The sequence below is a fragment of the Rattus norvegicus genome, chromosome 5 (genome assembly GCF_036323735.1).
Source record: "Rattus norvegicus strain BN/NHsdMcwi chromosome 5, GRCr8, whole genome shotgun sequence".
Lineage (NCBI taxonomy): Eukaryota > Metazoa > Chordata > Mammalia > Rodentia > Muridae > Rattus > Rattus norvegicus.
In genome coordinates this window covers 142,501,106-142,627,989 of record NC_086023.1, presented here as the reverse complement: position 1 = coordinate 142,627,989, position 126,884 = coordinate 142,501,106, and the positions used below count along the sequence as shown (strand labels likewise).

Here is a 126,884-nt window from a genome sequence, read left to right as displayed (position 1 = left end):
TGTGAGCTGTCATGTGGGTGCTGGAGATTGAATCAGGGCCCTGGAGAAGAGCTCTAATCCATCGTCTCTTCAGCATCCCCCCTTTTAATGACAGAGTCCCAATTTGAGGTGCCCATACACTTACAGATGTGGGGTCATCCAATGGACTGTGAGCAGCCTACTAGGGTCCACGCCTTAAAGCCAACTCTTCCCCGACAAGAGTCATCCACTATTGATAGCTTCTTAGCTACAGCGGAGGTTTGAGAGCCACTCGCTCCTACACGCTGGAAAGTTGGCCGGCTTGATCTTAGGCCAATCTTTTGTAGGCAACTACAGCTCCCAAATACAGCAGCCCTGCCTGCCCACGTCCAGCAGGCACAGCTCCCCTCATTCCTCCCTGACCTCTGACTTTTTTTTTTTTTTTTTGGTTCTTTTTTTCGGAGCTGGGAACCGAACCCAGGGCCTTGCGCTTCCTAGGCAAGCGCTCTACCACTGAGCTAAATCCCCAACCCCCTGACCTCTGACTCTTAAGGTCTGAAGTAGCCCCTAAGTCTTGGTGGTGGTGGTGGTGGTGGTGGTGGTGGTGGTGGTGGTGGTGGTGGTGGCAAAGATATCGCCTTTGTGGCTCAGCGTCTTTAGTTTTTTTAAGAAATATATTCTTTTTCAGACTTTTTAGTTTTTTAAGATTTATTTATTTCATGTATATGGGTACGTTGTAGCTGTCTTCAGACACACCAGAAGAGGGCATCGGATCCCCATTTTACAGATGGTTGTGAGCCACCATGTGGTTGCTGGGAATTGAACTCAGGACCTCTGGAAGAACAGTCAGTGCTCTTAACCATCTCTCCAGCCGAAGACTTTTTATTTTATGTTCTGTCCACATGTGTCTATACCATGGTACCAGTGGAAGCCAGAGACGGTGCCAGATTCCCCTGGAACAAGAGTTACAGTCGTAAGCCAGCAGGTGGGTGCTGGGAATGGAACCTGTGTCTCTGCAAACACAGCCATTGCTCTAGCCCCTCTTTAACAGATGACATGGATTGACTTTCAAGTGTAGCAGCTTCAAATGCCAGGGATAAAATTCTTGGCCATCTTATTTTTGTATGTGGTTGAATTCAGTGAACACCTCTCTCTCTGTTTCTCTTCCTTATTTTACTGGGTTGAATCAGCTAATTTGAAATGTACTTTCTAACACTCGTGTTAGGTGCTTAGCATGCCAGGGCACAGGCATAAAGGTCAGAAGCCAATTTGCAGGGGTCACTTGGTCCCTTCCATCGCCTGGGACCTAGGGATGACACTCCTCCGGCTTCATTCACATTGTGTGCTTTACCTGCTAAACCATCGCACCTGACCTACTTTGCTAATGTGGGATTTGGATTATTTTAACCATTTATTTTCACGCGTATGGGTGTCTTGCGTACACATATGTCTCTGCACATGCTTGCAGTGCCCTTAGAGGTCAACAGAGGGTGTTGATCCTCTGGAACTGGAGTTAGAGGTTTTGATTTTTTTTCTTTTTCTTTTTCTTTTTTTTTTTTTTTTTTTTTTTTTTTTTTTGGTTCTTTTTTTCGGAGCTGGGGACCGAACCCAGGGCCTTGCGCTTCCTAGGTAAGCGCTCTACCACTGAGCTAAATCCCCAGCCCCTTTTTTTTTCTTTTTTTAACAATTTGATTCTTATCACCAGGGAAGAAAACTGAAAACTGAAAATCAAAGGCTTTGAGAGGTAGTTTAGAAGTTAAAGAGAACTGGCTGGGGGTTGGGGATTTAGCTCAGTGGTAGAGCACTTGCCTAGCAAGCGCAAGGCCCTGGGTTCGGTCCCCAGCTCCGGAAAAGAAAAAGAAAAAGAACTGGCTGCTCTTCCAGGGGACCCTGGTTCAGTTCTCGGTACCCACACAGGGACTCACAGTTTTATGACTTCTAGCCTCACAGGGTACCAGGGACACATGAGAACATGAGATGCAGCCACATGCAGGCAAAACACCCATTACACAAAATTAACCTTTTTAATTAAAAGGAACTTGGAAAGATGGCTCATCAGTTAAAAATGCCTGTGGTTCTTGCAGACGACCTGCATTAAATTGCCACCCACACACACACACGTTCACACACACACAAATTGCATGGGACTTCCACTGTTTTGTGCCTCAGCTCTCTCATTTGTAAAAGTCAAATCCTGCTTAGCTGAGGATACGAAGGTCTGGTATGACCCCAGTGTATTGGATACCATGGGATGGTCACCAAGAACAGCAGTGGCAGTGGAGTGGGTCAACCTGAGTTTAGATGGCTACAGAGGGCAGAGCTGAGACGTGATGCCAGCCCTTGGGAAGAGCCCAGAAGATCATGTGTGGATCCTAGACATTGAAACAAGAAGCTGTAATATCGAAGTTGCCTTGGAGACCCGAGACGTTCGAGATGCCAGAGCCATGGGCTATCCGCTGAGGAAAGCTGCTAACAGGGAGTGGAACCAGCCCAGGAGAAAGAAGTTTGTTGCAGTCGACAAAGATGAAAAAAAAAGAATTGGAGATCAAGACTGCTTTGACATCTGCCATGGAGATGCAGAGTTTGGAGATGCCCAGATGGTTTCCTGTCTCGCTTTGGGGATTACAGCTAAGTGATTGGATGAATCTTAGAACAGTCTTTGAACTTTGGACTTTTGACATTGTTGAGACTGCTATAGGCTGTCGGGACTTTGTAAATTGGACTAAATGTACTTTATTTTGCTATTGCTAGATATGCCCCCCCCCCAGACTCGTGTGTTTGAACAGGCCTATGGGGGCCAGGGAGTGAAATGTGATGGCACTATTCGGAAGTGTGGCCTTGTTGGAGTAGGTGTGTCACTGTGTTCATGGACTTAAGACCCTCATCCTAGCTTCTGGAAGTCAGTCTTCCACTCGTAGCCTTCAGATGAAGATGTAGAACTCTCAGCTCCACCTGTATCATGCCTGCATAGATGCTGCCATGCTCCCACTTTGATGATAATGGACTGAAACCTCTGAACCTGTAAGCCAGCCCCAATTAAATGTTGTCCTTATAAGAGTTGCATTGGTCGGGCTGGAGAGATGGCTCAGTGGTTAAGAACACCCGACTGTTCTTCCAGAGGTCATGAGTTCAATTCCCAGCAACCACATGGTGGCTCACAACCATCTGTAAAGAGATCCGATGCCCTCTTCTGGTGTATCTGAAGACAGCTACAGTGTACTTATATATAATAAAATAAATCTTTAAAAAAAAAAAAAAAAGAGTTGCATTGGTCATGATGTCTGTTCACAGCTGTAAAACCCTTAACTAAGACAGTGCTCTCATATACCAACATTTTTGGTGGGGTTGTTAAGGGTCTTTAGAAATTGAAACAGATTGAAGCATTCCATCCCTCTGGAAACCTCTGGCTGAAAGGTAAATGAATCAAAATAGCCTTAGGAAGTTCCTGAAACCAAACACACTCACTTGGCCCTCCCTGCCAGAATAAACAAAAAAGCAAGCACAAAAGAAATCCTCTGGGAAGAAGGGAAGCTGAGGCTCAAAATACCCAGAGACCAGGCCATCTGCCTGGAAGAGGTTTAGACCAACAAGCCACCTGGAAAGGACACTTTCCAACCTGCTGAGCTACCTGCTAGCTGTGCAGTGTGCACAGCCCTTGCGAATTGTCATCCATGGGCTTTGGTGATACAGCTGAGTCATTTCTGCCCCTGTAAAATAACCCTAATAAAACTCATTACTTCACCAAGTTGGAGTTTTGTCTGCTGTGCGATCCCTGCTTTGGGTGAGCAGCCATGTGTGTTGCATCTCCTGGGGAGTTTTGTCACACAACACGAATGTGCACATTTGTGTGCATGCATGTGAGTGCACGTGGAAGCCAGAGGTCAACATCAGGTCTCTTCCTTTATCCCTCCCCACCTTCTGGGGGTGGGGGTGGGTAGCTTCTCACAGAACCTGAAGTTCATCAGACTACACTGGCCAGTGAACTCCAAGGACCCACCTGCCTCCACATCCCCAACACTGGGATTACAAATTCTTCTGTGCTTGGTTTTAACATGGGTGCTGGGGACCCAGATTCAGGTTGTGTTTGCAAAGCAAGCACTGTAGTACTACAACAACGATGACAACGACGAAGCTGGCGTTATTGTATTGTACTGCTATATTATTGAGACAAGGCTGTGCCTGAGCCTGTCTTTGTCCCATTGAGATTTCTGTGAGTCTCCTGGTGTGAGCAGCCTACTCAATTCTTCTGTTTTGCCTCCTCCCCTCTTCATCACACTCTGCAGGTGACTGTGACCTCATTGCACTCACCACTGTGGGACTTCAGAGCATAGCCTATACTCTTCCCACGCACCTCTCTGTAGCCCCACTGCTTCCTCAACTGTCCCAACTGGTCCAGGGGCCCTCTCCTAGAGTTCAAAGGTCACCCATCTGCTCAGCGTTGCTGCGTCTGACAGTGGCAAACCAACTACTATGCTGTGTTCAACTGAGAAACTGAGTCACTCTAGCTTTTCAGTAAATGAACTCAACTCTCATTTTCTAAACTATATATATATATATTTTTAATTTTTTGAAATTTTTACTTGAGGCAGGGTCTTTACTCTGTAGCCCTGGCTGGCTTCAAACTCCTTGTGTAGACCAGACTGGTCTCTCCAGTCACAGATCGGCCTGCCTCTGCCACCCAAGTACTATAACAATAGAGATGTGACCACCATACCCAGCTATCTCACCTCCATTTTCTGCTAAAAGTCTTCAGTGCTGGAAACTGCACTTAAGCCAGGCCCTCTACTGATAAACTAGTCCCCAGCCATTTTAAATTACCCTTGCACATGGGAGAGGCTATTTAATGGACCCAGGATGAGACAAAATAACAAGACTTTCTAAGGAGTGGCCAAAGAAAAAGGTGGCATATACCCAGGGCTGCTGGGGAAGACTGTTTCTAGGACCCGAGCTCGGATGGATGTGGGGGCCTTAGCCCAGGAGTCAGGAAGTCGGATGGTCACTCCCTGAGAATCAAGGGGTGAACCCCAACAAACTGGGAATGTATCCATCCCTAGCAGCTGTAGATGGGATGCAGGAGGGAGCAACCCTGGGGCATGAGAGTAAACTGAAAGACAAGTAGGTGCATCCTGGAGCCTGGGAGTGAATCCCTGCTGAGAGGGGTACACACCTGGGGCTGGTGAATGGACTCCTGGGTTAGATGGGTGGAGCTCTGTACTGCAAGGTAGACCTGAGAGTGGCAGCATTTGGGGAGGCTCAGGGGCTGAGGGAAGATTCAGAACAGGCAGGAAAAGGATACTGGACAGAGTGGGATGGGAATTTGAGAGCAAGGCAACCAGCAATTCAAGAGTAAGAGTGGGGACTGCTTGAAATGGGTGGAGTAGGGGCTTCTCCATCTTTAGGTCAAGGTGGAGGACAGACTGCTTAGTCTTGAAGGCTGATGTGGGTTTAGGACTTGTTCTCAGCCTTGCCAATCTCCTGGCAAAACTGTGGTCTCTTGGGGGCTTGGCTCCATGGTCTGCTATCCTCTCTCTGCTCCTAGACGAACATGAAGCAGTTGTATGATATGTTCTCTGTGGTCTCATGGGTAGCTGACCAGAAATAGCAAACTCCACTAATCCATTTCTGAATCCCCTGGCTTAATCTCAACATTGTAGCCCTACTGGTCAATCCTTATGTCACCTCCACCTAGGGCGCAAACCTCTTTGGCAACTGGTAGGGCCAAGTTGGTGTGCTGTCCTCCTTGGGTATGACCCGGGCAGTTGTGCTCACTGTGCAGTATCAAGTGGAGCTTGCACTCATAGGATCCCAGGTGTTTGGACATAAAATGCAGGACCTTGTTGATGTTGATGGGTTCTAGGGCCAGCTACTTGTGTGTTCAGATTGATGTTAGAAGAGCACTGTGGGGCTGGAGAGATGGCTCAGAGGTTAAGAGCACTGTCTGCTCTTCCAGAGGTCCTGAGTTCAATTCCCAGCAACCACATGGTGGCTCACAACCATCTGTAATCAGGTCTGGTGCCCTCTTCTGGCCTGCAGGCATACATGCAGGCAGAAAGCTGTATGATGTATACATAATAAATAAATAAATAAATAAATAAATAAATAAATAAATAAATATTCTTTAAAAAAAAAGAGCACTGTGAAGACCTGGGAGTGTTAGGGGACAGGCAGAAACTTGCTGAGACAGGATTGCCAATAGTTTGAGGATACACTGGACTATAAGGTGAATCCCAGGCCAATCTAGTTATAGTTTCAGATACCACTATCTCAACACATTATTCCATTTGTCCACACAGCACCAAAACACAGTACAGGTATCTGGGAGAGCCATCAGCATTTGCACTCAGGGAAGTATCTTTGATGTCAGAATAGGAAACATCTGTAGGTGAGAGGACTGGGGAGGACTTTTACAGGATTGACGCTGCATGCATACCCAGATGTGGAGGTCTGGGCACAGCTTGTGGGAGTTGATGTGTCCTGCCACCATGAGGGTTCTGGGGATCAAACTCAGGTCATCGGGGCTGATGGCAAGCACCTTTACTAGCTGAGCCGTCTCTTTGGCCCACACCTTTGGACTTTGACACCTCTGCAGAACTAGGGAGCACCAAGGAGAGGTTGGTGCAGAAGCTCAGCGGCTATTTCGCACAGCTGTACTTCAGGTGGAGGAACGACAGAGAAGACCTTGCAAGTTAATTAAGGAGAACAAGTCTCTAAGAAAAGACATCTTCTTGAATGTCTTAACGTGAAGTTCTTAACATAGGATGCCACTGCTCCACTAGGACAAATGTTTGCTATCAGTACCATTGGGACATTTCTTTCGAGATGACCAGGCTGACTCCCATTCCACATCCCCTAACATGGGCACCAATCCTCTTGCTTCACCCTCTCCAGGCCCAGGGTTATAGGCATGAGTCACCACTTCTGGTGTCTGGAACCTCTTTACAAAAGAAATGGAGGCAAAGTGGTCACTTTGCACAGTGCTTATCAAGAAAGCAAATCCACACAAACTGTCCCTGGAGAAGGAGGCCCTGAAGTAGGAGGACAATTATTATGGAATCTCAGACAGAAAACCTTGTCTGAATTGAGAAAAATACCCAAAGTACAATGTGCTTTCTGGACACAGTAGGGATTGTATGAGTCTCTGTGAAGTACATTCCTGCCCTGGCCAGCCTCTAGCCCTGAGGACAAGTGACCCCCTGACTATACAAGCAAGAAAATCTACTCAGCAGCATCCTGAATCCTAGCCTCAGGGAAGCTAAGAGCAGCACAGGTAATACGATCACTTCCACCTGAGGAGGAAGTGGTCCTGATGTTGTCACCAAATGCACAGCACTGACACAAGTCCTCCGGACAGCTCATGACCCATGCCCTCCTTGCTGAGATAAACAGTTCCTGTTCAGTACTTCAGGTCTCTCCCTACAATTCCCTACACACATAGTACTGTTACCTCAAAACAGTTTACACAGACTCCTTTGGAAACAAACACACCTATGAACAAGTCATTTATGTGAGAAAAGTAATACCCTCTAAAATGAGGCTATATTTACAAATTTTATTTTTTTAATCTCAAAAATACATATAAATGAAAACCTGCTCTCCAAATGCAGACAGGCCTTTGCCTATCATGTGGTATTATTTATATCACAAAACACTGTCATATGAAAATCAGCACATAGCTCTGAAGCACACAGACCGGAAGGAAGGAGTATCTTTCTACTCACACAGACCCCAGGTGGGAAGACCTAGGCTGTCCCTTACTTTCTACCCTTGGAAGTTGAATACGAACACATGGTCAAAGATGAAGCAGAAATATGGAAGCTACATGACTTCCTTTAGACACATATACACCCAGAGACCCCAGCAAGGCCCCGCCCAGAAAGTCAGTGTAGTGTTTCTCAAAGGGAGAAGAGAGGTGACATCGGAATAAAAATGCAAAGCTGAAGAAAAGACCAGATGATCAAACCATTATGTCTGCTTCATGGAGCAATCAGGAATCCTCAGAGGATGCGGATCTACAGCCCAGTGTATGACATGACACCAGCACCTGTCAGTAGAAGCCATGACCTCCCTACAGTCATGTCTACACAGGCATCACAGTGTCTGTTTATCGCAGACAGCCAATAAAGAGGTCACGTGGTAAACTGTCACCCCCCAAAAAAACGAAGTGCAAAACCAACTTCTGTGACTCAAGAGCTGAACCAGGTCAAAGCTTTGGTATATGCTGGAGGTTGTTTTGGTGACATCCAAAGCTGACTGAGATTCTCTACTCTAGGGTTTGTCCCCAAAACAAAACTCCTGGTTCACAAAGCTCAACAACTATATAAATAAGAAACTGTACAAAGAGAAGTCACAATCCCCTTTCCAAGGGCTGTTTCCTATGGCAGCAGTTCTGAAGGCACCCACCGCAGCCACACACTCTGACCAAACTCGACATGCTGTAATTGGTGAGATTCTTCTGAAAACAAGCGCCCACAGGCAGGCCGCTGCTGTGCCAAGTTCAACAAAACACGAAGTGACAGCTCTCATACTGCAACATAAGCTGGGCAGCAATAGAGGAAAGACTTAAGGCAAGAAGAGGCGCTGGAGTCACCCCACGGCCTCCGGTAGGGACGGTTTCTAATAGTGGAGGCTGCTTCTCAGCTGCTGTCAGACACCATTTCCTCCTCCTCCTCCTCATCTTCATCTTCCTTCCTGTCAAGTTCAGAGGTGTCTGAAGACTCATGAAGCAAGACATATTCTCTGCTGCTGAACCCAAATTTAAGTACATCTTTTTCTTTCAGTTCATAGTATCTCTGTGGCTCAATACGCTTGTTGTTCAAGAATGTTCCGTTGCCTGAGCCAAGGTCAATGATGTAGGGCTTCACCCTCCGACCAACCGTCCCATCAGCACGGGTGTACTCCACAAGCCTAGGAGAGACCAAGGAGAGAAGTGTGTGAGCCATGTCCTACCAGAGACCACCTACCTTCTTTAAAGCTCTCTGCTACAGATTTACACATCAGTGGCCTGGCTTGAACAGGATTCAAACGAAAACTCTAGGACATCACAGGGAAGTGCTGCGCTGATAAGGAAGTTTAGAGCACTTTACATAACAAGGAGAAAAGGCAAAGCTGACTGTGGCTGGTAGATGGCGATGGAGGGCCACAGAGGTCCCAGTGCAGAACTCGAGGCTTCTTGCTATTTACGCAAAGACTTTCTCCAACACTGCACATGATTTCAGCACCAGCCCGAATGAAGGGAAAACAGAATTAGGAACTGAGAGCCAAGGGCTAGATGTGGACAGAGTTTTGCTCTAAGATTGCTTTCTGTACTGAGCTGCAGTTTTCTCTCCTGTTAGATAAGGATGTTACCACTGAACCGCTTTCCTCACAGGTTGAGTATCAAATGGTAAAGATGCATTCCCAAACAGCAGATTCTGCTAGCATTTATCTGGCATCCAGACTCTGGCCTTTACTTATTTCTATTTGGTCCTCAGAAAGCCCTGGGGGCAGGTGGAGACAGGACAGGACCGCAGCAGGAGTCTTTTTAATTTCTCTTTCTTCCTATCATTTATTTGTTTGTTTAGAGATGGGGTCATGGAACATAACCCACACCTAGAGGAGGATATACACCACCAATCCTGCTTAGCCTCCCGAGAGCCAGGATTACAGGTCTACACTGCCACACAATGGTAGGCTAATATCTGGATTTCTGACATCACACTCAAGCCGCTCATACAAATGTCCGGAGATCACCCACAGGTTGTTAAGACTTACAGTACTCCTTCAGTCCAGCTCACTGGACCAGGGGTAATGGGTTCAGCAGCATTTCCACACAGCCAGTCAGCCTTAGGAAAGCTAAGTGAGATGTTCACCCATCTCCCTTTCCAGTCCTCCCTCTGGTCTACCTACCGGTACTGGAAGACTGCATGTTGCTTTGAGCAAGAGGGATGGTCGATAGGAATGTCCGCGATGCGGCGATGTCTCCCCAGCAGGTACGCACTCTGCCGATGGATGTACATGACTGGAAGCACCTCATCATTTTTAAAGGGGTAGAGACGCCACCGTTTTTTGGGGATGCGGGCTTCTGGGGGCTCACTGTATTTAATGACCACACCCCGGAAGGTATTAGTGTCCTCAAGAAGTGCCCCAGAAAGTTCAAAGCTTGGTTTTTCTTTAACAGGCACCTCTTTGTTCTTGTTACCAGCAGGGCGAGGGATCACCTCCTGAGCCTCAGCGCCAGCACTCTCATTCTGCTGGCGGTGCTCCCGGCGCCTGGCATTATTAAAGTCCCTCTCTTCTTCCTGGGCCTGCAGGATCTGGCTGTCTCTATCCCGACCCTGCCCACTGACAGGCCTCTCATCAGAGCTCCTCCTTTGGCGGGCATGGCCCCGGTGCCGATCTCGCTCGCTGTTCCGTGCTCTCCTGTGCTCCTGTTCTGATAACTCCCGGTGCTGCCTATCCTCTCGTCCTCTCCGTGGATGGTCCTCCCGTTCCTGAAATTCAGATGGGATTCAGTAAGGGAAAGATAGCATCCCTTTCTCTGTGAACAAGCTGCAGGAACTGGAGAGATAGTTCAGCAATTAAGAGCACTGACTGCTCTTCCAGAGGACCCATGTTTACTTCCCAACACCCACAAAGCTGTTCACAACCATCTACAACTACAGTTCCAAGAGAATCCAATGCCCTCTTGTGGTAAGTGTGGGCACTACATTATGTGGTGTACAGACATGCATATGCTAAACAATTTCAAACAACAACAGCACATCTGTGGCCTGGATTCAGAACAAATTCCTATCCACACAAGGCTATCAGTGTGGTTCTTTCCCCTGAAGGGCCTTTAGACTTCATATTCCATACTCTTCCTCAAACCCACATCCAGACCCTACCACAAGGAGAAATACCTCTCTCAATCACCTGCAGGCAAACTCACAGGGTAGCAGGTATAGAAAACAGAACAGTCACATGTAAGATATATAAAGGGAAAAGTTAACTTCCTCACAGGCCAAAAGGAGATTGAAATAATCTCAAAAGGTTCAACTTCAGCAATTACAGAAATGATTCAAACATCTATGGATAAACCTAAGAAACACGAACACTTCAAGAAACCTACAAGAAAGTACTACTTGGCAGTTTCCAAATTTCTAACAAAATGGAGGCACATACTGAAAATCAACGTCGCACAAACAGCAATACACAGTCAGTAGATCAATGAGCACAGTGGCGCACACCTTTAATCCCAGTACTCAGGAGGCGGAGGCAGAGCTCTTTGAGTTTGAGGCCAGCCTTGTGTACAGAGTTAGCCAGGGCTACACAGAGACCTTGTTTTGTAAAACAGCAGCAATAGATGGATAAGAAGTCAGTCAGTAAGGTGACAGCTCCAAGTGCAAAGCAGTTTCCAGAAGAAGCCAACACTTAGCCTGACTCTGAAGGGGAGCTTCTTCTAATAACCACAGTACCAATGCTAACAGAAGTAGGAATTCTCTCAGATTAGCAATTCCTGTCAAGAGAGAAGGGACTGCACACCTCTAATCCCAGCCCTCAGGAGTCAGAGGTGGGTGGGTCTCTAGAAGTTAAGAGAATGAGAATGAGACCCTGTCTCCAAAGGGACACACAGGCTTGCATGCACTCCTCTGGTGGAGTTCAGTTGATGGTACACCTTTAATATCAGCACTCAGGAGACTGAGGCAGGAGAATCATCAAGAGTTCTAGGCCTGCCTGTGCTACCAAGCAAGTTTCAGGCTAACTGGGCCTAATTAGCAGGAGATACCCTGTCTCAACTACAAAATCATGCTTTTCCCCCCTGGTTTATTAAGCAAGTCATCAGGATTCAGACATTTTGTAGCACGTGTCAGAATTTTCTTCCTTTTAAGGCTAATATTCCATCAATATGCATACACACATAATGGTAATGGGACTAGGATGCGGGGCTGGAAACAAGCACTTACTCTAAATTTTATCCCCAGCCCTTTTTACTTTTTTTTTTTTTTTTTTTTCCGGAGCTGGGGACCAAACCCAGGGCCTTGCGCTTGCTAGGCAAGAGCTCTACCACTGAGCTAAATCCCCAACCCCTGCCCTTTTTACTTTTGAGAAAGCTTCTTTGTAATATTTTTTTTAAAGATTCATTTTTATATTTACTTTATGTATATGAGCACGAGTACACTGTAGCTGTCTTCAGACACGCCAGAAGGAGGATTCGGATCCCATTACAGATGGTTGTGAGCCACCATGTGGTTGCTGGGAATTGAACTCAGACCTCTGGAAGAGCAGTCAGTGCTCTTAACCCTGAGCCATCTCTCCAGCCTCCCTCAGTAATCTTTTAAAACCAGTATTGACCCCAGCTCCGGAAAAAAAAAAAAAAAAAAAAAAAAAAAACAACAGTATTGAACTTGTGATCTTCTTGCCTCAGTGCAGAATTATATGCACACACCACCACACCTGCTTCTTGTGAGACGTTACTAGGGGAACTGGAAGTCAACTCTGCAGTTAAAAGCACTTTCTCTCCTTCCAGAAGAGCTGGGTCAGTTCCTAGCACCTAAGGTGGCTTGCAGCCAATCTTAACTCAAGTTCTAGAGAATCTGGTACCCTTTTCTGGACCTGTCTGGTATGGGCACCAGACACACACACAGTACGTACACATACGTGTGGGCAGGGAAAGCACTCATACACATGCAAAAAATTTATTTTTTAAAAGATCTGTCTCTGTCACACACATGCACACACACAAATTCTAACATTTACATAGATATATAGACAAGGGGAAAAAAAAGAGGGTAGTGTGGAGAGATGGTTCACTAGTCAAGAGCACTGACTGCTTTTTCCAGAGGACCTGGGTTCAATTCCTAGCACCCACATGGCAGCTCACTCTAGTTCTAGGGCTTCTGAAACCCTCACACCAATGCAGCAAAGAGGGCATTCAGTTTCGAGACTTACTATGTAAATGCGGCAATCAAGTCTGCATGCGATTGGCCAGATAGACATATACCTGAGTTTCAATGTGGAAGTAAAATAATCCAATGGAGAAAACCAATGTCCTTTGAAAAAATGGTACTGCAGCACATGGGCACTCGCAGGCCCAACCATCTGTGACCATCTGTGCTGGTTTAAACAGCACCACAGACAGTCTTCAAACCTAAAGACAGGTTGCATCCAGGAACTGAGAGAGAAGCGGCTGGGCAGGGGGAAAGGAAGAATAAAGGCGGAGAACGAGTCACTGAAGAACATCGGAGGCATCCTGATGGCAGTAAATGTGTCCTGACCAAGACACTGTCCACGGGTGTGTGAGAAGTTACCGCTGGGAGAAATGTGGACATGTTTCCCACTCTGTATTATTTCTGAATCAAATCAACCATTGCTTCCAAATGCTAAGATTTCAGGAAAGACAGCCCCAAATACATATCTGGTTTTTAGAAAAGCTCACTGCAGGGACAATGAAACATGTCTACACACCATGGCTGCAACCTCTTCAGGTCCGGCAACAGCTCTGGACTTGAGTTTCCCATCCAAGGTTCCTGCCCACTCAACTCACCTGCTTCACTTTGACCGTGGAGTAGTGGGGACTCCGGCTTCTCTTAGTCCGAGGAGACTTGCTTCTTCTGCCGGAGGACTTGCTTTTCTTTTTGGCTGGGGACCTTTTCAGAGCATGATACACAGGATTTTTACCTCAATGGCCCTTCCCCCACATAAGTTAGCTTCCAGTATGAGGCTCACCTCCTAAACACAGCACACGTGTGGACTCTGTAGCCACGGCAGGCCTTTACCTTCAATAAACACTTCTCCCAGCCACATACACAACTGCCTGCTAAGCCTCCTCACTTAGACAACCTAATGAACCCCAAAGCCTTAGAAACCTTTCTTTCCCAGTCTGTCATCCTAATTGGCACTACTATCCAGGAAGTCAATCTAGCCTGTTTTTTTCCCTCACATATTTCCTTCTCTAACAACCACATCCAACCCCTTAGCAGGTCTAAGGGCCCCGCCCTGTCCTCCATCCCACATCATTTCTACCAGCCTACAATGCTGCTCCATCACTCAATTCCAGATATGCTGCCTGTTTCATTTTTGGTTTTTTTATTGTTGCTGTTGTTGTTCAACCTTTAAAACAAACAGAATTCCAATTCAAGTTCTGTGCATATATTTCTCTCTCTCTCTCTCTCTCTCTCTCTCTCTCTCTCTCTCTGTGTGTGTGTGTGTGTGTGTGTGTGTGTGTGTGTGTGTGTGTGTGTCTGTGTGTGTGTACAAGCTCAGGATCCTCCTAACTTATGGTCTCCATTGCTGTGTTACAAAGCATGCCCACCACACTGGGTTCTTCCTGGATTCTTCAAAAGAGAATGGATCAATCATATCGGTCTCAGCTTAAAGATCACCTCTGTAGAAGTCCTCACTTCTTTCTACCCAACCTCTCGCTACCATATTACAGTTTTAATTTGTCTTTAACACTAACTGAAATTATCTGTTATTTTCCTTAGGGTTAGAGCATGCCCAATTTCGCCAAGTTGTAAAAGCATCTCTCTTCTTTGCCTTGTGACCCAGTACCTTAATTGATCGTTAAGCCACACTACGCACTCAGTAAATCGATGCTTTATGGAGGCATCGGCGAATGAGTGCCGAGAAGAAGTCGCCAAGACCCACCGTGAAATACTCTTTGTAGGTAGAGTGGAAAAGACATTCCCACCGTCCGCTCGTGGGCAGGCGGGGGAATCTCATTTCAACTCAAAAGGTGCTTTGCACTCCCGAGTCGCTCGCACCACCCGGTCCCCGCGCCATCCCGTCCGCGGCCTGCTTACCGGCTCGCTCCCCGGGCTCGGCTCCCGCGGTGACCAGCCGAGCCCGACTCGGCGGCGGGCGGGGGCGGGCTAGCGGCTGGAGCGTCAGGTCGGCGGTGTGCGACGGGTTCGGGGCTTAGACGTTCCTGCTTCACTACTACGGTCGCCAAAGCGTCGCCTGACCGGTGTCGCCGCCGGCTGCTTCGCTCCCGCTCGCTCTTCCCCGCTTTCATCCTGCGGCCCGGCCGAGAGTCACTTGCACAGTCCGTTGAGCCACTTGAGCCAAAGGAAGTGACGGACCGCTTTGCACTTCCGCTTCCGGGCAGCACGCTATCCCAGAAGCCCTCACGGTGTCGGGCCCCCCTGGTGGGCGGGGCCCAGTGCTTGAGTTCACACCCTGGGAATCCCCGGGCTAGTGGCACTGGGGTCCTGGCTGCTGGAGAGGTGTGGCTGGAATACTGAAAAGTTACGACCAGCCTCCGATCGCAGTAAATTCGAGGCCAGCCTAGGCAATTTAGTGAGACTCTGTCTCAAATTTTGGAAAAGTTGCAGCTCGTGTAGCGCAAAGCCCTGGATTCATCCTCAGCACTGCCAAATACAAATCAGTTAGAAGGGGAGTGAAGGCTGAGACAGAGTGAGCGTTTACCTCGCGTGTACGAAGCCCTGGATTAACCCCCAGGACTTCAAAAAGTGACAATTTTTTTTTCTCGAGACAGGGTTTCTGTTTAATCCTGTCTGTCCTAGAACTCACTCTGTAACCAGGCTGACCTTGAATTAACAGAGATCTGCCTGCCTCTGGCTCCCGAATGCTGTCATTAAAGGTGTATGGTACCATCACCCAGCTTTAAAACAAAAAAGAAAAAATCTTATGTGGGAAAGCTAATCCAGCTCTGTTCGTTGCGCGTTCTTAGTAGTTATGAAACACAGACACGTACTCAACACTGTGAAATTCTTTTTTGTTTCTTGAGATAGTGTCTCTATATAGCCTTGGCTGTCCTGGAACTCACAGAGATCCGCCAGCCTCTGGCTTCCAAGTGCCAATCGTCGCCAAATACTATAAATGACTTTCGTTTCAAGCAAAGGTGGTCTGTCCATTTCATCACATCCCGAATTAGACCTAACGCTAGGGCTCCAATCTTGTTTACCAAGAAGTTTAGTGCTGGTGGAGAAAGCACAGTAGGACAAAACTTGCACGCGGCCGGGCACCGCCTTCCTCCGAAGCCCCGCCCCGTCCATGGGGCAAGGAGCGGAGGGGTTTCCATGGTGATCGCAAACAAGGCTCCACCCGGAGGGACCGCTACGGAGTTGCAACCCCTACAGCCACCATGATACCCCCCGCAGACTCTCTGCTCAAATATGACACCCCGGTGTTGGTGAGCCGGAATACAGAAAAACGGAGCCCCAAGGTATGAACATGTCTCAGGAAATGCGAGATCCTACAAAATCCCGTGGGGAAAGACATCCCAGGTTTGAGGATCTCTGGAATTTCAGGAGACAGATTGCTAGGGCTGACAGCCAAGGGAACTTGGACAAGGATGGAGGTTGGGAGAAGACTACAAGAAGCCTAACTGTGACCCTAGAGGACAAATTTAAGATGAGAAAGAAGTCACATGGAAAAGATGAGGCTTGTGGTAGTGAGGTCCAAGAACAGGTCTGGTTGTGACTTACCTATGTCTACACAGTCAGAGCAGAGGCCTTACCACCATTCTAGAAACACCAGTTCAAATACAGGGACAGAGCCAGACATATCCCTCGTGGTCTTCTGCGCTCCTGTTTATTTAGAGACCACAGATGAGGGAAATAGGCCGGAAATGGGGAAAGCTCGACAAGAGACTGAGGCAAATCTGGAGGGACTGGACTGACTCACCTGTTTCTTCTTAGGCTCGGCCACTGAAAGTCACAGTTCAGCAGCCTGGACCCTCTGGTGCAGGCCCACAACCACCCAAGGCCAAGCTGCCCTCAACTTCCTGTGTCCCAGATCCTACCAAACAAGCAGAAGAAATCTTGAATGCCATCCTGCCTCCAAGGTAGAGAGAGAGGGATGACTGGGAGAAGGTTTAAGCTCTTGGCCCCAGAACATAGGTGTCTCCCTGTGTTTTACCTTGGATTTCCCCTAAGCTTTCTGGAGTTCATGGAGTCTCATATGGCTGGATGCTCATAGCCAGGCAGGCACCCTCTAAAACCATGCCCTCCACGTTCTGAGCACTCTCGTGACTTTAGATGTCTGCTTTCACAGTTGGGTCTTCTTAGCTCAGACCTGTTCCTCCTAAACCCCCTTCCCGATACTCTGTTTCTTTGGTATCTCCATCAAGATTCCTCATAGAGAGTTTAATCCCAGCACTCTGCAAGACACAGGAGGATTGCCTCAAAGTCAAGGCCAGCCTGGACTACAGAAGGAGTACTAGACTGGCCAGTGCTACATAACAAAGTGTGTCTCAAAAGCCCGTAAATGTTCAATAAGGCTAGGCCCAGTGAGCTCACCTTTAATACCAGAACCCAGGAGGCAGAGGCAGGAAGAGTTTGAAGCTAACCTGGGCTACACAGCCTCGCTAGAACTCTCAGAAACCTCCGCCTAATGGGCTTATTTATGTCCACAACAAAAAAGCTTTCTCTTGGATTAAAAGAACCAGAGAACCTGTGAACTTCTCCAGAGATGGAGGCCGAGAGAGAGAGGTGTCACGTATGAGTGGATTCTCTCCCACCAACATAGAAGCTTCTCCCTCTCTTGCCATTCTGCCTGCAAGCCCGTCATTGCAGAACTCGGCTGTTCCTCCAGCACAGAATTCATCATGGGCAGCCATTGCAAGTGCAGCACTTTAAGAACCTCCATACTCCCAACATACACAAATGCTTCCTAGTGGCTTGCACGAGGTTTATGGTGTTCTGTGTCTTCACCATAAGCCAGTGTAGGGGGGTTTCCACCACATTCTCCATTCAAATCAAGCAGCATGACCACACATCTGTCCTCAACATGCTAGGCAGGTATGACCTGGAGCAGAGGGTTGTAGTCTCGTGGAGAATAGAGAGTGCCCATCTGCCCAACAGTAAGGTATGTGTCCTGTGGAGGCTGCATAGTGGACGTGGCTCAGGAAAGAGAGGGAGGCAGAAGTGACAGGATGGCTATGCTGCCCACCCCCACTCCCTGCTCCTGCCCAGGCAGAGTTCCAAGGGCCCTCTGCTCAGGTCTGGTGGCTTGTATCTGTGTCACAGGGAGTGGGTAGAAGACACACAGCTATGGATCCAGCAGGTGTCCAGCACACCCAGCACCAGAATGGATGTGGTGCATCTCCAGGAGCAGCTGGACCTGAAGCTGCAGCAGAGGCAGGCCAGGGAGACGGGCATCTGCCCTGTGCGCAGGGAACTCTACTCCCAGTGTTTTGGTGAGTAGCCTTGGTGGTGTGTTTGCCACACACTCTCTACCTCCTTCTAGCCAAAAGCCAAGCCCTGAGTATTCCAAATGATCCCCACCCCCCATTCAGAAATCATCCCTTCTCCTTCTGCCTGATTTCCCTACAACTGCTAAGTCTACTCCCTTCCATTCCTAGCCTAACCTCTCCACCTCAGCCACTCATCCATCTTTCGTGGTCACTGGGGTGCCTGATCCCTCACGGGGTTTGGTTCTTATTTAGATTTAGATTTATTTGGGTGTGGGTGTGCATGTGCACACAGGCATGTTTTCATGAGGGCCCATGTGCATGGCATGAGTGTGGAGATCAGAAGACACCTTGCAAGAATTGATTCTGGGGGTTGGGGATTTAGCTCAGTGGTAGAGCGCTTGCCTAGCAAGTGCAAGACCCTGGGTTCGGTCCCCAGCTCCGGAAAAAAAAGAAAAGAAAAGAGAAGAAAAGAAAAAAAAAGAATTGATTCTGTCCTTCTACCAGGCTGATTCTAGGGAATGGCTCAGGCCATCAGGCCTGTCTTTACCTACTGAACCATCTCACTGTCCCCTCCCCTTGATGGGTATTTGGAGTAAGGTAAGAACTTCCACTTTAGCCAGATATGGTGGCATATGCCTTTAATACAGGCCCTCAGGAAGTAAAGGCAACAGATCTCTCTGGCTTGAGGTCAAGCTGATCTACATAGTGAGTTCCAAGTTAGCCAAGTCTACCTCTAAAAAACAACTTTTAACTTTGAGTCTTTTTTTTTCAAAGATTTCTGTAATAAGTCTATGCTAATTTTGTAAAGACAGGGTCTCAATATGTAGCCCTGGCTGGCTTGGCCTCACAGAGCTCTGCCTGCCTCTGCCTCCTGAGTGCTAGGGTTAAAATAAAGGTGTGTCATTGCTCCTGGCATAACACTTTTAAAAACAGATTTATTTATTTTATGTCTGTGAATGCTCTATCTGCATGTACACTTAAAAAAAAAAAACAAACTCCGCTCAGCCCATATTCCAGAACAATGCTGCTGTCATTTGTACTTGGATGATGTGAGACTTGAAGACGTGCCTGATGTGCCCACTGAATGCTGATATCAATGGCTACCCTCTGCTCCGTCACCCTAATGCTATGGGCTCCCAACTGCAAACTCTCCCAACCTCTCAGGCAGATTCAGATTCAGCACACTGGCTTTAGCCTGCTAAGTGTGAGTGTGGCTTGCCCTCCAATTTGGAGACTTATAAAGGGAGAGAAGCAAGTTCTTGACCCTGCTGCTCTTAGTCCCAAACCAGTCTAGCAAAGAGGAGCCGATCCCCTCTCCCCTCCTTCCCCACAGACAGGGTTTCTCTGTGTAGCCCTGTAGACCAGGCTGGCCTGGAACTCAGAGATCCGACTGCCTCTGCCTCCAGAGTGCTAGAATTAAAGGCATGCGCCACCACTGCCCAACTTAACAGCAGCATTTTTAAACACCACCGTTTGAGAATGCTAGTTCATTCTATATCTGCTTTGTGCCTGAACATGGAAGCGAGGGGGACCAATTGCCACAAACACACCTGACGCTCTAGTCCCTCTCTCCATGCCAAGCTCACTGATATGCTTCTTCCTTTTCTTTCTTTCTTTCTTTTTTTTTTTTTCCCGGAGCTGGGGACTGAACCCAGGGCCTTGCGCTTGCTAGGCAAGCGCTCTACCACTGAGCTAAATCCCCAACCCCGACATGCTTCTTCCAAGAGGAGTGGCTGTGCGGCCTTTTCTTTGGATCGTGGAAAGCACCCTGTCATAGGGCCTTCTTGTAAACCATATATTTGGTTTTTGGGTCTGCTGTGTGCATATGTGCATATGTGCATATGTGCACATGTGCATGTGTGCATGTGTGTATAGTCATGTTCGAACGTGTGTGCACAAGTCAATGTCAAACCTCTTTATCATTCTCTGCTTCTTCTTTCAAGATAAAAAAAATTAACAAAACAAAACAAACAAAAAAAACCAGCCTTATGTGTGTGGGTGTTTTTACCTGTGTATGACATCTGTGCAGTTCTGAGGAGACCCAAAGAGCACATTGAATACCCTGGAACTGTAGCTACAGATGGTCGTTAGCTGCCAACCACGGATTTTCTGGAAAAGTAGTCAATAATCTTAACTTCAGAGTCATCTCTCCAGCCCCTCTACCTTATTTCTCAAGACAGGATCTTTCACTGACCCTGGAGCTCATTGATTTAGCAAGACAAGCTGGTGACCATCGCCAGGGAACTTCCTGTCTCCACCTCTCCAGGGCTAGGATTACATATGTGTGCCACAGCGCCTGTCTTTTTATATGGGTGTTGGGTGTCCTACCTTCACCAGTGTCATCGTCGCAGATCCATGCCTCTGAGAACATACCCTAAGTCCTTCCCCAGAGTAAAGGTGGCTTGCTTTAGGCAAAGTGCACGCCCTCTCATCAGTGACTTTTGTCTCCCTGTGTGCATGTTGGAAGATGAGCTGATCCGGGAGGTCACCATCAACTGTGCAGAGAGAGGACTGCTGTTGCTGCGTGTCCGGGATGAGATCCGCATGACCATCGCTGCCTACCAGACTCTGTATGAAAGCAGTGTAGCATTCGGCATGAGGAAGGCACTGCAGGCCGAACAGGGGAAGTCAGACATGGAGAGGAAAGTGAGTGGGGTCAATTGTGTTCCCATGGCTCCCAAACTCTTCTGTAAATCTCAGGGTGTGCGGTTGTCATTGTAACCCTGAATTCTGGCCCCCAGGGTATCCTCCACGCTAATACTGCAAAGCCTCAGTGAGGCGTGGTCTTGTCTAATTCACTCCATGTCAGTCACTGACTTCCCACTGGGTGGCAGTGCATACCCTGGCATTGTCTTAGGTTGGGCTGTTGTGTCCCAAGTTGCCTCACCCAGGCTCTTACAGCACTCATCCACTTGGGGGATGCCCCAGGATGATGGCCATTCTGTCTTCAGATTACAGAACTGGAGACAGAAAAGAGAGACTTGGAGAGGCAAGTGAATGAACAGAAGGCGAAATGTGAGGCCACCGAGAAGCGGGAGAGCGAGAGGCGACAGGTGGAGGAGAAGAAGCACAATGAGGAGATCCAGTTCCTGAAACGGACTAATCAGCAACTGAAGGTAAAAGGGGCCCAGGTCCAAGCTCCCGCCCACAGGGGCCAAACCTACAGATCGTTTCCCACCCGTGACTTCATTTTTGGAAGTAGTGGCGACTCAATGTCGTGAAGAACACTAGGCAGATATTACACCCCTAAACTCCATCTCCAGCCCTCCTTTTGCCTTTCCTTGTTTGGATGTTTGGAGACAGGGTCTCATGTAGCTCAGGCTAACCTTTAGCTCACATCCTTCCTTTGGGATTACAGCCAAGCACACCACGCCCAGCTCTCCTTTTTCTTTTAAAGAGTTTTTAGGCTTTTTCTTTTTTTTCTTCCAAATCTGTATGAATGTTTTGCCTGCATGCTCACACACCCACATATGTGCTTGATGTATCCCCTGGAACTGGAGGGATGGTTGGTTGTAAGTTACCTCGTGGGTGCTAGGAAACAAACCCAGATCTTCTGCAAGAGCCATGGGTAGGTACCCTTACCTGCTAAGCCATCTTTCCAGCCCTTCTTTTAGTTTTTCAGTTGGAAACAGGACCCGAGTTTCCTAGGCTTTCCTTGAACTCTAACCCAGGGAGGCCTTGAACTTCAAATTCTGCTTCTGCCTTTCCAGTAACAGTGATTACAAGTCTCTGCCCATGGCTTTTAAATGTTGGCCCACTTGTACTGCCAAGGAGTAAGGGAAGCTGACTGGGGCTAGGGTGTGGCTCCTTTGCTACATTCTTTATGCCTTTAGTTGGGAAGGAAGCCTATTCTCAGCAATAAAAGTACCTCAGCCTGCCTCTCCACTGTAGCGCCATCTCATGCCTGCCAATCCGTTTTCCTCCTGGGAAGAAGATGCTCATAACCAGAGAGGATGCAACAGTGTCTGTCCCCTCAAGCTGGTCACTGGAGTCTTCCTCCACAGACCAGGTCTCCTCAGCAGGCTCCAACAGGAGTGTTATCTACCCCACCCCCACCCCATCTTGATGCACTGTGGCAGCAGAGGCTTTTGAGGGGAAGTGTATGTGGGAAGCCCCCTAAGTGAATGCCAGAGGAACCCAGCTATAGGTGGTTTTCCTCAGCCCAACTAAGGAGCTGGGAAAGAGGGCTGGGCAAGAAAAAGGAATTGTTACAGGCTGCAAAGGCTGAGCCCCAGGCAAGCAGCACTGCCTATCACAGAGCAATTCCCCTTCCCGCCCTCCTTCAAGACAGGCTTTCTCTATGTAGCCCTGGCTGTCCTGGAATTGTAGAGCAGGCTGACCCTGAACTCAAAGATCCAACTGCCTCAGCCTCCCAAGTAAAGGGATTAAAGGCTACAGGACAATGTTTATAAAGTTATTGGCCACTCCCAGATATGCTGAGCAGAAGCTATAGGGTTTGTGCCCAACAGTGCACGTTTGTCGAGCCTCACTTCTAAATATGGAACCTATAAGCAGCTCCCTCCTCCCTCCCTCACCTAAAGCCAAAATTCTTGTGCTTGAGATAAGGCTCTGTATGAGCCATCAGCGGGAGATGAGAGATTTCCATAGTTGCTGGAGACTTCCCCAGCCAGATGCAAACTGTTGACTCGGCAGATTCCAAAGCTGGTTTCTTAGTTCCAACAAGAGAAAGCTGAATACCTTAGCATCCTTCTACCATCCAAAGGCAGCCTTGAAAGCCCAGGGTGAAGGATTCTTTACAAGCAAGTTCTTTGATTGGCTCAAAGCTGCCCTACAAAGAAAAGTGTTTTCAGTCCGCAGGGTAGACCTTAAGGGTCTGTCCACATATCACTGCACTAAATCACTATGCTGGCTGCTAGAGGGAGAGAGTAAATAACCCCCGAGTGTCCTAGCTTTTCCTACTCACTGGTAGCAATTTCCTCTAATTGAGTGTAAAGTTGTCACGGCGGCTGATAATTTGCTGTTTTCTAAGACTTCTGGTCCCAGCAGAGCTCCATGTACTAACCCAGAGAGGCAAATGTTTAACCTAGTGGACATACCCAGGCTTAAAGGAGCTATGGAAAAACCACTATTTCAACAGCTTTTATTCCATTTCCCTTTCTGTGCTATAACACACTGAGCTATCATCCTATCAGTTTGTAACAAAATCATGCCAAACCTGAATCCAGCTGTTCTAGAAAATACAGAGCTGGGTCAGAAGAGGGGATGCTCAAAGTGGCAGCCTCTGGGCTATTCCTCAAGGTGTGAGATGCAAATATTAATGGGGTTTTGTTCTTGTGTTTCAGGCCCAACTGGAAGGCATTATCGCACCGAAGAAGTGATAATTTCCACATGGGTCTCAGCAGGCCCCTTGCCCCATAAGCCCATTGTAATAAAAAGCCAGTTTCCTCAGTGAACCAGCCATCCCCTCCCCAGTCCCCACTCATGCGATTGTTAGAACTGTTGTCCCCGTGTCATGAAACACCTAAGGTCTGGCGCCAGGGTCCTGGCTGGGTAATGGAAGGTGGTGGAACCCTGTCCATGTGTGGTTCATAAATTGGCTGGCCTGGGTCTTTGTCACCTCACTAACTTAGGGAGCAAGTGTTTCCCTAAAGAGACACCTTTGCACCGAGTGCAGTTCCCAGCTCACTGGCCCCACCCCCCCATGTCACCTCTCTAATGTAAGCTTCAGCACCTTGTTTTGGAGTTTGGTTTTAGACTGTATCATCTCATTCCCAACTACCAAGTCAGCAGGACCCTGTCCTTAGTCTTTTTGGCTCCAAGAAGAGACAACAGCAGAGTCAAAGCCATGCTCACTGAGAGGTACGAAAGTCTAGGTGTCTTGAGAGCTGTCTGCACCCCAGATCCTCCTCCTGCTGGACAGCAGAGCCTGACTCCACACTCCCTAACTAGCTAGTATGAACAGCTGAGGAGGTGGCCACCTCACACGGAGCTCTAGACAAGACTGGACTGAAGGCAGATTGTAGATCCAGAAGACTTAAATTACAGACAGATCTCCACTAGGGGAAAACCCAGGGCGGGAGAGGATGAGCTCGGTGACACCCACCATTCAATCAAGTGACAAGGAACTGTTCTTATACTGGAGCTAACATTTCCTTCCAGTTGGTAGGAAGGCCTCAAGTCCACAGTAGCCCTGAAGGGGGGCCAGAGGAGTTCACTCCTGGGCAGCTCTGACCTCCAGCCCAGTCTAAGCTTACTGCAAGGCCTCTGAACCCCAAGTGCTGTTCTGAGTTGACTGGATCCCAACACTCAGACCTCATACTAGAAGTCACATCTTGGACCCTCACCCAGTATCCTGAGGAATTAGGTCACCACTAGCATAACCTGCCTATGAAACAATGTCCCTGTGGTGTGCTGGCTTTGTGGGTGGTGCAGGAAAGCATATGTACCCTAACAAGCCAAAGTTGCTGGATCCCTCCTCATGTCTCCAAGCCTCACCTGAATGTCTCTGAAGCACTTGTGCTTTGTACACTCTAGGCCCCAGTGCCACTTAGTAGTGTAAGAGGAACACCCATGTCCACAGACACACACAAGAGGGTCAGTCACATGCTGGAGGAACTAAGGGCCAGGCCAAGTGTTTGAGAAACTCTGGGGTTGAGGATTTCCTGTTGCCACTAGAACTGGGGTACGCCCTCACCACTGGGCTTCCCAAGTGTGCTGTGCCTTATAGATGCCACCTGGGCATGGGAAAATAAACACAGTTCCTACTGGCATATTTTTGTATAATTTAATAAACAGCTTTCTAGCTGTTACTGCTTCTGTCTGAACTTCTTATGTCTGTGTTTCTGTCCCTCTGAGTCATTCGTCTTCTTTTTGTTCCTGTTTCTGTTTTTCACGTTGTGTGTTTCATAGTAGCGCACACCGACTTTTTTGGATTGTTGCTGCCGAGCTGCTCTCCTCCGCTGCAAACATAAAAAAAGGAAACCAGTCACACACTGACTGACGGTCATGAGACAGGAACCCACTTCCGCCCCTCACCCTGCCTGTGCAGCTCCCACAGCAATGGAAGCAGAGTTGGGGGACTGTCCACTTTAGACCTGAAGAGCAACAGCAACTCTCACTGGCCCAACCCTTGTCCCTCTCCCCAGCGGGGCTGCTTCAGCTCTGCTCAGCTCATTCCCAAAGCTGTCCTTGCTAGGGTCAGCCATCTGCCTGCCTCACCAGCTCTACTCTTTGTGCGTCACCTCCCGGAAGTCACCCAAAATCTTCCAGTTCTTCAGGCCAATAGGACACAGGTGTGAAGGTGATGGCCTAGAACTCCTGAAACCTAAAACTTAGACTCAAGGACCTTCATTCCGTGGGCCACGTCTTGACTCAAATTACTTCCATCAGATCGCTAGCATATGGGGTTCCTAGGACTCCCAGCTCTAAACTCTCGTTTGAGAAAGAGCAGGTTCTGGGAACTAAACTTTTTGGCTGGGTAAGATAGCTTACACCTGCAATCCCACCACTTGAGGTAGTCAGGGATAAGGGAGCACCCAAGTCTGAGGATAACCAGGGCCTGCACACCGAGACCCTGCCTCAAAAACAACTAAACAAACCAAAGTGGCTGAGAAGCTCCACTCCCAGGACCCACCAAGCTGCCCTCTGAGCTCCGGGTGCTCAGTCACCATGGTGATGCCCGCGCACACACACACATGCATACAAAATAAACGAAACAAACAAACCTTAAAATGGATTTCCACTGCTCTTTTCTTGATTTCTTCCCCCATGACAGGGTCTCACTGTGCAGCCCTGGCTGTCCAGGCAGCCTTGAGCTTACAGCCTCCGCCTGCCTCTGCCTCCCACTGCCTCCCATACTGGGACTAAGCATGGCGGGCATGCACTAGCATGCTAGACTTCTACCTTTGTGCCCGTATCTCATCAGAAGGAGGAGGGTACTTACTTCCTTACACGTCAGCATCCTCTGAGTCTTATCTGAAGGCTCTTCTTCCACCTGTGCATTCCACTTCCTTGCCCTTTTGGTGGGTGCTGGACACAAAAGACACACAAAACACAGGAGGTTAACACTAGAGACTACTGTGGGAACAAGCCCCATGTAAGGAGCCAGAGAGGAGCAGGGTTACAAGCAGGCCACGGTCACAGTGGGGCTCAACCCGCATCATGTAGAAACTATCGGTAACTTTATGAAATATCTGTGGTGGTTTGGATGAAAATGGTAACAACAGGCTCATGTTTGAATACTTGGCCGCTAGTTGATGGTACTACTTGGAAAAGGTGTTATGTCATAGAGGTGGGTTCGGAGGCTAAACAACCCCAGTGCACTGCTTGTTTGGTCCTGTGCTATCCCCACAGCAATAGAAAAGTCAGACAGACCTCCTGCCTCCACTCTTCTGCAGACTCTTCTGTCTGACTCTGAAGCAGCATTTCTAAGTCATCAACTGTATCTTTAAAAATGTGCAGAACCTCAAGTGGAGAGTTCAATTTGCATGGTAAGTAGAATGTGGAACCAGATGCTAGGTACCTGCCTGTATAAAGGAAATTATCCCAAAGCTACAAATCCTATCTAAATGGTTCAGAGAATTGATCTCACCTGCATCACTGACTTCTGCAGACGCTTTCTTCTCTTCTTCATACTTAGCAAAAACCTTTTCACTTAAGTCTTTGGATATTCTGAAAAATAAAAGCAAAATCACACAGCTGCTCCTTTTTAACTGATCTGAAAATGCCAATCTGGAGAGGTGAAGAAAAGGAAATTCCGTCAGGTTCATGGTGATTGCCGGGTGACACAGCCAACGACTAGCCATTTGTACAGCTCCTGGTTAGAATACTAGGTAATCAAGCCCCATGTGCTTCAGGTGGCTGAAGATGAGAAGTTTACAGATTGTTCTTTAAAGCAACCATTCCTAGCTCCCTGTTCAGACTGGGAGACTGGGACTAGAGCTAGGTGGTAGAGCACTTGCCTGACAGACACAGGCCCTGGCCTCTGTCCTAAGTACTTTAAAACCCTAACGCCAAAGCCAATGTTCATGGCAAGCGAGAACAGAACAGGTAAGCGAATTAGTAAGAAGAAAATGTTACCTGATGGCAGAGAACTTTTTAGCTTTGGCTTTATTTAGAAACCTCTGGTACTTGGCAATCTTCTCATCTAGGGCTCTGATCACAGCTTTGGTGTCATCTTCCACGGGCCCTCCCCGCGTGTCTCGGGAACACTCTTCCTCAGCATCCTCTCCTGGCTGCTCCTGCTCCTGCTCCTCCTCCTCCTCAGAGCTTTCCAGATCTTCCAGGTCTGACAAGTCCACGGGCACCAGGTCGTCCACGGGCACCAGGTCGTCCGCAGAGAACTGAGGCCCTACATTGATTTTACCAAAGTTCTGGCGAACCCGTGCGAGGATCTGTTGCATCTCTGAGTTTTCATCCTGGGAACAGCCTGCTTCTGGCTCCTTTTCAATGACAGAGTCTGACCTTTCGACTTCTGTTTCTATGGTCTCCTCTTCTGGGTTGTTCTGCGTTGTTTCTGTGGTAACTTCCAATGGTGAGGAGGGTGGGAGCTAGCGAGGACCAAAAGATGTAGGAGAAGGGAACACAGAATCAGAATAGGAGAGCCATGCTTCAGCTGCTACCGGCTCTCAGATAAGCAGTCCTCCTCTAGGATCTAAGCCAACAGAACTAGACACAGCAGCCAGCACTATAAAGGAGCCTTTCATCTTTATAAAGGACAGAGCTGTGGCTTAGGAGGAAGGGAACCGACCCAACGAAACCAAGACAGTGGTGTCCTCCTTGGGTATCAGGAAAAAGGAGACAGAGAAGTAACATAGAAAAATGGAAGACACAAATCCATAGAAACTTTCCAAGACACTTTCCATAGAAAGTGGAAGCCAGGCTAAAGGGGTACCAGAAAGTATAAGGAGAGATGTGGGGAGGACAGAATTCAGAATGAGCTCTAGAAACCCTGAGATGACTGGCCTATTGTAGGTATTCATGCAAAGTCAGCATGTGCCAAGCTTTCCTCAGCATCTCACATGTGGACCATTTTATGACCCAAACTCACACAGTGACTCTCCAAAGTTGAGAGTGGCTGGGAAAATGCTAAACAAGTCCAGAATCCATAAAATGCAGGAAACTGCAAAAAGGTTTGTACATTTTTGAATTGGCTTGGCAGGTAAAGGCACTTGCTGCCCAATCTGACAACCTGAGTTCAACCCCCAGAATTCACATGGTGAAAAGTGAGAACCAACTCCCCAAAGCTGTTCAGATCCTCACAAATATCATGTACATGTCTGTGATACACAGGCATAGGCACACGGGCACATAGAAACTAATTTTAAGTTTGTATATTTTGTAGTGATTTCTAGATTTCTTTTTTCTTTTAAGATAGGGTTTCTCTGTGTAGCCTTGGCTATCCCAGACTGCACTCTATAGACCAGGCTAGCCTAAAACTCAGAAATCCACCTAACTCTTCCTTCCAAGTGCTGGGATTAAAGGTATGAGCCATCATGTCTAGCGATTTCTAGCTTTCTGAACTTTAAGAAATTACTACTTCACCAACAAGAAAAGGAGGATGAAACCAAAAAAGATACAAAGGAGAAACACTGAATAAGGATAATTGTGCTTCAGAGTTAGATCTCTGAGGAGGTACCTGTTCCTCAGAAGCCTTCCCTAACTTCCACTCACAAGTCCTCCCCTTATCCTGGCAGAGTGCTCACAGTACCCTCAATTCCCATAACTTGGCTATATTCAAGCACAGTAAACATACGTTCTTGGCACAGAGGCCTAAGCCCTCTGGACACCCCCCAGAGCTGTGTCGTCTTCCATATGCACAAGCTCACCCGAATGGAAGGAAGCTAATGTGCTACAGGCGGGACTCTAGCTGACTTCACATAGGACCTGCTTACTAGAAAGATTCAGGCCACACCCACAGTTTCACCTCCAACCTTTGGGGAAAGAAGAGGGGCCTGAAACTGAGCTGAATCCTATAGCCACTGATTCACCTACATAATAAAGAACTCCAGGATGGTAAAGACTCTGATATGTCTACCCAGTGCAAAAACAGAAATTGCTGTCTGTAAAAGTTAAGTCTGGTTCTTCCTCCCAGCCTGATTCTCACAGAAATAAGATTCAGACTCAAAATATATTTACAAATACCTTGGCCATATAACTAGGCTCTTCCCTGACTAGATCCTAACTTCACATAACTCCAGCCTCCAATTTGTCACATGGCTAGTTACCTGTGCTCAGATATATACATCCATCTCACATCTTCCTCGGTCAATCTCCTGTACTTGGCACTATCCCAGAATCCTTCTGTCTACAGGATGGCCCACTTGCTATTTCCTGCCTAAGTAATCAAATTTATTATTGGCAGGTGCCATAGCAACAGACACAAGATATTTTCTCTACAGCTGTCTCTTCCCTACCTTGCCTAGGCATGGCTTCCACTGAGCTGCTCTGACCTTTAGCTATTGTGGTGAACTGGTCATCACAGATAAAAGTACTTTGCTGAGTTTCTCCTCAAGCAAATCACACCCCAGAGCCTTGAATTTGTAGCTGATTTAACTGTAATGCTAAGGGGGAGCAGGCTGTGGGACTCAAGTCCATGATTTGTGGGGTCTCCACTAATTCCAGAAGTTAAAATCAGAACCTCCTTAGAGTCAGAGACCTGCAGAAGTGGAGTGGACATCCACTGACGTATCTGATGTCCACCACACACATGTACTTATCACACACATGTCAGAGACCTGCAGAAGTGGAGTGGACATCCACTGACGTATCTGATGTCCACCACACACATGTACTTATCACACACATGTCAGAGACCTGCAGAAGTGGAGTGGACATCCACTGACATATCTGATGTCCACCACACACATGTACTTAGATTGCACACCTGACCTCCATGCCTCACTAGAATCTTAGTACATCAGGGCAGGGACCTGACTGCTTTTCACAGTGGCCTCTCTGCCACAGAGGGCTAGGAGCTCTACCCTGGTTGTTGAATGAATGGGTTAATGAGTGAATGCACGATATCACTTACAGAGCACAGAGAGAGAGAGAAACTGCTGTACTTGGTTCTGGTTTTCGAGAGAAGATGGAGGAAAGCCAGATGTCAACCTCAGGTGCGCCCAGTCTTTTTTCCCCGCCTAAGACAGGGTTTCTCTGTGTGTCCTTGGCTGCTCTGCCTCGATTTAGGTGTGTGCACCACTGTCACCTGACAGCATGCTAAGTTTCTTTTTTGTATATAAGTACACTGTAGCTGTCCTCACCAGAAGAGGGCATCAGATTTCATTACAGATGGTTGTAAGTCATCATGTATTTGCTGGGAATTGAACTCAGGACCTCTGAAGAGCAGTCAGTGCTCTTAACCTCTGAGCCATATCTCCAGCTCTTAGGCTGTTTTTAATGCTGGAGAAAAATACCCAAATGGAACCAACCACCTTGCTTCAGTAAAGAGGTATTTCCAGGAGAAGACCAGAGCTACAAGATCCCAATGATGGAACACAAAACCCCAAGCCATCACTTCCAGAGACCCCGCTGAATTCTGAAAAGGACCCTCGAAACAGGAAAGTCAAGTGTTTTGAGTCCCAGGCCAAACTACCATCAGGGTAAAAGCCACAGGGGCATCAGGCAGTTCCCTTCTGTGTCCCAGTTCAGTCCCCAAGCCCAATCCCTCCTGACCAGACATTATCAACACCACTGCTCCCCAGCCCATGAGCTCCCAGCTCTCTTTAGAAAAGGGCTCCTAACCACTCCCTTGTTCTTTCTCTGCGGCTGTGGTTGGCATGAGCAAAGGTTTCTTTATGCATGAACTTTGGCAATACCTATGCTCCCACAGAAGACAGACATTTAACAAATATTAATGTCTTCTTCTCTTCCCAGCCCAAAGGCTGGCATATGCTCTCTTCTGTCTTACTTCTGCTCACTAGTCTCCAATGCTTTTCAGCAAGTCTCTACAATGGAATGACGCACATGTCCTAAATGAGACGATGCTCCATGAAGGTAAACAACATAAGTCACATCATATTAGGGTCACTGGACCCCACTCCAGGACTTGCATTCCCCCTCTTCTTACCTGGGGAGTGGTCGGCATCTCTGCGTTGGGAGGCTTGACAAAGAAAGGGATCCGGCCTCTCTGCCAGTCATTGAGCACCATCTTGCTCACGGTCAGCAAGTCAGGCTCTCCACCCTGAGAGACAGGACAGACTCTCAGTTAAACCCACAGGACAAGAGCTCTTCTGGATGAGGGAGGGCCATCTCAGTTACTCTGTTCCTCACCATCCAGCTGACACAGTTCCTGTCACTCTCACAATGGCAGGTCCGTGAATCCCAGTGACAATCCCCAAAGACACCAGCTCACCTTCAGTAACTTCCCGGTGCGGAGAGCTAGTTTCTCGAGAAAGTCTTCAGCATTCTCCCAGGACTCAATCTTGTATGTCTTGCTGATATATTCTGGCTTTGCTCGTTCAAGGACAGCACCAATGTGGTCTTGAGGAGCTTTAATTTTTTCAACTTGAACCTAGAGAGTGATAAAAAATGCTGTGTTCAATTCTTTTGCAGACAGGAAAACTCGGTGACTTTTATAAAGTGAAATACATTTCCATATCACAAAGTGAGTGGGGCTTTGCTAGTCTGTGATAGTTTGGCAGGGGGAAGGAACACCCTTGGAAGCTGACCACAGTCATGGAGCCCAGAGATCAACTCTAATCCTGCTTTACCACAGACTGCGTGCGGCCTCCACAGACAGTTTCAACTTGGAATGCTCTGTGTTACTCACTGGCAGGAACGGTTAAGATGCCTGCTACTCCCAGAACCCAGAACACAAAAAGCAATCCAAGAATTTCAGAAGGACAGGGAGGAATGTGCAGAGGACGTATGCTGGAAGCATGGTTATAGTTAAGGGGAACCATTTAAGTTTTCAGTCATATTCAGAAACTAGTGAGGAAATGACTGGGCTCCAAGATGACTCAATCCATAAACCCATGAAGATGAATTATCACTAAGCATAAACAAGCCCTGTTTCCCTTCGGATCCCATGTGGTTACTGCATACTGCTGTGGGATGACACTGACCAGATATGCCCACAGCCCCTTAACCTCCTGAGGTAGGCTGAGTGGAAAGGAAGCTGCTCTGTTCGGCATCACGTTTCCACATCTGGTCAGGCAGGCTAACCCCAGACTGCCTTCCGAACAAGGAGTGGCAAAGGCACTCAGGGATCCCCACAAATGAAAACAGAACTGTTAGGGACAAATACCCACCACTCCTTTGAGAACAATGTCGGTCTCTGAGTCCTCAGATGGGTAAACCACACCAGGGCAGTCGATCAGGAATATACGGCGCATCAAGGTAATATATTGCCAGACCTGCAGACAGGAAATTCTAAGTTTGCCAAAGTCAAATACTGGGAGCTTAATCTGGGAGTGAAGACTAATCTGTGACATTGCCATATTATACTAGAAAGGAAGGAAGGGAGGGAGGGAGGGCCAGAGAAAAGCAACCTGCTGAATAATCAGGCCAGAGTCTATCCTTTACTTAGCCAAGCGTGACAACTTCCACCAAGCACAAGCTAGACATCCATCACTAAGAGTCTAAGAGGCAGGATTTCCAGTTGGTATTGTGCAAAACTGTCACAGTGAACCTCTCCAAGTCTTTTTTTTTTTTTTCCTTTTCTTTTTTTTTTTCGGAGCTGGGGACCGAACCCAGGGCCTTGCGCTTGCTAGGCAAGTGCTCTACCACTGAGCTAAATCCCCAACCCCCTCTCCAAGTCTTAAAAGCATTCAGAAACACAAAGCTGCTAGCTTCTTTGCTACTAGGCAGAACCATGCTGTTCCTAAAACTCTCTCTGTTACAGCTGCTGACTTCTAAATACCAGAATCTATCTAAAGACCAAGTTTTCTTTCCTTCTTAACCCGGACACCAAATATTCTTGGGTCGGTGTTATTAAAGCAAAAGGCTGGAGTTAGGGGATGCAGGAGTGGCTCTTTGGTTTAGAGCACTTGCTGCTCTTGTAGAGGACCCAGGTTCACTTCCCAGCATCCACACGCCAGCTTACAGTGGTCACAGTGGTTCTTTAGTTCTAGGGTATCTGGTGTCTGTTTCTAATCTGTTGGCAACAGGCATGTACACAGTGAATATAAATGCAGGCCAAACACTTATACACATAAAATAAAATTAAATAATCTTTTTTAAAAGGAGTATAGGGGCAATTTACAAAGGAATTAAATATAGGCCATTAGCCAAATCATACCACAGCCAACTACTAGCATACAAGGCACAATCTTGAGAAGCAGACAGGGACTGGGTACCATGTTCACTGTAGAACACTTGCCTAGCATGTGTGTGAGGTGTCCTGGGCTTGATCCCCAGTATTGCTAAAGAAAGGAAGGGGACAGGAGGAAGGGAAGAAAAGAAGGGAAATCTCCATGTCTTTTTTTTCTTTTCTTTTCGGAGCTGGGGACCGAACCTAGGGCCACTGAGCTAAATCCCCAAACCCTCCATATCTTAAACAGTCAAGTCTTCATAGAAACAGAATGTAGAGTAGAACTCATACATACCTTTGTTTCTCCTGCAATTGGGGCCACGTTGCAAACTTTCTTGGATCGTAATGTATTTATCACAGAGCTCTTGCCTACATTTGGATAGCCAATGAACCCAACACTGATTTGTTTCTTGTCTGTGTGCAACTGTGAAGAAAAAAAAAAAAGAAAGAGGAGAAAAGACTATCTATATACCTGCTTTAGGCTGACCAGACTGTTACTTGGCTAATGGAAGGACTACTATAGTTCAGAGCACTTAACTCGTCCTGATTCTGAGTCTCAACACAAGCCAGCCTCACACTGCAGGAGATGAACGTCAGGAGCGAGCCATGACCTCAGGCGCCCATGTAAAGCATCTCTGCTGTAGGTTCACAGCACGCAGATCAGGAAGAGACAGCTTGTCCATCTCCTCATCACAGTGTATCTATCTATCAGCAGCTACTGTAGAGACATCTTTAGGGAAGGAGCCTAAGAAATGCCCACTGGAGACATGTGTGTCTGACCATGGCTGGAGCAGAGCAAAAGGCAGGTGTTCAAGTCCCCCCTAAGTCTAAACACTCAGCAGTGAAACCGTTCCTCTAGACCCTGCTACCCCAGGGCTCCCAGAGTTAAAATCTAGAAACTGGAAGAGTCTCTTCTGGAGACAACGACAAACTCCAAGAAACTGCCTGTGTTCCTAATTTATGCTACCCCCCTTCAGTGAGACCCACCAATGCTGTCTTGCAGTTCCCACACCAAAGAGACACCAAGAGTCTATCAGAGTTGTGGGTACTTCTGCTTTCAATTTGATACTAGTTCTCTGTTGCCCAGGGCAGTTTCAAACTCCTGAGCTAAAGTGACTTGGCGGGGAGGAATCTTGTCTGTGTAGCTGAGACTGGAAGCCCGTGCCACCATGCCTGGCATAGTACTTGAAGGCAGAGCACGGGCTGAGAGCAGCCAGTTCCTACTGGAGAGGACAGGAAACCTGGACTACCTGCTTGCCCAAGTCCTCTAGCAGGTGTCTGCCCAAATGTTAAACATACGACAGAGCAAAGGATATGAAGCAAAGGAAGTGAGGTGGAGAGAAACCCCTGTACCGGAGAGCGGTGTGGCAGCGCCCGAGTGCACCCCCTCTGAATGGCACTTTAGTTGGAAGACTAAACACCAAGTGACAGTCAGCCTGACACTGCTGTCCACAGTAGAGAGGAGAGTGAGTGAGAGACCTGTGGGGAAGATGGACACCATCAGGAGCCAACAGGAGTCTGAGGCAGGACGGCTGCTGCAAATTCAAGGCCAGCCCCAGCTACAGTGAATATGGAGTCAGTCTGCATTACAGTTCCATCTGTTCTCAAAACACCACAAAATGAAACCCTTTTCCAGAAAACAATGAGTTCAAGAGGGAAAGAGAGGGAGCCTGCATGAGAGCCATTTCTAACTGAGCTCATGGCTTAGTAGTGACAAGTGCTTATTAGCATGTTTAAGGCTCTGGGTTCAATGCCTGACATTTAAAAAAAGAGAGAAAAAAAGAGAAATAAAAAGAAAAAAAAACACCCAACAAAAAAACTAACCCTAAAATAAGTATGAATAAGTATGTAAAAAAAAAGGGGAAAAGGTTGGGGAATCAAGAAATAAATCATTAAGTGCGTGCCAACAGCATGCAGTATTGAAAGAGTAGAGGTGAGGGCCAAGAGTCAAAAGCTCTGCTTCTGGGAATGAGATAGGTGGGACGAAGTCCTGCCTTTTGTTAGAGCCAGGCAGAAGAGAAGGATCTGGCTCAGAGTGTCCCTGAAGTGATGGGTTGGCCAGCTATCCTTTGGCAAAGGCTGAACCACCAGGGGCTAGTGACCCAGCAGAAAGGGCAAACGTGCAATGAGAAAACACTTCGGCGCCTTCACCATGCAGAGCACTGCGGGTTTTTATACCTCTAGAAAACAGTGAGAAGTGAACAAAACAGTTGTTGTTTTGAGACAGATTTCATTATGTAGCCCATACTGGCTTAAACTTCTTGTTCTCCTGCTTCAACCTCCAAGGTACTGACCTGATGTTAGCAACTTCAGACACACAAGCCAGCCCTCCTATAAACTCAGCTACACCACCCTAGCAGAAGCAGCCTCCCTACCTTCCCAAACTGCCGCAGAAGCTGAATGAATGCTCCTTTCCCAAAGGGATTAGTGAGACTCGCATGGAAAGCCAGTGTTGGGTAGTCCTTGGAGAGCACAGCAACCCATCGTTTCTTAAGGGGAGAAGAAAACACGCTGGTAAATTATCGCTGGTTTGTTTACAATACTCAGAAGAATCCGAGCTGGAATTACCGGATGGCTTCATGTCCAGTGTTGCCTAGGGGAAACAGCAGCTATAATTCTTTGAGATGCTTTTTCAAGTATGACAGTTAGTGCTTTGTCTTTCCTTTAATAACTGACTACAAAACAATATTCCAAAACTATCATAACTGTTAAATGTAATTAATGCAGCACAATGGGGAAGTGGTCAGTGCCTGGCAACTGCCCCCACTAAGCCGACACAAAATCTTGCAGCTGCTTCCAGCCACAAGATGGAAGGTGTCTCTGTCCATCGTCAGTGCACATGTCAGCTCTCTCTTCAGTAAGGACATGCCAATGAGGACAGTAAGAACAATCCCCAGAGTTCGACTCGTCAAAGTCCTGCCGTTCAGAACCGTTGCACCGAGCTTGCCCTACTGGCCTCTAGTAGGTTTTAGGTCATGAGCTGAACTTACTGTTGCCCAAGTGGGAACAAGGTCACACTTATTGAGTACAAAAATGAGGTGCTTCCAGGGCTTTTCCTTCTTCAAGTAAGCTTCGATGTGAGAGGAACGAGTGCCCATTGGGTCTCTAGCGTCAAGAACTTGGACTACAACATCTGATGAGTCTATCACCTGCAAATCAACAGAGGCGGAGTCAGTCGGCTACAGTACGTACAAATGAAGGGGGCATTTAAGGGGCCCCAAGGAATTAAACTATGTCTGGAAGGAACTGCGAACAGTCTACTAAGGGGAGTGAGCAGCATCTAGTCTCAATGCCCGCTCCTCAGAATTCAAAAGTTGTTCATTTCAAGAGTATTCAAAACTTGTCAAATTTCAAATAGGAAAGCTTGCTTAGATCAAACCCATCTGATTCACAAGTACCAGGTATAACGTATGGGTTTGTATATTTTACAGAAAATTACATTTGTCTAGTTTACCTCTGTGGTCCTAGTTCCCTATTATGACTAACTTACAGGGCGTGCTTAGAGCTTTTAATGTTATTCTCTGCAGACAGTCGGTTCAAAAGCACTAGGTCAGCACTAGGTCAGGAGTGTGCACAAAGTCTTTCTTCCCTTTCCCACAGAGTTAGGCAAGCTGGCTAAGGTATTAACCTTCCCCAGACCTGTGCTCTCATTTACAGAATGAAACAGTGAGGCTAAGTAACTGACAACTCCCCCCACACACACCTTTTGGGTTTTTGAGACAGGGTTTCTCTGTGTTATAATCTTGACTTCTGGCACTTACAGAGATTGGAGTGTCTCTACCTCCCGAGTGCTGGAATTAAAGGCGTGCACCACCATGCCTGGCAATAACTTACAACTTCTTATGCAGCACTAACCGCATGGAGCACCATCCTAAGAGACAGTGTACAGAAGACTGACAGGCAATATAACAAGTGTCTCCCTCTCAAGCACAGCAGTAGCATGCACAAGACTACATCACAGTTCCTTCATGGAGGAAAGGAAGATGAGGAAAGCAGTAAGGCAGACTTCATCCAAGAGCTTCCATCGGTTAGTCACTGTGCCTGCTCCTCAGGGAACGCTGTGAGTCTTACCTTGTAGAGTTCTCCCCATATTCTTTTTGACTGCCCCTTTTTATATATCTCTTCTTGAGCTTCATTTCTAAGTAAAAAAGGAGCAGAAATGAGCAACTGAAGCACCATCAAGATTAAAGGCAAACAGTGGTAGTTGCCTGTAATCCCAGCTAAGAGCTGGTAGACAGAGCTCTGTGAGTTGGACAGCCTGGTCTACACAGTTAAGTTCTAGGCCAACAAGGACTATATAGTAAGACGTTGTCTCAAAAATTACAACACAAAGAGCCCCAAACATATCAAAGGGAAGGATATCAACATGAATTTGCAAAGTGACTGCATCAAAGCTCAACAGCAGATCATCCTGATTCAGTACACATATACAATGGAGTGGCTTAAAAAGGAAGGGCACTGCTGGGTGTGGTGGTGCATGCCTTTAATCCCTGCTCTATGGAAGCAGAGGCAGGCAGAGCCTGTGAGTTTCAGGCCAACAAGGGTTACACAGTGAGACCCTGTATCAAAAACAAAAGGGGTTGGGGAATAGGGAGCTGGAGTCATGGCTCAACAGTTAAGAAGGTTTACTGCTCCTCCAGTAACTCTCAAATGGCTGGCTCACACCTGTCTGTCTGGTCTCAAATGACCTGCTTTTGTCTCTATTGAAATGAGGTGGCAACAGCAATAAGTTACACCACTGTAGTCTCCAGTCCACATGTTTCTGTGAGACTGCCAAACCAGCCTGCACATTGTTCGAGCAATGTGAGGAAACCAGGAGTTCTCTAGCACTGACCAAGAGAAGCTAAGGCTTTCTGAACAACAGGTGGCGGCAGCTGCCTCTCTAAAGCAGGCAAGCATTATAATTTGATAGCATGACTTCCCTCTCAATAGTCCTTTTTGTTTGTCTGCCTGTTTGTTTTGTTTCTCTGAGTAGTCCTGGCTCACATAGAACTCACTAAGTATCCTGGGCTGGCCTTGCACCCACAGAGATCCGACTGCCTCTGCTTCCCAAGTGCTGGGATTAAGGTGTGTGTACCATCCTCTCCAGCCCAGTCCTCCTGAAACTTACTCTGTGGACCAAGCAGCCTCAACTCAGAGAGCCACCTACTCCTGTGTTCCAGGTGCTAAGATTAACTGTGCCTGGCTTGCCTCTCAGTAATCCTTAGGGATGAGGAACAGCCAGCGTCACTGATGACCTCAGGGAGAAACTAGACAGCACAACTATCCAAAAGCAACACTCACTACAATCAAAGAAAGGTATATTTGTAAGTGGCACATGCCTTTAAACCTAGCACTTGGGCAGCAGAGTCAGGAGGATCTCTGTGAGTTTGAGGCTACATAATAACTCTACATATACAGTGAGTTCCAGGTCAGCCAGGGCTACATAGCAAGACCCTATCTCACAAAGGAGGGGTGGGGCAGGGGAACCCCTTTCAGCAATTTGTAATCTTTACTCTATGGATTCCCCACGAGAATGAAGAAAGCTAACCATCTTTTCTCTCCTAAACAAATAGAAAGTAAAAATAAAAACAACTCGGCACACAAAGGATGCATAGATATGAAAACGCCATAATGAAACCCATTACTCTGTACTGATTTAAAAAATAAACAAAGGGCTTAGTGAATAAACATGCTTGCTTCAACCTGACAACCTGTATCAGGTCTCCAGAACCCATGTGGGAGAAGAGATTCAACTCCTCTAACCACCCATCTACCACAAATATGCATATACAAAATAAAACACAAATTTTAACAAACAAACCCCATGGCCTTTATGCAGGTTCACCACTTTTTACATTATCATTAGAGGGTCAGGAAAAGATCAACTGTAAACTGCAGTGGTCTGGAGAGCCAGGAAGCCCAATTGTCAATTTCTAACATAACTACCCTCTGAAATTTACAAATGACAGTGCATACCACTAGCCCAAGGAAGAAAACATTACTCCTTTTTCTTGGGAACGAAGAGGGCTGGTGATGGCCATGTAAAAGTATTTTTGGTCTGGTCTCTACTGTACTGATCCTTGTAGTCTGAGGGGAGAAGAGACTTGTAGTCTGAGGGGAAAAGAGAGCAGCTGTACGTGCCATCACTATACTCAACAGCAGAGCTCAGAGGAAACATTCTGAAGCCACAGCAGCAAAGATGAGAACCTCAAATTCATACCTTACACCTGTGTCCTCTGTCACCAAATCACGGTCCTTTCCCTGGTCATAGCTCTCAGTAGACATTTCAGCGTTTTCTAGAAGGGACTGCATATCACTTGCAAACAAGTTTGGCCGCTTTCTCTGTGACTTTGGGCCAAATGTACTTTCAAAACTTTCAGTATCAAGAATGTGGACCTTTGCGTTCTAAAGACAAAGAAGTGTAGGTAAGACTCAGGAAAGAAAAACACTGAGCCAAAGCAAAAGCTAAAACCACCCGGGGAAAGATATGTTTGCTTTTTCTGAAGCTCAAACCACACTAAAACCCACAAGAGCACAGACGCAGTGCAGTTTAAAATCTGCAATGTGTGTTTCTATTGCACAAGGGCTTCTCCTATTCTGAAGTGCTGTGAGCTTCCCTGCAAGACTGTAAGGTAACACAGACACCAAGTAAGAACAGCCACGTGAGACTCGCCAAATGCTGCTTTCCTTCACCCGTCAGACTCCAGTCACATATAATCAAGTGTTACAGCGATGAAAATTAACTGATCCTTTTTGACCCTTCTTTGGAGCTTTCAAACAAGTGCATAAAATTCGCCAAATTCACAGGTTTTGTCAAGGACAATCAGTCAAAACTTGTGAGTGTTTTTTTCTTTTTTAAACCAAATGTAAATGCCAACTTTTTCTTGGAAATTAATTTCTCTCATGGCTAAAAGGAATTGCTTGTTTTATAAGATGCATTTTAGTTTCAGATAACATTCTCCCTAATTTAGGTAACGTTTTTATTAAATGCACATGGAAACGCTTCAGATGAAAAACATCTAGCAAAAGTCCAAAATAATAGGTTAGATGTGATAAAGGGAACCCGATCCTAACTAGAACTTGATGCGCTGTGGAGGAGTTACAGGCGTGGCAATTCTTGAAGCAGGATAAAAGTCGGAGTTGGAGTTAGGATCTACCTCATTGGAGAATGTTACAGGCTGCAGACTCTCTCCTTTAAAACAAAACAACACACACCTTTCTCTCTTAGCACAGGGCCCTGGGTAAGCCCAGCTAGGGGGCTCATGAGTGGTGGAGCAGTCACAAGCCTTCCTAGGACCTTTAGGTGGCCTCATTTACTGGGACTCCCTGAGCCCATGGCTTATATTTTCTTGCTAGTTTCTAACTGAGCAAATGTCCATCCACAAGGAAAACTGTATTTTCTGTGGCAATGGGTTCTGAAATCAATGAGTAAAAATCAACTATGACTGGGCTGGAGAGATGGCTCAGTGGGTAAAGACCCAGCTTAATCCCTGAAAGCCATGTTAAAAAAACTACACAAAAAGATGCAGTGGTGTGAATCTGTATCCCAGGAGATGAAGAGTGGGGACAAATGATACACAACCATATCAATTATACAAATCAAGGGTGAGCATATATTATCCTCAGAAATCTTCTAACTGGGCTGGAGAGAGAGCTCAACAATCAAGGACATATATTGCTCTTCCAGAGGACCTGAGTTCAATTTCCAGTACTTAAATCGCTGGGATCACAGCTGCCTGTAACAGCTCCAAACCAGGGGATCTGAAATCTCTAGCCTCCAAGGGCACTCGTACTCACATGCACAAACACATCACACACACACACACACACACACACACACACACACACACACACACACACTAAAAATCAAACCTTCAAAAAAACCTTGTAACCTATGCAACACATGGTTTTGAACCGATAAGTTTACTTTCTGTAATACTACACAATTAAAATGCACACACAAAGTTAAACTATTTTTACTCCATTCCTACAGAAATGCATTTAACACACAGAACTGAATGTGTAAAAGAACATATCTGATTTGAGTCCCCTGTGCAGAACCATTTCAGAACTAGAGTCCATACCATACCATGCCAGTCACTGGATTAAAATAAAGGGTTTTCAAAGCCAAAGCAGAAAGCCCACCAATTATTCTGAGTATTTTCCTGCATCAAAACACAAGCTGACTCCCAAACTGAGGGTTCCCTCACTTCACACATCAGATATCTGAGCAGCCAACAACTGGCGCAAGCAACAAAGCAATAAATCCACAACAGAACTCTGTTCTTCCCAGAAACGGACTCAAGGGTTGGTTAGAAGATGGCTTTAGGGAGAAGAGACAAAGAGAACAAGGGAAATGAGCAACTTGTCTGTGGCCCATGAATTACACTCATCTGTCTCCCTGAAAGGAAACAGTCACTCACTAATAGGTGCCATTCTTCAAGCCCATCATAAAACAGAACATAATTGACAAAACCTGAGGCAATAGGCAGCTTTGCTTTTGATTTTTGTTCTGCGAGTAAACACTTTTCTTTGAACTGTTTAATCCTTGTATGCATGTCAGTGTTTCCCTCCCCTCCTCGGACTGGCACTGAAGCATGTGCACTGGCTGGGTTTCTGGGAATTATTATTCAATGCAAATTTAAAATGTGCAGGCGAACGTTAAGCCACTCCTTTGTTCCGTGTGAAGTGCTTCTGCTCTGGCCAGAGTCAGCCCTTACTGTACTACAACTCCAGCAACCAACAATCGCACCAGCACCCTTTCCTGTACCTGGAAACCTCCAAGTTCAGAGTTCAGAAAACTCTGAAGGACTCCTTCCATCTCAGCCTTCACTCTACACCTCCCGGAGATGACGAACCAGCACCGACAACCCCAGGCGCTTCCTAGTCAGCCTGGCCTACTTATTAAGTTCTAGGCCAGCGAGAGAACCTGCCTCAGGAAGGGAAGGGAAAAGGGAAGGGAAGGGAAAAGGGAAGGGAAGGGAAGGGGAAAGGGAAGGGAAGGGAAAAGGGAAGGAAAAAGGGAAAAGGGAAAAGGGAAAAGGGAAGGGAAGGGAAGGAAGATAGTACCTGAGGAATGACAGTCAAGGTCTTCCTCTGGCCTCTACTTGTGTGTGGAGACACACACACACGCACACACTCACACACACGACAGTAGTTAACAGCTATCACCTCTTTAGCCATGGGCAGGATGTTGCAGGCTTCTGAGACCAAGCCCTTACAGGTGCTTCAGCTGTATGCAGACATGAGAAGAGGCAAGAGTGTTCTCTTTACAGCAAGGAAGCTAAGATTCATGGCAAGTCATAACTAAGAACAGAGAAGGGCTGAGTGAAGATGGAAAGTCCTGTTTGGATCCACACAGCGCTACACTGCACCTCCTGGACCAAACTCAATTCACAGCCAGGGTGACAAAGGAGAGCACCTAAAGCTAACAAAACCTTCAGTGCTGCTTAGGAAACAACCACAAACTAAAGCAGTGTCTGTCTGCCCAGAGCTGGCCAAGACACCGCAGCACCAACAGGGCGCGCTGTCTTACATGAGGCTGGACTCGATCGTGCAGAAGAGACATCGGTAATTTGCTTTGTTTCATCACAACTTTGTATGGATCCTTCATAACTTTATCCATTTCCTCTTGAAATTTTTGTAATGATGCCTGCTTGATCACACGAGTATTTCCTGTGTCACAGATAGAGAACATGCCATTTAGTACAGAGATTGGTTTTGCCCCTCGCTCACCTTTTGACAGGGGAAGGCAAGACACCAGGTCATTCTCAAGTCCCCCAGAGTCTACACATTCATCACTCCTTAGAACTCTCTGCAAACTTAAGGAGGAAACATGTCTCTCCTGCACTCACACACTGTGTATTCAAACACCAACTAAGACATAATGGGTTTCAACAGTTTTCAGAACCCAACTTCCTGACTGGATGAAACCAAAAATTAAACATCACTGAATGGAACCAAGATTTGACAAATGTTCCTGCCAGTCCTGGCAAAGAAACCTGGCGCCAATCCCAGCTCATCGGTTCACACAGAGAAGGAACCCCAAACCTCAGAGTTAAGAGGGCTTGAAGGGACTACTAAAGCATCCAAGACACATGCAAGAAGGCAAAAGCACCCAGAGAACGCTAGACCCTTGGATGCTGAAGACAGCATTCAAGTCAACAACAGCAGATGCAGACACAAGGGTCAAGGACTCAACACTCTCTACTTGCTGGGCACTCTGCTAAGCCCGTCACATGGATTTCTTTTTAAATTTATGACGGGGGCACCACAGCACCTGTGTGGAGCTCAGAGGACAGCCTGCAGGAGTCATTATCCCCTTTCCGCCTTCTACTCTGTAGGGTCCAGAGATAGAACCTAGGTTGTCAGGCTTGAGAGGAATGATCTCACCACTGAGCCTCCATACTGATCCTCGGTTTTTTGTTTGTTTTTGAGACAGAATTCCAAGCTGTCCAGGCTGGCCTTAAACTTCTGAGTCTCCTGCCTCCAACTCACAGGTGTTAGGATCACAGGTGTGCCCTCACCACAACCATCTTGAGACACTACCATTTGTATTCAAATTTTAGAAATTAGGAGATTAAGGGACGGAGACTTAATAACTTGCCTCTAGCTACATATACAACTTGATTCCAAATTCAGATACTCTGGACCTGCAGTCCCAGTACCCAGCTCCATGGCAAATAATCCCTCCACAGTCTTCTCTGACACACATACACATCAACATTTATTTCCTTTCCAGTGATGGGGATAAACCCTAGCTAGGGCTTTGCACAAACCAAACAAGCACTTTCCCCCAAACTCCCCCCATTCTGAAGCTGAACAAAATTTTGATTCTCTTTCTGTTTCAGTTCTTAGGAGGCAGCCCATCAAAAGGCATTCGTTATGGTGACAGGCAGGGGCCACCTGCATCTAGCACAGAGGTCAGATGCTAGGCAAACAGTGACTATCTAAACATTACAGTGGAAAGCAGTGTTCCAAGAAGCCCCCAAACTCCTGTGACTGGACTATTTCACTCCTGCAAGAACTAATAAAGGACATCTACCTTGCCACCAGGTAAAGGAACCAGAGCTCCTGCAAGGCCACTTCTTGTATAGCCATCTCCCTGGCCAACTGGAAACAAATAGATGAATAGCCCAAAGTCTGTAGATGTTTTCATGAGGAAGATCCTAATGGTCTCTGTGATTACCAGGGCTCACTTCCAACTAAGAATGAGCTCTCCTCCAAGGAACAGTGTGAAGCGTCCAGCACTTTCGGAAGCTCCTTGTCCATGCGTGTACTCGAGTCCCTCTTCATAAGCGGTGGCAGTCTCACCGCACCAGAACCCTCCTTTGGGTTCAACATGAGTCTTTTCCATTCAACATATACTTTGTAGAGTTACAGAGGACACTTACCAAACCATTTAATATTCGGCTCCACTCGTGCCACTGTGCCAGGAGCCACAGTTGACTGATACTGCAGTGGCTTAATCACTTTACCACGACTGTTCCTAAATTGAGGAAATAACAGATTTGGGTTGACGACAGAAGAAAGGCAGCAAGAGCACAGTCTGGCTCATGGACATGCTTTCCATCAAAAGGACTTTGGGGGGATTTAAAATGATCATGAAATACAGACTTCAGTAAACAAAAAGTCCTTCTACATTTGAAACAGATTGCCCAAAAGCCGTGTAACCTCTTGCAACAGAGCACGTAATGATTTCTGCTAGATGAGTAACAATGCTGATGTTTAAAAATCCATTTACTGTTTGTTTTCTTTAAAAAAAAAAAACACATACTTGAGTTTTTTTGGTAATTATTTAAAGGCTGGTTTAAATGAATTTTAAGTAGAGGATGATTTATCCTGGAACTCAAAATTCTAAAACAAACTGCAAAGTGGGCGACTAGGCAGCTTAGGTTACTGACGACTGTGTTTTACACACAACTCTCAGAAGAAATGAGTCTAATTACCAAACAAATTAAGACCAGCTAGCAAAATGCCACTCTCAGCAAGTCCTTGGAGTGGAGGCTGCCTCAGCAGCATGAGGCTGGGATGAGTATCCTACTGTCACAGCGCTGTGATCTGAAGTCTGGCTCTAAAAGCCGAGTTTCCGGGCAGTTTCTGTAAGTAGTCTTCTACACTGTGTATTTGTGGCCGATGGGTATTTAGCTGGGATTTGACACTGCGCTGCTGGAGACAGTGTAGGAGGATTAGGACCTCCACTTGCTGGGAAGTTAGGAGACTTTCACTGCTCCGCCATCTACTACCCGTGACTTGAACTTGAACTGTTTTCCCCCAGCAACGCTCCTGTGAAACGGTGTTTGAAAACATCCTATTCCTATCTGGAGAAAGCGGGAGTGGGAACAAAACATTAACAGACCTCGGTTTTAAATCCAGGGCATGAGGGAAAGGGAAAGCAACACTCACCTGCGCTCTTTTTGCCTGTACATATTCAGGCGCCGAATTGTGCCCCGGTCCCTCATGTTTTGGCCTCCAGCTCCCTGTACTCGATCTAAAAATGAACAATAAACCTTTTGATATCCAGTAATGGTTAAATATAGTCATTGTTTAAAATGTGCCAACCAACTGCTTACCCAACTAGCCAAGCTAACCTTACCAAAGAATGTCTACTCTCTCCATATGCTGCTCCAATAAATGACTATGGGCAATGTGCTATGCCAAAGCTGAGCTCCCTCTGACCTTCCAAAGGAAGTACTGATGCTGTACTTGATAACATGACACAAACATCACCACCCTTGACTCTGCTCCCCACGACCAACCTCATCTCAAGCCACACAACAGTCATATGACGAGGTATGCTATGACGTCTATCTACTGAGACACAGTGAGCAGTCATATATGGCTGCTAACTGGCAGAGTCAGAGCTTTGACACAGCATTTGATACATTCTGTGCTCTCAACTAGAAAGGACACTGACTGAGGTCTCAGTTTAACAAATGAATACACTAGAATAAAAAAACAAACAAAATCAACTACAAATAGGTACTGGTTAAGAGCGCTGGCTATTCTTACAGAGGAGCTGGGCTCAGTTCCCAGTACTCATGAGATAGCTGACAACTATAACTCAGTTCCAGGGAATCTAATATTCTTTTCTTGCTTCTGTAGGCACCAGGCACATACAGTGATGTACATATATATGTATGCAAAACACAAATACATATAAAATTTTTGAATCTTAAAAAAAAGTTGAAAAGTTGGCAAAACTGAAAAAAAAAAAAGAGATCGGGGGTGGGAGGAAATACACAGAGCCAATCTTCAAAGAATCATCCTAGAGTTAGCATGCACTCTCCAGACTCTCTGTCTTTTTTATTGTGATGTTTGAGATAGGGTCTCACTATGTAGCCCCAGCTGGTCTTAAACTCATAGAGATTAGCCTACCTCTCGAGTATAGGAATTTAAGTAGTGTACTACACAGACCCTGCTCCATCCCCCTCATATTTCTCCATCTCTCTCTCTCTCTCTCTCTCTCTCTCTCTCTCTCTCTCTCTCCTTTTTGGTTTTCCAAGACAAGGTTTCTTTGTGTAGCCCTGGCTGTCCTAGAACTCACTCTGTAGACCAGGCTGGCCTCAAACTCAGAGATCCACCTGCCTCTGCCTCTGCCTCTTGAGTGCTGGGGTTAAAGGCATGCGCCAGCAGGCACAGCTCTGAACCCTTTCTTAAATAAGGTCTTCAAGGACCATCCTGAGCAGCAGCATAGAGCCCCACAAGACCTCGTTACAGCACGCCTAGGTACCTTCATGTGCACAACTCATAACTCAAGATTCTGCCATACGGGAATCTTATGCTTCTCATTTAACTTGCCTTGCACCAGAATGAAGAAAGTATCTGTGGTAAGAGACTAGAATATCAAACATTAAGGTTCCCATTCAGCCTTATACAAATTGATTTTTGAGAACTCTGGTGCTTTTATTTCTCTTAAAAAAAAAAAGAATATGTAAGTGAAAAAATGGAGGAAGTTGTGATGACAAGCATTTTGACTGCCACTGTGGGAGGAGTTGAGTGTGTTGGGCATTTATTTATTTAAGACTTGTTTCTCACAATGTAACTCTGGCTGTCCTGGAACTCAGAGATCAGCTTGTTCCTGCTTTCTGAGTGCTGAGAGTAGAGATACGCACCACTATGCCTGGCTGGTATTTAATTTTTAATCCTCAATCATACTCTACAATGATTACATAAAATCAGTACCTACCTTATGCTACTGTGTCCACAATAACCATGCAGTTAAAGGGGATGAATGCTTGCTTGCCTAGCACGACAAAGCCTGGGTTTGATCCCTAGTACTGAACAAACTGGCTGTTGTGGCACAGCTATTAATTCCAGCACTAGAAATGAGGATCAGAAGCTAGAAGGGCGGCAGGGTGTCCTGGAGAGATGGCTCAATGGTTAGGAGCACTGACTGTTCTACCAGAGGTCCTGAGTTCAATTCCAGGAACCACATGGTGGCTCACAGCCATCTGTAATGGGAATCTGATGTCCTCTTTGGTGTGTTTGAAGACAGCTACATAGTGTGTGTGTGTGTGTGTGTGTGTGTGTGTGTGTGTGTGTGTGTGTAAAATAAATAAATAAATCTTTTTTAAAAAAGTTAAAAGACATCCTTGGCCAAAAAGGACTAGGCTAGAGAGATGGTTCAGCAGTTAAGAGAACTTGCTATTTTTGCAGAGGACCTGGGTGGCTCACAACCATCTATAGGGGTGAACAGAGTATAGGCAAAACTCAGATATAAAGTAAATAAATATTTATAAAAAGGAAATATTTTTAGTCTTTTTTGTTTGGTTTTTCGAGACAGGGTTTCTCTGTGTGGCCCTGGCTGTCCTGGAACTCCCTCTGTAGACCAGGCTGGCCTCCAACTCCCTGAGCTCCTCCTGCCTCTGCCTCCCGCACGCTAGGATTAAAGGTGTGAGCCACCACCTGTCTATTTGTGGTCTCAACTTTCAAGAAATGATGGCTTCTGAAAGTTAGGTTAAATTCCACACAAATCATGGCTTATAGGACTGATACCCACAGTTTCTGAGGTTAGAAGCAACGTTTCTAGAAACCCTCTTTGTGAATCATAACTAATTCTCTTGTCCTAAATTTTTAATAATTCTATTTATTTATATTTTATGTATAAGTATAATATATACATATGTATATATCAATATGCATAAATATACCCATATCCTGCCCACATGTCTGTGCACCAAATGCACAGAATGTCAGTGGAGGCCAGAAGGGGGTGGCAGATCTCTTGGAACTGGAGTTACAGATGGTTGTCAGTATCATGGGTGCTGGGAATCACGCCAGGTCCTCTGCAGGAGCAGCCAGCACTCTTAACCCCTGAGCCATCCTTCCAGCCCTTCCCACTCTAAATTTTAAGAGCGAAGCCAAAATAAAACTAAATCACTCGAACTCTCTATTGAGAAGTCCACCCCAACACATCTGGCTATGTATCCTTTTCCTGAATCTCTCTTTCTACTAATCCTCAAGGCTTCCATCTACATTTTTAAGCTGCTGATAAACTCCTGCTTAGAAACAACATCAAAATAATCACCAACCAATTCTAAGTATATTTTCTAAATGCATGGTATTATAGACTAAATACTGTTATGAAGGACAGAAAAGTAACGCAGTCACTTTCCTGTATATTCTCATTTAGTACTGCTACATAAATTGTGTGCTTGAGGGCTTTTTTTTTTTTTTTAAATTATACGTATGTATGTGGGTATATGCCTTGAAGGCCAGAGGTATCTGATACCTCATGGAGTTGGAGTTCCAAGTTGAGAGAGCTGATTGGACTGGGTGCTGGGAATTGAACTCTGGTCCTCCTGTAACAACAGTACCAAGTGAGTTCTTTCTTTTTTTTTTTTTTTTGGTTCTTTTTTTCGGAGCTGGGGACCGAACCCAGGGCTAAATCCCCAGCCCCCAAGTGAGTTCTTATTCTGGTGTTTTCTCCAGCCTGAGTGTTTTCATCATTTAAAAAAAAAATCTAATTAAAAACCTAATTATGCAAATTACAAGGGAATACTGAAGTTTGCTATACTTGCAGTTTTATGGAGACAAAAGTATACCTAATTTTACCCCTCCAGTTTGTAGACCAGGCTGACCTCGAACTCAGAGATGTTCTGCCTTCCCAGTGTTGGAAACTACAGGCATGTGTCACCAAGCCCATCTGTGCCTGAACCATATTTAAACACAGTTTTAGTAGCTAAATCAAAGTGGGAGGGACTCCTCGAAAGCCTGTTTGTTCACGCTGTAGATGGGAATTTATCATTATCTCAAAAACACCTTTTTTGAGATTATATTTACCTGAAATGTTGCCTATGCATCGTCTGATTCCAAGGGTCAATGCTAAGGTAAGGTGGCACGAATGTTATGGTTAAGGGTAAAAGGCCCCGGGGTTGGGGATTTAGCTCAGTGGTAGAGCGCTTGCCTAGCAAGCGCAAGGCCCTGGGTTCGGTCCCCAGCTCCGAAAAAAAGAAAAGAAAAAAAAAAAAGGGTAAAAGGCCCCTTGGGTCAATATACTCCACTTTGTGTTTTCGGAGTCTATGACCTGTAGTCCAGGTAGCCTCTAACTCACGATCCTCCTGCCTCAGTTTTCTAAGCGCTGGGATGACAGGAGTGTGCCAGGACTCCAGGATCCTAGTCCACTTTTAACTTGCCTTTCTCTACACTTCTGCCTGAGAGGCCTCAGGGCTGCTAGACGCTGACGTGACTCATCCCTCAACTTTAGAGCAGGTGCTTAAACCCTGGGCCCTCCGTACAGGCTGGGCCCGGCCTTCCTCCCCGAATGCTCCCGCGGCCTGGTCCCGCTCGGTTCCCGGTACCTGGGTTGGTGCTGGCCGCCGAGCGATTGATGGTGCTCCGTCCTTTATACTTGGGCTTCACCATCTTGCCGACAGTGCCGACACCGCTCTGCTAAACGCGAGGTAAACTACTTGAGAACTTCCCAGCTAGGAAAGCCACCTATGTAAAGCACGTTGGACTCCGAACACGCGCCACGTCACTTCCGCTCGCGTGACGCGACTTCCTGAGAGCGCGCGGCGCTTGCCATGGGTTGCCCGGGCTCCGCCTCTGCCCTGCTCCCGCCTCCTCCTAGTCTAGCAACCGCCAAGCGTCCCTTCCATAGCAACTTCCAGGGCATCTAGCAGCCCTGGGTTCTTAGTGAGAGAAAGAGAGAAAGAGAGTAGCCTTTCCTCAGGCCAACGCATGAATTGATAGGAATTTGCTCTCTGAACTTTTCTAAAAGTGTCCCAGCAATATCAGGCAAATATCAGAACAGGTCACATACCCTTCCTTTAAATTTTAGGCTGGAGTAGAGCAGTTTCTAGTAAGCAACAGACTTTGGGTTCAAGACTCAGTCAAAGAGAGAGAGATAGAGAGATAGAGATAGAGAGAGAGAGAGAGAGAGAGAGAGAGAGAGAGAGAGAGAGAGAGAGAGAGGAGAGAGAGAGAGAGAGAGAGAGAGAGAGAGAGGAAGAAGAAGGAAGAGGAGGAGGAGAGAGGAGAGGAGAGGAGAGGGAGGGAGGGAGGGAGGGAGAGAGAGAGAGAGAGAGAAAAGAGAGAGAGAAGAAAAAGGAAGGAAGGAAGGAGATGTTTCAGTGGTTAAGAGCACTGACTGCTCTGCTCTTCTAGAGGTCCTGAGTTCAATTCCCAGCAACCACATGGTGGCTCACAACCATCTATAGTGGGATCTGATGCCCTCTTCTGGTATGTCTGAAGACAGCTACAGCGTAAATGAATCTTTAGAAAAAAAAAAGATTTCTAATTCTCTAATGGCTTATCACAAAGAAAGACAGATTCAAACTCCTTCCCATTCTTATAAAACGTGTGATCTGGCTCCGTTTTCTCTGACCTCATTTCCTCTGATCTCCTTCTGACATTTATACTGAATGTTGTTCTGTCTGAATCAGTGTTTCCCTGATCGGCATAGCTGGTTCCTTCTGGTCCATTCCTGCTCAAATATCATCTATCCACAGGATTACAGACACCAGCAAATACATCAGCACGGTGGCGCACACCTATAATACCCACGCTCAAAGGCAGAGGAAGGAAGATTGCCAAGTTCCAGGCCTGTCCACATAATATAGCAAGACCTTGTCTCAAAAGAAGGAGGAGGAAGAAGAGGAGGAAGAGAAATAGGAAGAGAAGGAGAAAGAGGAGGACAGGTAGGGGAGGAGAGGAAGGAGAAAGTAGAAGAAGAGAGGAAGGAGGAGGTAGAGGAGGAGAGGAAGGAGGAAGAGAAGATCAAGAAAAAAATACAGGGGGTTAGGGATTTAACTCAGCGGTAGAGCGCTTGCCTAGGAAGCACAAGGCCCTGGGTTCGGTCCCCAGCTCCAAAAAAAAAAAAAAAAAAAAAAAAAAAAAAAAAAAAAAAAAAAGAAAAGAAAAGAAAAGAAAAGAAAATACAGGAAACAGTGAAATTTGAATTTCAGATTAAAAATAAATAAACACACTTGCTAGCTTATATTCCATTCATGGTTTAGGATAACTTAAAGAATCTAAGAAAACATGATATACTTGAGAGGCTAGGAGGATTGCCACAAGTTCAAATCCAGCTTGAACTACATAGAGAGACCCTACATCGAAAAATTCTCTTTTCACGGTTCACTTGTTTTCAGATTGAGCTACATGCTCTTATTTTATCTGGTAGTTTATCCTTTTGGCAGAAGTATTTCTGAGTTATTGATTTAAGTCAGCCATTTTCTTCCCAGTATTCCATTCTGCCTCACGGCACATGCCACTAGCTGAAATGGTCCTATTCACAGGGGCATTGGCTGCTTTCCCATAAGCTTCAGGGGAGTGGAAACCAGGTACATTACTCACCTCTGTGTCCTCAGAACTTAACAAAGCAGAGTGTGCTGGCATGAGCCTCTAACCTCAGCATTTGAGGTTAGACTATGCTAGCCGTGAGTTCAAGGACAGTCTAGCCTGGGCTGTATAGGGAGGTACAAGCCAAACTGTAGAACAAGATATTATCTGTTTGCTTGCTTGCTTTTTGAGACAGGGTTTCTCTTTGCAGCCCTGGCTGTCCCGAAACTCACTCTGTAGTACATGCTGGCCTCCAGAGTGCTGGGATTAGGGTGGGTGCCACCTCCAGCCTGGCATGGCCCTCCAAGACATTATTTTGAGAGAGAGAGAGAGAGAGAGAGAGAGAGAGAGAGAGAGAGAGAACCGAAGTGTCACAAAGGTGCAGTTAAATATGCAAAGGTCCCTGGACTCAAAAATCAAAATCACTTTGAACAAGCACCTGACATAAAATATAAAATAAGGCCTTCCTAAATCTTCCTTGGATAAATAAGGAATGACAGGGTGGGGGTGTCTCTTGTCTAATCTGTTTCCGAGGTTTCAACAAAGAACCTTCTCTGTTGGGACTTGAGTTGCTGGGAGTGTCTATGTGTGTGCCTTTGAGAAGGACCAGAAAAGTGCTAGTTGAGTAAGATCCATGAGAAGCGTGGAGCCCTTGGGTTTGAGCTCATGTTGCAAAAAGAAAACCTGTGGCAAAGTACTCCAGTTGAAAGAGGTACAATTGAGCGTTTCTCTGAGTCTAAAACAAACAAACCCCCGGAACTATTCTTTCTAGAGCTAAGGCAGACTTTGTCCCAGAGGAGAGGTGGAAGTCTCCCTCCCTTCTTAAGCTTTGCTTTTCTTGCCTCAAGGGCGAGTGTCAGGAGGCTCAACTCTGCTAGGAGGGCCCTACCGGTGATCTTTGCCTAAGGGGACTCTGACAACCAATCAAAACTGCACATTCGGTGAGGGGCTGGAGATGGTCCCTCCTGCCATACTCCATCCCTTTGATCCCCAAATGAGGGTACAAGAGCCTCCTCCCAGAAAGAAGATTAGATTAATGTGTTTCTGATGCCTCCACTTGGTGCAAACCAGAATAAACACGAATGGCAAAAATCAGCTCGTGAGCTCATGCAGGCTTTGATCAGAGACATAATTTCATTATGAAATTTTGAATCAGGCTGTTATGAAGTCTTGCCAAAGAGTTTTATTTTCCCAGATGATATGGTGGATTGTTTCTCTCCTCTTTCCTACCCTGCTTATGTTGACCGTACAAATTTCCCATTACTTTTACAGTCTGACCTATCAACCCTTCGAACAGCATTTGCTGAGCCTAACAGCCACCCTCGGTCCTACTAGCAAACGAGGCGCCTGACAGAGGCGAGCTTAGCTCACGTTTTGTCTATCCCACTTCCCACGGTTATAATACCGACACCGTACTTCACTCATTTCCCCCCTTAACGCCAGGCAGCTAGAGGAGGCAAGACACCCCCAGGATCACAGTTCTTCATGCATTCTGCCACACTCATGGGTCATACAACAAAGAATGACTTAGCAACCCGAAAGCTTGCAGGGCGATTCCACGAGTTTATGGAACACACGTACATGAACACACGTTGCAAACTCAGTCCGTACGGTGCAGAAGCAATGCTTTCTCTCTTTCTCTAGGCCCAGATTAGCACCTCATCCTCTGCAGTCCTCTTGCTTTTAGCCACGAGCCTGTATGGATGGGAGTGAAACAAGTCTCATATGGATGCTGCTGTTTTCACAGGAAGCTGAGAAGCCTGACCTCACTGTCATCTTCTTGTTGGTGTCCGGTGGGTAAACAGCAGAGGCTTCTAAAGAAGACATTTTTTTTTCAGTGTGGCCTGAGGACCACCAGCATCAAAATCACTTGGGGGAGTGGGTTAAAAACGCAGCCTCTTGAAGAGCTTCCCAGCTCCACTTGATTAAAGATAGGGGCTCAAATGTAAAATAACCTACCTTTTTTTTTTTTTGGTTCTTTTTTTTCGGAGCTGGGGACCGAACCCAGGGCCTTGCGCTTCCTAGGTAAGCACTCTACCACTGAGCTAAATCCCCAGCCCCTAATAACCTACCTTTTAATGGTCTATTTTTCCCTCCAGCACTGGGTTAAACTAGGTCCAGCAGCATGATAGGCAAGTGTTTAACATGGCCATGCCTTAAGTTACCTGAGAGATACTAGGGATCACACGTAGGGCCTTATCCATTCTAGGTAAGCACTCTGCTACTGGAGTTAGATCCCTAGCTCCCTCGTGACTCTTGTATATTGAGATGTTTTCCTCATTTTGTTATTATTGTTTTGTTGATATTGGATCTCGTATAGCCCAGGTTGGCCTCAAACTTGGCATGTAGATGAGGATGACCCGGAACTTCTGATTCTCATGTCTCTACCTCCCGTGTTCTGGGATTAGAGGCATACTGTGTACTGTGCTGCTTTGTGCTATGCTGGGGATCAAGCCCAGGACTTCAAACTGGCCGTCAAGCACTGTCTCAGTCCACAGTCTCACATCCACAGCCTCTGCACAGATGCTTTAGCTCTGAAAAGCAAACCCTCCCCCTGAAAGTTACCCTGTGGCTCCCTGATAACCTGACCAGAAGCCTGCCTAACAAGGCTTGGTTTCAGCAATCTTGCGTCCTCTCATTTTCTCCAGCAAAGCCAAGGTAGAGAAGGCTGAAGCAGGCTCTAGTGCTCTCTGAAAATCTGTCTTGGCTCTGCCCCAAGTGTCTGTGTTTACTCTGCAGCCCAGGGTCCTTATCCCTTGGCAGTGCTTCATTGTAAGGTCATTAGCTCTTAATTAGTGCCAGCTTGTTGGCTTGCGCCTCACAGCTGAGCTGCCACAGAGACTCCTCACTCATTCTCTTTGGGTCTCGCTCTCTGACGGCAGAATCCCAGCTGCCGGGGTGAGTTGCAACCCGAGAAGAGATGGGTGCCTCAGGTGTAGAATCCCAGAATTCAGAAGGCTGAAGCAGGAAGATTGCTCTGAATTCATAGCCAGCCAGAAGATAGGGACCTTACCTTCAAGCAAGCAAAGGAATAAAGAGAGAACTGGAGAGAGTAAGTACTGAGTGTCTGCTCAGCGTGGGCTAAGCCCCAGGGTCCATCCCCAAGCCCAGAAAACCCAACAAGGTGCTGGTTGCCTGCAATCTCACATTCAGGAGGCAGAGACAGGAGAGGCAAAAGTTCAAGGTCATTCTTAGCTACAAGTCCAGCTGGAGGCCAGGCTGGCAAATATAAGAGCTGAATCTAGAGTGACTGCCACCGGATGTGAAACCGTACAAGTGCCAAAGCCGGAAGTGCTAAACAGAAAAGGAGTCCTCATACGGCCTCACCCGGCTGCTGCATGTATGTATCCTGTGCGTGCAATGCCCATGGAGAACAGAAGAGAGCATCAGGCTCCCTGGTACTGTGGTTACAGATGGTTGTGAACTGCCTGATGTGGCTGCTGGGAGCCAATCCTGTCTTCTGCAAGAGCGCCAAGTGCTCCTAACCGACTGCCATCTCTCCAGCCCCACGCCTCCATTTTCAATTTAGAACGTCCAGGAGGATTTTTAGATAAGGATGCCACGAGCCGGTGGAGAAACTTCTCTCTTGGCATTGCTCAAATGTCAGGGGTAAGAAGGTCTTCAAGAGACACCCAGAGGCCCCATCCACTACCGCTGTCCTGCTGCCAAGGGTCATGTCTGGGTCTGTGGCTCTACTGCAGCAGGGGTTTGCGTCGATTCAGTGGTCAGTGCTACCATCAAAGGTCAAGCAGATAGTAGTGGTCTGGGCTGCCACCTGTGTCCTAGAGCAGCGTTGAGCGGGTCCCTAATCCAGGCAACTAGGGAGGGCTAGAGCTAGCCCCTGGTGTCATTGGGTGTACAGAGCTGGCAGGTTGATCAACTCAGCCAAAACCCAGGCCCAGGTCTAAGGCTTTGAGCTGGCCCACCCCATCTAATCCCGCCTATGAGTTGTTGGAGCATTTGAAGGGAATGGCCCTGCAGAACCAAAGCTGCAAGATCTCCATGACTCAGGGTGACTGCAGGATACCCAAGAGGAATTCCGGTGAGGTTCCGGTCTTGATAGTGCAGCAGAAGCCAGGGGCCTCGAACCAGACCAATGACTCATTGAAATGAACATTTACAAGTAAAGATGTTTGGGCGAAAGGGTTTACTGTGTGGCACACGGAAGCTTCTGTGGTGAGATGGTTTGTTCTTATTCTTTAATTTTTCATGTTGGGGGAGGAGGTTATAAGAGTGGGGGAGGCAGATATGGAAGGACTGGGAAATGAGTGGGATTTGGGGGTACATGATGTGAAATTCACAAAGAATTAATAAAAAAAAAAGTAGGAAACAAGTCTTCAAAAAGGTCCCTATATTAAGCTTTGGAATAATAACCAGAGATCTTTTGCTCCTTCCTATAGCTGGGTCCCCATTGTTCCCAGCTGCTTACAAACAACCTGGGGAACACCCTTCTGAGATACTGTTAATACACTTTCATCGTTGGCCTGGTTTAGGTAACTCCAAGACACTGGCTGCATCCTCAGAAATACATCCAGGACGCTCACTGATGTGGGAACTGGAAGTCTAATTCCAAATTATAGATAGCTGTTAAGCTCCAAGGAGGCTGAAAGCCCATATTAAGTCATCTCTCCAGGGTCAGTGTGTTTCTTATTATATTTGATATCTATCTGTCCAGTGATCCTTTTGATTTTTTTAAGCCGTTAGACTGAATCTCTGTGTAATTCTCCCCCTCCTCTGCCTGCCTCCCCCCTTTTCCTTAGGAAAACACTTTTTTTTTCTTTTTTTTTTCCTTTTCTTTTTTTCGGAGCTGGGGACCGAACCCAGGGCCTTGCGCTTGCTAGGCAAGCGCTCTACCACTGAGCTAAATCCCCAACCCCAGGAAAACACTTTTTAAAACAGTGCTCACCAGGTCCCCTGGCTTGTTTCCAGAAGAATCCTGTCACACAGACAGACAAGTCTGAGGAATCAACCTTTAAAACCATTGTGCCCCTGAGGAAACCTATCAGATGGCCAGCCTTACCCTTAGGCAGCTTCTCGCCAAGAAGATACTGAGGTTTTCTATGACCTCTCTCCATCCTTCTTGCTCTCATGTCTGGTCTGGTCTAGATTGGGGGCAAAACCTTAAATGCAAAGCAGAAATGGCCGTGAATGTGTAGGAGAAAAGTTAAGGTGAACACCTTCTCAAGCAGACAATGAAAAGGTGGCCCAGTCCTTATTTGCACAAGATTTCATGTATTTCCATCAATATGTGTGGTGTGGGATGGGGTGGGATGCTTGCCTACATAAGGGTGGGGCACCTGTGTACACCTGCGCACAAGCCTCCGATTGACATTAAGAGTCTTCCTTGATTATTTCCTGTCAGGTCTCAGGAACCCAGGGCAGATGGCTAGTTGAGGTGCCCATTAACACCTCGAAGTGCATGCTGGCCAGCTCTCCCAGCATTACTCAGTACCTATGACTCCTCTCAACACTTAGCCTCCCTCTTCCAGGGGCTGCGTTTCCATTTCCCTGCCTGGAGCCTGATTCCTGTATAACTCAGCAATTTTGGCTACACCAGTCTCTGGCTTCTTGGCCTGGGTCTCCCTCCCCCTCCCTCCTCTCACGGTCTGGTTTGGTCTGCCAGCATCTACAATAAGAATTTTCGGGGTTGGGGATTTAGCTCAGTGGTAGAGGGCTTGCCTAGGAAGCGCAAGGCCCTGGGTTCGGTCCCCAGCTCTGAAAAAAAGAAAAGAAAAAAAAAATAAGAATTTTCTCCACACTTTAGGAATAGGCATGTCCTCCTCCCATACATTCTGTTTCCTGCATTATCTACCTTGCATATTAAGCCAGGGTCTCTCAGGGGAATCCCAGAGCTTACCAAAATGATGCAGCTAGCCAGCTTGTTCAAGAGATCTCATCTCCACCTGCTGAGTGCTGGAATTACTAAAGGCTACCATGTCTGCCTGGCTTTTAATTGGGTGCTGGGGGGTCTAAACTCTGCGGCCCTCGCTATTGCAACAAAGGCTTGATATCTCTTGAGTCATTTCCTTCCCCAGCCCTTGTGTAAATTTTTTTGTAAAGATTTATTTATTTTATGTATATGAGAACACTGTCTTCAGCCACACCAGAAGAGGGCATTGGATCCCATTATAGATGGTTGTGAGTCACCATGTGGTTGCTGGGGATTAAACTCAGGACCTCTGGAAGAGCAGTCAGTGCTCTTAACCGCTGAGCCATCTCTCCAGCCCTGTAAATTTGTTTTGTTTTGTTTTGTTTTAAAGACAGGGTTACACTGTGTAGCTCTGGCTGTTTTAGAACTCCTATGTAGAACAGGATGGCCTTGAACTCATGGAGATCCAGCTGCATCTGCCTCCCAAGCGTTGGATTTAAAGGCTGCTCTATCACACCCAGCCTTTGTATAACCTTTAAGAATCCTGATTAAAATATGATCAGTCCTTCATCTTTGGAAAAAAAACTCTCCTCCTAACACATCCTACAAATGAGAATAGAGGAACTTTCTAGTTACTTTTAATAAATGTGAAGGGTTGAGAGTTGTCTGTGACCCTAGGGTGCCTCTCCACTCTGTCCAGGACCTGGTAGTTGGATTTCTACCAAGATTCTCCCCTCCCACATCATCAGTGTTCATTAAAAAAAAGAAGAAGAACCAAATCATTTAGCTTATTCCCCAGCACAGGGGTAGGCAGACTTACAACCCACTGGCCAAATCCCACCCACTGCCTATTTTTATATGGCCCTAAAGCTAAGAATGGATTTTAGTTTCTTAAATGGTTGAAAAAGTCAAAATAAAAATAACGTTTTATGACGCATGAAAGTGATATGAAATTCAAATTTCAGGGTTCATAAATAAGGTTTTACTGGAACACAGCCACGCCATTTGTTTACATATGGCCTTTGGCTGCTTTGGCACTACAAGGAAGAGATGAATTGCGGCAACAGACAACATATGGTCCACAGAACCTAAAAATATTTTTACTCCCTGGCCCTTTACAGGATGCCTTGCCCACATCCCCATCCAAGGACACTGGTGTGCATTCTCCGAGTTGACTAGGCGTGCCACGGACAGATGATGCAGACGCTATTGTTCTTTGAGAGTGGTCCCCATTCCAAGATGGAATACCTCCTGAGCCCCCATCCCCCCCATCCCCAACCCCCCATCCCCTCTCCATTCCCGCAGGCTCTGGAAATTCAAACCAGGCCCCCCCTGTACATCTGAGTGTAGCTGATGCTTTCGTGGGCCAGCAGAGGGCTCTTTGAAGAGGTTTACATTTCATAGGGAGAGGCAGAGAGGCTGTCTAGAGGCCAAATAGGGTCTATTTGAGCCTATTTGATGTATGGGAGCTCTCCCCATTCCCCAACAAGTCCCGGGATTTTTCCCCCTTCTGATCTCAGAAAAGAAGAAGAGGACTTCAAGAAGCAACTCAGGGGTTGGGGATTTAGCTCAGTGGTAGAGCGCTTGCCTAGGAAGCACAAGGCCCTGGGTTTGGTCCCCAGTTCCGAAAAAAAGAACCAAAAAAAAAAAAAAAAAAAGCAACTCAGAAAGTCTGTTTACCTGGATTCTCCATGACTTACTTTGGTGACCTTAGTCAGAGCATGGGAGGAAAGAATTTTTTTTGTTTTTGTTTTTTCCATCCTGGTCCTGGCACACTGGGGTCTTCAGGCCATGACAGCCACTGGGAGAGAAACTGCCAGCTACAGCTGTGGTGAGCCCCTCCTGAGCAGTCATGAGCCATGGATCCAGATGGACTTGGTGGAGAGGTGGAGGCTGATAGAAGGCTCTGTGAACTGCAGGCATTGTTTATGAGGACATGTGATCCAACCTATGAAAGCCTCTTCCTGCAAGTGAGGAAGACTCTGAACAAGTAGGAGACCGACATGCAAAGGGGAGACAGGCTTTGCAAATGAGTCACATTATCTCCAGCCAAGCAATAGCAGAGCCAAGCTAAGCCCCATCCTAACTTCCCTACTTATTACTGTGTTCTTTGGTTACCTCATTTCTACCCCCTGGCCCCGTGCCTCAGTTTCCTCATCTATAAAACAGGCATGACAATGGTGGTCTAGCTCACAAGGCTGAGCTGAGGGTCAAGGGAAGCATTGCAAGGCCAAGGTTGAACAGGTGTGGGCATCGTATAACTGTTAGCTGTACTTAAGTTTCCAGTTGCATCAACATCCTTAGGAGACCTGGGCAGGGAAGACAAGCAGTGAACACCTCAAGCACTTCTTCCTTTTCTTTCTTTCTTTTTCTCTCTTTCTTTTTTCCTTCCTTTCTTCCTTTTTTCCTTCTCTCCTTCATGACTAACAATACTTTTATTTTCTAACAATTTTTCTACTGCTTCAGTACTTTCCTCTCAGACAAGACAAATTTTAGAACGGGACTTTGTGGCCCTTTCTCTTCTTGTTTCTTCCCAACTTAAAATGCTCACATTTCCTAAGGGCCAGCGACCTCTCAGCTCTGCAGTCAGCCTGAGCATCCTCATCTCTGTGGTTTTGGCCTTCTGTTAGAAAACTGGTCCTGTTTGACCACGATAGCCACGCTGCATCTGATGTCCTTCTTACGACCAGGTCACACTCTGAGGCTGACGCCTGCCCCATTTCTGACATAAAGTCCTTTGGGTTTTAGGTACATTGACCATCTTTATGGTGGAGGTGTACACATCCATGAAAAATGAGATCGGGTGTCCGAGATTGCTACCTCAAGCTGATCCCACCGAACGGAAGGGGCTCAAGCACTGATATCAGGAGGGGACGTTCAACTAGAAAGTGTGACCACAGATAAGTTGAAAATGGATGGACAATCCACAGCAATGCAGAGGAGGCTACTGCTGAGGGAAGGGAAAAAACTGTACTGGGCACCAGTGAATAATGAGAAGAGAAGATGGGGCAGGAGATGAGAGCAGCAGGCCATACCCCTGGAGAGTTGGGGTGTAGTACTCCGGCCTTGTCAGAACTAGTACTGGCCAAACACAGGGGGATGGAAAGTCAGGTTGCTTTGGGCCCAGTATTCCAATGATCTTTAGTACTCAGCCCACCTTTCTCCCCCGCTTTACTCCTAGAAGGAAAGAGGAGTCAGAAGCACCAACAATTATCATCTCCAGTGACAGGTAATAAAAGCAAAGAACAAAAACCCAAACCGCTCTGTCCCAGAGAGGTAGTCCAGTCAATAAAGTACTTGCCTTGAAAACATAAGAACCCAAGTTCAATTCCTAGAACCTACATAAAAAAAATCTGGGTGTGGTGACCCATGCTTGTAGTACCAGCACTGGGAAGGTGGGGACAAGTGAGTATCTAGGGGCTCACTGGCTGGCCAGCCTAGCTTAATTCATAAGTGCCACACCGATGAGACCTCATCTCCAAAAACAAGTGGATGGTGCCTGAGGAATGACATCCAAGGTTGACCTCCACCTTCCACACACATGTTCACACACCTGTGTGCATGCCTGTACACACTATGTACACAAAGGGGAAAAAAGCAAGTGGGACCTTCTCATTAATTCTCTTTTTTCTATTTATCTACTATTTAGCCCAAGATAGCAGAAGGCAAGTGTCACTGGTTGAAGATCCAGGAGACGTATTAAAAGGGAAGTCATGAAGACTTGAAGGACTTTCAAGTGCACATTAAAACAAATTATAATAAGGGAGACTAAGGCTTGTGGTGCACAGGACGGTAACAGCTCTCCAGAAGAGCAGAGAAGCCCAACTCAGCCGGGATGGGGAGGGCTCAGAAGGATCAGAGGTTGAAGCATGTTTGAGAAAAGAAAAAGAACTAGTGGAAACAGGAGAAGGGTAAGCCATGGGAATCAGCGAGAAATGTGTTTGTGAGAAAGCGAGACTCGATGTCTGTGGACACTTTGTTGGTTTGGTGGCAGGGAAAGAATTGTAAATATGCGTGGCAGGCAAATACCTCGTACAATAAAATATCTTGGGAAAATGAATGTGAGGGCAGGAGAGAAATCAAGCACAATCTGTCGGCAACGGTCCTGCCCTTGGGAGAGAGGCCAAGTGTATATTCAAGGGAGTCGTTGCCAGAGTCTCCAAGCCTCGGGGGCAGAGTGGAGGTCTGAGCCAGATTTGTTCGGCGTATTTCAACCTGGCACAAGCAATTTTTATCAGGCAGGGAGGCACAGACACCCTTCTCTACTAGGAACACGGCTCTTGAGCTGGTGGAGTGAGTTGGGATTCTACTCCAGTGCCCAGAGAGTGAGTGGCTCTGGTTTCAGCCAGTTCCAGTTGTCTCCTCTCTGGACTTCTGAGTGCTACTGTGAGTCTGGCCAGCTACTTAAGTCCAGTGTCCTTCAGGAAGAGCAGTCAGAAGCAGGCCATGCCACCATTAGGAACCCTAATCCTCATGTAGGACCCTCGGAGACAAATCTACCAAGTAAAGATGTTTGGATTCAAATGTCAGGGTCTGCATTGGGGAGACAACTGGGTCAGTGAGATGTGTACCTGAGTCGGTCACCAGAACTCATGTTAAGATTCTGGGTGTGGTGGCATGCACTAGTAATTCCAGCCCTGGGAAGGCTCAGAGAGGTAGATCTCTAGAGCTTTCTGGCTAGCCAGCCTAACCTATTTAGTGAAGTCCAGGCTAGGGAAGAAACTATTAGAAAAAAATCACACACACGCTCGCTCTCTCTCTCTCTCTCTCTCTCTCTCTCTCTCTCTCTCATGAACACACACATTTACATGTACATCTGCACATACATGCTCCCAGCATGTACCCAAACGTTGGATTTTGTAACAATCACGAAGTTGCTCTGCCCTTGGCCTTGATGTCACATCAAAGCCCACCCCACCCCCATTCCAACACTCAAGAGGGTGGCACAGCATTGCCCTTGCCCAAATGTCTATCCTGGTGTGAACCCCATCCCCCAGACAGGCCTGAGGACAGCTGAGGGCCACAACTCACTGACCCATCATCTGACCACAGCCTTCTTCTTTCCCTCTACCTCACACCAGCCCCCGTTCCTTAAGAGGACATTTCGAGGGGTTGGGGATTTAGCTCAGTGGTAGAGCGCTTGCCTAGGAAGCTCAAGGCCCTGGGTTCGGTCCCCAGCTCCGAAAAAAAGAACCAAAAAAAAAAAAAAAAAAAAAGAACATTTCGAATGGTCTCTGGAAATGTGACATCCTGGTCATCACCACTTTTGCCAAGTTTACCCTTCCAGGGGTGGTATCAGAAAGTGCTTCTGCTGTTCCTTAAGCCACACCACCTCCATTGCCAGACTCTGGCTGCCTTAGTATTACCCATTCCATTTTCTGTCCCCAGTCTCTGCTCAGCCTTCTCCTGTCTCCATACCCTGGGGCTGCTGGCTTATTCTTTTTGGAGATGAACTCATTGTTGACTTTAACTCACTTCGATGTTTCCCAGGGAAGCATGCTGGCAGGAGGCCCACCCGGCTCCTTGAAGAAGACAGCCAGGGTAGGGCCAAGACTGGAAGCCAGAGGCGATGGAACCGCCAAATGCTTCCCGTTTTATGGACAGGCCTGGCTCAACCTGAAGACATTCCAAACACCCAGTCAACAGTCATGGTCTATATGAGATTGGAGAGGGAGCCACTAGAAACCAATCCTTTGAGAACAGGAAACTCAGCTGGAGGAAGAAGCTGGCCTTGTTCATGGACCAGATTCAACGGATGAGGAAAAGGAACCTCATCATCAATAATCAATAATCAAAGGCTGGCAGCTTGCTGGGAGCTGGCCCCTGCCCTCTTCCCCACACAGGAGTGGGTCCAGCCAGGAACCCATCTCACCCACCTCTCTGCACCAAGCCCCAGGGAGGGCAGGCGAGGGAGGAACCATTTTTCACATACTTTCTCTTTCAGAACGCAGCCCTTGTTTCGCAATTTCCTACTTAAGTTCTGGAAGGCTGTAGGGCATGTATCCAAGCTACCTTCTCCAGCTGTGGGCCAGAGTCCCCCTATGGTCAAGCACCAACCTGGTAGGCAATGCCTGCTGGACGTAGGTAGGAGCTCACGATGCTAATTCTCCTGCATCCCACCAATGAAAACTCATTCCAGACAGAGCAGGTTACCAACTCCACAATGAGGGGCTCTACCACACCCCTGGCAGGTGTCTATTCTTCCCGCTGTTAGTTCTTTCTCTGGAAGAGCCGGGAGGTAGGCCACAGCAAAGCAGGTGCATCTCAGCATCCCCCAAAGGCGATCAGTCTTCAGATCACCTCCTCCTGGGCTGGAGAGATGGCTCAGCGGTTAAGAGCACTGACTGCTCTTCTAGAGGTCCTGAGTTCAATTCCCAGCAACCACATGGGGGCTCAAAACCATCTGTAAAGGGATCTGATGCCCTCTTCTGGTGTGTCTGACAGCTACAGTGTACTGATGCATAAAATAAATGAATAAATCTGTAAAAAAAAAGTTAAAAAAAGAAATAAACAGATCACCTCCTCCTTAGAATAAGGCTTTTGTTCTTGTCACTTCCACCTACAACAGATCAAGCCCCTGCCATTTCCAATGAATCCATTTAGTCTTGCCAGACAGAACCTGTTGTAGAAGCCTGTTTCCCCATTCCTTACTACCATGGAGGTTTCCACTGCGCGTGAGACCCATAGCTGGAGGGTTCTGAGGCAAAAAGCCAACACCTGGGGGCCTGGCCCTTGGTTAGGGATGTGGAGCAGGGCCTTAGTGCTGGCCCTAGCTCTGAATTCTCTCCCAGTCCTCTTAAACCAAACCAAACAAGCCAGATGAGAGGGGGAAATCCCCACTTGAAAAATCCAGAAAATGCGTAACCTCATCACCCCAAACAATGGGGCGGGAAATATACCAGAGCTGGAGGTGGGAAAGACGGCCAGAAATGTAAGTGCGTGACCCCATAGAGGAGAGCTAACATTTTCCAAGCTATGCAGGCAAATAAAGACATAGAATGTTTTCGCCATTTAACCCTGGAGCAGAGAGAAGCATCTCGACATGGATATATGGCCTCCCCCAGCACTTGCTCACCCTCCAAAGCACCAGGTACCTCCTCAGGACCACCCGTGGTTGTAGGCCTCTCTAGGATTCCAGCCTCAAGTAGGCGTTTTAGCACTGTGAGCCATTAACCGCTCCTCACTTTTAAACCCACATCATCACCCAGCTCAGAAACAGACAAGAATAAGCCCCAGGGCTCATTGTATTCACAATGTGTGAGGGTGGCATTTGGACGTTCACAGAGAATGAGAACAGCTCCTGAGTGGTCATCCTGCAGATGTGGAAGCATCTAAATACTCAGGACTTCCTGGGGTCACGGACACCCTCCCTGAGTTGCTCAGATCCCAGGGGTGGCTTCTAGAAGTGAAGGAGTAAGGAGAAGCTGAACCCAGAACATCAACAGGGTGATCCCGGTGCTCGGGAGATCCTGGCGCTCTTATTCTGGGTCTTGCTTGGGTGTGGTTTTAAAAGAGAGCTTATGTCAGTATGGTATATGTGCCTGAATTCCCCAGGGTCATCTTGTTATAAGGCGGATTTGAATTCTTTACACACACACACACACACACACACACACACACACACACACACACACACACACACAGGTATGGCTGGAGATTCTGTGGTTTTTCACAAGTTCCTGGGCGAGGCCATGATTGCAGGCTAATGGTCACATTGGAATCACCTAAGGATCTGGGAGATGGGGTGATACCAATTAGAGACAGCCAAGACACACTGAGACTGACAATTGATCTAGAAGAGAGTTGGGCCCAGGGAAACTGACACGTGATGGAGTAGAGACCAGGAACGGGGCACAGAAAGACAGGGTTGCAATAACCACCACCACAGCCACAGTCGAAGGACCTAAGAGACAGGAAAGAGGATCAGTGAGACAAACACATCCATGGAAAACTGACCAGTGAGGAAAAATTGCCAAGGACGGGAAAGGAGGCAAAGGGAGAAGCTCTAGCTTACTGTGGGCAGCCTGGCACCAGCCATGCCAAGCCAGGCTCCCGATCAGCACAAGCAGGAAAGGGATGGCAGGTCTGGGTAAAGTGACACTTGCCAGGAAGCAGGAGCACAGACCTGGGTCCTAGCTTCCTTGTTTGAGAACTTCCTCGTACCTGTATTTCCCTCTGCTAATCCAGAAGACACCTCTCTCCCAAACCCATTAGCCATTCTCTCCTTCCCTGAACTCTTGCAGAAGGTTTTAAATATGTTCTAGTCTTTTCCATTAAAAAAAAAAAAAGACCAGGGATGGTAGTATGCACCTTTAATCCCAGCACTCAGAAAGCAGAGACAGACAGATCTCTGTGAGTTCCAGGTCAGTCATTGTCATTGTGGTCTGTATACATAGCGAGTCCCTATATGAGTAAGGTTTATATAGTGAGACTCTGTCTCAAAAATAAGCAAAAGGTCTTTCTGGAGCCATTTCACATCCCTGTGATATATATAATTAATATATATATTAATCCCTCCCTTTTTGCTAGTTGAAGATCCTGAAGGAATGGATTCCTTCCTCCTGCTCCTCAAACAGCCCTGGCTAAGGAAGTCAGCGGTGTTCAAATCCCTGAACATCCCCAAATATATTTTTTCTCGGTCTCCCTGTAGCTGGTTCCTCTCAGTTCTCCCTCTTTGCTAGTTCTGAAAATTGCTATCCCTCTGCGTTTCCTTCTGCCTTCCCTTTTCCAGCTCCTTTGTCAAAGGGTCCTCCACACTCTGATCTTCAGAGCCTCGGAGCCGGGCCCAAGCCCCCTCTTCACCCTGTATTCCACTTTTCCTTAGCCTCTTCCAAACCTGCACACACCCGGTGATCTTCTCTAGTCAGAACCCCACAGGACCTGTGCTTTGGTTAGGTGGTGTCTGTTCCCACTTCAGAACCAGATGGACATTCCTCCTCCTGCTGGCTTTAACACTGGTCTTCCTCACAGGCTTCCTTCTCGGCGAACTGCGCCATGTGGGTCCGGGTGTTTGAGTCAGACACTGACACCACTCTCTGTACTCCCCTCCCCCACCTCCCTGTATCCAGTGCATCACCAAACGCTTTATTCTCCAAATGCCTTTGACTTTGCTCATTTCTCTCCATTTCCAACCCCCACCCCCACCCCCTTCCTGGATAACCGCAACAGCTCCTGAGCCTCTCCAGTCACACACAAAATGCAAGTGCAGACACACAGTCTCTCACTTGTGACTGGGGCTTGGGGATGGAAGCCCAGCTCTGGAGAATCTTTCCAGAATCGCTTCTCTTCACTTGTACTCTTTGCCTTCCAGCTCTCTGGGATTCTGGCTCCTTGAACACCAACATCCTTTCTGCCACAGGGCATCTGATTATACTGTCCCCCTCTGTGTGAAACTGTGTCGTTGATGCCAGGTATGGTGGTGTACGCCTTTAATCCCAGCACACAGGAAGCAGAAGCAGAGCTCTGTGAGTTCGAGGCCAACCTGGTCTACACAGTGAATTTCAGGACAGCTACGGCTATGTAGAGAAAGAATTTGCCTAAAACAGCGACGACAAGAATGACAAAACCAGAGCTGTCTTGTCCACGGCAATGACACTGGCAATGTGACCATTGAGCACTTCAAATATGGGCACTGGCAACTGAAAAGAAATTGAAGTTTTAGTGCTGGTTGATGAAATTCAAAACAAAACTATTCAATTTAATTTTTAGAGATTCAAAGAAGGAAAAGAAAAAGAAAACGTGAGCATGCGAACCTCTTTCTTTCATCAATCTTGACTTTTATGAAGTCTATAAATACAACTTAACTTTCTGACAAAAATCTTAGCATCTGAATGATATACTGTATGTGCAAAAATACACACAGAACTAGTTAAAATGTGAATGATTTCTCTAATTCTTTATGTTGGTGACATACTGAAAAGACAGTATTTTGCCTATATTTGCTTAGGTAACAGATACTGGGCTAGGTACGCAGTGGCTACTAGACACTTCCGATGTGGCTCACAGATTTCTGCCGGACATACTGCTCTAAAACTGCCTTTCCCTGGTGCAGACACTGTTTCCTGGAACCCCTGAACGAACAGCCCTGCTCTGCCACACCCTCCTGGCCATGATGGATCAATGCCTCCTTCACAGCCAGGAATGAACCCAGAACACCGATGTACAGGCAGCGGCAGCCAGTGCTTCTGGAAAACAGGCCACCCAGAATTCAAAGCTACCCTGGGAGCTGCCTGGCTGACAGCCTTCTACGCAGCTCCCTCTAGAACCCTGGCCAGAGACCCAAAGGCAAGATGTGTTTTGTGATATCTCACTGATATCTCACGTACTTTTTTTAGTTTGATGGCTTGCTTTTAAAAGGTGTCTGTGTGTGTGTGTGTGTGTGTGTGTGTGTGTGTGTGTGTGTGTGTACCTGTGTTTAGACGCCTGAAGAAGTCAGAAAAGTGTGTCAGCTCCCCCTAGAGAGGGAGTTATGTGCAGTTGTGGGCCACCAGACTTAGATACAAGGAACCGAACTCAGGGTCTTTATTAGAGCAGCATACATCTTTAACTGTTAACTTATCATCCCAGCCCCTAGCTTGCCTTGTTTGAGACAAGGTCTCAGGCAGCCCAACCTGCACTCATTCCTATGTCGTTCAGGGTGGCCTTGAACTCTCTATCCTCCTGCCTGACTCCCAAGTGCTGGGATTTCGGGTGTGAACACCGTGATGGGCTTGACTTAGACTTGTTTGTTTCCTTTTGTAGTTCTGAGTATTACTTTTGTGACCATAAGCACAGCAGGTGTGTGATCAATGGTTGACCCACAGCCCCAGGTGGCTGACTTCTTAACTAAATGTTGTTCTGTCTTCCTTACCTTTAAGGACTTTACCCTTCTTTTAAAAAATTGAAGATTTAAAAAAAATTAGATTATTTACTCACTGTGGATGGTGTGTGTGTGTGTGTGTGTGTGTGTGTGTGTGTGTGTGTGTCCATGTCTCCTCAAGCATATGGAGGTCAGAGGACAGCTTTTAAAGAGTCACTTCTCGGGGCTGGGGATTTAGCTCAGTGGTAGAGCGCTTACCTAGGAATCGCAAGGCCCTGGGTTCGGTCCCCAGCTCCGAAAAAAAGAACAAAAAAAAAAAAAAAAAAAAAAAAAAAAGAGTCACTTCTCTCCTTCCACCATGTGAGTCTCCCATCCTACCCAGGTCATCTGGCTTAGCGACAAGCTCTTTCACTGCCTGAGCCCTCTTGCTTTGCTAGCACAAGACTTTACTATTTATCTTAAATCCTTTTTCTTGTTCTTTAGAGCTGATCTCAAATCTCCTGAGCTGAGAAGCCACCCTGGGAGAACGAAGTTCGATTTTTGTTTCATCAGGGTGTTGCTGGTTTGTTGCTTGCCCTTTTTTGCTTTGTTTTTTCACTTTTACAAGCTCCATGTATGTACCAGAATCTGCCTGCCCTTGCCTCCCTCTGTTTGCACTTGGAGTCTTGTTCGGACCTTCACTGGATGAACATCTGTCTCTCCCATCATGCTCTGAGCTCTGTGAGAGCATGCTGAGTCCTGCTGTCTGTAGAAACCAACCACTGAGTCCAGAGCCTAGCCTGCACTGATGTCAGCAGATACCAGAATGCCACACGACATCATTGCAGCCACAACAGCACCTTCGCTGGACACTCCCCAAGAGTCCGACAGTGGACAACCTGACAGTGGTCAGAGCCTGCTCGGTCCCTCCTCACTAGGGGTACCCTTGGGTATGCAGACCCTAACCTGCCAGATGGAAGCTCTCCCACCAAGCTGGCCTGGACGTCTGAGGTACAGCGGTAGTACGGGAGTGCATCTTGACTAGGATGTGTTGCCCACTAGCTGGAGCCTGGTTAACACACACACTGTGTGGTACACTAGGTCTAGAATAGCACCTGAGTCTCTTTCCCAACAACCTCCTTGTCCACAAGGTCCCGGCTGGTCCACAGACCACATTCTGATTTACATACAGATGGGGCTGGAGGGATGGTTCAGTGATTAGGAACACTTGCTGCTTTTGCTGAGGACCTGGGTTCGGTTCCCAGTTCCAACATCAGTAGGTCAGAAACTCCTGTAACTTTGGCTTCTGTTGGGCACCTGCATACAAGTGATACACATAAACTCACACAGGCACACATACATTCATATCAATGTTTTAAAATCTTTTTTAAAAAATGCAGAGGACCCAGTGACCGCCTTTCAGGTTTGCCTAAAGTTTTGTTCCTGTCAGAGGCTATTAGGGAGTTTTGTGTTTTTTTTTTTTCTTTTTCTTTTTTCTTTTTTCTTTTTTTTTTTCAGAGCTGGGGACCAAACCCAGGGCCTTGCGCTCACTAGGCAAGCGCTCTACCGCTGAGCTAAATCCCCAACCCCAAGGGAGTTTTTAAAATCAGGCCCTGCCCCTCCTTTCTCCCATGGGTATACACCAAACCTCACACCCTGAAAATGAATGGAGTGCTGGGGTTTGTTTCTCTCTTTTTAATTTGAAATAAACCTTTACGCAGTTTCCAAGTCAGGTCAGCCGTGACGTGCACCCCGGATGTGTAATGATTCTCCAACAATCAAGTCTCGAAGCTGGGAGTGCCTCTCAGGACAGGGAGAGCATTCTTCCCCTCGGCAGCTGCTCCAGTTTTGGTTCCAATCTGCCGTCCATCTGGCAGATGCTGTCCCAGAAGTTCCTCCAGAAGGTTCCACGCATTGAAGTTTAGCTTCAGGTGCTGGGAAAGGTTCTCTCAGTTACGCCTTCTAAGAGCATCCTAGGCTGAATATACAGCTGGGCCACAGAATGGAAATATCTTCTGTGACCTCAAGAGTGTGTGTGTGTGTGTGTGTGTGTGTGTGTGTGTGTGTGTGTGTGTGTGTGTGTGCGCGCGTGTGTGGAAGTTTTCAGATGTGGCCATATGTGTGCATGGATGCATGGATAGATGGATGGGTGGGTGAATGGGGTATGTGTGGACTTTCTTTCCCAGATGCTCCAGTTCTGGAAAGTTCTCACAGCACTGGATTCTTCCACACGTAACTGGAGACTGGTCACTGTGCCTAGGTGGGGCCTACTGATGTGAGTGGCCCTGCTGTCCCTGGCTGTGGCTGCTGCTGGCCTTTGTGTCTCCGAGAGTTGGAGCCTGGCTCCTTGCTGTTCTTCCTGGTCGGGTGCCTATTGGCATTCTCCCTCCGGCCCTGGCTCGCCTTCTTCCTCTTCTGCCCTGCAACAATTGGATAGTGGAGGAAAATCAGCAAAGGACGCACACACTCTGGATGCCCAAGGGTCCTCAGAAGGCCATGGCAAGGAAATGGGGTGGAAAAGCAACAGGAAGTCACCTCAATGCTTCCTCACACTGCAGCTTCTTCAGGGGACCTTACAGCACAGCACAAGTCTAAGAAACAATCCCTAAAGATTTACCTCTATCCCATTCCCAGTGTACACCAGACACCCTCCTTCTCCTCAGCCCCTGAACCCCAAAGACCCTAGAGCATTTCCTGGCTGTTCAGGACCAATGCGACAGCCCCCACTCCCTGCCATTCATCAGCCACCTCTGAGACTGGGCAAAGTGGGCAGTATCTACCTTGTTGCCAACTGCAGGCTCTGTGGCCTTGTCTAAATGGGTCCAAGTTTCTGGGGCTTAGCCTCCCCTCTCTGCTCTCCGAGGACCCTTCTAAAATGTACACCCTGAAGAAATGGGACAGCTACATGGATCATGCCTTCAGACATTACTAATTCCTGCCACACAGCATCCCACTGTTCTCAGCCAAGATATGCTCCCAGCTTGCACAGCATGGGACATAGATGTAACTGGTTCCCAGGATGCAGAAGCCTGCAGCTCACCCTCAGGGCAGGGCGTCCTGCGCACGGTACACTTCCGGGTCTCTTTGGTGTCTGAGCAGTTGGTTTGGTCTCCTCCAGGAGCATGGAGCACCCTGCGTGTCCGCTCTTCCGATCCCTTCCGGAAACCACACAGCTTCCTCTTCTTGGAGCAGGGGCCCCACGGTGACCACTCGCTCATTTCACATTGTGCTGACAGGAGGTGAGGTAAGAGGGAGAGAAGCAAGAGGCAAAGGGGTTACCCCGCCTGCCCCTGAGTGACCCAGGGAATCCACACTCACGAACCCACCCTCAGTTCAGACCTCACGTCAGGTCTGAGCTCTTTAGCCCAGAAGAAGAGAACCACAGGAAAACAAAACAAAACAAAAAACACCAAAAGGTTGTTCCAGAAGGTGATCCTTGTCTTCCTCCCCTCCCGCCTTCACTCAGTGGCCAGACTTCTATCAGACTCTCTGCTCTGGGTTCTGGGCCCTCCGCCTCCAGCCTTACCAGGACTGCCGCACTCCATGGTGCTGTTGGCTGCTGTGGAACCCTCGGGACAGGCTGGATAGCAGCGGCCCTTGTGTAAGTACAAGCCCTCCTGACACTTGGTGCAGAAGTTGTGGCTGAAGCAGGCCTCACAGTGCTCAATCTTGCATTCTGGGGACAGGAATAGAATACAGTCTGGCCTAGGCCACGATAGGCACATTCTTTTTATCTGTAATCCCAAAGCCCACACTTACTCCCGTTCAAAGAGGTCAGGATCTTGCTCTAGGTTGGGATTCCTACAGAGGAATCTTTCAAAGTGGAGAGATACCCAAGTAGCCACTCCCGAGTACTGGCTGGGACTCTTGCCAGCAACAGCCAACCAGAACCCAAACACTCTCAGATCCTGGGACTCAATATGAGGTCCAAAGTTTTCAGGGGAGGAGGGGGCCCTCTGGACTTGGTAGAGACAGACAGGAGTGTTTCAGCTTCCCAGAGCTCCCCCCTAAAAAGAACGGGACCGAATGGGAGAATGAACCCCCAGGCAGTACCAGTGTGGCACCCCTTCCCACATTGCATGGCACCCACAGCACCCCAGTACTGGGTCTCCTCCTGCCCAGAGCAGAAACAGTATACTCAGACAAGTGGGCACAATCCCAGGGCAAATTCCTCTCCCCGTGCAAATCCAAGTTCCAGGGTCCCTCCCTACCTCTCCTTGCCAGCTCCCCCCTTTGCGGGAGGTGGGCAGAATGGGGTTTGGCTGGGAACAGACAGGCCTTCCATCATCTCCCCTTCCGGACTGGGCGGTACTGGGTTCCTCCCAGTCTCTGGCACCTGAAGCCCCGCTGCCAGTCTAACCAGACTCTGACACAGCCACGAATCCCTTCTTCCCCCGGTGTCTCGAAGATCAATAGGGCAACTCCCAGGGCCCACCTCCCCTTACGGAGCTACCCACCTGCCTCCTTCTGTACCTCAGTGGCTTAATTTCAACTTTGCTTCCCTTCTTCTTCCTTCTGCCTCTCACCACCACCACCCCGCCCGCCTTGCCCAAGATGCTTAGATGCAATAGTAGCTACCATTTATTGAGTGCCAGACACCAAGAGGTTTATAGGTGTGTCTCCCAACAACCAGAGTGGGGGTGGGGGGACTAGCTCTTCCAACTTAAAGATGAGAGCAGTCAGGGGGCTGAGAGTCACTCAAGGTCATACCATGAGCTAGTAGCCAAGCTGAGATCAGAACTCCGATGGCTTAGCCATCACCAGGCATTTCCCCCCCCATCGCCTCTAAGCTATCAGCTCTAAGAACCTGTGGTCCCTTCTACCCAGCCTCCCTCCAAAGGGAGATCTGGAAATGACTTCTGTAGTTCAAGGGAGGAAACACTGGCATGGCTTACATGGACTGTTCACTGGATGTCCCCCAGAATGTCACAGAGATGGGATGGAGACAGGATAGCATGTGCCTTACAACACACGGGACTGTGGCTAGGGTGAAAAGGCAGAGCCAGAAGCCAAGAGGAGTTGTAAGAGAGCAGAATGGGGGGTTGGGGATTTAGCTCAGTGGTAGAGCGCTTGCCTAGCAAGCGCAAGGCCCTGGGTTTGATCCCCAGCCCCGGAAAAAAAGAAAAAAGAAAAAAGAAAAAAAAAAGAGAGAGCAGAATGGCCAGACTGGGGCTTCTCTGGAGCCAGGGTAGAGCTGACATGGGGTAACTAGCAGCAGGGGTATGCACCAGCAAGGCTGTGGGTCTCCGAAGCATCATGGTGGTTGCAGTGCAGAGGGCGGGATGGGAGACAGATGGACAGTCTGTGGAAATGGTATAGGTGACAGGTGCTGGGAGCCTAGATATGACAATGGGGGGAGGGTTGGTCAGCACAGTGAGAGATTAGTTTCTGGGTCTCTGGCTTGACAGATCAATTTAACACTCCGAGTGACCTGTGGGAATAGAAGTAGGGGCAGATATGGAGAGAGAAGGATGGACTTCTGGTGTGTGCACTGTGGGATTATAGGTGGAGTATCTAGAAAGATGTCCACCTGGCAGTTGTATATGTGAATCAAGAGCCGCACCCCTCTTTCCGGTGCCTGCTCAACACTTCTCACTGGCCAAAGCACAATCCTCCAGGATCCGGGGCCTCTCCAGCCCCCAGCCCCACACACTCACTGATGCATTTGTTCATGTCGGGGTTGCGGGCATCAAAGTATCCAGGCGGGCAGGACGGCAGGCAGACGCCCACCTGGCGGATGTCGTTCCTCTCCAGCAGAATGAAGAGCTTGGGCGAGCATTTGAGGCAACCGTTGACTTCTGAACAGAGCTCACAGCCCTTGGCACAAGATTGGCTCCCCTCAGCACTGACTACAGGGTAGAGAAAGGATGAAAAGGTATCTGTAGAGTACACCCCATATTGCTGGGCTCCCACAAGGATGGGTCATGATCCTTTTGGGGCTTTGTTGCACAAAGGGAATGTGAATCTCAGAAGGAAGACCTACGTGAACAGCTCTGTGCAAGGCTGCCTTCAGGCGCAGGCCCAGAACCCCTAACTAGGTGGCGTAGATGTCTAGATCTGGTACCCTAACTTCCTGGCCCCAGCACATCCTGAGCTTGTTCTTTATCCCCAGAGATGAAAATCTATATGTCCCTTTAACTTACCCCGTCTCTCTCCAAGAGGAGGAAACTTCAGCCTAAGGTGCCCAATGTAGCTTCTCAATTGCTGGTAAAGTTTTAAGATCAAGAGCCACCCTGGATTAAATGATCCAAGGAGAAAGACTGAAAGACGATTGGAATAATCCATGCCTAGACTAATAGTCTCAACTTGAGGGGCTTTACTTCCTAGGAAACATTTGACCAACCTTTTCTGTTTCTTTCTTAAAAACTGGGTCTCTTATAGTCAGATGACATTGAACCTCTGTCCTCCTGCCTTCACTTCCTGGGTACTGGGATCCCAAGCGGATAGCACTACATCTGGTCTAGGGGGTTTACAGACCAAAGCCAGGGCCTTGTTCAAGCAAGGTAAGCAGAGTATGGAGTTACATCTCCAACCCTAGGGATGTTTTTAAAAAGATTTATTTTTTACTTTATGTGTGTGTGTTGCCTGCATGTATACATGTGCACCATGTGTATACCTGGAGGCTCGGAGGGCTGCAGACTGTGGTGAACCACCATGTGGGTGCTGGGAACTGAATGCCAGTCTTCTGCAAGAGCAACACGTGCTCTTAACGGCTGAGCCATCTACCCAGTCCCTATGGACTCTTTTGATCATTACAACCAGAGAAGCGAGTTGCCATTGGGGCCAAGAGAGTAGAAATAGAAGCCCTTGATAGCCAGGCAGTGGTAACACACACCTTTGATCCTAGCTAGCCCTCAGGAGCCAGAAGCAGGTGGATCTCTGAGTTTGAGGCCAGCCTGGTCTACAGAGCAAGTTCCAGGACAGCTGGGGCTACGTGGAGAAATCCTGTCTTGAAAACAAAACAGAACTAGAGAAGCCATCGAGCATTCTCCAGTGTGTGGACCAACCCTGGACGAAACAAATGGTGTGGTCTAAAAGGTCTGTGACACTAAGGCTAAGACATCCCGGTTTGGGGCTGTCTGTGAAGGCAGCATGACCTTCCATAGCAGTGCTGAGTCTCAGCTCTCATTCTGAGCCTTCGTTAACTGTTCAGCCCGCACTCACCCATCATCTTCCACGTGCCACACGATAAAGCCAGGGGTCAGGCATCAAGTAAGTCAAGCTTCTCTGCAGACAGGCTGGCCTTCCATGGGGTGGACACCCCTCTATATGTGAATGCTATATGTGAGCCCCCAGTCAGCAGCACTGGACTCAAGGGTCTGGAGAAGGCTGGCATAGTGGCTTACGCATGGAATCCCAGCATTCTGATAGACGAGGCAGGAGGATTATGAGTTGGAGGTCAGACTAGGGTAATAAAAAAAGGTATTGTCTTTTTAAAAAAGGAGAAAAGAAAAAAGAGAGAGGGAGAGAGAGAGAGAGAGAGAGAGAGAGAGAGAGAGAGAGGAGGGAATGGAAGGAGAAAGGAGAGGAGGAAAGAGGAGAAAAAGGACTCTTAAACGGGGAGAGTCTCTTCTTCAAGGACCAGTAGAAATATGTCTTTTAGAGAGTAGAATTAAGGGTACTGGAAGGAACAAGACCAGAGAGGGGCATGCAGATAATTCGGGGGAGGGAATGGTGGGAGATAAGGTATCTTCTCTCAGTATCACACTAAGGAACTTCAGTTCCGTGGGCAGTGTTTCCTTTAGAGAGACCTTTGCACAGGACTCTTCTAGATGCTAACAGGAGGATGCGAGAGAAAGGTTACTGATGCCTATGAGACCTGGAACCAGCGCTCAAAGCGAATCTCAGAAGTATTGCTTGTCTATTTGTTCTGTGTGTAGTAGGCTGCGTGCATGTGAGTGTGCAGGTACACACCTCCACACGCGTGCACATGGAGGCCAGAGAAGGACCCTGACTTCCTCCATCACTCCCTGCTCCATGGCCTTGAGACAGGGTCTCTCACTTGCCCTGAGGCTGGACATTTTGGCTAAGCTCAATGACCAGTGAGTGCTCACGAGCTGCCTGTCTCTGTCCCACACTGACGGTGTTACAGGTATGCACAGCCGGGCCTGGTTTTTGTTTTCGTGGGCCCTGCGGATTCAACCTTGAGCCCTCATGCTGGCAGAGCAAGCCACTGAGCCATCCTGCCCCGACCATTTGTACTTTCAGCTTTATGACTACTACTCCTAGAGTAGAGCAGGCTGGCCTTGAACTCATAGAGATCCATCTACCTCTGCTTCCCAAGTGCTAGAATTAAAGGTGTGCCCCACCATTCCCAGTGTTTTGTTTGTATTTTGAGCAAAGGTTCACTATGTAGCCCAGGATGGCCCCAAAATTGGCCACAGGCTCCTCTTAAGCTATGTGGCCAAGACTAGTCTTGATCTCCAGCTCCTACTTCCCGAGTACTGGGAAGACGGGCTTGTGCCACCACATCCAACTTTATGAGGCCCTAGAAATGTGCTTTGCACATGCTAGGGAAGCCCTTAACAAACCAAGCTACTTCCCCAGCTTTCTTTCCCTTTTGAGATCGAGGGAGATCTCACACTGTAGCCCAAGTTAGTCCAGAACTGCTATGTCCCGTAGCCTAGGCTTCCTTGAAATATTCTCCACCTCTGCCTTCCGAGTGCTGGGATGACAGATGTGAACCACCAGACCCATCCCACTGTGCGTAGCCACTGTCCTTTTTACAGAGGCGATGAAGATTTTAAATTATTGGACCATGATGCCTCAGCTGGTACGTGTTCCAGGCATAGGGAACACAGCATACTAGAGGCAAATAGAGGCCATTGAAGGGAGTGTGGAAACCAAGGGCACGGCTCAGTGGCTTCTTCAATGTGAAACTTGTTTGCATGGAGTCAGCGGTGCCCCCCCCCCCCGTCTGCTCACTGCAGGGGCAGCTACACGGCAGCTCTGTGGAGTCTTTAGGGCTTTGCTTAGCTGTGTGCCAAGAGTGTAGAGTTTAGGGACTGTTTCCATTTCATGGAAGGCTTTGTGAGTCACCAACACTTGACTCAGTTTGTTTCAGAGCTGAATGATCACTCTGTTTTTGCCTCAGCCTCAATGACTGAGGTGGTCCCAAGTGTCCCTCCTATAGCTTTGGTTTTGGTCCTATTTTTCTTTTGTTTTTGCTTTCAGCCCTGAAGAATGATGCACAGCCTTCAGGTGCTGGGTAAGCCTGTTACCACTGAGCCACGTCTTCAATCTTTTTACTTTGAGATAGGAGCTCGTTAAGTTGTTCAGATTAGCCTTGAACTTGCTCTATAGTCCGGGTTTGCCTTGCACTTTTTAAGCCTCCTGCCTCAACCTCCCAAGTACCAGGGCTCTGGGACTGCACAATGAGACTTAGCTCTTAAGAGCAAGATTGCAATATTCAGTCTCTCTGCTTAACCACTCTGTTAAGACAGATTGGTGTCAGGAGGTGATGGCGAACACCTTTAGTCTCAGCACTCAGGGCAGGGGCAGGCAGATCTCTGAGGTGGAGGCCAGCCTGGTCTACAGAGAGAGTTCCAAGACAGCCATGGCTGCACAGAGAAACCCTGTCTCAAGCAAGCAAACAAACAAACAGATTCGAATAGGCCTCAGAGTCCCAGTGTTCAATGCCACTGAACCAGCCACTACATTCTTCCCTATTGACGTTGGTATTGGCTATGGAAGTGTGGCACACCCAGAGTCAACATAGGACAATCTTAGGGAGAACAGAGACTGGTAACATCAGAAGCTGAAAGAGAAGCAAGGCCAGATCAAGAAGAACCTCAACTCTACAGGAGGCACAGAGACACTAGTTCAAAGGCAGCAAGGAAGGCTGACAGGAGCCATAGTTAGGCCTCCATGTGAGCAGCCCCCCCCCCCAGTGCAGTGGACAAGGGGCTGGCGAAGTGGCAGAGGAGAAAGCTGAAAGCTACTCAGGCCAAACCCCTCCAGAAAGGATGGCAGAGGTATCACACACCTCTCTGGAAGCCAAGGGAAGAGGATTTGCAAGTCTGAGGCTGGCATAGGACACTTAGTGAGAACCAGCTTCAAAAATCGGTGAGACAGAGCAGGACTGAGAGCCAGGAAAGAGGCAAACAGAGCTGAGATCTGCAGGGGGCAGATCCCCAATACCAGGTGTTGGGCTGTGGTATAAAGGGAAATACACAAGTTAAGGTGACTTCGAGACAATGAACTTATATATCAGGGTAATCACTGACTCTTCACTGGGTCAGAAATCCCAGGAGAAGAACGGGATTGAGAGTTTTGTCATGCTGAGTGGGCAGTCCCAGTGAGACACAAGGAAAGGGGACCACCAGGCAGTGGGGCCTATGGGGCTGGAGCTCAAGAGACACAGTTTATCAGTAGATTGACTGTGGCAACAGCCAGCCAAGGCGAAGTATTGCAGGACTATAATCTCAGTACTTGGAAGGTAGAGGCAGGAGGATCTGGAATTCAAGGCCAGTTTTTGGCTATACAGCAAGTTCTAAGCTAACCTCAGCTAGGCTACATGAAACCCTGCCTCAAAGAAACCCAAACACCAACAAAACAACCCATTCCCACATACACACACAAAGCCAAGCAGGCATGTCAACGGCAAGGGGGTTACAGCACCAGCTCTCCACCTCATGGTGGCAGAACAGATACTCTGCATAGCAGATATTCACATTACGATTCATAACAGTAGCAAAATTAGTAATGAAGTAGCAACAATATAACCTTAGGGTTGGGGGAGGCCTCACAACAGGAGGAACCCGTGTATTACAGCGTTGTAGCATCAGGAAGGTCATGAACAGAAAAGGAAGAGATTAGCCTTGCTGAATGCAAACTGAGAGATGGGGAAGGATTCTGAAAGCATCCTGTATCATAGGAGCCATGAGAAGAGAGAGTACTCACCGGGAGAGGGAGGTACCAACAAGTCGAATGCTTGAATGACAAGTAAAGAACCAGGAGCAGGTTTAGTTGGTAGCCCGACTGGCTTCAGTACGGGAGGCACAAAAGGAATGGAGTAACATAAAAAATAATACTGTGGGTTGGGGATTTGGCTCAGTGGTAGAGCGCTTGCCTAGCAAGCGCAGGGCCCTGGGTTCGGTCCCCAGCTCCGAAAAAAAGAAAACGAAAAAAAATAATACTGTTGTTTTCGGAAGAGTGACTCTGGAGCAGCAGATAGTAGGACCAGCTGATGCCCCAGGAGCTCCTGTCCTCCACAAAGAAGCAGAGAGAGAGGGGTGTAGAAAGAGGTAGGGGAGGGATCTTGGGGAGGTGCAAGCTGGAAGAGAGAGAGAGGAACCAAGTTAAAAGGTAGGAAATCCCGGGGTTGGGGGGTAGGTGGGGGTCGAGATGGTGGTATATGCCTTTAATCCTAGCACTCAGGAGGCAGAGGCAGGAGGATCTCTGGACTTGTGGCCAGCCTGGTCTACAGAGGGAGTTCTAGGACAGCCAGGGCTACACCAAGAAACCCTGTCTTGAAAAATTAACCAACCAAACATACAAAACAAAAGAAAACAACAGTAACAAAGGAGCTGGGGAGGAAGTAGAGAAGGCTTCAGGAAGCAAGGGAAGAGCAGTGCGCACTCAGGAAGACTAACCTGAGCCCCATCTCCAGGGACAGGGTGAGCCTTGTCTCAGACATGGGGGAGGGAAGAAAGGGAAGTGTGCGGTGGGAAGGTTGGTATGCCAAGACTCAGAGGCACTCAGAGGCAGAGAAACTGATGGAGTGGAGACCTGAAGAGCCTGGGAGAGTCAGGATACAGACCCTGGGTCAGAGGAGGGTCCAGAAGCCATCATGAAGGCTCTTAGGCCCTTGAGGGTTCAGAAGCTCAGATGAGGGGACTCAGTGATGGGAAGGTGTCAGCTTGGTGACCCAAGGACTGTTTACCAAGGTTCCCCTCACCCCTAACAGCTTAGAGAGACTCAAGAGTGGCAGGGACGGTACCACACAACTGTGGGAGGGGGCTCCACGGAGGTAGAACTGGCTCACACATGGGAATATGACCTTGAATGGAGGACCCAAGGAAGATGATGCGTGTTTGGGGGATGCATAGAGGATACAAAGGGGAGGGGTTAGAGCTGTAGCTCAGTGGGTTGAGAGGCTCCCTAGCACAGCATGAGCCTGGGTTCTGTCCCCAGAATTAGATCAATCCGGTGTGATTGTGCAAGTCTGCAATCCCAACCCTAGAGAGGTGGAGGCAGGAGGATCAGCAATATAAGGTCTTTCTCAGCAGCCTGGGCTATTTGAGACTGTTTCAAAGAGAAAAAGAAAAAGAAAAAGAAAAAGGAAAAGGAAAAGAAAAAGAAAAAGAAAAAGAAAAAAGCACAGGAGAAGCAGAAGCTCTTTCCTGGGGTGGGGGTGGGGGTGGGGCATTCACTGCACAGCTAACGGTGTTCCCAGGACTGCTGGGAGCTGAATGCTAGGGCATGGTGACAAAGGTCTAGCCAGCTGTAGGGAAGCAGGATTGACCCTGGGACAGAGAGTTACAGAACAGTGACACAGAGCACTCACTCTCTGAGCCAGTGGCTAGGGGAGAAAGGACACTCGTGCCTCACAGGAGGAATGGCCTGTGCAAAGGCCCTAAGGTGCTGAGTGCCCTGGAGTTCAACAAGGCTTTGTCCCACAGGTGAGGAGAGGGATCAGATCCCCACTCCCTGCTACTCTAGGGTGGCGATTGAGCCCAGAGCTGCAGGCTTATCTAAGGAGGCTTCTCAGGCTCAGGGGAGGCAGGGAGGGGCTGGAAAGGACACCAGCCTTTCCCATTTACCAGCCACTGCCTCTGCTCTGGAACCTTTTGCTTCCCAGGTACATAGTATCTTTTTTAAAGTTCTGTATGGATGTTGGGCCTGCACATATGTCTGTGTACCATATTCACCCACGGTGCTGGAGGAGGCCAGAGGAGAGAGTTGAGTCTCCTGAAACTTGAGTTGCAAATAGTTGTGAACTGACATGGGTGCTAAGAATGGAACCCAGGTCCTCTGCTAAGGCAGCCAGTGCTCTTAACTGCTGAGCCGTCTCTCTAGATCCTCAAGACCCCTTTTCTGGCCACATAGGCAAGGCTTCTTTCTCCTCCAGGATGCTCTCCTTGATCACCTCCCTGCCAGTTTGGATGGGGTCTTTTCCTGTGGTCTCCTCTCCCCAGCATTTGAATCAATCCTGACAACCTCATGTTGTCATTTCCACTGAGATGTCTCCTCCCACTAGAAAGGGCTTGCGAGGGCGGAGTTGGTCTCATTTCTGAGTGAAAGCCCAGGGAAGGATTGAGACTCCCAAGAGGTGGAAGTATTTAATGTAGAGCTGAGGGGCAGTGTGTGTTGTGGGGTCTCGAGGTTGTGATGTTGGCATAGATGCCGGTGAGCACCCACTGAGCGGGGAGAGCCGGGCTGGGCACAGGTAGGCACTCAAGTGAGCTACGGCAATGAGAGAATCCTTGGGACTCATGTTAGTGCTTGTGGGTGAACTCCAGCCTTGGAACAGCTGGATTCTGTAAGACAGGCCTGAGGCGTGGTGGTGGGTAGAGGATGAAGAGATGGTGGAGGATTCGGCTGGAGGAAAGAAAGCAGTAAAAGGCAACATGGATTCATCTTGGGAATGGGGTTTAACCCTGGATTCTCTGGGATAGAGGCTGTCTGTTGTGTGCACATGGTGCCCAGGACGTTTGGGAGTTCAACTCAAGAGGAAGCACAGTACCACTTCAGGGCTGGAGAGATGGCTCAGTGGTTAAGAGGCATTGACGGCTCTTCCAGAGGTCCCAAGTTCAAAACCCAACAACCACATGGTGGCTCACAACCATCTGTAATGGGGATCTGATGCCCTCTTCTGGTGTGCCTGAAGACAGCTACAGTGTATTTATATATAATAAATAATAAATAAATCTTTACAGTGTAGACCCTCACTGTATCTCACAAAGGCCAACATGCTCCCTTCCTGCCTTGCCAAGGCTAGCCCAAATCTCCCATGGAAGCCTCTTGGTGGCCTATCAGCAGCCACAGCTCAAGGGAAGGCAAGTCCAGACTCTTTATCCCTTATCTTTTTTTTTGTTGTTGTTCTTTTTTTCGGAGCTGGGGACCGAACCCAGGGCCTTGCGCTTCCTAGGCAAGCGCTCTACCACTGAGCTAAATCCCCAACCCCTCTTTATCCCTTATCTTGGTGGGGAGAGAGAGCATAGCCAGTAGGCCTCTGTGCCTCTCCACCGCAGGGACTCCACAGTTTGGGTGCAGCTCGAGGGAACCTGGACTCTGTGCCATGGTCTGGGGCTTCATCACAGTGAGTGGGGCTTCTATTCTCATGGGTGCTGGCTTCCTATGGGACAGAGTCCACTGTGGGAGGGGCAACTATGTAGTCTAGGTTAGGCTCACTATGTAGCCCAGGCTAACCTTTCACTCACAACTATCAACAGTACTCCTGCCTCAACCTCCCAAGAGTTACGATTACGGACTTGAGCCACCATGACTGTATCCCTGGTTTTCAGTATAGTTTCCTGGGAGTGAAAGGAGCTAAATGAAGGGAGAGGGACAGGAGCACAGGCAATGGGAGGGATACAAGTACCAGAGACAAGGTGTGGGGCTCAGGGAGGGAAGGAGAGCTTCCCCCAACCAGGGCAGGACCGAGTAGAGGGTCCTGGAAGGAGATGGGAGCAGGAACTGAGGAAAGGTATCCTGGATGGAAAGAGGGTGCGTGTGAAGAGGAATTTGTGAGATGCCGCCACCTGAGAGTGGGTGAGGCGAAAGAGAGGGAAGGAGGGGATCCTCAATGGTTCTTTTTTTTACTCTCTCACTCCATGCGGGGAGACTATCTCTCAGACCTCAACATCAGACACTTCTAGGTTCAAAACACCAAAGGCTCGATTCTCACCAGTGGTTGTTGACGGACACACCGGAGAGGATGACAGACAGGCAAAGGGCAGAGGCTCCTCTGTACATCAAGGTGTCCTCCTCTACTGGACCCTCCCAATGCCCTTCCACATGGGCCAGAGCCTTCCTCTTCCCTTCCCCCATGATACCCAGAAACCATATTGCAAAACGGTCTGATGGGCCTTGAGAACTGAAGTCTGAATGGAACTTTATGTTTTACAAAGTTTGCTTTAAAATAAGAAAAGGTGGATCTGTGTGAGTTTACGGCAGGCCAGTCTGGCCTACATGGTAAGTTCCAGGACAGCTTGGACTGATAAACAGAGAAATCCTGTCTCCAAAGAACCAAAAACCAAAAAAGGAGGAGGAGGAGGAGGAGGAAGAGGAGGAGGAGGAGGAGGAAGAGGAGGAGGAGGAGGAGGAAGAGGAAGAACAAAAGAAAAGAACGAAGACTAGGCTGGAGAGGTGGCGCATCAGACAGAAATGCTTGTTGCACAAGCCAGATCACTTGACTTCAGGTTCCCCAGAATCCATGTGAAAGCTGGACCCATATCAAAAGCATCTATGGTCCCAGCACACCAATGGGAAACAGAAAGAGAAGAATACAGGCCAGCTAGCCCCACTTAGAGCGGCGAAGAGATCCCAATCCTGTCTCAGACAAGGGGGAAAGCAGGGACTGTCACCTGAAAGTTGTCTGCTGACCTCCACATCCATAAGTTGTGTCATAAGAATCCTCTGCCCACCATGAATACACACACACATACATACACACACATGCACACAGTGTACTATTTTTAACTTCATAGATACATATAACATTTATATGTATGTCTAAAATTGGGGTGTGCATGCCTGAGGTCCTGGTCCAACCCCCAGTACCACCATTAAGCCAGCAGTGTACCCATATCTCTCTCTATCCATCACGCCCAGACATCTGGTTGTGCTCTTATGCAGTGACATAGCCACCTCACAGGCGTTTCAGGATCACCATGTAACAAGGACCAACTGATGGCACACGCCGTCATGCCTGGGGACCCTCACAGCACTGAGTTCTTGCCCTGTCTGACCTAGACTCTGACATCAGTCAGTAATACAAGCTGCTATACAGGCTGCCCAGGCACTGATGTGGCTACTTCAAAATCAAGCATATTGAAACTGCTGTGTTTGACAGCCATAGACAGAAGCCGGCTCTACTAAATCCCACTTCAGTGCTTTTATGTCCGTTCTACTGACTTCAACCCCGGTCTGATGTCCACCTGAGTCTGTGGACAGATGACCCTCTGTGGGTGAACAGGATCACCATGCCTGCCACATGAGTGAGGCTGGCCCCTCTCTCTGTCTCAATGTCTCTCTCTGTTTTCCCATTTCGGAAATGGAGGAGACTGATTATAAATCACTAAACCACATCTGGCCCATGGAGTCCAAGACACTGGCCACAACAGAGGCATGGGGAGGAGTTCGAAGGCCTCGCTGCTGCTGTTGGAACCTCACCTTCCCTAATTATTTCTTAAGCTGGGGTTTTTTCCAGCTTCACCAATTCTCTCAAGCCTCCCTCTCCCGGCTGAGTCGCTCCTGTGGAGAGAGCCTTGGCCCTCTCTCAGCCTTCTCTGGCTTGTGGGCATCAGTCCCATGAGAAAAGTGAAGCAAGGGGGAATTGGGCGAGACTTCGGAAAGACTTCCTGCCTGCACGACAGCCCTTGATGGGGGATGTCGAAAGAGGGACAAGGCCTTGGGAGGGAGAGGCCCCCACCCAGCTCTCTGGCAGGGTCACTAGCATACACTGGCCACTCCCAGTACAGAGTGCCCCCATTACTGCAGCTGTTAAGCAGAGGGTAAGGGATGCCTGGGTCAGGCCAGGAGGCTAACATGTTAACTTAGAATTTTAGCAAGCGGTTTTAACGGACCCTGGGCTCACTGAGCTCCACGAGGAATAACTGCAAACTATGAGACTATTGGACTGAGGCAAGAGGATTACTGCAAATTGGAGGCCTACATAGGAAATTTTGGGCCAAACAGGGCTACCTAGCAAGACTGTGTTTCAAATAAACAGAAGGGACACAAACAGAGAAATAAAAGAAAACTGGATTTGCTATTTTTTCCTTTCCTTTATAAAAATATTTATTTTTAATAATAAGTAATTATATTATGTAAGTATATAATTTATATTTATCAGTTATATAAATATCTGTATGTATATTATAAATATTAGTAATAGATATTTAATAAGTGTGTTGTGTGTGCTCAGGTGCGCACACACACACACACACACACACACACACACAACTCAGGTGTCACATCTCCTGTTGCTGGAATTACAGATGATTGTGAGCTGCCCCTCATGGATGCTGGGAAACTGAGGCCAGGTCCTCTATAAGAGCAGTACATGCTTACTGAGCCATCTCTCCGTCCTGATTGTTTATTTGTTTATTCGTTCGTTCTTTCTGTTTTGATTTATAAATCAGAGTGTCTCACTCTAGTCTGACCAACTTAGGCATCAGAGTCATGGCAGCCTTGTCCAGCTTCCTGAGCTGGGGGTATAGGCTTTTCTTTTCTTTTTTTTTTTTCTTTTTTTTTGGTTCTTTTTTTCCGGAGCTGGGGACCGAACCCAGGGCCTTGCGCTTCCTAGGTAAGCACTCTACCACTGAGCTAAATCCCCAGCCCCTATAGGCTTTTCTTAAGCTCAGAAATCTTACAGGGGTGCCTTACATGGTAAGGTCATTGCCACTTTGAAGGGTGCGCTGGCTTTAGCTTGGGGAATCCCATGCCCTGATTTTTAAGTTACTGGAGAAAGTCACACCTCCCCTTCTCTTCTGTGCTGTTCCTGTCTGTCATCAAGCAAGCTGGGTGCTAACTGTCCAGGTGTGCAGAGCCTCTGTCCAAAGGATTGCAGTTCAGAGAGGTGCCCTGAATGTCTGAGCCTGGGATTGGGGGATAGGGCATGCAGGGTAGGGCCTCTCCCCACCCCTAGGAAGCATGGACATGGATACCCTGCAAAACTGGTGTTGGGTCAAAGGGCCTCCTAGGGAGGTGTTGAGTCAGAAAGCAGAGTCTAAAAGAGGAAAGAAGGTCAGTAATGAGGGGTTGATAAACCAGTACATCTCGACAAATGAAACCACCCCCCCCTCCCCGATAATTCACAGAGCTACAAAGCAGGGACAAATGAAACAGCCGTCATAGAAGAAAGCCACTAGAGGCTCTCCAGTCCCGCCCACACCAAGGCCCTCAGCAGCTCAGCCCCAGAGGTACTCACTCCGCCTCTGTCTCTTGCCCTTGATCCCCCGGCTGCCCACAGCGAGGTGTGTCCAGCTCAGAACCAGGGCCACCACACACAGCCCAAGCCGCATAGTCACTGGCCAGCCCCGGGCCCCTTGCAGGAGGGGTGGTCTCTTGCTATAGGCTCTGAGGCTGGGTCAGTGGCAGGGGACCCAGGCCCAGGCTGCAGGCCAGATCCACCATAACCTCAGCTGGGATCTGAGGGGGAATGGAGCCAGGTTCTCCATCGGTCCAAAGGGAGGTCCTGTCCTGCTTGAAGCCACCTCAGAGGGTCACATGAGAAGTCTTCTCACGCCAGCAGAGAACCACCCTCAAGACAGACCTGTGGGTAAGGAGAGAGAAGGGTTAAGTCCATGGTGCCCTAGAGCCCGAATTTACATGTCCTCCCTTCCCTGCCCTGGACTCTGTAGAACTCAGGAAGTCTGGACACTGTTGCACATCCCCTACCAGGCATCTCTGGAGAAGAAATCTCATCCCTCTGTCTCCAGGCGTCCTGCATCCTAATACTGGGAGCAGCTACCTGAGTAACTGGAATACAGTGGTTACCCAAATTAAACCTGTGCATCCCTAGTGATTTCTCAATAATAGGAACCAGCTGGCCCTGGTCCTGACTAGTTCTAAGTGGAAGTCCTTCTTTAGGTCTACCCTACAGACCTCATGCTGCTAGAATAGCCTGACAATTGTAAAGGAACTCTTTGTCCTCCCATGAGTGACTCCTCAGCTTTCTCTTCCCAATGCTGAGTCACCCATGTGCCTTTCACCTGTCCCAGTCCAGAAGTTAGAGCACCAGCCTCTAGCAAGCAGGCAGACTCTGCACGGCCCTCTGGGGTTAGAGGGAGAAAAGGAAGTGAGCGTTCCCCCCCAGCCACAGAAACTCTGACACAGCAGGCCTGGCGGGCCTGGCTTTTGTGAGGGGATATAAACAGCAGCAACTGCCCGTCCTGGCTAGAGACGCAGAGAATGGCAATAATCCCCCAGCCTCGAGAGAGCTTGGGCTCTGGACCCAGCGGCCAGGGTGATGGGGGCAGGGGCACCCGTCCCTCCCCGCCCGCCACAGTGTCTGAGAAGTTGGGCATCTGAGCTTCAGGGTTAAGGAGGAGCAGGAGTGAGAGTTTCGGTCCCACTGACAGGGTCATGCACTCACAACAGGCTCGCCCACACGCCTGCCGCAGAAAAATTACACCGGCACACCCACTTTAGGCTCACAGGGTGAGCGTTTGACCTGTTCCCCCACGAGGCTCTGTTCACCGGTTAGCTGTCATTGGACTGGTCGTTTGGCCTCCCTGAATCTCAGGCTCTTCACCTAAGAAACCGGGATTGGTTCTGAGTTGTTTTGGCTTACTAATGAGAAATCCGAGATACTCAGCATAGAGCCTCCAGGCCCCTAGCCTCTCCCCTTCATCTCCTCTGTGCCCAGTCCACCCCCTGGCCTCCCAAAGAGGCCCCAGCAGAGCCCACCTGCACGGGAGATAAATCATTACCCCCTGAGGGAGTTCGGTACCTCCCTCCTCCCTCCTCGGCCTCTCCCCCTGGCTTTGAAGGCCAGACACACTCAAGTGGTTAAGCTGCCTGTGAGAAGTGTTTACGTGAGCTTGATAGATCCCACCTGGTGCTGGAGCTGGAGCCCGCAGAGATGCCCCCACCATCGCTGGTGCCCCACAGCTGCCATTGCCTGTGCACCACCTCCCACCTAGTACTCCGTGCCAAAACTTCCCAGCCCCTGCGGCACACCCCAGCCCTGAGAACCATGGATATCCAGCCAAGTTTCCCAAACTAGAGTCCCCAGCCCCAACAGAGTCTCCGTGCTGGATGTGGCCCCTGATGGTCAGGGGTACAGACTTCAGAGTCAGGCTGCCAGGTTTGCAAGGCCAGCCCTGTGGGTGAATTAGCTGTGTTACTTTGGGTTACTGGCCTGGAAGCTTTGAACCTATTTTCTCATCTGCAAGAGTCTGGTTTAGATAGGGCTTAGGTGAGCGTATCCACAGTGTTGCTCAGAGCAGGGTGGGCAATCGTGGGGTTTCAGTTAACGTGGTTACATTTTTCACGAATGAGGTTTCATTGTGTGCCGATATGGCCCTGGATAAAGGAATTTAACATTCCCTGAATCATCAGGGTAGCATGCTAAATGCAGAACCCTGGCATGCAATTGCCACATTTGCATCTTTCTGGTGACTCTGGTGCTGAAGAGGTCACCTCTCAGGAAAGCCTGTGTCAGATAGGGTGCTAGGATTGGGCAGTTCCAGCCCACCAGTCCTTGTGCCTGTGAACACTGACTCAAGTCTGGGGTCAAGCCTGGATCTTGACTTTGGCCTCATTCTGTGGGGCCCACCAGTCAGAAAAGATCTAGCTGTCTCTGTACTCTTGGTGCACACAGAAGGGCACCTGGTACTTCACGGGTAAGGACTGACCAGCCTAACCAATGGTAACTCCTAACCCTTCTTACTCTCCACTCCTTCCCCATCCTCCCAGCTTCCCCTCTGGCCTGCCCTTGTCACACTCACCAAGTCCCTGCCAGTGAGAGCGTCTTCCCAACCCCCACGGGATCTCCAGGAAACCTGTCTTTGCTTGGCATGGAGAGGAGGGGCAGGTGTGAATTTCATCGGCATAGGGGGCTCTGGCTTCCCCCTGGAGTGGAAGGAATCTCAAATACTTTCGGGCACGGTGTATCTTTATCTCAAACCAAGCAAAGGAGCTAATAGTTCATCCATACCAGGGAGTCCAAGCAACAGACAGGAGCAATGCAGTCTGGGTAAAGAGCTGAGCCTTCGTCCCTGTGAAGGGGCATATGCTACAGCTGAAGCAAATCTCAGGCTGGGAACAATGGCCCAATGTTGCCAGACTATCTGACATTTTGCTGGAGCGACTTAAACACAGGACAGGTCTTAGATCAGACAGTTTGTGGTACCGAGCTCCTGAGGGTCACAGATTACTGCCTCTGAGGTTTCTTTTCCCTCCAGCCATTCTGGGTCCCACCTGGACACCCAAGGGGACACTGGCACTCTGGAGGACAGGGAGAGGAGCTAGAAGCAGAGGGTGGACATTTAAGCACCCTTGCTCGTTTCTACCATCATTTCCGATTTACTCCGGGCGTTGAATTGCTATAGCTCACAAGTTCACTTCGGAGAACTCATCATACCGCCCTGTGGGAAAGAGCAATGACCAGCGTTGAAGGCCACGGGTGCTGGTGGGGTGAGAACGACCTTGCTGGCTGGGGCAGAATCCCACATCTCCTTCCGCCTGCAGGGGCTAGCCCTTCCATTTACTCCGTCACAAATGAAGGAGAAAGGTTGGATTACAGGGAAACATAGCCCTGTGGAGTTAAGGATTTTAAAACTAATTTGCCTCTGGGAACTATGTGTCTGGATGTCCCGGAGAGATTGGCTTTTGAGAGAGCTAAGGAGTTTGGGTCATCACGGCTCTGGGGATGGGCCAGTGCAGGGTGAAGAATCTGGGGGCCAGAGGCTGAGATGGCCAGAGATCACAAACTGTGGTCACATGGGTCAAGGAGGGGAGAACCTACAGGGTGAGGAAGGGGACTCAGCTGCTGTGGGTGGAGCTGAGGGCGGAAACTCAGCCTGAGCAGGGGCTGCAAGAACTTTCACCTCCTTGCCTGCCACAACGTTGTTAGGATGAATTGGTATTCCTTCAGATGTCAGATACAGGCCCAAAAATGTAAACCATGTCGATGGTTTCTCACTAGCCAACACTCCCATCTCTAGGATCAGCACCCAGCCTAGGAATCGGATGCCAGAAAGAGCTAAAGTATTTCTCGGCAGGGGTGGAACTGAGTACGTGCCTGTGGGACCTGTGGGCATCGCAGAGCCATGCCAGGCTCGGGGACTGTGCCCACCCCGTTGCCCCCAAACCCAGAACGGGGAGAGAAGCTCTGCTCCGTCTGCTTGAAGCCCTGCAGCGCTCACTGTCCATTCATTCTCTCATATTCTCTCTGTCTCTCTGTCTCTCTGTCTCTCCCCCACCTCCCTCTCCTCCCTTTCTATCCCTCTCTCTCCCTCCCTCCCTCTCTGTGAAGCCCTGACAGGTGCCAGAGAAGAGGATTCACTGCCCCCCCCCCCATGTCCCCAGCATCCCCACGAGCACCGCAAATGCGCAAGGCAAGATCGGGTCTCCCGAGCCCTGTCCACCCTGAAGTCCCTGGGTGGCCGCAGCACACCTCTCCCCTCCAGGCCACGGTGCAGCGCATCGGCCTTCTACTGCGTCAGGCTGGGAGGAGGGACCCAGTTTACACGAACCGGACTAGGTCGCGTGGGTCGGGGCTGGGTCGCAGCTAGGGTGCGTGGGTCGCGTGGGTCGAGGCTAGGGACTCCAGATGGGGCTGGGTCGCAGCTGGGTTGCATCTGGGATGTGGGCAAGGCTGGGTGGGGGGGGACTGGGTTGGGGCTGGGGACTTGAGGCGGGGCTGGGTCGCGTGGGTCAGGGTTGGGTCACAGCTGGGTTGCCGCTGCGGTGCGTGGGGGCACGGCTGGGGCGGGAATGTCGCGGCTGGGGACTCGGGGCGGGGTGTCCCGGGCTGATGCGGGACGAAGGGATGGGGTCGGGTTCTGCCCTGCCTCCCTGGCTCCGGCTGCGCTCCGACCGGGACCCAGGACCTCGGGGCAGACCGCGCGGGCCGCGGGACTCACCTGGCGCAGCGGCCGTGGCGGGGCAGCCCGGAGGGGCGACGGCGCGGCTATTGGGTCCCGCGTTGCCGTCGGCCCCGCGCTCCGCCCGCTGCCCGGTTGCTCAATGCCTTCTCGGCCGCCAGCGCCCCGCCCGGCGCATTGGTGCTGGGGCGGCCCGCGCGGGCCCCGCAGTCCGCCGCCCGGGCTCTGCGCCCCGCGCCCGGAGAGGGGCCGGTCCCCGGCTCGCACGAGGGAGGGAATCCCCCGGCGCCACCCCCGGCCGGCCCCCCTGCCCGATCCGTAAGAAAAAACGGACTGGAGCTCCGGGCCCGGGACTTCGTAGCCCCCTCCCGCACACCCGGGCTAGGGACGCACCGTCTGCTCTGTGGCGAACGCCGCGAGCTCACGTCCCTTCTCCCCGCTCCGCACCCGCTTTTCTTGGGTTAGGAGCAGGGACCAAGGACGCTTGCTAAGGCCCGTGCCCTCATCAGAATCTTGGAAAGGGGACAAATATAGAACGACAGGGCTTGTGACGGTCGGTCATTTCCTTCTTCCCTTCAGGGTCAAACCTTCAGAGCATCTGACCAGTCAGGAAGACCCGGAGAAGGAAAGTTTCCTATCAGCGGGTCGCACTGGAATCAGTGTGGGCTATCCTACAATACAGCCTCCAGTCTAGTCCCTGCTCCCCCATCCAGTGCCTGTGTGGCCAGGACTAAGTTACTTAACTTCTCCCAGCTTCCCGGTTTTCATCTGTCTTGAGGGCTTCGTGAAATGAAGGATGCCCGATTCTGGACAGGAATTCAAAAAATGTTTGGGAGATGACAAAGTAAGAAAGGAAGGTGTAACAGACACCTGCAGTGACCTAGGGAAGGTTGAAGTTAAACCTGGAGGAAAGGAGGGAGCCACACGCCTGAGGGTGGCAAACAGCTGTGTTCCTCCCTCCTTCAGACTGGATGGAGAGAAACTCAAACGGCAATCTGCTCAGTTCCAGAAGAGAGGATGGGCTGACTGGGGGGGTGGGGGTGAGTAATGAAGACAGGCTGTGGAATCTCCTTAGTGGAGGAGGGAGCCCTGACAGTTGAGCCAAGGGCACAGGGTCGCTGGGAGTGATGGGAGGTGGTGGTGATGCCAAGGAGCGAATGGCCCCTGGGGTGTCCTGATGGTCAAATGACCAGGCAGCAGCAGCAGGGTGGCTAGCCTGAGGAAGTGGAGGTGCTGGCTCTCCAATGCTCAGAGTCTGGGCTCACGCTCAGAAGCCTCCCCAAGTTCATAGACGCTGGTCCAGGACCCTGCAGCCACTCCCAGAGGCCCTTCCCTCTCCAGCTGCCCCAAGCCTCATGTGTCCGATCAGCCCTTGGCTAACGCTCTGCACCTAATCAAACAGCCTTAAATGCCGAAAACGCAATGTTTATTTTATTTTTTTTACACACTTGCATAACTCCCTGACCAGCCACGCCAGGCGTTGGGCTTTTGTTTGGCTTTATTTTGTTGCAGAGAGAGAGAGAGAGAGAGAGAGAGAGAGAGAGAGAGAGAGAGAGAGAGAGAGAGAGAGTGTGTCTCAGCATCGGCCCCTAGAAGGAGAAGCTGTCAGTGCTGGGCATAGGCTCAGGTTTCTCGCCTGAGGAAGTCTGTGGGAGTTGAGCAGTCTGGTTGTGTGGCTCATGGGTGGGTGAGAAAGGGAGGAAGGCCCCTGGGTGGGAGGAGATGGGGGTTAGAGCATGTGACCCACTGGAGGCATAGAGAAGAGATTTTCCTGTGCATTTAATATATTCCACACACTGATTTGCAAATGTATAATCTATGGCCTAATCTTCCAACCACAGATTCTTCTCTTTCCTTCTTCCTCCCTTTGCCCTTTCTTTTACATTTATTTATTTATTTATTTATTTATTTATTTATTTATTTATTTATTTATTTATTTATTATTTAGTGTGTGGAGGGGTGCACACAGGCTCATGGAGGCCAGATATCATACGACTCCTGAGGATGGGACTCAGGTGCTCAGACTTGGCAGCAAGTCTCTTTGTCTGCTGAGCCATCTCGCTGGCTCCTTCTGCCCCTTGCTTATCTGTGTGAATGCACAGCCTCTGAGATGTCAGGCAAACCGCCCAGAGACTCGCAACCTCTAAAGCAAGTGATCTATAAAAGGATGTAGTTTCCCCTGAGAAGGTTCTGCTGCTTCAAAATGGGCACTGGTGGATTCTTCTAGAAGCATCTTCTTCCCCTACACTTCTCAGCTTCAAAATGTCAGCCGGATATGAGGAACATCACTCATCTTTGCCTGCCCTTGGCTGTGCCTGAGCTCCAGACAGACAGATCTTACTCATCCGGCTGATCTCAGCACCACAGTCAGACTCAGTGGCTATTTGATGGTCCGGGTTGTCATGGCAGCCAGAATGGTCCATGCCTCTCTGGTTCTGCGGGCTTAGTCGGGTGCCGCTCAGATGCTGTGGCTCCTTCTCCAAACCCAAGTCATGCAAACCAAGCCTGTGGAGCTGCTGCACATTTGCAAATGTCCCCCATACTCCAAGCATGTCCCTTTCTTCCTAGCAGGGACGACCTCAGCACATGAGCCACCAGCTCAAAACAGCTTCAGGAACAATGTGGATTCTTATCTCTCCTGTCAAGAAGTGTTGAAGTAAGAATGGGGCAGAACCTCAGTAACCCTGTCTGTCCCATAGGTCCCTTGCCAAAAGCCACCGTGGCCTCCCTTAGAGCCTCTGTGCCTCTATAAATACCTCTCCCCAGAGTCTCCACCTTTGCAACAGAAGCTGGAAACCCTATTCACCCTCCTGTCCCACGATGTACCTCAGCTCTCCTTCTCTTTCCTCCCTCTAGTTGGTGGCATTCCTACAATGTCCTGCAGCCTTTGCCAGGCTCAAGGAACAAGGGGATACCTGTCTGAAACACCTCTTTGCGTCAGGCTTAAGTATCTTCTTCATGACCCATTCTCCATTCTCTGCCCTTTGACTCTTCTGGAATGTTCTAGACAATATGGACATCGTCTACCATTCGGCTCCTACCTCCCTGCCTATCACCATGGTCATGCTGCTTACCCTCACTCAAAAGATCCCTTCCCTGAACTGTGTACTGTAAGATACCCAGCCCCCTTCTCTGTCCCTCTTCCTCACGCCTTCTTTGATTGATTGTTCTCCACCTTAGTTTTTGGGACTGGGTCTCTCACTGAACCTAGACTGTCTGGCCAGTGAGCCTTTAGGACCTGCTGTCACCTCCCTCCCAGAGCAGGCACCTGCTGTCACACGTAGCTTTTTAATGGATGATGGAGATCCAAACGCACATCATTATGCTTGTCCAGCAAGCACTTTACCCACTGGGCTATCTTCCAGACTGTCTTTTGGGTTCTTTTTGAGTCAGAGACTTCCAATGTATCTCAGGCTGGCCTTGAATTCATGGCTATCCTTCTGCCTCAACTTCCAAAGTGCTGTGATGACAGGAACACACATAGTTACACCTGCTTGATTCTCCTCACTCTGGGTAATGATGTCACCTCTGGCCTTCCCTAGGCATCTCAGCAGCCTGCAGCCCCCAGCCAGTGTGAGCACGCGCACGGCGCTGAGGGATGGAAGGATGGACTGTAGGCTCCTCCTCTTCAGCCTCTCAACACTTGGGACTCCTTGAGACAACAGAGACTTGGGGGCTCACACTGCACCTATTATCCAAACTGCCAGTGATTTCCTCTCTTACTTGGCATCCTCCTGACTCAGCCTCCAGAGTCCTGGCATATGCCAGCCTAAGCAGGTGTGTTTTCCTGCTGCTCAGTGCTCACTAGAGGCTGCCTGTGTTCCTTGACTCATGGTCCCTTCCCTCCATCCTTCTGCTCTCCCTTCTGTCACCATCTCTTCTGTCTTGGAACCCTTATGATGACACGGGGCAAGGCTAGAAGATCTAAGACAAATTTCCCATCAGCGAGATCCTTAATGACAGCTGGGAGGTCCTCTTGCCATGTGGAGGAACGTGCTTGCAGGCTTTGGGGGTTTGGATGAAGATGGCTGTGCAGCGAAGCCTCCCACAGCACGCTCAGATCCTTCCTGCGGATCTGGCCACACTTGGAATGGAAGCCAAGGTTTCCACCTGATTCATAAACCCTCTGGGACCTGCCTCCGCTTGCCCACCTCGTTCTCCCTGGCTATCCCTTGACCACACCAGAGCCACTGCTGCCTGACGGAAGTTCTCCTTCTCTCCCTGATTCTCCCCTTCCTTCACCCCCTCCTCTTCCGGCTTCTCCTTTCCTTCCTCTTCCTCCCTTTCCCTTTTCCTTTAAGATGTAGCCCAGGCTGGCCTGGAACTCTATGAAGCCAAAGATAACCTTGAATTTCTGTTCCTCCTGTCCCTATCTTCTAACACTTCGTTGTGCTGGGAATGGGCATCTGTGCCTGTTCAGCAACAGCTCTATCATCTGAGTCCGGTTCCCAGCCATCAAAGGCTTTCTTTCACTTTGACTTTTCTCCCAGGTTTGTACTCCGCCTACTCCTCAAAGGTTCTTCCTTCCATCACTAGTATTGCTAGCAGACTGTTTCCTGTTCCTTTCTCAAGAGCACTTCATCCTAGACTTTGATGTTTTCTTATCTTTTGTTTAGTTTGGCGACCCTGATGACCCCAGAGCTTTGCTACATGTCGAGCAAGCCCCAGGCAGCCCAGCACTCTCCTCATGTTATTATGTTTCCTTCCTTGTTTGCCTCGCCTTTAAGAATATGGGCATAGGGGTTGGGGATTTAGCTCAGTGGTAGAGCGCTTGCCTAGCAAGCACAAGGCCCTGGGTTCGGTCCCCAGCTCCGAAAATAAGAAAAAAGAAAAGAAAAAAAGAATATGGGCATCTTCACAGTGGCGTTGGCCTGGCTCTCCATCACTGAAACTCAGGGTTTGCTCTATATGTCAGTGCATCAATGAGCCTCAGTTTCCCCCTTTGTCCACTGGTTTTAACGACACCCTCTGTCCCAAAAGGTTACTTTGAGAGCAACCAGATAATAATGGCAATGGTCATTACCTGCAAAAAAAAGGAGTCTACTGTTGTACCAGGAATTTCAAGACATGTCGCTAGTGTTTCAAGAAAAGTCATTGGGTGACAAGGGACAGAAGCACTCTGAAGCTGGGTCAAGGGGAAGGAGGTCTGTTGGAAGATTGTGGTGGGTAAAGCATCTGAGGGGGTGGAGAATGGGGGTGGGGAGCATCTCCTTCCCTGAATCATAAGGCTCTTCACTCTCCATCTGTCCCTTGGAGGGGTGCACAGTCCCTCCTCCCACATCTCTCCTTGCACCTGGTCTTTCTCTATGAAGACTACCTACTTCTATTTGCACATGGCCACTCAGAGCCTCAAACAGCCTCGATACTCTATGACCAATGGCAGGGCTGTTGAAGATCTACTGTCACAGGGGTCCTGAGGCCCATTCCAGAAAAGGATAGTTCAAAGCCCTGGGTGACCTGCCTCGTTAATCTCTGATAAGTCACCTGGAGGCAAGGTGGTGAGATCCCAGGATGTGAGCGGCTGTCTGGGCACACGTGCCCTCAGAGTGGTGGAGCACATTCTCAGTCTACTCTCTCTAGAGCTTCAGCATGCATCTGGTCTCCTCCAGACACATTAGCACACTCACTATGTGGTCCCAGACGCACAGAGATCTGCCTGCCCCTGCCTCTTGAGTGCTGGGATTAAAGGTGTGAGCCGCCATGCCCAGTTCCAGGGTGGTTCTGATCTTCGCAGCAGTCAGACCTTTAGTTCTATGCATACTTCTGGGAAAGCAGGATCAGCCTGGTGTGGGGCATTGCTTTAGAGGGGACACAGAGAGTGCAAAGCACGCATAGACATAGTTTCCTCTCTGATCAATCGCTATGATTGATCAGGCTCCAGCAGTGTGGCCAAGAGAACGGAGAGAGTAAGACACGGCTCGTGGTTTTAAGAACCCAGTTTTCCTTGACAGGCCTTGGTCACTCGTTACAATAGCTTTTCAAGTGTCCTAAGAAGTGATGTTAAGACTGGAAAGATGGCTCAGTGGATAAGGACACTTGTTGTGCATGCATGGGGACCCCAGCGGCCACATAAAGAGCTGGGCATGCCTTTGTACCATTAACCCTGGCTCTGTGAGGGTGGAGACTGGAGGCTTTACCTGGTGTTTGCTGGCACCGGTCTGCTGAAAGGGGGCGAGGTCCAGATTCAATGGGAGACTCTGTCTCAAGGGAGAGAGTCAGGGACAGATAGAGCAGGACATCTGACATCCTCCACATGCACATGGGTATGGGCAACCTGTACATACATGTGCATATATCACATAGATGAGCTATGTCATGTACATATGTCATGTACACATATGTATGCATAACTTTATTATTATTTGTTGAGTTAATTTTCTGAGGTGTCCCTTTTTTAACTTGATATATAGGACAGGCCTCAAACTCATAGAGATTTACCATCCAACTCCAGCATGGTGCACCAGTGAGCGTATTGAGGTCACTTACATGAGCACAGGTGACTGAGGCAGCTGTGTCCCTGAAGCTGTCTGTGTAGCTTGTAGGCACATCCGCTAAAGAGGGTCCTCTCCCTCAGCAGTGGTTTACTGCTAGAGAGCCTGGGTGGGGCAGTTCTGGGCCTCTGAGTCCTGTAAGTTTCTAATGAGTCCCACGAACCTCTTCCTGTGTCTCCCTCTTTACGACAAATGCTGCAATCTCGAGGAAATAGCTAGACGACAATATTTTGGTTGTACATTTACAGGATACAGTGTGGTTATTTGGTACATATACATACAAATAGAACACATACAATATATTATGATCTCAATAACTTTTTAAAAAGTCTCTTGCCTGGTAACTCCCCTCTGGCAATATATAATTAGTGGTTAATTATATTTCATAACATTAATTACATATGACTATACATCCTATACAATTATGTAATTATATGTAACTAGTTTCTAATTATGAGAGCAATTTATGAGTCTTTAGCAAACACACGGGAAGGGTAGAATTCCCTGTAGCCCCCTGCTGTGGGAGAACCATCCCTCTTAGGCTTCTTGACAGCAATTGTCCCATGCAGCAGTCTGTCTCGAACGCTATTTTATGAGTGTTCAGTGATGCCAGTTCAGATCCTTGGTTTGCTGTCCTAATGGATTCTCTGGGTGGGGCTCTAATGATTCTCTGTACCCCATAAATGTACAACCAAAATACTGTCTTCTAGCTATTTCCTCGAGATTGCAGCATTTGTCATAAAGAGGAAGACATGAGAAGAGGTTTGTGGGACTCACTAGAAACTTACAGGACTCAGAGAACCCTGGATGGTGACCGTGTTGACATTTATTGCCAGGCTGTCCATTGCTAGAGGAGCCAGTGGCTTCCCTCCTGAGAGAAACAATGTCCAGAAAACATGGTTATTCAGAACAAGCTGTTCCGTGTGGCACCTGCTTCAGTCCTGGCCTTTCACACCCGCCCTCCCCCTTCCCTCCACGCAGACACTGTGGCCTTGATATTATTCTCCGTATGCAGACGAGGAGACCCAGAGGATTGGTCCAGCAGCTTCCCTGAAAGTGGCATGGTCACCCATTCCAGGCTCTGGGGACTTCTTGCACTGTGGCCACATTTTTAAGGCTCCTGGATTCTCTCAGATCTGAGAACAGTAGGAGGTATGCCACGCAGTCTGGTCAGGATAGCTGGATGGACAAAGAGGAGAGGCAAGGGTGCCCTTTTCTCAGTATTAGCCACAAGGGGTATTCTCATTAAAGAAAAAAAGACTTTGCTCACTAGATCGGCAGAGCTGTGGTCCTGGCTTTAATTTGCACGTCTCCCGTTATAGAGCGAACGCATTGATGCTACCCAGTCATCTATTCTTCCCTGTGGATTTTGTAATTGACCTACTGGGCTCTGTGTGGTTCCTCCCTGACCTAAGCTGAGTACCGGTATTCGAGGGAAAGGATGTTAATTGTTGGTTGTATTCATTTCTACTGTCTCCCCCTGTCTGTCATTTTCTGTGCACCTTCAGACCGCATTATTTGGCACACAAAGTGTTTGCGTATGTATCCATTGCCCTGGGTAACCGTGAGTCTCGGAGCAGCAGCAGCCAAATCAGATTGTTGCTGTCCTGGGGATCCCTGACAGGGGCCCGAGCACACGTAGCTTTTCAATTAATTTTCTTTAGGGTCACACAACAGATAATGGTCTTCGTATGTTTGCTCTCTTCTACCTTCCTTCCTTCCTTTTTTTTTTTTTTTTTCCCGGAGCTGGGGACCAAACCCAGGGCCTTGCGCTTGCTAGGCAAGTGCTCTACCACTGAGCTAAATCCCCACCCCTCTTCTTCCTTCTTAAACTAAGTTAATTTGATTTATATTATTGTGTATGTGTGTGCACGAAGGTGCCACAAGGTCAGAAAATAACTGTAGAGTTAGCTCTCTCCTAGTTTCATGTGGGATCAGAGTTTTGAACTCCAATCAGCAGGCTTGCCCAGCAAGTTACCTGCTGAGCCATCTTATCCAGTTCTGAATCCAGTGTTTCCTCAATCTGGCTGCGCAGGAAAGTTCTGTCTGTAACTCTTTCTCACTGGGTTGGCCTCACCACCGTGGTTGAAGTGTTCTTTTTCTAGTGTCTTGGGAAATAGAGAGAGAGAGAGAGGGACACAGAGTTAGAGACACACAGGGTCAGACACAGAAGACAGAGAAGAGAAAAAGACAGTGAATTGCATGGCATTGGGAGGATAAAGCAAGGAATAGGGCGGAGCTTAGAGTTGCTCACTACACCTGGGAAGGCGGGGCCTAGAGAAGCTGACCACACCTGGGAAGGCGGGGCTTGGAGGTGCTGACTGCACCTGGGGAGGCGGGGCTTGGAGGTGCTGACTGCACCTGGGGAGGCGGGGCCTGGAGGAGCTGACCACACCTGGAAAGGCAGGGGGTTGGAGTGCTGACTGCACCTGGGGAGGAGGGGTTTGGAGGAGCTGACAGCCAAGCCAGAGAGCCAGACTCCATTCTGCAAAATGAAGACAGTTCAGCTTCCCCACTGAATCTTTGCTTCTCTCAGAAACTAAGGACCAAGTGTTTTCATCTGTAAGATTCACGACTAGGACACCAAGGCTGTGGGTACAGGAGGTGACCATCAGCTCTTGGTCATCTCCCAGAGAAGAGAACCAGACCTTAATTTAAGTCAAACTGACTTTCCCAGGGCTACACTGCAACACAGGGCTTCAAACTCAGCATTGGGCCAAGTGTGGTGATGCACTCCTGTCACCCAGCATCTGAGAGGTAGAGAGAAACATGAATTTGAGGTCATCCTTGTCCACACAAGAAAAGTTAGACACCAGCCTGGGCTTCATGGTTGTCTCAAAACAAACAAACAAACAAACAAACAAACGAATGAACAAAAAACAAAACAATATAAAAAAATCCAAATTCGTTTCCGGTTCTCAGCTTCAGCCACCAACCCCTCTCAACTCAGTGTGACTGTGAGGAGCGAGGGCCAAAGTTGTCCTTCATTGGTTCACTTCTACTGTTTGTCTGACCGTGTTTCATTCAGTCATTTCTCCAGTTCACGTTTCTTTTTTTTTTTTTTTTTTTGTTTTTTTGTTTTGTTTTTTGGTTCTTTTTTTTTTTCGGAGCTGGGGATCAAACCCAGGGCCTTGCGCTTCCTAGGCAAGCGCTCTACCACTGAGCTAAATCCCCAACCCCTTCCAGTTCACGTTTCTTAAGTGGGTGTTATGCTGTGGCCCCTGTAGTCAAGAATTCTGAGCGTTCATGGATTAAACAAGTCAGAGATGGAAAATACTCGGAAAAGCTTCCATCTATACTGATTCTGCACGTGCCTTTTGCTTCTTCTAGTGCTTAAAAATACAAATGCAGCCCCATACATCATGTCCAGCATTACAAGTAATCTGAAGGGTGATGGTGACGGCCGCTCCTCACCCGCCCTCTTCATCCACTCTCCTTTTCCTCCTCTTGTTCTTCGACCTCCTCATTTTGTTTTGTTTTGTTTTGTTTTTGTTTTTTTATGACAGGGTTTCTCCGTGTAGCCCTGGCTGTCCTGGAACTCACTCTGTAGACCAGACTGACTTCGAACTCACAGAGATCTGCCTGCCTCTGCCTCCCAAGTGCTGGGGTTAAAGGTATGTGTCACCACTGCCTAGCCTCTTCTTCATTTTTAATTAAGCATTTGGTGGTTTTTGTTTTTTGTTTTTAACAAAGTCTTAGGTACCCAGGCTAGCTTAAGCCTGCTATGTATCAGAGAATGGCCTTGAATTCCTGACTCTGAGTTTGAGGCCAGCCTAGCCTACAGAGTGTTCTAGCAGCCAGGGCTACAGAGAGAAACCCTGTATTAATCCCCCTATATCCCCTCAAAAGATGGAGGGCAATGGAAGAAGAAGATACTAAATGTAGTCACCTTCTTCTGGCTGGCACACACACACACACACACACACACACACACACACACACACCAAATACAAATGAATGAACAAACAAGCAAAAAGAAAAAACAAAAACAAAAACAAAAAACCCTATTGACAGAATTGGTTTCTGCCCTGGTGGTCCCCAGGGAAGAGAGGCAAGCAGTTGATGCCAGAACTATGGCTAAAGGATGCTGCATTTGAGAAGAATGAGAGCTTATAAGTCTGTAGTAAGAACCTGAGCTGAGGTGGACAGGTTACCAACACTTGCAGGGAAGTGACTGTCAGCTGAGATGAGATAACACAAGGGCCCAGAGCAGATGAGAGGGAAAGCTCATGTTGGAGGCAAGAGCAGTGAAAGGTCTTTGGACCATAGCAAGTCATCATTAGAGACTCTAGAACAGCCGTTCTCAACCTGTGGGTTGCCACCCCTTTGGTGGCCTGCATATCAGCTACTTATATTAGGATTCATAACAGTAGTGAAATTACAGTTACAAAGTAGCAACAAAAATAATTTTATGGTTGGGTTTTTTTTTTTTTTTTTTTGGTTCTTTTTTTCGGAGTTGGGGACCGAACCCAGGGCCTTGCGCTTCCTAGGCAAGCGCTCTAACCACTGAGCTAAATCCCCAACCCCTATGGTTGGGTTTTATGTGGTATTGTCACCACAACATGAGGAATCGTATTAAGGGGTCACAGCGTTAGGGAGGTTGAGAACTGCTGATTTAGAAAGAAGAGAAAAAGTAGGAGAAGGCTTTGGGTGAGAAAGGGGAGGAGCAAGAGGAGAAGGGAGAAGGACGGCGAGAAGAGGGAGGAGTTGACGAGGTGTGCAGCAATAGACATTGCCAGGAAACCAGGGTGCTTATGAGGTCCTCGGTAGCCTGTGGGGTTTCCAATCCAGCAGTGGTGATGTTGCATGGATGGATCTCTGTGAGAAGCCTATCACCCTCACTGTAGAAGGCATGGGTTGCATGTAGGCCAGGGGACAAGTGAGACACAGGTGCCATGAGTCTTCCGGAGACAGACAGCAGCTAGAGCCGGTCTGACCTGGGGTGGCTGAATCAGAGTCCCTGAGCTTTCATTCCAGCCCCTCCTCTTTGCCAGCCTGCCCCAGATGAGTTACCCAGGGGCTGGCTGCTAGTTAATGAGGTTCAGGTGCTTCTAGCCCTTGACTCTGGGGAAGGGACCAGCAAGGATGATCCCCACCCCCAACCCAAGGAAGCAAACCCTGTGCCCGTTGAGGTCAGTCTTCTAGTGCAGTTCAGGAAGGGCGCTCAGGTTCAAAGACAGGGGTGTGGGGGAGGGTCAGGATGGACTGAGGAGGTGGGGCAGATCAGGCTCCTAGGAGGAGACTCGACAGTGTTCTCACGCATGAGTTTGTGTTTACTGCTATCCATAAGAGAGTCTGTGTTGATATGTATGCTTGTGTGTGTGTGTGTGTGTGTGTGTGTGTGTGCGCGCACGTGCGCCAGTGTGCGAGCTTGCCTCATCAGTGTGTGTATGCGTGCTTTCTGAAGGAATCTGTCTTCTCATTTAATCCTAAGTATGCTGTATCCCTCCTGGGTTAAATTTTCTGACTGACCTCTAAGAAACACTTAGCTCCCATCCACCCTTGGGCTCACTCAACTGCCCCTCCCAACCCCCATACCACACTGAAAGCTGACCTCTTCCAGATACTTTGCCCAGTCTCACGAGGGCCCTGGCTTGTGAGTGAAGAGGCAGATCAGGGTCACAGAAGCAACAGCAACTGTGTATCACACACAAACACTCATGCATTCAACATGTACACTAGCTAAGATATGTGCATACATGTCCATACGAGGCATGAGTGTGAACATGCAAACACACACACACACACACACACACAAATGCACACTTATGTTCCTGAGTACCAGCCTAAGAAATACAGAAAGCTCCAACTAGGGCACTGGGTAGCCCAAAATGTAACCTAGACCCTGGATCCCATGTCCAGTCCATCTTTGAGACTGTCAGGATAATAAATTCTGGGTCTGACGGAGAGGCAGATTTGCACACGGAGGGTGAACGTGAGAGCTCAGAGCTCTCATGGGTAACACTGAGTCACAAGAACACAACAGACTGTGTGAGCATGAGCCTTTGGGTGATGCTTCATGCAAGGTATTAAACATGCCCCCCTACACACACACACACACACACACACACACACACACACACACAGAGAGAGAGAGAGAGAGAGAGAGAGAGAGAATATGGTCATCTTGACCTGCTCAGAAGCACAGTAGAAGAACAAATAGCTCTACAGAGCACATAGCTCCCTTGCATAAGTCACTTAACTTCTCTAAGTCTGGGAAGATCATGTAGAATGTAGAGCAGGATGACCTCGAACTCACAAAGGCCTGCCTACTCTGCATCCCAAGTGCTGGGATTAAAGGTGTGTGCCACTATGCCCCACTTTCAATGTGTCTATTTGGGTACGGCCGTGAACCAGACAGAAAATCCTCTGCCCTTGTGGAGCTTGCATTTTGCACTTATTTATTTCGTGGCTCAGTGCACGTACTGACAGCGATCAGAGGACAGCTCGTAGGAGTCAGTTCTCTCCTTGCACTATGTGGGTACCGGATAGCAAACTCGGCCACAAGCACCTTTACCTAAGGAACCATCTTGTCTGCCCAAGAGTTTGCCTTCTAATGTATGCATGGGGAGGAGCTCAGTAAAAGCTTACTGCTTACCCTGGTTCCAGATAGGCTCTTCCCCTGTGAGAAGTCAGAAAGAAGTCCATCCCCTCTCTTCCCCTCGAGGCCCTGCTTCCCCTCGGCCTAGTCCTAGTACCTCAGAGAACTCTCAGATGCATCCCTTCTGGAAGGGAGTGGGCGCCCAGCCACCAACACACAGATAGAGAGGAGAGAGGTTTGTGTCCTGGAGGAGTCACCAGGCCGATGTGACCTGCACACTCCTTCCCCTTCAGACCTGGAGGCCACAGGGCAGTGCTCGCTGAATGCTGAGAGGGCAGATTCTCCAGGTTCAGTTTGTCCTGGAATAGGGAAAAGTCACCTGCTCTCCTCACTGCTGTAGGTTCTGGGTTGGGGAGCAGAGATTCCAGACAGATGAGGAGAAACAGAGAAAGGGATGAGAACTCTTCTCCTTGCTCTCTAGGCCTCACAACTGGGCATCACAGACGTCATCTTTTTGTGGTCCAGGGGCCCAGTGTAGAAGTTAGCTGAGCCCACCCAGAGCACCCCATGCTAGAGAGGTCCTAAGGTAGGCTGGCTGAGCCACTGTGGAAGCCTTGTATTTGGTGGCAGCCAGGGAGGTAGGAAGCTATGAAATTGATGCTCTTCCTTCTGGTCCATGCCCAGATCTGGAGGCTGATTGGTGGACAGAGGTGCCAATCAATAAGCTCTCCGAACAGTCTCACAACTCCTCTGAAAGCCTCCCCTTCCTTCCAGAACTTTTCTTTGGAGCAAGTTCCTTCAGATAAAGCAACAAGACACAGCCATGTGTGTCCCCACCTGCACAGCACTCAGCTTACCTAAAAGTTGTGGATCATTGGCTGTCTACTGCAGCCTGTGGAGGCTGTGCTCCATGCCTCCTACACCTCTCCAGGCTTCAGCCAGGTCTTGGGGTGAGGGTGTGGCCAAGCAGAGGGAGGAGCAGAGGTGCGGCGGTGTGTTCAGGTGTGAGCACCAGGATGCGCGAGCGAGCGTGCACGCCCGAGAGGGCCTGTGTGCTTCAGCTGGCCTCTCTGTGTGAGTGTGTGCTCCTGAGCCCATGGCATTGTGCAACTGTGAGGGTGAAGAATCCCAGGAGATCAATGTCCCCAGGAACGCTAGAGCCATTCCAGTCCTCCCCACGGGAGCAAATTTGTGCAATGGTATGCATCTATGCAAATAAGAAGGCGGGGCATTGCTAGTCTGCCCAGAGACTGGCTTCTCACTACCAGGTCAGGCACCAGCACACAAGGTCCTAAATGATACAACAGCTCCATGAGAGGTAATGACCCTCCAGGATGTAGAGTCTAGGTTGGACTTGGATCTCTATGCAACATCCTCAGGCACTGGGATTGCACCCTTCGACCCAGGGGGGATCAGGCGCGGGGGGTCAGGAACAGGTGTAGGAACACATGAGCCTAGGATGTGGGCAAACTGACTGTGGCTTAGATGCCCTGGGGTGGTGGGCTCAACAGAAGCAGGAAAGGTGGGTGTGTGGACTGGAACCCGAGGGCATGGGCCTCTGCAGTCCGTGGGAGAGGCAGGGGAGGGGAGGTAGGAGCTGGTGCATGTGAGAGAGGCTGTGTGAAGTGCGGAGACTTTTTCCTTGTTTCTTTCTCTTCTGACTTCAACCAGGAACAGATGTGGGAGAGGGCTGACGAATTGGAAACATCTGTAACAACTGTCCGAGCTGAAGTGTAATAAATAGGCCTTTCATCACATTCCCTGTAAGGGGGTCGCTGGGGACAGGCTCAGGGGAGCCCTGAAAGGGTTTAGCGGTGGATAGTGAGGATGGGTGAGTAGAAAGACAGAGAGACTGGCCTCTTAAAGCCTAAAGACAGAGCAGCTCCTGGCCTCTTCCAGAAGGCTCAAGCCTCAGTTTTCCTGACTGTGCAGTGGGTTTAGCATTCCTCTGAGGTCTGAGACTGGACACCCAAGGAATAGGCAGTTTTCAGCTGACATAGGCGCATAGTTGGCCAGATCATGGGACTCAGAATAAACTATGCCCCTGCCCCTTGGCCATGCTTCCTCCTGAGCCAGGCCTCAGCACTCCCTGTAATGATCCCCAGAGGTCATAGCCCCCGGAGCTTACATGAATCAAGTTTTCTGAAGAGAGGCACACAGTCCTTGTAGCTAGGATATTTGGTAGGTAGGAGCTGGTAGAGATCTGGAGACTGGAGATCGCCAGTATGGACAAGGGTGTGCTGGGAGACTTGTCCCACATTTCATCGCTGTCTATCTCAGTCCACAGCTGCTAGCACACACCAAAGAAGTCCCTGCCCAGTGAGGATCCAGAGAACCGGCAACAGTCTCATATAGCACCCAGGGGCCCCAGAAAGGAGGTGTGTAGCCGTGACCCCAGTGAGCTGGGTCTTCCACAATAGGCTCTCCCTAGGCTGGATGTGAGAGGTAGTCAGCTCTGTCTCTGTGAGCTCAGGAGGGTCAAGGGCCATCCAGAAATCTGGGGTGCAGAGACTTTTACCTCCTAGATCTCAGGAGCTGTGCCTCAGAGGGAAGGATCTCAAGAGTCTGTCCCAGCCAGCTGGCTTTGCCTGGGTCTTTGTTTAGCACAGCAAAGACACATTCCCCTGAGGCTCCTGAAGCCAGAAAAGGGACAAAGAGTCTTGTTTGCCACTGACCAAAAGCTGTGTGATCCAGGTCACCTAAGCAAGCTGCTGTGGGTCAGCCGCTCTGGGAAGTGGGTGCAGGTTACCCACACCTCACAACATTGCTGTAAAGATGGCGTGTGTGTGCACGTGTGTGCGTGTGTGTGCATTTGTGCAAGCGTGAAGATCTGAGTTTGTATTTCTAGAACCCACATGAAAGCCAGGGTCAGTAGCCCAGAACTATAACCCCAGTGCTGGGAGGGGAGATGGGGGATACCCGGAAGCTGATGACCAGCTAGCCTAGATGAAACGGCGGTGAGCTCCAGGTTCAGTATGGGCACCCTGACAGAAAAAAAAAAAAAATAAGAGGTAGCAACCAAGGAAAATATTCAGTGTCAGCCTCCACGTGTGCACACACTTATGTTCACCCACAGTCATGTGCATACGAACACACTCGGACACATGCACAGGGATCTCATACCTTGGAATTCAAGTTGAACCACAGAGACTAGTAAATAACCAACACTGGATTCTACAGCTGCAACTAAGGCCTCTGTCTGCCCCACCTGGGCCTGACTCTGAGTCCATCACAGGGGCTCCCAGGCCTTTTTATTCATGCTGTCCCTCTGTCTGGAACATTCTCTTCCCCATCTTTCCTTGGCTGTTTTTGCATACCCTCAGGTTCCCGTCATCTGAGGCCCTGTCCTAAGACCCTGCCCAGGCTACAATCCCTTGCTTGTGCTCTGTCAAACAACCCAAAGCCCTTCCCTTCCCCCACCAAGGTCATCACATGCAAATGTCTGTATTCCTGATGGACACACCAAGTACAAGCCAAGTACGTGTCAACATGTACATGCATACACACTGCTACCTCTGTGGCCAGCCACTCCACACGGCCCTAGACGTCTTTGCAACATCCTCAGGCACTGTGTGGATGGCGACCACTCCGTCATGAATAACACCCACTCCACTGACGGCCTCCAAGACTTTGAACTCACCGAGGGCAGACGCAGCAACTTCCTTCTCTCAGGCGATGGCTGACACACCTGTCTGTGTCTGGCAAAGGCCTCTTACTCTTTTAGCTAACATGTGGCATTTGTTTGTGCAAGGTGTGTTCTGTGAGCTTTACACTTCATAACTCAATCAACCCTAACCACCACTGAAAGAATAGCCTGTCAGCTGTGGGTGAAAAAAGGAATAAATAATGGGCAAATGAAACGATGGGTCCCACTGCCTCGCGAAGGTGACGACAGGTCTGTTACTATAGAGACGGGCTGATGCGCAGCCTGGAGAAAGCTCTGCCTTGGAAGGAGAAGGTTAACAAGAGCCCATGGAATCCAAAGCCAGGCCTCAGACCCTGTACAGCCAGAGCCTGCTCTATTCAGTTTCAGTTGACTTCTGAGGACTAAGCCGCCCCAGCATCCTATCCCGTGCTTCCTCTCTCTTCTGTCCTTCAAATCCCAGGACAGGTCCCATGCGGATGAGACTTTAGCCTAGGGGCACAGATCAGCCTTTCTGGGGTTTCGTCAGACCCCCTCTTTCTGCTGAGGGTACCATGGGAACAAAGCACTCGGGCCCCTTTCCCCGCCTTCTTTTGTTTAAGCAAGCAAAACGACCAAATGTTCCCAGCTTGGACAGGCTGAGGTGCCCTCCCTAATCCAAACCAATGTGTCCTTCTGGCAAGAACCACCAGTGCGCCTCCAGACTCTCCGCTCTCCACAGGCCTCTCGTTGACAGCCTCAGGCTCCAGCGTCTTGTGGTTTGGAGTGGTGAAGCCCAAAGATAGGATCGATGAGGTTCACCTGATGGAGGCAGACGTCATGAGGATTCATAGAGAACAGGTCCGGACTCCACCTGTCCTGGGTGATGGTGGATGAGTAGTTTTCACAGCGGCTTGTGGGGAGGGGGGACAGAATAGGATAGGACGGACAGGTGATCTTTTAAGGTCCTTATTAGGGAGTGAACTCCAACATTCTCTACATATGACCCTGCCCTGGAACGAGGAGACACCTCGGACTGTCTGCAGCAGTGAGGCTGGTCACACAGGTTATCTGTGTGAACGCATGTACATAGTCACACATGTAATACTTGTAGTGGGTGGTTGTACTTGGTTTGTACATACGTGCATTCATTAGGAATACAGACATTTGCATATCCAGGGGAAGTTTTGTTTGTTCATTTGTTTAGAGACAGGAGGTCAAGTAGCTCAGGCTAGCCTTGTACTATTGATCCTCCTTATTCTATATCCTGAGTACAGGGATTATAGGCTTGTACCACCACAGGGGTGGAGTACATTTGTGTGTGTGTGTGTGTGTGTGTGTGTAACTGATGCAAGGGGCTCACGTGGGTCTCTGTGTGCCCATGTGGCCATGGCAGGCATGCTTGTGGGAGATAGGAAGTGATGGGAGCTCCTAAGACCTGACAGTCACACCCTAACCAGCCTGAGCCTCCTCTGTCTCACGGGGGCCTGGCTGAGACTCTCAGAGAGGATTTGAGAAGGCAGCATCCCAGCCCTTCACAGTCACCCAGACAGAGCCACTGGGTGGGGAGGAAACTGGAGCCTTCAGAGGCTCCTGTGGGCCTAACTCAGTTACACACTCATTATGCAGCTTCCGTGCTGTGAGCCTGTGGCTGCTGTGTGTGCCCCTCAACCCCAGACCCTCGGTGCCTGTGGTTTCCTCCTGTTGGGTGTGCCCCATCCTGAGACTCTCCAATCCCCCAAGAACCTTAGTGTGAGCAAAGACTCATCTTGCCTTCAGTGAGCCCTGACCAGACAGAGGCACCTAGAGGAGCTAAAAGTAGGTGGTTAGCTGCCCCGGAAGCAGATCAAGTAGCAGAGCCTGGGGTACCCTGCCCTGCCCTTCCCTCTGCCAAACTTTCTCTGGAGGCCTGGTCCTTAAAGCTTCACCCCAAGCTGGTAGTGGGTGAAGTCTAGGGGCACAGCTGCCAAGAACCACCCAGGGGAGGAGGGGCTGACCCATCTCCCCCCATGCGCAGTTACTTACCCTCCCCCCCTTTCCCAACTTCACAATTAGACTTGTGGTTTGCAAAATCCAACACCAGCTTAATGAGAAGCATATTGTCTCCCAGGAGAAGCTGGAGAGGAGCAGAGGGCACCATGCCTCCCTAGGGAGGGCCTCTGAGCCCATCAGAGCCTGGGGAAGGCCAGCAGCCCCTCTGCCCTTCCTACACCCCCCAGCCTCCCTCTTCCATACAACAGGGTCCCCAGGCTTTGCCTTCCCTCATGGTGGCAGCAGGAGGGGGGGTCATTTGGGAGCCAGATGTGCAACTGCCGCCTCAGGAAGGGAGGGGAGCTGAGGGAGAAAGAGGAAGAGTGGCCTTTGGAATCCAACAGATGGAGACGCAGGAATGTGAGCTCTTCCCTTTGTACAGGATCTCCAGTGGAACCTTGCTGAGTCTTCATGACCTCACTCTTACACCTGACGGTGCCCAGAGACGGGTAGTAGGGCACGCATGCCAGCCCTGTACATAGTAAGTACACCCCATGAGGAGGCTCTGTGGGCTGTCATGGAAGGGAAAAACACTGGTGCTTCTGAGCTACTGCCAGAGCAGGTCAGCAGACTCAGTGTGTCCTATAAGCCCTAGCCAGAACTGGCACTGGGAGAAGGAAGTCTGTGGGATCCTCAGTTTCCCCCTCATGCTCCCTGAGCCTCAGGGCAGGCCGTTAGTGAAATCACACCCTTCCCTCCTAACTGTGAATGGAGAGCAGCTCCAAGGCTGAGGCCAAGTTCTGAACTTCCTTCTCCACTCCCCCATTTACCGTGTGTGAGCTCCACCAACCAGTCCACCTTCATGCCCTTCTCAATTCCCAGGATCTTCAAAGAGGGGAACGATGTCACCCACTCCAGAGTCGTGGTGTGAGCTGCCTACGGCTGCAAAATACTTGCAACTATGCCAGGGACCTGTGTGCCCACGACAGATTCTCTCCCCTAAATCTATTTAAGATGGTGGGATACTCACTAATCTTATCTCTTTCACTTTGTGTCCCATGTACGACTTTTGTTTTCTTCCTCGGATGGAAGGACCGAACTGAGGGCCTCAAGCATCCCGGGCAAGAGTGCCACCATTATTAGGCCACGCCCCCTGCCCTTATTTAAGCCTTAAAGCACCCTGAGAACAGCCCAGTGATCCACTGATTGGTAGAAGAGCGTTACATGGGGCATCTATCAAGTGGAGTAGGAATGCAGGGCACAGGGCTGATGCTCCAGGCATCACGCTTGAGGACAGAAGCCAGACCCAGCATGAGTGGCGGCTGCCTGGGATCAGGGTGGGAACAGGGACTGACTGCCCATGGCCTTTGGCATGGACAAGAATGTTTCAAATCATATCATGATATGGCTGCATGCCTCCGTGAGTCACTAAAAATCAGTGACTCGTACACTTTGAGAGGTTTCATGAATGAATTCTATTCCTTGTATAAAATGTTTATTTATTTATTTATCTTTATGTACATTGGTGACTTGATTGCATGGATGTCTGTGTGGGGATGTCAGATCTCCTGGAACAGGAGTTACAGATGGTTGTGAGCTGCCACGTGGGTGCTGGGAATTGAACCCTGGTCCTCTGGAAGAGTAGCCAGTGCTCTTAACCACTGAGCCATCTCTCTCAGCCCCAAAGTTTATTTATTTTTTTTAAAGATTTATTCATTTATTATATATAAGTACACTGTAGCTGTCTTCAGATACACCAGAAGAGGGCATCAGATCCCATTACAGATGGTTGTGAGCCACCATGTGGTTGCTGGGAATTGAACTCAGGATCTCTAGAAGAGTAGTCAGGTGCTCTTAACCGCTGAGCCATCTCTCCAGCCCCCCAAAGTTTATTTTTAAAAAATGCTATTCAAGCTAGGTATGGTGGTGCACGCCTTTAAACTCAGCACTTGGGAAATCTAGGTGAGTTTGAGGCCAACCTGGTCTATTTAGTATGCGGGATGATGTCACAGGTGAGGCAGGTACAAGATAGAAGGAGGCCTGTCATTGGACAAGAAGTAAGGATGGGCGGGAGAAAAGTTTGAAGGAAGAGGAGGAGACGGGAACAGGAGAGGAGAGGAGGGAGAGAAGCCATGGTGGAGACAACATGGCAGCTGACGTTAAGATTCCATGCTGTATCTGTACAGGGTTATAAATGTTCTTAAGGGATGGATGTGTGTGTACAGGGTTTTATATGTTTAGGTGGGCAATTATATCTTACCAATTGGATCAGAGGTTATTGTGTTGCGTGTTCTTTCATGTAGTGATTTAAGTGTAAGAAAGTGTGCGGTGGCTCGAGACACTGGGCCGCCATGGAGTTGGGATGTGTGTTTCTGGCATGGAAACCTGCCTTGGGACCTAGATAGGTAGAGAGATTGCTGCCAGGCTCAGAGAGAGGCCTTTGGCAGTGTGATATGGGATGGAGCAGAGCAGGTGAGAAGCTTTGCTGACTGAGACTTAAGATACCTAGCAGATACCTTGGGGCACCGCAGTGTAGATCTAGTGGGGATAAAAGATAGCATTTTATTTTTTATATTTTTACAATGTTAGTCTTTCAAGCCATCTAGAACTACATAGTGAGACCCTGATTCAGAGTGTGTGTGTGTGTGTGTGTGTGTGTGTGTGTGTGTGTGTGTGTGTGTGTTGGGTGGGGAAGAGGGATGCTGGAGAAATTGCTTGACAGTTAAGAGTACTTGTTGCTCTTTCTGAGGACCTGGACTTGGGTCTCATCATCCACATGGTAGCTCATAACCATCTGCGACTCCAGCACTAGAGGACATGATGCCCTCTTTTGACCTTGGTATCCACCAGGCACATATGTGGTGCATAGACACACATCCAGGCAAAACACTCAGATACACAAAATAGAAATAAGTCTTTTTTTTAAAAAAAGTTGTTTGAGATAAAACAACAAAAACAAAATAAAAACTAAGATGAATTATATTAGTCCTTTTGCCCTTCAAAAATTCACAGCAATTTTGGTGCCAAGTTGGTTTACCTGTTCTTGCTTAAGTTCAATCTAAAGACAGGTTGATGGAGACATAGTGAGTTCCGGGCCAGTCGGGTCTTCATAGTAAGACCCCATCTCAAGTAAGTTTGAGGCCAGCCTGGTCTACATAGTGAGTTCCAGGACAGCCAGAGCCAATAAATAAAGAGATTCTTCCTCAAAAATAAACAACTAAATTAATGGAATTCAGGTGGTCTGGAGTTGTAACAGCTAAGACCTGGGTACTAGTACTGTGTTAAGATGTGCATTACCTACAACCTCAGAGCAATGTGAGAGGTAGCAGACTTCTCTTTCTCCTTCTCCTTCTTCTTCTTCCTCCTCCTCCTTCTCTTCTTTCTCCTCCTCTCCTTCTCATCACCTCTCACTCTCTCCCCTCCCCCTGATTCTGAGACAGGTTATCACTCTGTAACCCAAGCTGGGCTGGAACTCAAGGTAATCTTCCTGCCTCTGCATCTCAAGTGCTGAGATTATAGGCATAAGCCACCATCATGCCCAGCCTGTTCATACTTTAAAGATAAGAAACTCAGGCACAGAGATGTCCACAGAAGTGATCTCTCTATGGCTTGTTGGATTTTGTTGTTTGGTTTTCCCCCCTCTTTGCTTGTCAAGAATTGGACCACAAAAGTGAGGTGATGCCGACGGAAAAGGAGAGCTAGGCCCTGGAAATGGTCGTTCCGTGAGACGGGGACCCTGATACCTTGTCACAGGCATCACCAGGGACTCCAAGTTCTCTTGCCCATCATGCTCCCTGCCTCCCTGTGTGCCTGCCTGACTCTCGTGTATATAACATGGAGGTGGTTTGCCTTCATAAACAAACCAAGTCTTTAGCACCCAGCATTAGTCCAATGTTACCAACAACTGTGCTTCACAGTGGTACTTCAGGACAAGGGGCAGCGATTCTATGCTGTAGGAAGCTGGTGTTACCTGGATGGTGTGGGTTGCCCAAGGCCATACTCCTTATCAGGTACAGCTTTCAAGGCAGCCACAAGATTCAGAGCCCCAGCCCTACTCTGCTTCTTCTGTGTCTCCATATCTGCCTCCTCTGCCCCCTTCTTCCCAGCTACTTCTGTCTTTCTTTGTATCCTTGCCTCTCTCTCTCTCCCTTGGTCTCTCTCCCCGTGTCCCTGTCTCTCTCATTTATTTTTAATAACCACAATAATGAGAAAAGCTCCTTCCAGACCCTCCTGGGGAGGGAGACAAAAGGAGGGGAGCTCAGGGACAAGGGGGAGGGATAACCTCCCCTCTAGCTCCTGAGAAATTTAATAAAGGGCCTGAGAAAGTGCTGGGCTCCAAGGCAGGCCAGTACCCTGGGAAAGGGGGTGGCCCCCTCCCCCACCACAGACAGGCTCTGTGTGGGCCTAAGGTCAGGGGAGGGAATGTCTCGGTGCTGGGCCCCCCTTCTGCAGCCCCCAGCCTTTATCTCTCCCCTCCCTGCTGGTGGGAGCAGTTCCCCTGGCTAATCCGCCCCTCAATATGGGCCCTGCAGACTCCTCCCCTTACCCAGACCTGGGGCTTTCCCAGGAGAGCCGACTCTGAGAGGAGAATCAATCACAGCACTGCAGCCTCTGCACTCATAAGAGGTCAGGAAACACTGCCCCCTGCCTCGCTGTGTCCAAGCCAGTCCCCCAGGAGGCCATCCCTGGAGGAGGCTAGGCCCCCATCCTGACCCTCAGAGCACCTGTTGCCGAGGTGCTTCGTTGGTTCCTCTCAGAGAGAACCTCGGACTGCATACAGAGCCTGCGAGTTTCTGACACTGACCACTGAGAAAAAAGGCATTGGCAAGACAGCAGGTTGCATAGAGAATCTCTCTCTCCTCTCTCTCTCTCTCTCTCTCTCTCTCTCTCTCTCTGTTTTTTGTTTTTGTTTTGCTTTTTGTTTTTGTTTTTGAGACAGTGTCTCTCTTTGTAGCCCCAGAACTTGCTCTGTGGACCAGGCTGGCCTCACTCTTTTGCTTCTGACTCCCGAGTGCTGGCACTAATGGGATTAAGGACATGCACCAGCAACAGACTGGCTACGCAACATCTCCTGAGAGTCTTTAGTCTCAGCCTCCAAAAGTTGCTCACTCAGAGGGTGAGAGGCAAGTCAAAGGGGAAGACTATCCTGGTTCAACCCCCTTGTATGACTTTTGGGGGTAGCTAAGAAGAGGGGAGCCACTAGTGATAGGTGAGAGATGAGGACTCTTCTGGGGTCACAGGCTCTTCTGGGGTCACAGCAAGGAGGTCCAGCTGCTCATCAGCTGGTATGGAGCTGGAGCAGAAGCATCAGGCTGGGGAAGATGCTTCCAACTTCTCAGACAGAACCTGAAGCCAGGTCTACCGACAGCACAGGTAGTTAAGACCAGCTCCTAACCCAGGAATGTGCTCTGGGCTCCTGTCTGCCCAGGGAGGCTGTGGGCTCCAAGACTGCCTGGGTACAGTGATCCATTACTCCCAGCTGTCTGGGAACTCTACTCTGGCAGAACCCACAGTTTTCTCAACCATGGCAGAGCAGAAGGAAGGACTGGGGAGCTGTGTCCAGAACAAAGCATGCACGTACATGTTCTCAGGCCCTGGTGCTGAATTTCAGGGATTGAGAGTGATTGTAACAAGTTATTGTTTGCAGAGTTTACAAAGGGCCAAATTCTGTGTCAATCTACCTGCTAAGGCCTCAGAGCAACACTTTTAAAGAGACAAAACCTAGAGGTGGAGAAGTCAGGCCACTTGTCTGGAGTTGCACAGCCAGTCTGTAAGATAGCATAGTTTAGTGGGATTGGCTAGAGTGTCACTGACCCCACGACTCAGGGAGAAGCTCACAGATAAGATAAACGAAGGCAAGTCGTAGGAAGAGGACAGGAAGAAAAATGAGAGCTAGGAAGCAAGGCTTTCAGCGATGGCCTGGGATAGGATTTATCCCTCTTTCAGGAGAAATGGGAAAGCAGAGAGTGACCTCAAAGGGTGACCTCACAGGCAGGCCGATTGACCCAAGCATTGCCCAGGCTCTCCTCAGAGTAACAGAGAGGCCTCCCTATCTGCCCGATTAGGTCACTGCTGCATACTGGGCAGTTAGAAATGCCCCCTACTCTATATAACTGGACTTGCCCTTCCTTAGGTCCTCTTTGTTGAGGGTTACAGGCAGAAGAAGAAAGAGGGGACCAAATGGTGGGATGCAGAGACAAACACCTTCCCAGATCCCTGCCAGACTCTGCTGGATGCCAGGGCCTGCACTGGGCACCAGCACACTCTGTGGCTAGACAACACATCACCTTGAGGAGCTCCTGGGCTGGCATCGAGATCCTTGTCAGACAGCAGTGACTATGCAGAGAGGAAGCCACTGTCACTACAGGGGGGGCAGCACTTCTGGCTGCAGAACAGCACAGAGGACCTAGCTCCATTCTTTTCTACATTTCAGAACAGATGGATACAGAGACCAGCAAAGGGAGACCTCCCCCCCTCTCCCGCTCCTCACCCCACTGGCAAAATATTTTGCACATTTCAGACCTTTTCTTGTTCCCACAGATTATCCCAATCTTTTAAATCCTTCAAGAAAAGAATTATAAAGACCTTTTGCATTTATTTTTATTATAAAAGCATTTGAGCCTCAGAATGGCAAAGAACTTGAGCTGAGGACACAGCCAGGCAGCATAAAGAAGCCACGCTTCCCAGCTTCGTGTACCACATGCGCAGCCCCCTGGGTCCTGCTATCGTTGGCAAATGTTGAGACCTGAGCTGGTTCTGAGCCCACCTCCCACCATTGGGCAGCCACAAATGGATCGGCCACTCTTACCTTGAGCCTGGCCCAGGCCTGTGGCAGGCAGCAGGAGGAAGGTCTCAGGACACGTGTTTCCACTTGCGTTGGAGCGGAGCTCTAATAGCAGAGAAAAAACCTGTGAAGCTGCTAATGGGATAATGGAGAACGTATTTATTTATTTTTCAAAGGCGGCCTGTGAGGATCTGGGGGAGGCGGGAGGTCAGCTTGCTGTTAACAGGGATTAAGCACCACTGAGGAATGAGGGGGTTTCCGGAGCAGAGACTGGAGGCCTGGCTGGCCTGGTCTGGAGCCCCCCACCCCTTTTGCTCTTCCATGGAGAAACAGGGCTGGACTTGATTTGAGATTTGAGTCACCTCAAGTAAGGGGTTTCCTCCTGGGAGCACCCCTCCACACTTGCCTCTAGCTCTCTGAGCCCAAGGTGTCGGTTTCCTCCAGACAGTCCCCCTCCTAGGGTAACAAGCATCCAAAGACACCATTCCTAGGGAGTTTGTTCTATGAGATATGACTTGTCCCTGAGCAAGGTGTCCTGGGGCTGTCCATTGGGATCTCTGCTGCTGAACATGTATGTCTCCAGTGCTTTGTCCAGATGACAGCAATGCTCTTGGACCCCCAGTTTAAGGCCACTTGGGAACCCTTGATGATCAAGGGCAAGAAGTCCCCTAGAGGTCATGCAGCCTGGCTTCCAGGCTCTGTGTGTGTATGTGTCTCTGTTTGTGTGCATGTGTGTATGTGTGTGTGTGTGCGTGTGTATATGTGTCTCTGTGTGTATGTGCATATGTATGTATGTGCATGTGTGTATGTGTGTATGTGTCTCTGTGTGTATATGCATGTGTATGTATGTGCATGTGTCTGCATGTGTGTATGTGTGCATGCATGTGCATGTGTGTGCATGTGTGTATGTGTCTCTGTGTGTCTGTGTGTATATGTGCATGTGTGTGTCTCTGTGTGCATGTGTGTGCATGTGTGTGCATGTGTGTATGTGTGTATGTGTGCATGCATGTGCATGTGTGTGCATGTGTGTATGTGTGTCTGTGTGTCTGTGTGTATGTCCATGTGTGTATCTGTGTGTGTATGTGCATGTGTGTGTGTGTGTGTGCATGTGTGTGTGTGTGCATGTGTGTGTGCATACGGGTTGCTCAGAGGCATGGAGGGCAGAGCAGGTGGGACCCCAGATCCCTCCCTCCACCCAGAGTAGCTCTGCCTTTTCTTGGTTTGCATATTGACCTTCTATTTCAGACTTCTCTCCAAAATACGAGGCATAAAATAAGTAATAAATAAATTACTTTTTTTTGACGATGATGATTGGTGGTGAGGGCTGGGGAGGTAGCTCCATCAACAGAGAGCTTGCCTAGCAGGAGGCACTGGGCTTGATTCCCCAGCACCACCTAAACAGCACATGATGGCACGTGCTCGTAATCCCGGAACTCAGGAGTGGAGGCAGGACGATCTCCCTTCCTCTATGAAGGGGACATAACTCAGGATTCAGAAGGGACTGTCACATGAAGGTAGAATTGGACTTCAGTCTTCTGTCAACTGTCAGAGACGCCAGGATGGCTCTCTCACAGATGAGGGTGTGAGAAGGGCTGGACTGGGGTCCTCTGCTCACTCAGGACGTGTTTTATCTCTCTGGGACCAGTAGGATTTACACGGAGGAGGTAAGTAGTACTAACTAGATTGGGTAGAGGAGTGAGGACTGCAGTAGTCCATCTGCGATGGGGCTGCCTTTGACTATGTCCTGTCTTCTGCTCTGTCCAGCCCACATTCCAGGATCGCATTAATCACATTAATCAAGCTGGCCACAGTGTCTCCTCTCAAACGCAGGAAGATGTTGATTTGATGACCTCCACCCTGACTGCTTCTACTATTCCCCGCAGATATCCCAGGATTCCGGATGGCTTGCACCTGCACCTGGCAGCCTCCATGCTGGTGAGGCCTGGCTGCCTGTGGCTGGAGAACTCTATGATTCAGGTCAGATGCAGGTCTGCCTTGCCAAGTTGGGCTCACCACAATGACATTCCGTTTCCTGAGGAACATAAGCCTGACATTCATTGGTTTGGTTTCCACTTCGCCATCTGTACTCCCCGTTCTGGTCCCTCGCATGGTCAGAGCCAGCTCTCCTTCAATAATCGCCCGTGTATTCTCATTCTCTCTCTCTCTCTCTCTCTCTCTCTCTCTCTCTCTCTCTCTCTCTCTCTCTCTGTGTGTGTGTGTGTGTGTGTGTGTGTGTGTCTGTCTCTGTCTCTCTCTCCTTCCATTGTCTGAGCCTTCCCCATGGGGATGAGGTGCAAGGAGAAGTTAGGCACTCCCAGTAAGAGCCTGGCCACAGGCCCACAGTCTATGTTTGAGACTTATTGACCGGGAATCTATCTTGTGCTCAGTGTCTTGTAGACTCTGCAGGAGGGCAGGGAGCCATGTAGACCCAGTACCTGTCCATTCTCAGTCATGGAAAAGGAAGCCCAAACTTCATGGCTGGGAGAGGAGTCCCATCAGGGCATCTGAGCCAAACCAGAGGGGAGTTCCTGAAGATTTCCTGGAGGAAGAGACTTTCTGGAGGAAGAGTCCTATCAGCTGACCTCAGAAAAAGCAAGGAGATGGTGACCAGGAGATCGGAGCTCTGAGGCTCTCGTTAGAAGTCATCACAGGATTTGTGTCCCATTAGATACATTCGTAAGCTCAGGTAGGCGGTATCGACAAGCCTCCAATGGCTTTTTTTTTTTTAATTTTGAGACAGGGTCTCTCTACTGTGTAGCTCTGGCTGTCCTGGAACTTGCTATGTAGACCAGAATGGCCTTAGAACTGACTCGTGGGGATCCACCTGCCTCTGCCTTCCAAGTGCTAGGATTAAAGGCATGCACCACCATGCCTAGCCATTGGTAAATCCTTAAAACCAAAAGGGTAGACCAGGTAGGCCTGGTAGCACATGCCTCTCATCCCAGCCACTCCCAGGGTTACAGCAGGAAGATGGCAAGTTTAAGGCCAGCCTAAATAACTTAGTTAGACCTTGTCTCAATTTTTAAATTTTTTTTAATTGACTGTGTCTATAGCTTTGTGGGAGAGCAATTGCCTAGCATGCCAAAGGCCTGCATTTCAATTTCCAGCAAAACACACACACACACACACACACACACACACACACACACACACACGATGATGAGCCAATGAAGAGAAAAACTAGGTCAGCAGATCACATGGATGACCATGATCCTAACAGGGCTCCCTAACCGCTCTACATTTTTAGCCTACTGCCCAGCACACAGTAGGACATCTGCATTTTGTTGTGTGAACAGAGAAGAGGAGGCCACTTCCTGCTAACAAGTGTTAGCTCCACCACAGGGAGGCCTGTGGTTCTGTAACGTGTGATACTTCACTTAGTGTCCCCAATAGCAACGTAAGATGGGTACGGCCCTGATCTCATTCACAGAGATAGAAAATGGAGTACAGAGAGGCCGCATTCCTCACCCAAAGGTGCACAGCCTCTCTGCAGGTGGTGGGAAGAAGCTCCTTCTGTGTACCTGTGGGGGCCTTGAGTGGGATGTCAAACACATTTGGGATCTTCCCTCCACACAGTCAACAGAAGCAGGAGCAGGAACTACACATCTCCCATAGAAGCTGGCCCCTGCACTTTATCTGTTAATACTGTGTGCTCTCTCCCACACTGCATCAGTTTCCTGAAACATTTCCTGAGCTGTCCCCCTCTTGGGCAAGCTTTGAGAAGGAGGCAGTTCCAGGAGGAGAGCTGGCCCAGTGACGAGGCAGCAGAATTTATGTCCTGTCCAGGGCGGACAGTTTGGCTGCTGTTATGAAAGGCTGAGCAGGGTGCGAGTCTGGGACTTATTCCCTGTAAATGACTTCAAATGTCAGGAAGCGCAGCCCAGAACTTTTTGCGCACGCACCCGGCTGCTGGAGGCCAGGCCTTCAGGGTGAGCATGCCCGCTGACCTCATGGCTACTCCAAATGCCATCAGAGCTCGCTAGGAGACAGAAGGTTCCAGTGAAGAGCTAGAGTGACACGCTTTGCAGGGGACACAGGGGCCCCTCCCGCCTGAGAGATGGCACAAGGACAGAGGGTGTTGTTCTGATCCGAATAAGATCCACTCCAGTGTAGATGGAGCAAGAAATTACCCGCAGATGTGACCACTGTGACTTGCAGGGGCTGTCACGAAGGCTGGGGAGCCGGGGGCCTCTTAGAGAAAGCTTCATTGCACACAACAATCCACATAAACCTCCAGGCAACATAGACTTCTGCCAGCGTAGGCCTAAGGGCGATTAGGCCTGCCTTGTCCATAGAGTCAACTGGTGAATTAGTCTACAGGAGTCCTGCTGTGTGGCCTCAGGAAGGGCTTTTCTGTAGGGGTAGCCAGGAAGCAAGCTGTCAGTGGTCTCTGGGCACATGCCACGTCGGGGCCAAGTCCTCCGGGAGTATGGTAGAGCCTTCCCTTGTGGGCACGTTGTAAGCTGTGTAAAACAAGGCAGTAGGCTCTTTAAAGTAGACAGCTGAAGCAGTGCGTTACACACTGCAAATAAGGGACCACACTGGAGAGATGGCTCAGTGGTTAAGAGCACTGGCTGCTCTTCCAGAGGACCTGGGTTCAGTTCCCAGCACCCACTTGGCAGTAACTGCAGTTCCAGGGGATTGGACAGTCTCTTCTGACCTCTGTAAGCACCAGGCATGAAAGTGGTACAAAAATCTATAATGTAGGCAAAACACATGAGATAAAATAAACATTTTTAAAAGGGTTTCTTGTGGATGGCGATGGAGGAAAAGATGCTGCATGGGTTAATGGGTTGATGGGCTGATTTATTCATTTACTCACTAAATTAATCTCATTAATAATCATTTATTAATTAATCAATCCAATCTAGTATCTAAGGGCTTCAAGCTCTGTTTCCAGCAGAGATACATAGATCTCATCTATGGACACACAGACACACAGATCCACAAATCCTGTCCTAGAAGAAAATACACCAGGGAAAGGAGACAGACATGCAGGTGGCCAGGAGACAGACATGCAGGTGGCCAGGAGACAGATATGCAGGTGGTCAGGAGACAGACATGCAGGTGGCCAGGAGACAGGCATGCAGGTGGCCAGGAGACAGACATGCAGGTGGCCAGGAGACAGACATGCAGGTGGCCAGGAGACAGACATGCAGGTGGCCAGGAGACAGACATGCAGGTGGCCAGGAGACAGACATGCAGGTGGCCAGGAGACAGGCATGCAGGTGGCCAGGAGACAGACATGCAGGTGGCCAGGAGACAGACATGCAGGTGGCCAGGAGACAGACATGCAGGTGGCCAGGAGACAGACATGCAGGTGGCCAGGAGATAGACATGCAGGTGGCCAGGAGACAGACATGCAGGTGGCCAGGAGACAGACATGCAGGTGGCCAGGAGACAGACATGCAGGTGGCCAGGAGACAGGCATGCAGGTGGCCAGGAGACAGGCATGCAGGTGGCCAGGAGACAGACATGCAGGTGGCCACCACCACAAATTAGACAGGTTTCTATCCTGGAGTGCACGGTGGAAGGGGCGATAGAGGATGACAATGACTTGTCTTAAGTGGACAAGAAAGACTTCAGAGAAGGCAATGAGGAGGCCGACTTGTAAAAGGGAACCAGAGGGTCAAGGGAGTGTCTCGGTCTTTAAAGTGCTTGCATTGTAAGCATGAGGACCTGTTTGACTCCCAGAACACAAATAAAAGACTCTGGGCACGGTGGCAGACATTCGGCACAGGAGAAACAAAGACTGGTGAATCTTGGGAGCTTGGGGCCAGTCAGCCTAACTCGTTTGGTGGGCTCCAGACCAGTGGTTAATCCTGTCTCAAAACATCAAGGCGGATGGCATCCCAAGAACTGGAACCTAGAGTCGACCTCTTGCTTCCACATGCACGTTCACACCCGCATCGAGACATATACCCCTCCAACACACGTAGGGACACATCACACATACACTAACTGTCCTCTGGGCATCTCCCCCCCCAGGCCCCTTGGCAGATGTCACCTGAGACAAAGGTGTAGAGGCAGTGAAGAGAATTCTGTGCCTGTTTAGAGATGACCTGAGATGTGTCAGGAGCTGAAGGGAAAGTGGCGGGCCCAGGAAGGGGCCTGGAACACCATGCCAAGGACTTTTTGCAGGCCCTGGGGCCGTAGGGAGACTACAGAGATAAGAACACTATTGGACTCTTGGTGTGGAGCCATCTTCTTGGCCAAGAGTAAGCTGGGACGATAGAGACTGGAGCCAGAGGCCAGCAGCTGCCAGATAGCAAGTGTGGAATAAAAGGCCACACTGGAGAGGTTTGGAAGTACTGTCCTCTAAGAGATTTGTGTGCTTAGGCGACGACATTGCAGGAGAGCAGGCAGCATCAGAGACAATAAACCTGGGTGGACCAGTGGGAGAGAGGCAGCCTGTGAGGGTGAAGAAGGGGACAGCCTACATAAGGATGGGTGTCCAGGGGTCAGTCCCAGCTTGGTTTTGTTTGCCTTAAAATTTTTCCAGGGGGCCCTTTCTCAGCATCTTTTTTTCCACATGAAGGTGGGATGCTCAACCCCTCCCACTCTTCCTTCTGTATCCACCCACTATGAAGAAGACAGCCAAGAACACTGGGGGTGGGAAGGAGGGCTCTTGAGGGGAAACACTGTTGAAACTGGTATATTTTTGGTGTTTTCTGGATTCATTATGGAGAAAGGTTAGAAGACCCCCAAGGCTTCCTGATGGCTCGCCTGTGGTCCTGCTAGCCTTTCTGTTTCTTGTTGGCATTCAAGCCTCCATGCCATCCTGGTTTCTCTGGGCAGATGGTTTTGCCCCTAGCCTGCTATCCCCTGAACTTGCTGTAGCCATGTCTGCCTTGCTTTCTCCTCTTGCTGAGCCAACCTTGCCACCTGTGCTCTGTGCGTCTGTGTCACCGATCACCACTTCTCATCTGCGACCTCCCCTGCACTTCTGCCTCCATAGCGTTCCTGCCTTCTCCAGCCTGAACCGCAGCCTGCATCTGTCACAGCGTCCCCTCATGTCATCTCCATCCATCATCAGTCCTCCTCCAATCCAGACCCTCACCCGCACCTTGAAACCTTCTCCTTCCCTGGATCCCCATTGCTCTCTGTTCCCCCAGGACCCTCTGCCTGACTTTGGACCACATCGGAAAGGTCAAGTGCTCCCATTGAGCTCCATGGCTGGCTTTTCTCTCCAAGTTTGTTCTCACCCTAGCTTGACTCCTCTTGTGAGCTCCAAACCCATGCACTCAGCAGCCAGCTGGATGTCCTCCACCTGGGACATGACTCATAGTCACTCCATCCCCTCCTACCTACACTAAAGTTCATTATCTTCTGGGTCTCTATCTTGACCATTGGTCCAGAGCCACCCTGCTCCCTCCCAACCCTGCGTCCACCGCATCACTGGGTCAGCTTCACGGATTCTCTACTTTCCTCATTCTAGTTTGTCCCGTCCCACAGGATGTCTAGCTATGAGCCCAGTCTCCCCTCTCATCCCCTCCCTAAGTGTTTATCCCATGATGACTCTTGTATGCTTTTGTTATTGTTTGAGATCGTCTTCCTATGTAGCCCAGGCTAAACTGGAACGTTGGATCCTCTTGCCTCAGTCTCCCTAGTGCTATGACTAAAGATGGTGCCACCCATGACCAGCTGCTGTTTTATTTTGGGTTCTTAAATTTTTGTTGTTTTAATGTGTGTATGTGTGCACGGTCGTTGGAATCGATTCTTGACTTCCACCTCACTGAAGCAAGTTCTCTCTTGTTTCTGCCATATTTCCTACTCCTGGCTCACACGTTTCTAGGTCGATTTTTTTTTCAGTCAAAAAGAACCTTTATTCTTTGTGTAGCCTCCTCATGCTTTCTTGCCGGCTGCCTTTGGAGCAAGTGCCTTCTGGGCCGGGGTCTTCTGACCCTTCTGACCTTTCTAGGTCGATTTTTTTCTCTACCTCCACAGTTACACTGGGATTACAGAGGAGAGCCACTTGCATTCAGATTTTGGTGGGTTCCAAGGAACTAAAGTCAGTTTATCAGGCTGCCATGGTCATCCTCACTTCCACATGCTACCCCATCTCTCTAGCCCACTTTTGTGTTCTTATTTTCAAAAGTTTACTCTATGCGCATGAGTATTCTGCCTGTGTGGTTTGTGCACCAGCTTTGTGCTTGGTGCCCATGGAGGCCAGAAGAGGGTGTCAGACTCTCTGGAAATACAGTTCTGGATGTGAACCGCCATGAAGGTGCCGGGAACTGAACTTTGGTCCTCTGCAAAAACATCGAATCTCCTAACCACTGAGCCATCTTTCCAGCTCCCACTTGTGTGTTCATCAAACTTATTATCCTCTAAAATTAGCTCCTTACACAGCTGCCCCTTGCTTATTTTAGCTCCTTTCACTAGAGCACAAGCTACCCCTGTGCTGGACACGGCCCTGCCTCCATGTTTCTCTACACCTGCTTTCTGACCCGTCTTCCTTCTCGAGCTGCTCCTGCCCACTCTGATCAACCCATCCAGCTGACCGGAGAACCATCTAGAAGGCCCCCCTCTCAGAGAGGCTCTTCTCAACCTTGACTCCATTGCACTCTGAAAAGCTGAATGCTCCAGAGTGTTTGTGTGTGTTCCTGTGGAAATCTCCATTACTGTTTACCAAAGTTTTGTAAAATACACAAGGGCATATCCCACAATGATGTCATCACATACCACAAGACATCGGAAAACTCTCGTACACTCATGAGACAATAAGAGTGGAAAACACAAGTGTGGCCTCAGCATTACCAGAAGTTTCCCCTCCCAGGTCCCCGGACGGCATCTTGGACACCCAGGCAACACTTGGACACCTCTGCTCCAGACAGCTTCACATCCTTCGCACACACTTCATTGGGGTCCCGGTAAAAATGGCAGTCCTTGGAAGGTTTCTTGCTCCTTCTTATGTCCTTCCCAAATCATTCTACCCCATTATTACTTCCATGCTCCCCTCCCACCCCTGTGTGTGTGTGTGTGTGTGTGTGTGTGTGTGTGTGTGTGTGTGTGTGTTCTTTCTAGATAGGCTTTTTTGCAGCCCAGGCCGGCCTCTCACTTTCGATGTAAGGGACAATGACCTTGAATTCCTGAGCCTCCTGCCTTAGGTTCTCGAGTGTTGGGATTCTAGGCGTTTCCAACACATTCAGCTCCTTCCGTATTTTGTGTCTCACTTACTACCCTCTGGCATGACTGGTTCTTTTTTTAATTGATTTTTATTTCTCTCCCCTGAGACACAAGTTCCCTAAGGCAGGAACGCCAACTCGGACCCGGGTATATATTCCATGATTGATGCACTTGGAAGAATGGTTGGTTAGTGGGTGTGTTCCAATAAGGCAGCTCTTCTCCGCCACTGCTGTACTTTCAAATCCTAAATTCCCATCTGCTGCACCACAATCTTTAAGGTGAGCGTGAGCCTACACAGTGCCAGTTTTAGAAAGTCTCCCAAATGAGTCCCGTGCGCAGCCAAGAACCAAAACCACTGGCCGGGGTTGTTCCATTCTTACTGACGGAGAGACTGTTTATGTCGCACTGGGCCAGAGTTCCACAGGATACAGATGGTGACTTTGCCAAGTTTGGCCTGCCTCCTTCTGGACAAAGACAGCAAGCTGGAAGGCAGCTGCACACAGGAAGCTGTCAGGCTGTCCTGGGTGGGAACCACCGTTCTGAGTGCCAGGCGCAGCTCAGAGGTCAGGCCTGGCAGCTTGCATGGGTAGTAATGGTTACCATCATAGGCTCACTGGCAGGGCTTGCTGCCCTAGGGATGCTTCTCTGTGCTATGCTGCTCAATTCAGGTGCCTTGGCGAGTACTGGAGAATGAGTGGTCTCGGTGTGCAGAGAGAAGCTCTAGGCCATCCCCAGTTTCCCTGGGAAAGGGGGTCAGCTCACACCACCAGCCTTGCCTCTAATGTGGAGCCAGAAAAGGACTCGCTTATGCATTTGCTAGGGCTGTGCTTCCTAAGCGAGCTGCTCCCAGGAGCGCTTGCCTGCCTCAGGCATCTTCAGGCCAGGTTGGGAGCTGAGAAGGCCAGAGCAAGCCACTGTCCAGCTCAT

The 126,884-nt window shown here is 48.9% G+C and overlaps 4 protein-coding genes and 1 long non-coding RNA gene across 10 annotated transcripts; 2 read left to right on the top strand and 3 right to left on the bottom strand.

The window, feature by feature from the left end:
* Positions 1-7,487: 7,487 nt before the first annotated feature.
* Snip1 (Smad nuclear interacting protein 1) lies at positions 7,488-14,962 on the bottom strand. The gene is made up of 4 exons (NM_001014069.1): positions 14,718-14,962; positions 13,460-13,562; positions 9,844-10,427; positions 7,488-8,862 (listed from the first exon to the last, which is right to left on the bottom strand). Exons 1-4 carry the CDS (start codon positions 14,927-14,929, stop codon positions 8,592-8,594), a joined length of 1,170 nt encoding a protein of 389 aa, NP_001014091.1. The 5' UTR covers positions 14,930-14,962; the 3' UTR covers positions 7,488-8,591.
* Positions 14,963-16,019: 1,057 nt separating this feature from the next.
* Positions 16,020-24,858, top strand: Dnali1 (dynein, axonemal, light intermediate chain 1). Its single transcript, NM_001031647.1, has 6 exons — positions 16,020-16,102; positions 16,578-16,723; positions 17,907-18,076; positions 20,541-20,719; positions 21,025-21,189; positions 23,377-24,858. The coding sequence occupies exons 1-6, from the start codon at positions 16,022-16,024 to the stop codon at positions 23,410-23,412; spliced, it is 777 nt and encodes a 258-aa protein (NP_001026817.1). The 5' UTR covers positions 16,020-16,021; the 3' UTR covers positions 23,413-24,858.
* Positions 24,805-50,192, bottom strand: Gnl2 (G protein nucleolar 2). Of its 2 annotated transcripts, NM_001025736.1 has the most exons (16): positions 50,069-50,192; positions 45,672-45,756; positions 44,660-44,754; positions 42,802-42,941; positions 39,487-39,671; positions 37,356-37,422; positions 36,275-36,433; positions 35,660-35,773; positions 33,580-33,708; positions 32,284-32,388; positions 31,386-31,544; positions 31,101-31,214; positions 27,113-27,582; positions 26,625-26,704; positions 25,977-26,062; positions 24,805-24,993 (listed from the first exon to the last, which is right to left on the bottom strand). In NM_001025736.1, exons 1-16 carry the CDS (start codon positions 50,130-50,132, stop codon positions 24,841-24,843), a joined length of 2,205 nt encoding a protein of 734 aa, NP_001020907.1. In that variant the 5' UTR covers positions 50,133-50,192; the 3' UTR covers positions 24,805-24,840. The 2 variants fall into 2 exon arrangements, with proteins under 2 accessions (NP_001020907.1, XP_038966273.1); XM_039110345.2 differs by lacking the exons at positions 42,802-42,941; positions 45,672-45,756; positions 50,069-50,192 and having other exon boundaries at positions 44,660-44,677.
* Positions 50,193-50,810: 618 nt separating this feature from the next.
* On the top strand, positions 50,811-65,510 carry LOC108351029 (uncharacterized). 2 transcript variants are annotated; one of them, XR_010051980.1, is made up of 4 exons: positions 50,817-50,951; positions 51,221-51,409; positions 53,697-61,150; positions 63,412-65,510. It is a non-coding gene; the product is annotated as an uncharacterized LOC108351029 (long non-coding RNA). The 2 variants fall into 2 exon arrangements; XR_005504991.2 differs by having other exon boundaries at positions 50,811-56,228; positions 61,103-61,150; positions 63,412-64,751.
* A 4,868-nt stretch (positions 65,511-70,378) lies between these two features.
* On the bottom strand, positions 70,379-91,828 carry Rspo1 (R-spondin 1). 4 transcript variants are annotated; one of them, XM_063287752.1, is made up of 6 exons: positions 91,813-91,828; positions 86,796-87,140; positions 74,356-74,547; positions 72,225-72,374; positions 71,739-71,927; positions 70,379-71,118 (listed from the first exon to the last, which is right to left on the bottom strand). In XM_063287752.1, the coding sequence occupies exons 2-6, from the start codon at positions 86,887-86,889 to the stop codon at positions 70,955-70,957; spliced, it is 789 nt and encodes a 262-aa protein (XP_063143822.1). In that variant the 5' UTR covers positions 86,890-87,140; positions 91,813-91,828; the 3' UTR covers positions 70,379-70,954. The 4 variants fall into 4 exon arrangements, with proteins under 4 accessions (XP_063143822.1, XP_008762241.1, XP_038965941.1 ...); XM_008764019.4 differs by lacking the exon at positions 91,813-91,828 and adding an exon at positions 91,459-91,695; NM_001107980.1 differs by lacking the exon at positions 91,813-91,828 and adding an exon at positions 91,596-91,700 and having other exon boundaries at positions 70,395-71,118.
* Positions 91,829-126,884: the final 35,056 nt, after the last annotated feature.

Excerpts from the sequence above, each read along its gene's own strand:
- Rspo1 (XM_063287752.1), bottom strand. The coding sequence starts at position 86,889 with ATGCGGCTTGGGCTGTGTGTGGTGGCCCTGGTTCTGAGCTGGACACAC. Across the intron at positions 71,928-72,224 it reads CATGGAGTGCGGCAGTCCTG|CACAATGTGAAATGAGCGAG; the intron begins GTAAGGCTGGAG and ends ACCTCCTGTCAG. Across the intron at positions 71,119-71,738 it reads CAGGACGCCCTGCCCTGAGG|GGCAGAAGAGGAAGAAGGCG; the intron begins GTGAGCTGCAGG and ends CAATTGTTGCAG.
- Gnl2 (NM_001025736.1), bottom strand. The coding sequence starts at position 50,132 with ATGGTGAAGCCCAAGTATAAAGGACGGAGCACCATCAATCGCTCGGCG. Across the intron at positions 42,942-44,659 it reads GCCGAATATTAAATGGTTTG|GAAATACTCGTGTGATCAAG; the intron begins GTAAGTGTCCTC and ends TCTGTGACACAG. Across the intron at positions 31,215-31,385 it reads GCACCGGGAAGTTACTGAAG|GGTGGAGAGCCTGACTTGCT; the intron begins GTGAGCTGGTGT and ends CCTGTCTCTCAG.
- Dnali1 (NM_001031647.1), top strand. The coding sequence starts at position 16,022 with ATGATACCCCCCGCAGACTCTCTGCTCAAATATGACACCCCGGTGTTG. Across the intron at positions 16,103-16,577 it reads CAGAAAAACGGAGCCCCAAG|GCTCGGCCACTGAAAGTCAC; the intron begins GTATGAACATGT and ends GTTTCTTCTTAG. Across the intron at positions 18,077-20,540 it reads ACTCTACTCCCAGTGTTTTG|ATGAGCTGATCCGGGAGGTC; the intron begins GTGAGTAGCCTT and ends GCATGTTGGAAG.
- Snip1 (NM_001014069.1), bottom strand. The coding sequence starts at position 14,929 with ATGAAAGCGGGGAAGAGCGAGCGGGAGCGAAGCAGCCGGCGGCGACAC. Across the intron at positions 13,563-14,717 it reads CGAGCCCGGGGAGCGAGCCG|GTCCCCAGCCAAAAAGAAAA; the intron begins GTAAGCAGGCCG and ends TGCTCTGAAAAG. Across the intron at positions 8,863-9,843 it reads CATGCAGTCTTCCAGTACCG|GCTTGTGGAGTACACCCGTG; the intron begins GTAGGTAGACCA and ends GGTCTCTCCTAG.